Source organism: Lontra canadensis, unplaced genomic scaffold (assembly GCF_010015895.1).
Source record: "Lontra canadensis isolate GAN:19392208 unplaced genomic scaffold, GSC_riverotter_1.0 scaffold15, whole genome shotgun sequence".
In the NCBI taxonomy this organism is placed as follows: domain Eukaryota; kingdom Metazoa; phylum Chordata; class Mammalia; order Carnivora; family Mustelidae; genus Lontra; species Lontra canadensis.
This window is the reverse complement of record NW_022631009.1, coordinates 23037440-23181060: the sequence shown is the minus strand read 5'-3', so window position 1 is coordinate 23181060 and position 143621 is coordinate 23037440. Positions and strand designations below refer to the sequence as shown.

General features: G+C 43.9%; 3 protein-coding genes across 5 annotated transcripts; 1 reads left to right on the top strand and 2 right to left on the bottom strand.

Moving 5' to 3' along the window:
* Positions 1–23304: 23304 nt before the first annotated feature.
* LOC116868380 (cytochrome b-c1 complex subunit 7) lies at positions 23305–27948 on the bottom strand. The gene is made up of 4 exons (XM_032858657.1): positions 27843–27948; positions 25591–25662; positions 24180–24346; positions 23305–23514 (listed from the first exon to the last, which is right to left on the bottom strand). Exons 1-4 carry the CDS (start codon positions 27859–27861, stop codon positions 23437–23439), a joined length of 336 nt encoding a protein of 111 aa, XP_032714548.1. The 5' UTR covers positions 27862–27948; the 3' UTR covers positions 23305–23436.
* Positions 27949–31407: 3459 nt separating this feature from the next.
* MTERF3 (mitochondrial transcription termination factor 3) lies at positions 31408–51220 on the bottom strand. 3 transcript variants are annotated; one of them, XM_032858654.1, is made up of 9 exons: positions 51102–51166; positions 50876–50946; positions 48267–48615; positions 46830–46982; positions 41817–42006; positions 36182–36329; positions 35722–35793; positions 34429–34590; positions 31408–31707 (listed from the first exon to the last, which is right to left on the bottom strand). In XM_032858654.1, the coding sequence occupies exons 3-9, from the start codon at positions 48598–48600 to the stop codon at positions 31513–31515; spliced, it is 1254 nt and encodes a 417-aa protein (XP_032714545.1). In that variant the 5' UTR covers positions 48601–48615; positions 50876–50946; positions 51102–51166; the 3' UTR covers positions 31408–31512. The 3 variants fall into 3 exon arrangements, with proteins under 3 accessions (XP_032714545.1, XP_032714544.1, XP_032714546.1); XM_032858653.1 differs by lacking the exon at positions 50876–50946 and having other exon boundaries at positions 51102–51220; XM_032858655.1 differs by lacking the exons at positions 50876–50946; positions 51102–51166 and adding an exon at positions 50731–50810.
* Positions 51221–51525: 305 nt separating this feature from the next.
* PTDSS1 (phosphatidylserine synthase 1) lies at positions 51526–119758 on the top strand. The gene is made up of 13 exons (XM_032858652.1): positions 51526–51828; positions 69334–69425; positions 81980–82024; positions 84669–84793; positions 88522–88680; positions 92383–92534; positions 95489–95630; positions 97576–97688; positions 101114–101179; positions 108520–108619; positions 116537–116605; positions 117351–117420; positions 119381–119758. The coding sequence occupies exons 1-13, from the start codon at positions 51650–51652 to the stop codon at positions 119488–119490; spliced, it is 1422 nt and encodes a 473-aa protein (XP_032714543.1). The 5' UTR covers positions 51526–51649; the 3' UTR covers positions 119491–119758.
* Positions 119759–143621: the final 23863 nt, after the last annotated feature.

The following is a 143621-nucleotide window of genomic DNA, read 5'->3' as shown; positions in this document are numbered from 1 at the left end:
TTTCCTGTTAAAGTGCTGGCTCCTTCACTTCCTTCAGGTCTTAACTCAAAAGCTACCCACTCAGGGATGTTTTCCCTGGTCACCTTATTTGAAATTTCAGTACCTCCTAGCATTTCATTTATCCCTTCCATGTTTTACTTTTCTCCTTAGCCCTTATATTATAGACTTAACCGTTTCATCTAACTTTCTGTAGATTTTACATAACTGTTTATTATCTGCCTTCCTCCACCAGAATAAAAGCCACCAGAGGGCAGGGGGTTTTGTCTAATTCACGGGTATGTCCCCAGCACCTGGAACAATGCCTGGCACACAGTCTTTCAGTAAGTACTCGTTGAAGGAATAAAGGCACTGAGCGCTTATCTCCTTGCTAGACACTGTGCTAAGGGTTTTATATGCATTGCCTTGTAATGATACAGGTATAAACTATTACTACCATTTTGCAGAGGGAAAAACTGAGGCTTTCAGGTTTACTAAATCCATCAAGATCCCACAGCCAGAAAGAAGCCCAACCAGGACTCAAGCCCACATCAGCAGGCCCCAAAGCCTACACACACAGTGATTACAAATACTCATTGTATTGGTTAGCTAGAGCTGCTGTAACAAAGCACCACTGCCCAGGGGGCTTGCACAGTAGAAATTCGTGCTCCCATAATTCTGAAGGCTACAAGTCTGAAACTGAGCTGTCAGCAGAGCTGGTTTCTCCCAGGCCTCTCTCCTTGTCTTGTGGATGACTGTGTCCTTGCTCATCTTCCCATGGTCTTCCTGCTGTGCAGGTCCATGCCAACCTTTTCTTATAAAGATGCCAGTCATATTGAACTAGGGCCCACCCACATGGCCTCGTTTTACCTTAATTACCTCTTCAAAGAGCCTGTCTCCAAATACCGTGGCATTCGGAGGTCCTGGGGGTTAGGACTTCACCACATGGCCACACACGATTCAGCCCATAACACTGCTTCATCAGACACCTGGCAACAGAAAGAAACGGATATTCCTATTAAATCTTTGGTTCATAGTTCCTCTTCCTGTCTTTAGTGGTTCCTCCTTTTCGGCCCACAAATACCTATAAACCTATCCAATTAAAAAAAAAAAAAAAGAAAACTCCTAAGTTTCCATCTCCTGCAGTTCCAGTACACTCTTTCCCTTCACGGCCAAATTCAACAGAACCTCTTCGGGTCTCGTTCCATCCCTTGAAATCATTGTTCTCCTCCCAACATCCGCTGGGATCACTCTTCCAAAAGACACAAAGCAAAAGCCTGTGCCTTCTTCACCGTCTTCATTGTCTCTCTGCTCACCACTGCACGTCAGCCACCATCCCTTTCGATCTCGCTCCACACCACACGTTTATCTCTGACACCTATGACGCTCTCTACTTGACAGAAGGGAGAAGGAGATCAGTGGGTAATTTCTGTGGCTGGTGTAAGAACAGAGATGTCTGTTTAGGATCTCGGTATGTAGGATTGCCAGGTAAAAGGCAGGTTACCGTGTACTAGTTGGGATGTGCGCATATAAAAACATTCTCCATTGTTTATCTGAAATTCAGATTTAATTGAGAGTCTTCTATTTGCTAAATCTAGCAACCCTGCTGGTATTCAGTTTTGGTGAATGGGTTCTCCTCACCCTGAACTTTCAGTAAAGCCTGCTATTTCCAGTCAGGGGTGGTTTGGGGAGTAAGGGAACTAAGGTAGCATTCTAAAGAAGCAAAAGTTTGAGGAAAGGAAAACACTCACAAGAGACTGTAAATTCAGAGAGCAGGAGAGAGGTGAGCCCAAACATGTCCAGAGTCCTGGAAAGGTATATTAGATACCCACCTTACGTGAAAAAAACTCTTAAGCCAATTTTTCAACACCAAAGGAAACAACCATTCATATTGTCTATAATGTCACTTAGAATACCTCAGCACTGTACACCTGGATGGCTCAGTCTGTTGAGTGTCTGCCTGTGGCTTGAGTCATGATCCCGGGGTTCTGGGATCGAGGACCATGCCCAGCTCCCTACTCAGCAGGGAGCCTGTTTCTGTCTCTCCTCCCTGCTCATGCTCTCTCTCTCACGATCTCTGTCTCTCTCTCTCTCAAATAAATAAATAAAATATTTTAAAAAAGAGGACACCTCAGCCTAGATAGAGTGGTACATGCGTCATCCACACCCAAGGCATACCCTATCAGAAATAGAGTTAGCATTTTGGAAGACACTATTAGGCATCCCTGCTCTAGAAACAGCTACTGCAAGAGTTTCAGTGCCACAATTGGTTCTGTCAACTAGCACTAAGAATATTTTAAAAATATCTTACAATGGAAGGGAGTGGTGCCAAAGGAACGGGGATTGGCTAGAAATGCTGTGTAGGTACTTTGCATGAACGGGATATTGGATCTGGTGAACCCGGCTACTTCCTGCCTTTGAAGAGGTCTATTTTAATCACCTCCTATTCACTCTATTGGTGAAGGAAGCATTCCTGTCCTGGGGTTCTGGAGATGATCGAACACGTCTGTTCAGCATGGACAGGTAAATTGGACAGCCCTTGATACATCGCGTACACTCACAGCCTGAGGAAAGAACACCCAGAATGTCCCAGAGGGGCTGTCCTCAGGAACAGAGTACACAACCAGGGACTGTAGGAGGCAGTCTTTGTAGTATCAAGAGAGGGAAGTGGCCCTTGGCTCTTTTGGCAGGATGTGATCAGCTTGTTAGAATAATTCCGTGCACCGGCGGGAACACAAGACTGCTACTAGGGATAAGCAGGAACTGTGTCTGGTTCATGTAATAAGGTTTGTTTGGCCAGAGGACCTTATCTGCAGGAGCAGAGTGGGGAGAGAAATTTGTGGCTAGGCCATCTGTGGCCTTCCTGATGTTACAAGGTGTCAAGGGAGCTTAAAATATCAGGCCTTGATTCTAGACCACATGGCGCTTGGTTTCAGGTTCCACTTGGTCCTGGGTGTCCCTACTTCAGAGAGGATTCATGCCATCAGCCTAGGACAAAAGCTGATCCTACCACTATTGTCACAAATATGCAGACTCGAACTTCAGATACGGAGAACAAACTGATGTTTGCCAGAGTGGAGGAGAGTGAGAAACGGACAACATGGGTGAAGGTGAGTGGTAGATACCAGCTTCTAGTTATGGAAGGAATAAGTCATGGGAGTAAAAGGTACAGCATAAGGAATATAGTCGATTACATTGTAATAGCGTTGTACGGAGACAGTCGGTAGCTCCAATTACTATGCTTTACACCTGAAATTAAGCTAACATTGTATGTCAACTATACTTCAATAAAGAAAACCATATTTTTTTAAAAAAGAGAGAACATTGAATGCAAAGTGCTGCTGGACATCTAAGACCTCACCAAACCTAAAAGAAAAGGTCGGGTGAACGCCCTTTGCGGCACTTGCTGATCAATGTGTGTGGCATAATTCCTGTAAGACCTGCTTTTTCCATTGCAACATACCTCCTGATGGAGATATTTTGAGGGGGAGAACATATACTTCTCATGTCTGTCTAATCCTCAGACTTCTGCTCAAACCAGTCTGGCAATTGTGAAAGATCAACAGAGACCTAGTGGTCTGGAAGGCTGCGGGGATGCCCAGGAAAACACAGGCTACCCCCTGAACCTGAGTTCAGTGCCTTCTCTTCTCATTCATACTCTCCACTCTACCTGCTCCCAGAGCTTTCAATTAAATTCTCTGCAGATTTTCCCAGGACAATTAGACCCTGGTCTTCGCCGGAGCACCAGATTTACTTTCCCACAGTACTCTGGACATCTACATATGCTGCCATTAACTCATCAGTTCAAGCACTTATCAGTTATCCGTGGTAAGTGTTACCCATACAAAACACGTGACAGGTCCTGCTGTCTTCCTGGGGTGTATGGTTGGGTGGGAGATGGCATGCAGGCCCATAATCTCAACACACCCAAGACATTGTCACTTTCTTCTATCCCTACATTGATTCCTTCTTTTTCAGCTAAAGACATCACCATCCCACCCCCTGCTAAAATTCACAGCTCCTAAAGTCATGTCTGTTTTCTCTCCCCCTCCCTCATTCTACGATTCCCTGTTACCTTTCTGCCTGTGACCTGATTCCCTGCCCATCCGCTAGGCAAGCACATAGCAATATAATGGCCAGAAATTTTGGTGAGGCCGAACCAAGTTTTATTGGGCCCCGAAGCCTCCACCTGCACACTCACTATGTTAATATTTTACGAAGTTGTCACTCTTAAGGTCCCCCTTACCATAGACAGTTGCCTACAAACTACAAAGAGTAGTGTTTTGTACATGGGTAGCACCTGCCTTATATCCTTACCACATATTTTTAAATCAAGGTTCTCATTACTTTTAAGGTAACATTTCTGAGACTCCACAAAGTCTGAAAACTCCATTGTCTGAGTGACCCAAACCCACTAGCAGCCACGGTCTGGTTTTTTAAGGCCAGATCCAAGGCAGGGAGAGAAACATCTTCACAGCTCGCAAAGATGCTGATGATGCTTTTCAGAAAAGGACCCCAAGGATTCCAGTTTTAAACAGACTCTAATAACAAAGCACTTCCAGCCAAAAGAGAAAGCTGAGCTCCTGACCCAAAGATGCCAGCGACACCACCTTCTCTCCTCGGTGGGGCCGCTGACGCATCTTCTATCCTGTTTGTGGGAGAGCCAATCAGTTCCCTCTGAATGAAATCTTTCTTAGGCTGTTGAAACAGTCCTGGGGGAAGGGAGGGAGAGGACAAGAGGAGCATTTCAGAAACAATCGGGGACCCAAACGCCAAGTTTCTGTTCTTGTTACTGTTCGGCTTTTGGCCCCGTCGAGACGGTCTCAATTCCATGTTTTTCGCTAAGCTGGTTTGTTTGGCAAAATCACTGATAAATACAGAACTCTGAGGTCAGTCTCACCTTACTCAGAAGGCTCGAGTTGGGAAGTTGAGCTTTCTGTGGTCGGGGAAACTTTGGAAGACGTGGATCTGCCGTTGACAACAGGAGGCCAAGATATGGGCCAGATAGTTTTTTCTTTACAAGTGTATGAATCTAGGACGTTTCCCTCTTAAAAACCCAGCAGACAAGCAGCCCTTTGTTGATAGTTCAGAACTATGATAGTTCAGGACTATCAGTTGCTGGGTGGGGGGTGTTCGGATCCAGTGAGCACATGGCATTCACAGATAGGCCAAAATCTGTTCTTCAGGGGTTCCAAAGCACCACAACCAACCCGTGCCTCTTCCCCTGCTTTCTTATCCTCAGCTACTCAGGGACAGTCACATCCCTACCAGGGCCAGACACTCAGGGTAAATGTGAGGGAGAGCAGGGCCTGGGCACGGACAGGTGAGCTGGTCCACTTGGAGGAGGTGATGCTCACTTCCTGGGACCCTGCTCTGCTTCCCCAGGCATTTCCCTCCAGGTTATGTGTCCTTAGGGGGCAACTTTTCTCCAGGTTTGTTTTTTTTTTTTAAAGATTTTATTTATTTATTTATTTGACAGAGAAAGAGAGATCACAAGTAGGCAGAGAGGCAGTCAGAGAGAGAGGAGGAAGCAGGCTCCCTGCTGAGCAGAGAGCCCGATGCGGGCCTCGATCTCAGGACCCTGGGACCATGACCTGAGCTGAAGGCAGAGGCTTTAACCCACTGAGCTACCCAGGCGCCCTTCTCCAGGTTTGTTAAAGAAGCCCTTTTTAGGGGCACCTGGGTGACTCAGTGGGTTAAGCCTCTGCCTTCGGCTAGGGTCATGATCCTGGGGTTCTGGGATTGAGCCCCCCCATTGTGCTCTCTGCTCAGCAGGGAGCCTGCTTCCCCCTCTCTCTCTGCCTGCCTCTCTGCCTACTTGTGATCTCTCTGTCTGTCAAATAAATAAATAAATAAGATCTTTTTTAAAGAACCCTTTTTATAAATTCCTGCCACATCAGTACCTCTCACTTAAAAACAAAGGAGTCTAAACAGGAAGAAATAATCTGCTTTAGTGCTGGAAATAAGAAGCCCAAGGCGAATGTTTTGACTTGTTCATAGCCTATGAAATCATAAAGGGCAACATGTAGTAAGTGCTTACTAAGTTCGAGGGGATGGGCTCCGCGCTGACCCCCTTCACCAAGCGATCTTGTGATCATCTTCCCACTGTTTAGAGATGAGGGAATGGGGGCACAGAGAGGCTAAGTCGCTGGTCTAAGGTCACATAGCGGGATTTGAACCCAGGCAGTCTGACTTCAGATCTGTGGCTTTTAACCTCCCCCACATGACCCTGGCCTGTCCCCTAAGTAAAGGTATGTGACCAACGGCCCAAGTGGTCAAGTGGCCTGGACAACGCTTCTCTCCTGCATTTATTTCCATAGGTAAAGGACGGCAAACGAGGGTTGCTTGGAAGGGCAGAGAGAACCACACAGGGACAGGGCAGCAGCATCACGATTCCGTGCACTAGGCTCTGCCAAGAAGGCGGGTCTCACAGCGCGGAGCCAGGCGCGGCGTCCCTGTGGGCCAGCGAGCCAGCCGACCCGGCAGGGAGAACTGAGAGGGGCGCACCACCGCCTTGGTGTGGGTGGATGTACACCCTAATGGGAGAGAAGGCAGAGCCAGCAAACTGCCCCCTGCTCTGGGGGAGACTGAAGAACCAACTCTGGACATTTTATATCTATCTACATATATATGTATTTTTATACTACATTGTATTATTATAGTAAGTATAGAATAGTATATTATGTATTAGTCATTCAGTGAGCCACCAAAAGTGTGTAGTTTGGATTCAGTTTGTGGACTAGAAAATAAACACCTCGGTGATCATAATACAACCAAAAGATCTCTTAGTTGATGCCTTGGTCGGTTTGCGCTGCTGTAACAGAATATGGCAACCCAGACTCTGGATTAGTCAACAACTGACTCCTCACAGTTCTAAGGGAGGGGACGTCCAAGATCAAGGAGGCAGCAGGATGGCGTCTGATGAGGGAACACTTCCTGGTTGATGGGCAGTTGCTTTCTCGTATGCTAACATGGTGGAGAGCAGAGAAAGAGCAGGCAAGCTCTCTCGGGTCTGTTCTTTTTCTTTCTTTTTTTTTTTTTAAGATTTTATTTATTTATTTGACACAGAGAGCTCACAAGTAGGCAGGGGGCAGGCAGAGAGAGAGGGGGAAGCAGGCTCCTTTCTGAACAGAGAGCCGGATGCGGAGCTTGATCCCAAGACCCTGGGATCATGACCTGAGCTGAAGGCAGAGGCTTTAACCCACTGAGCCACCCAGGCGCCCCTCTTGGTCTATTCTTACCCCCAATGGCTCCACCTTCATTACTGAATCACCTTCTAAAACTCCATCTCCAAATGCCATCACACTAGGGTTTCAACATAGGAATTTGGCGGGGGACACAAACGTTCGGTCCACAGTGAATGCCATTCTATAAGACTTGGCAAACACCATAAAAATCAGACACTCATGCACACAGAAACTGTGTAGGCTTGGACCAAACTCAGAGATTTAATTGCCCCATTGTTCCCAAATGGCTTATTTAATGTCACTGTGTCGCTAGGGCAGAAAGCTTATCTGTTTTGTTCATCACGTACACCCAACGTTCATCGCCTGGAACCCAGCTAGAATTGTTGAATTCAGTTACTGAGATTTTCCCATTCCTCCATGTCACTATAGTCTGTCTATACTTTTATACCTTCTTCCTCAAGCTTCAGTTTCTTAAGATTCTGATGAGGCTAATCTGTTGACTCACAGCAGAGATGGCCACACTTCGTAGTTATGGTCCACGTTTTCATAACTAAAAGAAAGTAAAGATTCTAGAGTAAAGGATAGTGGGTCAAGATTAATTTGAAGATCTTCCAAACTATCAGAGAGAAACCTAAACACACTGGCTGTCTGTTGTAGTTTAACTCGTGTACAACCCCACTGCTTAAAAAACAGATTTGTTTGTCCACTGACAGATTCTCTTCAGACATTTGAACAGCTGCTCTCATCAGTCCCTATCCTCTAAGATCTCCTATCTTAAATTTCTGAACCAATGTCCATAGACCCTTCTCTCCCAGGAATGACAGAGTTATGGAATTGAGGTTATAAATTCAGTCAAGCCCCAAGACCAAGTTCCAAGTTGGAGTGTTAGAGTCTAATGTTGATATTTTGCTTTTTTAAGTCAAAGTCATAATTTGAAACAGTTGTTCATCAGCAAATCAGTTTTCTTACTTTTTCCTGATCTTTAGATAACATCGCAACAGTTAAAAGATTATAATGTGGGTCAGTGAGCTAAGTTGTGTTTTTAGTTCTCAATACTCAAGGTAGTTAACTTACAACATCTTAGACCAACATTTCAATATGGATTGGAAAGAAAAACAATTTGGCGAGAAAAAAGAAAAATGAACCATTGCCCCAAAATGTCTATTCCTTCTTTTGGCTCACCCATTTGTGCTGTAAATATTTGAGTAAGGTAAAGACATGAGCCACTCTCTTTAACCCCAGGGACAATTTCCAGCACGTGGATCAGCGTGTTCTTTGCCTTCTCACTCGGTTTCCAGTAAGAAGTTCATCCCTGGGGGGGTGGGGGAGAGGGAAAAAAAAGACATCGTACTCTGTTGTTTTTAAACAAAGTTTTGCTCACTAAGTTAAGTAAGTAAGTCTTGCAATTTTCCAGTTAAGGACATTAGGATTTGAGGGGCTCCTGGGTGGCTCAGTGGGTTAAGCCTCTTCTTTCGGCTCAGGGCATGATCTCGGGGTCCTAGGATCGAGCCCCACATCAGGCTCTCTGCTCAGTGGGAGCCTGCTTCCCCCTCTCTCTCTGCCTGCTGCTCTGCCTACTTGTGATCTCTCTCTCTCTGTGTCAAATAAATAAATAAAATCTTAAAAAAAAAAAAGGACATTAGGATTTTTTGACCCTTGTTCTGTGGGCAATTTAGGACTTATTCTTTCTGCTGTCTGCAAACTGCTGTCCAACTTCAAAGGATGGGCTGGTAGCTGGGTATTTAACACAATTGAAATGGCAGCGAAGCAGCCGTGGCTTGCTATACCAGAGGGCTCTGCCAGCAAATTCAATCCACAACCCTTTATAGATGATAACAGAGACACGAGATGTATCAAAGGGGATGACATTTCCAAGGAATAAGTTAGAATAGTGCTTTCTGGTAAGATGCAAGCTATGAAGAAGAGAGGGGGAGAAGTGAAGGAGGCTGGAGAAGCAGCAAACATCTTAGCAAGAAATGGAGACAGAGAAGGCATCCGTGCCCAGGAAGGTTGGAGTTTGTTTTTCCGTATGAGAAATGCATACATGTTTGGAATTGGAGATCCTTAAGCAGGGGCACACAGATGAATCCAATAGGTCTTGTTTTTTCTTCTTCTGCATACCGAATTGGGATCTCTGGGGGGAGTGTATTATGGAAAAGACCCCCAGGTGGTTCTAACATACACCCGTGGCAGAGAAAAGGTGTGGTGTGTGATATTTTTCTGTCTTTATTTTCTCGTAATATCACAGCTTAATTTTTCAATGTCATTAATTTTTTTAAATGCTCAGATGATAAAAACAATTCACTGAAAATCTGAAAAAGTACACCTAAAAAGGCTAAAACCATCTCTCAACCGATTAGCCAGACGTACCTTTCTTAGTCCAGGGAGTCTGAATCGAGAAGCCCTGGTTGGATTTCAAGGAGGGGCACAGCCTAAACCTCTGAAAACTTACAGAAAATTCCTGTTGCCTTTTCCCCCCTTTATAATATTAATATCATCTGTTTTCGTTTGAAACTGTTTTTCTTTCCTAGTTAACAAGACATATCTTTAATATCGCCATATCCTTAAGTACCTCTCGCGAATATCACTTTTTAAAGGTGAACATATTCCAACCGCCATCCCCCCTCGTTGACGGTAAAATTACCCACATACGTTACAATAAACAATGCTGGAACAAACCACCATGTACATCAATCTCTGCATCTTTGATTGTTTTCTTCTTTCCCATTCTGACATGCAGAATTACTGGACCGGATGGTATGTCCTTTTAAAGGCTCTTGGCATTTGCTTTTTATTTGCTTTTTATTTATTTATTTATTTATTTATTTATTTATTTATTTTTGCTTTTTAAAAAATATTTTATTTATTTATTTATTCATGAGAGATAGAAAGAGAGGAAGAGGCAGAGGGGAAAGCAGGCTCCCCACTGAGCAGGGAGCCCGGTGCGGTGCTCTATCCCAGGACCCTGAGATCATGACCTGAGCTGAAGACATAGACTTAACCGACTGAGCCACCCAGGCCTCCCACATTCATTGCTTTTGAGAGAGATCTTGCCAATCTGCACACCCACCAGGGCCGTATTAAAGTGAGGGACTCCCGTGTTCCGTCTGTGGCTTTTAGAACAGACTCTGGGTCTCTGATTTCTTTGCAGATACCTTTTATTCATATTAGAATTAGTCCCCTTTCTTGGGGAAAAGACAGCCTGATACAGGGCCCAAGTATCCTGAAATGAGCCACCCGAAGGAGGACAGACGAGCTCTCGTGAGTTACTCTAACAGTCTTCTTCAGGCCACCAGCCCCAGCAGCTCTGTCCAGGGTGACACCCCTGGTGACTGTTCCTTCCTGGGGCGTAGATGTGTTCTTGTGTCCACATCAGAGCTGCCAGCATCTGGACGTGCTCCTGGCAGGGCATGGGAGGGAAACCTCCAGTCTGAGTCCCGCAGGGAGGCAATCGTTCGCCTCTTATTACCGGAGCTTGGGGAGCAGGACACCTTCCCCCAGCAGTCAGCATGGGGTGCCTGAGCCAGAACCCCCACCTGGATGTTCCAGCTCATGATTCTGTCTCGTGGGAACAACACAGGTGCAGGGAGAGCTGGGAAATGACACAGGCCGGGAGCGGGGGCCCGCAGCTGCCGCGGCCAGTACAGGGCTTTAGTCCATCAATCCTGGGAAAGGAATTTGGCAGGGCCTGAGCCCGTCCATCCTTTTCTGGGGGCCTCTCTTTTGCCTTCCGTGGTAGGTGGAATAATGGCTTCCCATCCCTGAAGAGGTCCTCTCTTTAATCCTTGGCACCTGTGAGTCTGTGACCTTACATGGCAAGAGGGACTTTGCAGATGCGACTTAGTGAAGAATCTTGAGATGGGGAGGTTATCCTGGATCATCCAGGTGGACCCAACGTACTCACAAGGGTTCTTAGAAGAGGGAAGCAGGGAGGTCGAAGATAGCAGTAAGTCCTGTGCTAATAGCACCAGGAATCAGAGAGCTGTGGCCACAAGCCAGGCGACGCTGGCAGCCTCTAGAAGCTGGAGGAACAGAGGACCAGATTCTCCCCCAGAGCCTCCAGAAGGAACCAGCCCTGAAGACCCCTTGGTTTTAGCTCCATAAGACTTATATGGGTTTCTGACCTCCGGAACGGTCAGACAATAAATTTGCTAAGTCTATGGTGACTTGTTACAGCAGCAATGCGAAATTAAAACAACTTCCACTGATTCCACAATAGTCTCCCAGTACAGATGCCTGCTTAATGTAGCCACAGTCCATTCCATTTGCTTATCACCAACTGAACATCACCCATCTCCAGCCCTCACCAGGCATTCCTTGGTTCCTATCCTCCATGCTGTCTCCCCATCCCCTGTTTTGTGCAAGGAAACCTTGTGGATCCCAGGTTGTGGCTGCAGGTTCCCGGGGCTAGCTCCCCTCCAGGCCACAGACCCAGGGAGGACAAGGATTCGGTGCAGCTCATCTTTGGAAGCCAGCTCACCTAGCACAATGCAGGAGTAAATATTAGTTAAATTACACATTAAAACTGACTTGTGCACACACAGACACAGAAGGTGGACATGCCTTAAGAAAGAAAAAACTTTTGAATAGATGGAGAAACATTCACATTAGGCACCTTTTCTTTAGACAATGGGAATTATTTTTTTTTTAAAGTATACTTATCTACCTAAAAGGAAAATTCTGTCCTGATTTACAACAGGATTTTAAAAAGCTGACTTTTACGTGAACGTAAAATATTAAACATACGATATGCTCGCGAAATCGCTTGGATAGAACTGGAAGTGAGCAAACGTAATCAATTTATGATATTATTAAAACCTAAGGGGAAATGCAGTGTCCATTTCAGTAACGCTGGGTGTGTCCATGTTCCTCACACTTCAGTGTCATTGTAGGACACTCGCAAAATGCTTATGGTCTGCTAAACCTGGCTTTATCCTGGCTGGTGTGGAACACGCATTTCAGACCTGGGCTTAAGAGATCTGTCTCTCTTGCATGATGGGGAGTTTTAAAGGATTTTCTCCCCTCCCTGCCAACCATGTCCCCTGTCTAAATTTTTTAAGCCTCTGGACTCTCTCCTACAAAAATGCAAAAGCACAAGTGCAGAGGGATATTCGCTGCTGCTCTATTTTGTATAGCATTCTGCTGGAAGCAGCCCAAATGCCAATCAATGAGCAAGTGGCTGAATAAATTATTAGACACCCATAAGCTGGAGAGCTCTGCTTTCCTGAAAAAGAATGAGGTAGTTTTATACATACCACTTGCTTTCAAATCAGAGTTCACTGCTCTGCTTAAAACCCTCCCGGGCTTATGGTTGTGTTTACATAAAATTCAAACTCCTTCCCCTGGTCTAAAATGTCTTCCACTGGGTGACTGTGCCTGCCTTTCTGACTTCGGGTTTACCTTCTCCCATCCTCTGTTCAGGGTCAGCAGGATGGCCTTCTCCATCAGCTCAGGGTCAGCAGGATGGCTTTCTCCATCAGCTTCTCCTCAGGGGCTCCCAGCCAGCTACCACCACAGGTCCTTTGCACTTGCTGTTTTCTCTGCCAGGAGTGTTCTTCCCCAAACCAGTGTTTCTCTGCCGTAGTTGTATATTAAACACATCTGCATTACAGGCTGCATCCTAATCCAGTCAATTCAGAATCACAGGGATGGCTCCCAAGCATCAGGTTGTTTTGGTTTGGGTTGCTTGTTTGTTTCTAGAGTTCCCTGGGGATTCTCTGCACAGCTCAACTTGAGAATCAGGGCAGCTTCCCATGGGGGTTCCTCTCCAACAGGACGTAGTTCAAATGTCACCTCCTCAGAGAGAGTATGATTACGCTACTTTTAAAACTAAAGATTTCATTTGACAGGGAGGCTTTTTTTTTTTTTAAAGAAAAGCATAAGCAAAGAATGGAATAGAATTGAATTTGTAAATGTTGAGGTGATAAACACAAGATGGCAGATATTGAAAAGACAGCCTGCCATTTCAAGGCCTACAGAATTTAAATTTCAGTTTGCTCACTTGCCGTGATCTTGGATCTGTTACCTAAGATCTCTGAGCACTTATGAAAATGTGCCCAGCTTGAAGTTTTTTTTTTTTTTTAAGATTTAATTTGTTTATTTGACAGACAGAGATCACAAGTAGGCAGAAGGCAAGCAGAGAGAGAAGAGGGGAAGCAGGTTCCCTGCTGAGCAGAGAGCCCGATGTGGGGCTCGATCCCAGGACCCTGGGATCATGACCTGAGCTGAAGGCAGAGGCTTTAACCCACTGAGCCACCCAGGTGCCCCTGAAGGTTTTTTTTTTTTTAAGAAATAACAACACTGGGACGCCTGGGTGGCTCAGTGGGTTAAGCCTCTGCCTTCAGCTCAGGTCATGATCCCAGCATCCTGGGATCGAGTCCCACATCGGGCTCCTTGCTCGGCGGGGAGCCTGCTTCTCCCTCTGCCTCTGCTGCCACTTTGCCTGCCTGTGCTCGCTCTCTCTCTCTCTCTCTCTGGCAAATAAATAAATAAAATCTTTAAAAAAAAAAAAGAAATAACAACACTGCTATTAGCACATAGTGGACACTAGGTAAATAGTATTAGCTAATTTTAAATAACAAATGATTGGCTGAAACAGTAAGTGCTTCAGAAATCAAAGAAAATAGACAGGCCAGGTGCCTTGGGATCAGTGAGGACTTCTCTGAGTAGGTAGAATTTCCTTTTTTTCTGAAAATAAAGCTAGAACGTGGGCAAGCAGAGACAATGGTGAGGGTTGCGAGTGGCATCCCAGGAGATGGAACAGGATAAACAAAGACTAGAGGTAGAATTTTAAAAGTATGTTTGGGGAAGAGGGAGTTAAACAAGAAGAAAGAGCTTGCCCAGAAAGACAGCGCGGCAGTTTGTCAGGTTGGGTGAACCTTCTGTTTTCTGTCATACAGCATCTTTTTAGCACTGGCATTTCCCTGAATTAAATTGTGTGGAAGAGTAAGTCTCTGATTGGAAGCAGATCCATCAGGCTTGGAGGCAGAGAGGTGGGAGTGGTAGGAGACAGGGTTTGGAAGGTCATTCCCTTCGACAGGAACTTGTGTGGTCTCTTGGAGGCTGACTCTGGGCCATGAGTTGGCCAACTTCAAAGAAGCAAGCTTGTAAAGTTTTCCAGTGATGGACCACAAACCAATTCCAAGGGACAGCCCTTGGTACTCTCATGGGGAAACCCAACAACTCTTGAGGGGAGCCCAACTCTGTATGAGTCAGGGTCCTTGGTTGCCAGTCAGATTCCCGCAACCAAAGAACATCCAGTGAAGAAATCACTAACAAAGGGCAGGCAGGGTTAAAGGAAACCAACAAAGGATGGGTGTGGAGAAGGAGAGAGCTGCAGGAATCCTGAAAGGGACTGCCAACCCATAGCCCAGCAGAAGGTGGACTGGGGAAGTACATCCTACTCTGTCTTCTTGTCTGCTGTCTCCTACAGGTGACTTTCCATTGGCCAACCTCAAGCCAGAAGCCAGAGGTCAAGATGCCTATTGATGTAGTCCATGCAGGTCAGCCTCCCAGGTGCAAAGCAGGGTGGAGAAGTACAGAGAGTGGATCTGGAATATCCAGCAGGGCGAAAATCCTACAGAATGACAAGCTCATAGACGGGGCTGATTACCACCTGCCTCCCCCCTAAAGCATTCCCTTTAGTGGATCCCCTCCATGCTTCCCTCTCTACCTCCCACCTCCATTCCCTGCACGTATAATTGATCATCCAGTCTTGCCAACCGGATCTCCTAGTATCTCTCAAAAACATACTCTGCTCATACCATATACCTAAATTCCTTGGAGACTAAAGATTTATGGTTTTACTTCTTCCAGCTAAAAGTACTGGATGAAAACCTCACTGGATATTTATATAACTTTGGAGTAAAGGGAGGACTTCTCAAAGCATGACCTCAAAGGCAAAACCACAGAGGAGAGGACTGATAGATTGTGCTACATAAAAATTGGAAACTTCCATTCAACAAAAACCACCATGAACAAAGTTGAAAAGGCATCAAAAATTACCAAAACAAGGGGCGCCTGGGTGGCTCAGTGGGTTAAGCCTCTGCCTTCGGCTCAGGTCATGATCTCAGGGTCCTGGGATCAAGTCCTGCATTGGGCTCTCTGCTCTGCAGGGAGCCTGCTTCCTCCTCTCTCTCTCTGCCTGTCTCTCTGCCTACTTGTGATCTCTCTGTCAAAAAAATGGATAAAATCTTTAAAAAAGAAAATTACCAAAACAAAACTCAGACAATGAAATAAGAAAATATCATCTCAGCAAATGTAAGTAAAAGGAGTACTGTCTAAATACATAACGGTCTCATACAAATAGATAAGAAATGACCCAAATTTGGGGGGGGGGTTACTAAGAAGAAAACAAAACAAAACAAAAAAAACCCTGTAAAAATAAAAATAGAGGCATAGGAAAAGGACATGAACAAGATTGACTAAGGAGGAAAAACAACTTGGGGCACCTGGGTGATTCAGTGGGTTAAGCCTCTGCCTTCAGCTCAGGTCGTGATCCCAGGGTCCTGGGATGGAGCCCCACATCGGGCTCTCTGCTCAGCAGGAAGCCTGCTCCCCTCCCCACTGCCCCCCCCACCGCCTCTGCCTGCCTTTCTGCCTACTTGTGATCTCTCTGTCAAATAGATAAAAAAAATGAAATCTTAAAAAAAAAAAGGAGGAAAAACAACTTAATAACAGCTAATGGAAAAATGTTTACTCAATCCAAGAAATGCAAATTTAAACAAGAGACTATCCAACCAAGTTCACAAAGATTGTTCTTTTTTTTTTTTTTAAGATTTTATTTATTTATTTGACACAGAGAGAGAGAGAGAGATCACAAGTAGGCAGAGAGGCAGGCAGAAAGAGAGAGAAGCAGGCTCCCCGCTGAGCAGAGAGCCCGATTTGGGGCTCGATTCCAGGACCCCAGGATCATGACCTGAGCGGAAGGCAGAGGCTTTAACCCACTGAGCCCCCCAGATGCCCCCACAAAGATTGTCCTTAAGGGGAGTACACAGTTCAGGCAGGGGTGTTCATGGATTGCTTAGAGGCATATAAATCATTACAAAGTTATGAAAAGCAAATTGGCAGTTTGGTATTGAGAAACTTTAGAATTCATCCCCCTTGACCCAACTTGAAAATTCCGGGAATTCTGGGAGAATGCTGGGAAAGATTTTCAGAATCTTTTCAAACACTTTTCCTGCTCACAAAGTCCAAGCAGGTCAGTATGAAGTGCCCTTCCGAGTTTCATCTCGCACGTCTCCCAGCTGACATCTGCCACTCTATTAAAGCAAGACTGTTTGTTCTTCCCAAGACGTACACCTTGCACTTTGGTGCCTCTGAGTGCGTCCTCTGCTTTGTTTTGTTTCCCTCTGCTTACAAAGTCCTCCACCACCTTCTTGGCTTGGCTGACTTCGCTTACTCTTGTGGAATCAGCTAAGTTGTCAGAGGGTCTTCCCTGAATATCCTCCAGGCTGAGCGAGTTTGCCTTTTCCATGTTTCCATAATACCCGATACATACGTATTTACAGATAATTTACATATTCATGAATCTATTTACATAATCTGTCTCCACCCTCTTGGTTTCTCTCTTTGTATCCCTACACTGAAGGTTTTCAGCTGGGGGGCAGTTCTGTCTCCCATGGGACATTGGGCAAGGTGTGGGGACATTTTTGGTAGCCACAACTGGGGGGGAACCAGGGATGCTACTAAACATCCTACAATGTACCGGAAAGCCCCCATAACGAAGAATTATCCAGCCCAAAGTGTCAGTAGTGCCGATATTGAGGAAACCCTGTCCTATCCCTAGCTCCCACCTAGTATAAAGCACATAAAAAGCATACACCAAAAAAAAAAATTTTTTTAACTGTGTAATGAGCAATAGTTAAATGACCTTCTCAAGCTCAATTTCTTCTTCCATACAATAGATGTAATAATATCTATCTCAGAGGGTTGAAGGGAGTATAAAAAGAGGCAACGTATGAACAAGGCCTAGGACAAAGCTAACGCTCCATCACTGGCAGTTTATCCTGACAACAAAGTGCATAGATTAAATCACAGACCCAGATTGGGTTGGTGCTGAAATGAGTCTTAAAGACTTTGCAGCTAAGCCCCCTCATCTCATAGCTGAGAAACCCCAATCTATAAAGGCCAATGGCTCGCCTAAATTGTTGACTTCAGATCTGAGTTTCCAGTTTAGTAGCAAACCACATTTTAAATGCATGCATAAGAAAGGAATTATAAACTGACTCTTTTGTAAACCAAACAATTATCTTTGGGGGGGGGTTGGCTTGTAAATATAGTTTTTATATATATGTATAAACCTTTCTTTAAGATAGAATACTAACAGAGCAATGACTCAACTGAATACTGTTACCAGAAGTTTCACAGGGATTTATTTTGAAATTACATTTTTGGCATTTATGCAAAAATAGGCAAGTGTATTAAAATACAAAGTAAAACAAATAATACATACTTTTGACTGTAGGAGAGATACAGTCAGAATCCAGAATAACAATTCAAATAGTTTGTCATAATACATAAACCCCTCAAATATTAACAGACTTTCTGGAATCTATGCTAAAAATTAACTGCCTTGTAATGATTCCATTCTTCTTCCCTGCTCAATTGCTAGTACATACAATGACATTTCTTAGCAAAATATAATTCAGAGGCACCGTCCAATCTGAGATCTCAGATTCTAACATGTTATGACTTTTAATACGAACACCAGTATAACCAGAATTTAAACAAATTATGGCAAATAAATTAAAACATTTATACTTTAACATCTATAGACTTTATTAGGTGTTCCTTATACAGTCATCTGGTATGTTTAAAGAATGAGCAATCATATAAAAGGAAATATGGTCATAACTGATTGAAGTAATAAAATCCTGAAACTAAATAACATCTCATAATTCATTGCACAGCATATATTAGATTTCATTACATCAGTATATAGCTTCGTTGTAAATTCTCCTGATGGCCATAAACCTGTAAGGTGCTGTCATCCTGAAAAATGAAGGGGAGGGAGTTGGTGGGGCACGGAATGGATAAATCTTCAGTCACACTGGTGTGGTGGACCTTGAAGTTGTAAAGTTGTAGTGCATCGCCACCTAGTGGCAGAATTTAGTATCTTATTCTAACAAGGGACCCTTTCTTTGTATTTTCTAAAATAACGTGATTCAGTTCACCCTTCAACGCTGTTCATCTCTGATACCATTGTTCCTAAAATTCCCGTCACCCATACAGAGTAAACTCAATTCCATCCATCCTCCAGGTTGTCCCGGATTTGCTTCGTACAGTTTTTATGTTCGCCTAACTTTGAAATTCCCAGTACTTTAGTTATTTTCAAAGCAACACACAGGATGTCTGTAGTACGAAACCCCAACATGTTTGTGAATATAGGAGGATTATTATGGCTGTAGGAACTTTGGGCTTTGGCCCAGTTTTTATTCTTATTAATGAGTCTTTTAGAAAGTCAGAATTAGTAAAGAATTAATGCCTTAAAAGGGAGTCCTTAAAGTAAACATACAATCTTTATCAAAATCTACACTTGGGATTTTATTAAGATCCTAGAGTTTTAAAACAGGCAATGGTGCTGCTGGTGAAGAGTCCTTCACTAACATGTTGGCCCCATTCATAGAGCATCACATAAACACTGAGGCTGTGAGAACTCCGTTGGGGAATGTTACCAACATTGCTGCGCAGTTTGGGAATACCAGAATCAGAATTTGGGGACCTAAGCCCCCACCATACCTTACTCTGTTTCCTACACCTGGACAGCGTGAAGGCTGAGTGATCCACGACAACAGTGAGCATAAGCTAAGTGTTTTGCAAAGAAATGAAAAACAAAGTAGGCCACTTGAGAGTAAGCAAATCTATCTTTCTTCAAGGTCTAGGAAGCCATATATTCAAAACCTAAAACAACCTCAAACTTTGAACAATAAAAGCTATCAAACATTTTACACTGTACAAACTAAACTAGCAGGATGTGAAATATTAAAGGCTTAAAAAATGCTGCCAATCCAAAAAGCAAAACAGGGAGACAGGAAAGTCTTGGCTGGGCTCCTTCCTAATTAAGCTATCACACAGGTCTGATTCCACCTGCCCTCATCTTGGGTAATGGGTACTTCATTCAAGGCCAGACATCGCATGGAGGCAGATGGGCCAGAAATGAGAGTGTCACATAGGAGGTAGAAGAAAAGAGCCCAAGACCTGGGCCTCCACTAGGCCACTACCAGACTTAATGGCCCTCAGCATTTCCCCAGAATATTTATTCTCCCTTCTATTCACGTAAAGGAGCACAGAAGCTGACTCTTCTAGTGTTTACCATGTCCAGGAACTATTCTCAGTGTTTGGCATGTAATGAAGTCAGGCAATTTTCACAATAACCCTGTAAAGTGGGTCCTGTCATGACCCCCACTTTAGAGCTGGGAAAACCAAGGTATGGAGTGGTTAGATCAGAGTCCTATAGTCACAGAGTAAGTGGATTCGTATCTGGGCATCTCTGAATCTTACTATTCCATGAGCCTGTATTTCAGATTTTCCCGTGCTGATTTTTCAAATTTTTCATAGTACACTTTTGGTAACAAAATGTCCCTCTCTTCAAATGAAAGGATTTCATTGGTCAATTAACAAAATTCTCACCCCTTCAACTATTCTTTCAGTGGGCCAAATACGGTTCCTATTTTCTGTCTTATTCTGCATAACAAGCAGAAAAATACTGACAATTATAATTAATAGTAAAAACATTGATACAGTGTTCTATGGTTTTCAAAGAACTTTTGCATACTTTTTCCATTTAGAAGAATAAGGTCGTTAAGTGATGTGGAAAATCCTTACAGTTTGGCTACAAAGAGCTCTCACAAAGTCACAGACCAGACTACCATCATGCCTCTTTTTCCACTTGGAGCAGGTGGATGACCCAGTTCCTCCCGTTACATCTTAACCTTGGTCAGCTGATTGCCCCATCTTTCAGTGGAGCCCTTAGGCTTGCTTTAAATGTCAACAGCATTTACAAGCATAGTTCCCAAGTTTAGTGCCCCGGCCTCCCTCCACCCCATCCTTCTCCCCACACACCTTTGTAGGAGTCCAGTTGGAGGTGCTTCCGCTCTGGTCTCCTTATAAAGATGCGCACTGGATGCTTAGTTGAATGACTGTCAGACTCCTGCGAAAGTGATCTGGAAGTTAAAGGAGCCTCCGGAGAGTCCTAGTCAAGGAAATTCTCCGAGGATACAAACGCTTTTTTTTTCGGGGCACATGCACCCGAATGTTTATAGCAGCAATGTCTACAATAGCCAAACTATGGAAAGAACCTAGATGTCCATCAACAGATGAATGGATAAAGAAGATGTGGTGTCTATACACAATGGAATACTATGCAGCCATCAAAAGAAATGAAATCTTGCCATTTGCGATGACGTGGATGGAACTAGAGGGTATTATGCTTAGCGAAATAAGTCAATCGGAGAAAGACAATTACCATATGATCTCCCTGATAGGAAGAAGTTGAGATGCAACGTGGGGGGGTTGGGGGGCAGGAAAAGAATAAATGAAACAAGATGGGATTGGGAGGGAGACAAACCATAAGTGACTCTTAATCTCACAAAACAAACTGAGGGTTGCTGGGGTGGGGAGGAGGGAGAGGGTGGTGGGGTTATGGACATTGGGGAAGGTATGTGCGATGGTGAGTGCTGTGAAGTGTGTAAACCTGGCAATTCACAGATCTATACCCCTGGGGCTAATAATACATTATATGTCAATAAAAAAATAATTTTTTTTTTTAAATCGGGTTTCTGGACAGTCCATTTCCTCAACCTTCTTTGCCAAGCAGGACTATGTTGAAACCTCCTCCCAGTGTGACCTGATCTTTTTCTTAAGAACCTCAAGGGAGCCTTGCTCTCCCCTGGATGGTTTTCAGTCCTCACCATAGTAGCGAATTCATGGGTAACAAGGGAAATACGAGGGCACAGCCTGCTCGCTGTTCTTCAGTCCAGTCTTCTTTATTTAGCCTGAACATGTTTTAGAAAAATTGTTCATTCTTATTGCTGGTTACCATTTCACCCATAAAAGCTCCTGGCGCAGGGAGCTCAGGCAAGGCGAGAGATCCTAAGACCTACAGCTTTTGTGCCCAAAACACCAATATCTGCTATTGCCTTTTCTACTGTAAAAGTGATTGCTACTCAATTATGAAAAATTAACTGTCAGAGAAAGGAAGAATACTAAATCACCCTTACTCACAAAAAGAGAACCTCCACTATCACCTTCCTGTTTCCCATCTTTCCTTAACAAACGGTTGGGGATTTTGTTTCACCTGGTTACATCTGTCTTCATATCGCAAGAAGTTTCTGACTCTTAAAACTATCTTCATAAATACACTTTCCCCACTCAGTACAGCTTACTTAAATATGTCCTATTATTGAAAACTTATGTTTGGTTTTTCACTCTGATAAGCAGCACTGCAGCACAGTTTTGGAGTCACACACTATTTCTGTGGATGCACGACTTTGGGCAAGGTGCTTGACCTCTGTAAAGTAAGCCTTAGTTTGCCTATTTGCAAAGGTGTAATAATCCTACCTCATCGCATTATTGTGAGACCAATGATTGTAAAGGACACAGTGCCTCATGTAAAACAATCATAATCACTCAATATAATGATGACTGCTATTGGAATTATTTAGATTTTGTAATTCTTGATTCATATTGCCAAAATGCTATCCAAAGGGTCATAGGCTTATTAACACCCATCAGCCACGTAGGAGATTCAAATTTATTTGAAAAAGCATGAGAGGAAAGAAACTGAATCACTGAAACACTGGGTGGTTCTTGGTTGTCTGAGAATTTATCTTAGTTGCCTCATTATCCCTATATAAGGAAGCATCTTGACACAAAAAATTTAATAATTCACTAATGATATATAGTCCCTCACTAAACCATTCCCCAACACTAGCATCTATTGCCGTCTTCATCTGTTTCTCTGTGATTTGTGATACTGTCCCAAAAACGTAACTCAAACGGACTGCAAAATCAAATCACAAATCTTATAAAATATTAAGTATGTTAAAGGACAACTTTTATCGTGACCAAGACCATTATCAAATGGAGATCCAGGCAACTCGGAGCAGACTAAAGAAACTTGGCAAGAATGATTAGGCATTTCAGAAAATAACTCTGTGAAAGAGAAGGCTCTTTGAGAATTTAATGAGGTTTTCTAATATTTTAGGTATTTAAGCAAAGAATTTAAGACACTCATGTTCATGTTATAGAAGTCAAACATAAATGACTGTCAAACATCGTAACCCTTTTTGTGGAAAAAAAAATATATATATATATACTTTGATCCTGCTTTAGGAATTTTAAATACAACCCCCAACTTGCTTTTTACACTGTTGTTCTGTTCTCTGAGGGAAGATCCCAATCAGAGCTCTCTCTGCACACAGCAGAGGCTCGTAGAACCCCACACAGGCTGCAGGTCCTACACAGCTCCTTCCACTGAAGCATTTTAGAACTCAGGGGTAGGAATGACATTATTGAATGGTTCTAATTTGTATTTAAAATTATAACCTTAACATTTTTACTTTGTATTTTTGTCAATTATTTTACTGTCTGGTTTTTGTTTGCTAATACACGTATTAACACAAGATCACATGTATGTATCTTACATAGAGCGATACTGCGGCCACATACATCATTTTTTTAAAAAAAGGATATGATGTAACATCAATAATATTCAGAGGCCAGTGGTTGGAGAATGCTATTTACTGATCCTGCCCAAGGAGGGGTGAATCCTCTTTTTCATCAGGTAACTTGTGATGTCTGAGAGGCAATCTGTTAGAGTGCTGTTTGCTTCACATACAGTAAAGTCACTGGCACTAATTTCTTGCTCTACTCCATCCCAGCCAAGTGAGGCCTGAGGGGGCTTCTACATATCTTGGTAATCTACAAAGACAATATAAAGGTGATTACTCTACTTGAAAGAATGTTATATCCTTCAGCAAAATAAGATGTTGTCCAACCAGTGAGGAAAGCTGATTAAAGTGGCCTCTCTGAGCTCCAGGAAGCAGTAAAATCCCAACTAAAAAATATCTTAGAAGTCTAGAAAGAATTGTTAACAGGTAGTAGTTATTCAGAATAAGATTTAGAATGCAAACACTCCAATAGTAATCATAATAGATATTTATTTAAAGCAATACATTTGCAGCTCAGATAGTTCTAAATTGTACATTTCAGCTTTATTCAACTTCTTAAAAATACTTGAGGGCAGCTGCAACGACAGTTTTCAACTCCATGATTACTTCTTTGCCCATTCTTCTCTCTCTTTCCTTTCCCGAATAACTTCTTTCAGATATGGTTCAAGGTAGAATTTATCCTAAAGAATGAATAAAAGAAAAATATTATATACAGCCATCACATACTGATCTATCCCAAACACTCAACAGGTCTTCAAAAGACATTCATCAAAATTAATTTTTATTTCCAACTTAAGAAAATATATTTTCAAGCAGTCTAAGAACTGTCTGCTTTTCTAAAATGTAAAAACCAACAAAGCCACTGTAATAAGTTGCTTTGATAGGTTGAGAGGGAAAAGTCTGCCAAAGAAGAAGTGAGGTTAGAAGCTTTTGCCTAGCTTCAGTATAGTTCAAGGGTGGGGGTTTACTTCAGAGTCCTTTCTGGGAGCCAAAGGGCTACCCCAAGAGCTGATCACACAGATACTACCATTTTTTCATCAAGCAGGAAACAGAGTGTAAAAGGAGAATGACCCAGAAGATAGAGGATCTGGACTGTAGCCCTGGATCTCTACATTAGAGACTTGCTTAGTGATTTAGGAAGAGTCACATCACCCCTAAGTCACAAAATTTATCTCTAATTTATCTCTGGAGTTAACATTTGCTCTATTAACCTCACTGGACTGCCATGAGGGTATTTCTCTGACACAACTTTAAGAACTCTAAAGAACGGTACCAATGAATGAGTTTGTTTCTAATGCTCAATGCTTAGTGCCCAACGCTGTCCCATACATAAAAGCTGAGCTACCTCCTCGTATTTTGTCCATTGCTCTTTAGGCAAGATCTGATGCCTCATGGTCAGGTCCAGTGCCCTCTTAATGCGAAACATCCTGTCATTATAAAGGTTCTCAGGAAGCCTTCTTATGGCTTCTTTCACATCATCATTCTCATGTATTGTATCATCTCGCATTAACCCTGTGACAGAAAACAAGAGTTAGACTGAATACACATCTCAAAAATCAGACATTTAAAAAAAATGAGTGAAACAGGTTTATGATATAACTTAAGACTCAGGTGAACTATGTATGCATTTCATACATAATAATGGGTTTTTTCTTTTTTTAAATTTAAAAATCAATGAATTAACATATAGTGTATTATTAGCTTCAAAGGTACAATTTAGTGATTCATGAGCTGTATATAACAGCCAGTGCTCGTTAATCAAGTCCGCTCCATAACGTCCATCACCTGCTTACCCAACCCCCCCACCCCCCCCACCCTCCCTCCAGGAACCCTCAGTTTTATTTCCTAGCATCTCCTACGGTTTGTCTCCCTCTCCCATTTTCTTATTTTATTTTTTCCTTTCCTTCATAATGGGTTATTTCTTAAATGGTACTCTAGAAACAATGAGTCTTTTAAAATCCACTGTCAAAAAATTCACATTTAATCTAAAACAATTTTTAAAATATCTAAAGTATCTACTTTGTTTTTAAACACACATCAGTAAATCACATCTCTATTTTCTTATACTTTGAATCTGAGATCAAGGTATTAAAGAACCTTAACAGTGTACTTAGGAACCAGTAACATTTAATGAAGTGTCTGTCAAGCTTCAATTTAAAAAAGCTGAAATTCTTAGTGTTCAGAAATCTGATGATTTAGGGGCACCTGGGTGGCTCAGTGGGTTAAAGCCTCTGCCTTCAGCTCAAGTCATGATCTCAGGATCCTGGGATCGAGCCCCGCATCCCCAGCATCCGGCTCTCTGCTCAGCAGGGAGCCTGCTTCCCTTCCTCTCTCTGCCTACTTGTGATCTCTGTCAAATAAATAAATAAAGATCTTAAAAAAAGAAGAGATCTGATGATTTGGACAATTGGCAATTTTAACATCTGTGAAATCTCTTACTTTCAAAGTTCATATAACTTAAATTTTCAAATGCCAGATGGAGGAGTTGGGAAAGGGAGCATATAATGATAATGTACTGCTACTATACTTCAAGAACATAACTTATATGGACCTCGAACATCTGAGATGATTGATTCTATTACTCTCTTCTCAAAATAATAAAAAGGAAATGACTGAATAATAAAATGTGACCAATTTTAAAATATTCTAATATACACAGGTACGATTAGTTAAGCTGCTTTTGGGTTTCCTGACAACTCTTGCAAAAGCAAAAAAAAAAAAAAAGAAAGAAAGAAAGAAAGAAAACAGATACTCACCCAGTTTATTGAACCCTGCAGCATTGTAGTACCATTTTCGAATACCCTCCAGCCACTGGCTTGATGCTGCAACTAATATTGTCACACTGTTAGTTTCTATGATACAATTATTACTTATTATACTATATGAACACCTGGAGAGGTAAGCAACCAGTACTCTTACAGTCACCTTGTTAGAGAATGCAAACATAGAAAGGAAATTTCCTTTTCAAAGTGTATATTCTGTACAATGTAGATAAAAGCTGTTTATTTTATCTATGAGCAAAAGTGATTACAGGTTAAAAAAACAATGGACAGCAAGTCATGGGAAAAAAGGGTAAACTCAAACACGTGATGTACAAAAGATCTACAGCCTCTTCACATCAAGTATCCTATCTTCTATGTACCCCCTGCTAGCATCAGAACTAAAAGGGTAGGGTGTGGGAATGAACTCGGAACTCTTTCATCTTCTGTAGTTTCAGAAATAAACTATAAGAAATATGTGTAAACTTTTCTTATCAAGGGAACTGGACTTATATGTAAAGAAGGTAAGACTTCAGAATAGGCTGGCAGGTCTCAATGACCTTCTTCCTCCGAAATCTTAATTCTACATTACCTTTAATTCACTTGGCTACCCTCTTTAAAAATGTATGTATTTCTGGGAGGATTTTGACACTATCAGTCAATCATTTAATATTAATATGGATTAGCAGAAGCAGCCCATTTTCCTATTCCAAGTAGCTAACTTTCCAACAAGGAAATGGATATTTGAAAATGGATGAGAAGAAATAGGTACTGTTAAAGCTCTTTGGGGTGCAGGACTGAAACCGATGGGATAACTCAGCAGAAGTTAAGGGCAACATGAAAGTGCCTAATGTTCATAGGACAGGTGTTGTTAAGAAGGGGAGATAGAGCAAATTTAAATTTTCTTTTTAAAATTTTGGCTGAGCACCAAGAGCAAACTCTTTTATTCCAACCCCTCCTCATCCGTTCTCCTTAGTGTATCACAGATTACACAGCTTTGGCAAAGCTCCTTAAAAATGAAGCACCATGTAAAAGACTGCTTCTAGAAAAACAAGTACCAAAGTCAACAACCTAAAACCGTATTTGTAGAAAACAAATGATCTGTATATATATTCGTCATTGACAGTGATGATTAATATTCATTTAACACTAGTGAGCTAGACACTATCTTATCTGCTTTATCCACATTAGCTCGGTTTATTTACAACACGCCTGTCCTACCAGAAGAGTAATGTTTAGGGAACTTATTTTATCCAAGATCAGAGACTTCCAGTGATAGATAGGGTTGAGACCAGGTCTATCTAGTTCTCAAACACAGGACAGAGCACAGTGCCCTCTGTATTTGTCAAGTTAATGAAACAATGAATTCTTAAATGCCCCCCCACCCCCAAAAAAGTTCAATGTCATTTAGAGTAATGGATTTTTCCGGCAATCTGCTCTTTCCTAATAGCTTCATATTGCTGAAAGCGAGGAGAAAGGGACCAAGAGCATTTAAAGGTTACTCCAATTTATACCTCCAGAGGGCAGAGACCTGCAAAAAAGGTGCGGAGGAGGGAAAATCCTTGGTGTTCACGCTCTGTTTTAAATATTCCGGTAATCTGTATATTCTATTGGAGAGTAGGTATGTTTGTTTTAGTGCCTACAGTAAATACAAACTTCTCCAAATCTGCAGACGGAGCTGACGTTCCAGACAAGCCTACATTAATCTGAAGCTTCGCAGGAACCCTGGTTCAGCTGTCCCGAATGCCGTTCGAGAAGCGCGAGGGGTGAAAGGAAGTTTGCAGACCTATTTCCTCCAGTCATTTCCCCCTCGGCTACCAGACCAGCGTTAAGAGGCAAACCATTATCTCCGTCGTCACACTGGCAGAAGTGATCGCACACGACAGGGCTTGACTCACGGCAAGCACTCGGTTTTAGTTGAAAGTCATGCACTAATTATCTCTTTCTGCCCCCTGAACATTTCAAGGCCGAGGGAAGGCCTGCCGCGTACGGGCAGTTGGAATGGCAGGGCTATCGGAGCCACCGCGGGCACCTTCACCGACGGTAGATCCACCTTCAACCCTTCAAGTGAGCCCGGCCTGGGGAAAGTAAGAGGGTTGGGGGAAAAGCGCCCTTTAGGCTGGAGCGCAGCCTCCACCTTCCCTGACATCGCCACCTAGCCACTTAGGACAGAGGAAGCGGAGCAAATTGCTGCAAGAAGAAAAGGCTGAGTATGGCAATGCCTGTCTGAGAGGTCACCCGTAACTTACCGGCAGGCCTGCTCGCCATTTTGACCCGAGACTGCCGCGTTGCCTGCTGGGTAAGTCCTGGAGGACGCTCTAGGCCCAATGCGCAGGCGCCTCACGGCGCGTCGCCTGGCGAGGAAGGACGCCCGCGCAGGCGCAGTTTCTGGCAGCGGAGTTGGGGCATCTGCGGCCGCCGTTTTTTCCGCTTGGTTCATGCAGTGTAGTCGGGTTGGTATCTTGCGCGCCCCGTTCCATAAAACGTTTCATGTGACCTGATGGGAAGAATATTAGGCAAGGAATAAGGGGCTTCAGACTGGGTCCCGTGTTGGATGAGCTGTGAGAATTTAAGGAGTATTTATTGCGCCCTTTGTGCCAAGCAACGCGCTAAACCTTTTACTTTGTATTCTCATTTTAATGTTCTCATTTAGTTCTAAATCCATGAGGTAAGTACTGGGATTATCCCCATTGTAGAGAGGAAACAGAAAAGTTGAATTGTCAAAGGCTACACAGCTATGAAGAATCCAGATTTATCTTCTAATATCAGAGGATCCGGGTAAAACTTTGGGACTCCTTAATCCTAGGGCCATATAGCACACTACTAATCCAGGAGACACTAACCCTCTCTGGCCTTCCATTTTCCAGCTTGGCCACACCAAGCCATTTTAGTGGAAGTTTAGGTCAGAACAACAACAACAACAAAAAAAAGTTTTTTTAATACTAAATCCAAGATTTATAGCAGAATTTGTGATTTTAAGATGAAAGTATACTCTTACGGTTTCTGCCCCAACATGTTAAGTCTCTAGGGACAGAAACGATTATAGTGTGACTGACTCATTCAGTTCCTAGTGACCTACCACCATTACTGTCATGGTCAGCTTGAATTGCCATAACAAAACACTACAGACTGGATAGTTTGAAAAACAAAATGTATTTCTCACTGTTCTGGAAGCTGGAATCCCTAGATCAGGTGCAAGAATGGGCACTTTCAGGTGATAGCTTTTCCTGTGTATTTTAGAGGGCTGCCTTCTCACTGTGTCTTCACATGGCAAAGACACAGCAGGCTCTTTTGTGTCTTACAAGAACAGTATTCGCATTATGAGGGCCCTATCTCTAAATGCCATCACATGGGGGGGGTTAGGGTTTCAACAAGACTTCTGGAGAGACACAATGCAATCCATAACAAGTACCTACAGATACCTACTTTTGTTTTCTTCAGGCTTAAGCAAAGAACTGGGACCATATAGAACTCCATCTCGTGGTAAATTCAGAAGGTTAGATTCAGTGGTCTTAGTCACATTCCAGGTCTAAACTTTTGTTGCCTTCCCCTTTTTTCTTCTTTGTGCCACCAGATTCTCACATTACCCAGTTCTGTGTGCAGCACGAAAAACTGATGAATGTCTGCTCCCAGACTACACTAGCCAAAGTGAAGTCTGAAAGATGTGAAGTGTGATACATTTAAACACTGGCACATTGCTTTTCAAGAAGTACTCAGTAAACTCTTATTTACTCGTTACCCTTAAGTTTCAGCTTGCTGGTTACACAGTGAAGGTGGTAAGAGAGGGAAGACCTTGTCAAGAGATCAGATGCCCAAGACTGTCCCAAATTCCAATTCCTAGTGGTATTGAGCCTACAGCTCCTAGATGTTTGCTGGCAGTCTTTAAGTTTGGTCCAAAATTCTATTTTATTTCCCTCTGGGCACATGGGTAGGATTGCATTTCTCTGCTGCCTTAAGGCAGGCATGGTCATGTGACGGTTTAGCGAAGAAAAATGTGATTAGTTTTTAAGAGCAATTCTCATTCCTTTCCCTTTCATAGACTGGCTACACTTGACACAGTAGAGGCTCTGTCAACCTTTATCACCAAAGATGATATGGAGCAGAGCTTTTTTGGTGCCAAGTAAGACATGTATGAGATTAAAAAAACAAGCAAAACAACAACAACAAAAAAACTGTAGTTTTAAACCACTTAATGGTTTGGGGCTCCTGGGTGGCTCAGTCGCTTAAGCATCTGCCATGGGCTCAGGTCATGATCTCAGAGTCCTGGGATGGAATCCCGCACCAGGCTCACTGGCCAGTGGAGAGTCTGCTTCTCCTTATCTCTCTGCCCATCCCCACCAGCATTCGTGCTCGCTCTCTCTCTAAATGAATACAATCTTTAGAAAACCACTTAAGGTTTTAGAACTGTTCATGATAGCCTATTCTGGCTGATATAAGTGATTTGTTAATACAGGCAAAATGAGGTTTGGAGCCATAAAAAGACCAGTTGGGATGGTTCCATGCTTTTTTAGCTGAATCTTGTTTCCTGTGTATTGATCTCATCCATTAGAGAACTCTATGAAGGCCCATATCTATGCCACACTCACCACTGCATTTTAGGAACTCAAATGTCTGTCGGGCAAATGAATAAAATACCTTAACAGGAAGAACCTGATCAATTACAGATTCAGTTTATGAGCCTTCCCAACCTACAGCACACCACAGAACCCCAGTGTACAACAAACTACTCCCGGTTAGTGTTTTAAAACACTTTTTTTATCCCAATTCTGAATTCAGCTGGATAGCTCTGCTCCATGTTTTATCTGCTAAGGCTGAAATGTCTAAGGTAGCTTCTTCCCCCACCTGTCTGGGGCTCCGTTGGGATGGCTGGAATAGCTGAGGTCTGGCCAGGCACCTCTTTCTCTCCACCTCATTTCTCCGAGGGTTACCTGACCTCTTTACCTAGTGGCTCAGGGTTCTGACAGCAAATGTTTCAAGAGGACAAGTCCCAATGTGCAAGAACGTATCTAGCCTCTACTTGATGTTTCAGGGACCAGATCCCATTGGCCCAGAGCCAGTGTGGAGGGGAAAAGGAGTACAAACACTGGGGTGGTTCACTGGAAGCCACCACTGTTAACTACCCACCCAAGCTTGTGATCCCAAGGCGGATAGCTGAAGTCACAAGGCCTTGTTTTACAAATAAGGATCTGACCCAGAGGTTAAATTATTGGCCCAGGATTACATGTCTAAATGGCCCAGGATTACAATTCTGTATCAGTTCATGCTGTATATTTTTGCATACTGGCAATAAGTCAGAGGTTTGTTATGACCTTTTGCTTTATCTCATTGCCCTTTATTTATCTTCACACTACTGCCCACCCCCCCCCCCCCCCCACCCCCCCTCTTTTCCCAATTCTCAGTAGCCAACTGTGAGCAACTCTGAGTAACTCTGAGTATCTATGCTCAGGAAGATACAGTGCAGATCATCCAAAATGGAATGCATTTTGTAGCATGATCTACATGGACAGTAACTATTAGGTAAATAATAAAACAGCATGCTCCAAAAACTCTAGTAAGGTTTCAAAGCAAATAAAGTGGTCTTGTGACGAAACCACTTTAGAAGGCCTGCAACTACAGAGGGAAACCTCTGTCCTCATCCTCACCAGCAGGACAGTGTACCCACCCATAGAAAAGTGACTCCTTCTCTCACTTGCTGTTGTTTGTTTTGTCCTCCTTGAGAAGGAAGGAAATGGTCAAGTTGAAGAAAAATTAAGTCACTAGGAACTTGTTAGAAAGATCTGCCACAAGTGTGCCCAAATTCACAGTATTAAGAAATTTTTTCCAGGATCAGTGGAGGCCTGAGGCATTTATTTAAAAATATGTATCATTCATTCATATATACATTCATTTTACATTATTATATCTTAACATCATCAAAAACTAAAGAGTTTTTAAGAATTTTTCAAAGTCTTGTACTGAGGCTTTGGCAATCTCTTCACAAAATATCTCATCAGGTACAGACACTAACTTGTCCAAAGAGATGTAGTTAGGTTTTACTGGATCATATTGTGCTCTTCCTAAATAGGTAAGGAACAAATGCCTTTCTTTGACTTTAAACAACCTTGTATTAAATACCTAAAAAAGAAAAAAAAAGTTTTTAACAAAAACATTGTGTACTGAAAGATGAACTATTAAAATGTTCATTTGGCTAAAAATTGTAATTAGGCTAACAATTATAAAGCATTGACCACATGCTCTGTAACTATGATAAAGCTTCTGCTAAGAAACTATGATTAAAAAGAACTAACAGAACAATTATAAAGTAATTAAGGGCTATATTGTAGGCAAAGAACATTGGCTAATCCAGATGGAGGAGAAGTTAAGATAGCAAATCCTCAGGCCCTGCCCCCAAAATACTTAATCAGAAATTATGAATGGGGTCCACAGGTTCTCCAGGTGATTCTAATGACTGCTGAGTTTGAGAACCAAAGTTAGAAATCAAGGTCTATTGGCACCAAAAAGTTTGCAAGATTTCACAATCTGTGAAGCTTCCTTATTTTGGTAAAATTCCCACCTGCTCCCTCTGACATTCATTTCAGAATGAAATGAATCAGGGCAGGAGGCCCCTAGGGGAGCAACTAGGGGAGCAACCCATCTTGGGGTTAAAACTCCTAAGGGTAGCATGAGTGGCAGCAACTTTAAAAAGGAGTCAGAAACAGGCCAACCAGAATTTTTATTTGCAAGAGAAAATTCATTCCATACCACTAAGTTTTTGAAGCACCAGCCAAAAATTTAAAGTCTATCAGTTGCCCCACAGTCCTGTCAGTTAATGTATTTTTCCATTAGTTGTTATTGTTTTTTTTAAATAGTATTAGCCAGACCCCTCCAAGTCTGAGAATCCCAATAAGGAAGTCACAGTTCTATAATTGGGCTTTCCAGAAGCTAGGGTTTGGGGTGCCTAAGAGTCTGTGTTTTTTAAAGAAATGATTTTGATCCATCTGGTCAAGTTTATAGTTTCTTCTGTTTAAAAAGTTTCTGTCCATCTTTGAGACCCTACTCATTCTACTGACCACTCAAATGTTGGTTCTTAGAGTGGTAGCATATCCTCGTTAAGAGCATGGATTTTTAAACTCAACTGACAAGAGTTCTAATCTTGGCTTTGTCTCTTGTTACCTGGGTAACTTTGGACAATCCTTTTATGTTTTCTTCACTTGTAAAATCAGGATAATAATAGTACCCATCTCATATGGTGGTTGTGAGGATTAAATGAATTAATACAAGTAAAGCAGTAAAGGCAGAGCTAGTACACAGTGATCACTTAGTAGCTTCCATTATTTCTATGATTTTTTCCTACCTCTTCTAAATTAAATTAATAAGCTCTATAAGGTTAAGACTTAATCTAAGTCTAGGTTAAGAAACTTGTCTCCCACACTAGATTACAAATTCCACAAGAATACAGACCATGTCTGATTGATTTTTGTATCCCCAAACCAGATTATTTTATCATGCTCTGTCACTAAATTATCTAACAGCCCAGGGGAACACTAATTATTACTGCTTTTTAGTTGAAGGCCACTTACTTTACAATTGTTCCAAAAAGCCACATCTGTACCACTGCACTTTTAATAATGAATACATACACATTTAATGAAACAGAAAAACTCTCTATTAAGGGCCTATTCATAGTGAAGTAAGATAGGTAAATAAACATTGCTATTTATGAAGGAACTGTACCAAATTCAATCTAGTTCTGAGTCATATTAAAGTCGTATTTCTTTTGCCTATCTATGTATCAAGAACACATGTAGCAAACAGAGTAGGGGGATCACTCTAATGAAATTCAATCTTTCATTTATCCAGTATATGAATATAAATATGGAATGTCTATTCACATGGCAAACAGGAAAGAAAGGATGACTGATGAAATGCAATCATTTGTTCAGCAAATATCTACTAAATATCCCAGTATAGTTCTAGGCACTGAAAATCCAGCAGTGTATAAATCAGGCAGGATCTCTGCTTTCAAAGAATTAACATATTGTGAACAAGCAGATAATGTCACTTGCTAAAGAACAGCAAAGTCTGATAAGCTTGTAAAATATAAATGTGGCTTGGCACAGTGGCAAACGAACTGTTTCATGCCTTTGTAGGAGATCATTACAATATGGCTCATTAACTCGTTGTTTTATTTATTTATTTTAAAAGATTTATTCATTTGAGAGACAGTGAGAGGACTGTGATAGGGGGGGCGGGGAACAGGAGGAGAGAATCCCAAGCAAACTCCCTGCTGACTGCAGAGCCCAGTGGGGCTCACTCTCAGGACTCATGAGATGATGACTTGAGCCAAAAACCAAGAGTCGGACACTAACCAACTGAGCTACCCAGGAAGCCCTAACTAATGGATATAGATAGACTGGCATATATATAGACTGTGAATAAAAAGTACAAATAGAATTGAAAGGACCTTTAAGGGAAGTGATGTATTTCAAATTTAAACGGAGAAAAACACAATTGGGAATATGTTACATTCCAATAGGCAGGATGAGCAGTAGGTAACAACTATCGGGCAACAGACTCGTCATTTGTGTCTCCGACGGAGATGTACACGTGCCCTAGAAGTTGTGAACTTTTCACAAGTGATCCCTCAACTTCTTCTGCTAGATGTGTTCTGATTTAAAAGATGGGCAAAAGAAATACAACCTTACTACAACTGTCAGCCTCAGAACCAGACTATATTTGGTCCAGTTCCTTCCCAAATAGCAAGTCATTTTCTCAGTGGAACAGCATGATGCCCACAGAGAGCAGTTCTGGATGAAGGGCAATGAGAGATCCCAGAGAGAACCATGCACCTGTTACCTGTGGGAACCTGACAATGAGGTGGTGGGGAATGCTCATCACATTGTGCACATAGTCAAAAGTCTCAGTCAGTTTCCTTTTATTTGCAGTCAACATCTTTGGGACTTTGGTGATCATATGTTGGATTTCATTACGTTTAAAACCTAGTTCAAGACGATAAACCTACAAGAAAGTAGAGTTACTTGAATCACAAATGGAAACAGTTATTTTGGTAATATGCCAGAGAACACACTGACTCTTTCAAAACTGGAATGAGGACTTTAAAATTTGGAGAGAACTATGCCAGTGCCCCCAATGGGCACCCCAGTGCTTCTGGGGTAAGCTGAATTTCAAGCCCCTCTCCTGAGATGAACTCTCATAGCATGGTGATCATCATGAAGATCACCAAAAGGAACTATCATAACGATGAAACAGAATGATGGTAGACGTGGAAGGCCTGGTCGGGCTATCTGTATGGGCCCTATACCACAGACCAGCCGTTAAGACTGTCAGCGTGTTTTTTGAGCCTCTGCTCCCCAAACACTCACATACATGTTATCTGGAAAAACGTGTCAAAATTCCAGACAGAGATGGTAAAACTAAACACCCAAATGTGTAGTTAGGTCCTCTGCTCCCCTACCAATCCACTGCTCTCACCACTCCGCACGCTATGCCCCTGCTGAATGATAAGACCCATGAGAGCACAGTGCAGAGCCAGATGCTCAACAAAAACTTTAACAACTGGACATGAAATACTTCAAGCACCTCAGAAAAACAGGCCTTCTATCATAATTTCAAATACCACTACAGCTTTGTATACTAACTAGTCAGCTGCCTTTGGCTTTATACTATTATCTTGGAGGAAGGACAGTAACAAGTGTCTGGTACATCCTGTGAGGGAACTAGAGCGGGCAGTGGGCACAGTTCTAAGGAGAGCAATGTGCTGGCCACTAGTCTCTTTGCAGGTCTTCTGGATCCAGCCTCTAAATCTCCTCTCCCACCGAGGTGACATAAAGCCGGGATCTCACACTGGGTAACAGACGCGGTTCCTAGACATTGCCCAGATACCTAATGCATTACTCCAGGATTATTGGTATCAGTGTCTACAAGGCGATTTCCGCACCTAACACCTGCTCAACACGTGAACATACTAACTAAAATAAACTGCTTGCTTGATATTTATTTCCTAGGTCCATCTTTCCAGAAATAACTTCTTTCACAATCTAGTGTTCTTTAAGAAGACAGTAGCAAAATCTATCCTCTTAAGCACTTAAAGAAAGAAGCTGATTTCTGAAAATCTTAAAGGTGACCTACCTTCATGTTTTCTTTCACGGGTTCCAGACTTCCAGTTAGTAGCCTTGGGAGACGAACTACCAGGTCTCTAGTCTATAGTTATTTAAAAAAAAAAACCCTATTATTACTATACATGCACATTCAACTAGTTTGGGAAAACAAGCCATTATTAGGAACACAAATCTAAAACTCAAAATATGAGCAATTCAGAAAGAATTCAGGAATTCAGGAACCCTGAAAATACATAAACTTAAAACTGAGGAAAAAAACAAATACTGAAAACAAAACTTAAGGCACTAACTTGATGGAATATTATAAAATGATACAGTTATATATTTAACCTAGTAGGGTAATTCATTCTTATACAAAAATACCAGGCATTTATAGAATTCATATGGGCCAGGGATCTGTGAGAAACGTGAGATTTAAATTACTAAATGGAGCATACATGGAAAAATATAAATTCTCCTGTTTTCTTTACCTTCTTCACACTAAGTTCAAGTTCTTTCTGAAAAAATCCCAATCTGTTATCCAATCTTTCCACTGAAAAACTCAGCAAAAATGGCGCATTTCTGACCATCTGTGCAATATGTGCCTTACTGAAATTTTTTGACTGCAGATAAGCCACTCTAGGGAAATAAACAAAAAGTACATGTACATATGATTAACACTTACGAAAGTTATGCTACTTTCCAAAGTAACAAACAAAAAAAAAAGGATAAATAAAAACATTCTATAGTAATGGCCCAAATATGGTTAAAGCAAAACAAGCACCCAACCAACTCTAGAATGGTTCCCTTTTCTACTTAGAAACCAAATAATTCTGAAATCTACTAACAGGTTCTCTTTTCAGTTAATCTGACTTATTTTATTACTTGGGAGAAAAAAACCAATAGCTTCTGTTTAAGAATTTTTTGCTTAGAACAAAAAAATCCACAAATTAGAAAATAAGAGATTCCAAACTCTTTTTATAAACACCCTCACACGTGGCTGAAATGGAGAGGGGAATGTTTTAGTTTAGCAAATTTACTGAGTATGTATATTCGTCAATAATTTTTACTACTATTTTCAATACGCCTTTTGTTAACAACTGAGAAATTTCCTGCTAAGTTTCTGGGAACCAAAATAAGGTAGTAAAATAGAAAGTTTGACTATGAAATAACATTATTGGTTTTTAAAACCTTATACACATAGTAAAAGGCAGTTTTATTAAATACCTAAAATATATAAAGACGTTGTCTTAATTCTTATCAGAAAAACAAAAACAATAACCTGTGAACCAGGTAAAATTTTCTACATTGTATATGAAAAAAATACAGATTTAGAGAAGTTAAATAACTCCTCTTAGACCACTAGCTAATTAACGACCAAGCTGAGATGTGAACTCAGGCATGCCTACACTGAAGGCCTATGATATTTCTATACCATGTACCACCAGAGCTTATATTTTATAAGTGACTACTACTCCTTTAAGGGACTCCCTTAGAGGACATGAGAGAAAAGACCAATAAATTTAACTATATAAAAATTTAAAATGCAAGGCAACCCCCTCCAACCACTGACAGTCAAAACAAGTGTTGAGTATTTATACCATGTCACAGAGAAATAACTAATTTTGTTAAAATATATAAGAATGCTTACAAAAGAAAGAAAAAGACTTCAATTTTAAAATGGCAAAGGATAAAGGTGATTTATAGAAAAGGCGATGTAGATAGAAATTCAGCATTGGAAAAGACCCTCCAAATGTTATTTCTGAAACAACACTGAGGCATTATGTTTTTGTTTGTTTGTTCGGTTGGTTTTTAAGGCATTGTTTTTAATCTATAAAATGAACTGAAACCATCAATTCTGATGACTCTGTATTAGTGAGGGCAATAGAGAAACTGGCACTTCTGTACGATGCTGGTGGGAGCCTAAATTGGAAAACAACCTTACAAAGGACAACTTGTCGGTATCTATTAAGATTGTAAATGCTCATACCCTTTCACCTAGCAATGTCACTCCTAGAAATCTGTCCTACGGATACATAGCAGTATATGGGATATATATGATAAATATATGTATATTATTTTCTCATAAACACACACACACACACACACGGAGAGTCACTGAAGCCTCGTTATGATAGCAGTGACTGGAAATACCCCAGCAAGTTTGTCATGAGGGACTGGACAATCCACAGTGTGGACTATACAAGCATTAAAAAGAAGAAGAAGAAGTCCTAGTACAAAACTATCTCTCACATACAGTTAAGGTAAGAAAGAGAGCAGAATAGTATGTATAAATGTTACCAAGTTGTATGTACTTGTGTTCATGTGTATTTGTACACACATATACACACATGCTTGCATATGACAGAACATTCTTAGGTCAAACAAAAAACCTGATCATAGTTGCTGCCTCCACAGATGGTCTCAGAAAGTTGATGAGGGATAGGAACAAGTAGGTGGGAAAGAGGATTACTTTTTCTACCCCAACCCTTTTTTTGGGTCACAGCAAAAATCATTATTTGACTAAAACTTTGTCAAAACTGTTGCTACCTTCTGATAATTTTTTTTTTTTTTTTTTTTTTAGATTTTATTTTTTTGACCGAGAAAGAGAGACAGCAAGAGAGGGAACACAAGTAGGGGGAGTGGGAGAGGGAGAGGCAGGCTTTCCCATGGAGCAGGGAGCCTGATGTGGGGCTCAATTCCAGGACCCTGGGGTCATGACCTGAGCCAAAGGCAGATAGTTAACAACCGAGCCACCCAGGTGCCCCTGTCATAATTTTTCTAATAAAAAATTAAGATATAAGGCTCAGTCAAAAAAATTTTAAATAATTAAATGCTGATTATCCTTTTGAATATCCTTAAAAGAACCAAGTAACTTTTTTATACATTTGAAATTTTCTTCATTCAATGGAAAACAAGTATATGAAATCAATGCTATTATAGAAATCCTAGAAAATAAGACTACTGTACATTATAAGAAACGCTAAATTCAATTAAGATTATAATACTCTTGCCTCTTACAGTAGAAGCTTGTTTTTTGCTGTATGTGGATAAACCTATTAAAAAATTGTAAGCAATTAAAATAATGTTCCAGAGTTTGAGTCGGCCAGGCTTAGGAACCATTAGACTATGCTGTCTAAGGGAATATCCTTTCGTTGTTAGGAGCCTATGTGTGATCTTGAGCAAGTAACTTCAGCTTCCCCTCAACTTAGGTTTCCTTTACAGAATTAAGAGTAGGGAGACAGTGTGGCGCAGTATCCCGAGCTCTACAGTTAGACTAACTGGGCCTGAATCCCAGCTCCATCATGTACACCATCCACGTCATCTTGGGCAAATTATGAAGCCTTTCTGTGCCTCCCCTGGAAAATGGTGATATTAATAGTAGTAGTGAAGTAGTCAATGGTACTGAAATAGTGCTGTATGGTGACAGATGGTTACCTACACTTGTGGTGAGCGTGGCATAACAGATAGCCTTGCACAGCCTTGCTCAATCACTCCTTTGTACACCTGGAACTAATGTAGCATTGCATGTCAACTATACTTCAATTAAAACCATTATTAGCTACAAAAGGTGGGTATTCATCCTTTTTGATGGAGGCATAATACTCCATAGTGTATATGGACCACATCCTCCTTATCCATTCGTCCGTTGAAGGGCATCTTGGTTCTTTCCATAGTTTGGCGACCATGGCCATTGCTGCTATAAACATTGGGGTACAGATGGCCCTTCTTTTCCCTACATCTGTATCTTTGGGGTAAATACCCAGTAGTGCAATTGCAGGTTCATAGGGAAGCTCTATTTTTAATTTCTTGGGGAATCTCCACACTGTTCTCCAAAGTGGCTGCACCAACTTGCATTCCTACCAACAGTGTAAGAGGGTTCCCCTTTCTCCACATCCTCTTCAACACATGTTGTTTCCTTTCTTGCTAATTTTGGCCATTCCAACTGGTGTAAGGTGGTATCTCAATGTGGTCTTAATTTGAATCTCCCTGATGGCTAGTGATGATGAACATTTTTTCATGTGTCTGATAGCCATTTGTATGTCGTCACTGGAGAAGTGTCTGTTCATATCTTCTGCCCATTTTTTAATATGATTGTCTGTTTTGTGTGTGTTGAATTTGAGGAGTTCTTTATAGATCTTGGATATCAGCCTTTTGTCTGTACTGTCATTTGCAAATATCTTCTCCCATTCCGTGGGTTGCCTCTTTGTTTTGTTGACTGTTTCCTTTGCTGTGCAGAAGCTTTTGATCTTGATGAAGTCCCAAAAGTTCATCTTCGCTTTTGTTTCCTTTGCCTTTGGAGACATATCTTGAAAGAAGCTGCTGTGGCTGATATCGAAGAGGTTACTGCCTATGTTCTCCTCTAGGATTCTGATGGATTCCTGTCTCACGTTGAGGATGAATACCCAACTTTTGTAGCAACATGGATGGGACTGGAAGAGATTATGCTGAGTGAAATAAGTCAAGCAGAGAGTCAATTATCATATGGTTTATTCACTTATTTGTGGAGCTTAACAAATAGCATGGAGGACAAGGGGAGATGAAGAGAAAGAGTTGAGGGAAATTAGAAGGGGAGGTGAACCATGAGAGACTATGGAGTCTGAAAAACAATCTGAAGGTTCTGAAGAGGCGGGGGGTGGGAGGTTGGGGGAACCAGGTGGTGGGTATTAGAGAGGGCAAGGACTGCATGGAGCACTGGGTGTGGTGCAAAAACAATGAATACTGTTACGCTGAAAAGAAAAGAAAACAAAAGACAAAGGAAAAACAAACAAACAAACCAGTATCTGCAGAGTAGTCTCTGAAATGGCTCCCAATAATCCCCCACCTCCTGGTATGCACACTTCCTTTGAATAAATCTTGAACAATAGGGCAAACTGGTTTTTGAATGGAAAGGGATCAGTGTTCCAGACAGAAGAAGCAGAGCTGGATATGACAGACTGAGTTCCCTGGAATCATTAATTCTCTCCCCTGTAACAGTCTGTCTATATTATACCAGAAGGTAAGTCCCATAAAGAGAGAGGGTGTGCGTATCTATCTTTTGTGGTTCAAGTCTAGCTCAGTGCCTTGCATATACAGGAGTTCAAATTGTTCAACACAAGGAATCAGTTTCTCATTTAGTTTTTTTTCACTAATTCAGACAAGGCATTGGGTTCTGATGTTCAAGGAACTGTAAAGTTTTCTGATATGCAGTAAGGCTCACCATCAGTGTAAGAATAATCTGGGGGTGAAGACTAGAGGCAGACCAGTTAGGAAACTGTTAAAGCCATCTTCTTGTGAAATGGGGACCCAATGTGATTTTCATAGTGAGGATTAAGAGAAATGTATTGACTGATTTGAGAAATTAAAAAAAAATGATAGGTGATTTATTCGCTGTGGATACTAAAAGAAGAGAAGCCAAAGTTACTACCAACATTTCTGATTTGGTCAACAAGTTGAACCATGCTCCCACTCAGTCAGTCTGGGAATAGAGGTGAGAAGTAGGGATGATGATAAATTCAAAAGGTGAACTTAGGGACAGGGGCTCTGTCTTATTTTCTTTGGTGTTCCCAATGCCTAGCAGGATTCTTATGTCACAGATCAATACTATCTCATCTCACTGTATTGATTCTCACAGATTTAATAAATTCTTTGAATGCTGAATGAAGTACAAAGATGTTTATCGAAGTACTTTTTAAAGAAGAAAAAAAAGGAACAACCAAAATAGCCAACTTACGGAAATGATTAAGCAAATTACAGAGTAATGAGCCAAGAGGATGTCAGATGTCTACCATCAAAAATTGCCCAGAAATTAAAACAACCCACAAAAGTTCAGGTTTTCATAACTCTAAGTGCACTCTCAGTAATCTAGCCATTTGTTAATGGATGAAAAAATTGTTCATTCCAGTTTCTGAAGAGAACCCTGTAAGTATTGACTCAGAAGTAAGTTGAACACATAAATGAGAAGTCAAATAAAAGAACTGTTTTAGATACTTAATCTTGATCAAAGAAAGTCCATGACAACAACAACAAACTTTCATATTCATTATCAGCAGATTCTTATGCAGCTAAGACTTAAAAATAACTCACACATATGTTTCCTTCATAACCACTTCTTGGGTTATGTGGAAACCACTGTAAAAGTCCTACCTGGTCTTAAGATTTTCAAGGTCTTCAGAGAAAATAGCATAGTTTTTAGTCAGGTATGTTCCCAGCTGGTTATCCTCTATACCCAAATCCTTAAGAAACATAAGTATTTGCTTAATGTCTTTTTCAAAATCCAGTCTCAGAAGGAGGTTGGCTGCATCAGGATGTTTTTCTATCTTTGAGAGATCCACTCCTATAATAAATTACAAACAGTGCTTGAAGATAACTATTTAGATAGCTCATTAAACTTCATACATAAAAATACAAGGATTTACTGGTGAAGATCAACAACCTGTCCAAAAGAGAACTGAGATAGGCCAACAGAAACTTCTAAACCTATTTAAACTAAACTAGTTGCCGAAATAAAATTAAATTAAAATGAAAACATAGTACTTCTGTCAAAGTCACATATAGAGGAAAACAATTCATTTGGGGCTAAACTTCTGCCCAAAACAAATTCACCAAGTCATACTGACCTGGCTAGGATCATCATTTTTATCTATGGTTTCTTGAATATTGTTTGAAGGATGCTTATGAGCTCCAAGGGATCTCCACAGTAATTGCTTAACGGGTAATTCTACAGTGTAAAAAACCCCTTTAAATAAATTGTTACTTTCTTTGACGTTTGTCATTTCCTTAGTTATAAGCATTATTTTCAAAATGTGTTTATGATCGCCTCCGGGTGGGGAAATAAAAATAACCCTCTGTCTCACTCATTGTAATCTCCAGGTTTTCAGCATGGAGACAAGTACCTTGAAGGACCTCAAGAAATGTGTGTATGAGAACAGGTGAGCCTACACAGCCCTCAGATAGACAACAAAGCAGAAAGTATAGAAACTTTGACCTTCAGATAGTCTTGTAATCTTAGGAAGTCTAAGTAAGTGAGACAAGGCACAGGAGAAAGAAAGAGGGAGAAAGCAAGTTGTTAAAGTATTCCTGGTTATGGATGTAATTAGATGGCAATGTTAATTAGGCAGGGAATCAAAGTAACTGTAATTCAAAATTCATTAAAACTGAGTTTTTAAAAAAATATATTTTATTTATTTATTTGAGAGAGAGAGAATGAGAAAGTGAGCATGAGAAGGGAGAGGTCAGGGGGAGAAGCAAACTCCCTGCCGAGCAGGAAGCCTGATGCGGGACTTGATCCCACAACGCCAGGATCATGACCTGAGCCGAAGGCAGTTGCTTAACCAACTGAGCCACCCAGGTGCCCCAAAACTGAGTGTTTTATTCTCTCACTTTTCCCCCTTTCATCTGATTAAAAAAAATAACCATGAACAGGAAAGGCGTTACCTTTAGAGTAAACATTTGAAGATAATCTAATACCTAAAGGTTAGACTTAAATTTTATATTCCTAAAAATATTTCTTCAGGTGAAAAATAACTCTCAAACTGATTTCCAGATGCAGCTTTCAAGTCTTCAGTATAAAAACAATTAAATAAAACATTCTTTCTTTAATGGTATACACAACGAGAAAAGTAAATTATAATTTCTTACATTACTATATCCATCTATTATTATCAAAACAATCAAAACATAATTCTAAACCCAAATTCCTTTTCTTTTTTTAAGATTTTATTTACTTATTGGACAGAGATCACAAGTAGGCAGAGAGGCAGGCAGAGAGAGAGGAGGAAACAGGCTCCCTTCTAGGCAGAGAGCCTGACATGGGGCTCGATCCCAGGACCCTGGGATCATGACCTGAGCCGAAGGCAGAGGCTTTAACCCATTGAGCCACCCAGGCGCCCCATAAACCCAAATTTCTTGATATTAAACAGGTACTGATTTAAGATGATTACGACTATAAAACCAGATTACACAAAGACACAGAATGAAGACCAGAAACAGATCCAGGATCAACTAAATGAATAAAATAAAAAATTAGCATATAATAATAATGGCATTTCAAATTAATGGTGAAAAGATACACATTCATTGCAATATAAGAGGTCCACTAGCTATACATTTGAAAAATAATTGTTTCAATTACTATGCTTATCATGGTGAGCATGATGTAATGTACAGAACTACTGAATCACTATGTTGTGTATCTGAAACCATATAACATATGTCAATTTTACTTAAATAAAAAAAATTCCTTCTATATCTGAAACAAAATTTCAGAAGGTAAAGCTTCTAAATGTGTACTAACTCCAAAACTACTAGAAGAGAACTGTTTGTCAATTATTAAGCTTGACTGCATACAAACGTAAAAACCATGTATGGCTTTCTGTAGTAAGTGTATTTGCACAGAAAAAGGTAGGGAAAGCTATTCAACAAACTGGTGATAGGGTTACCTCTGGAAGGTGGAAATGGGTATGTAGAGAAGGTGAGTGTTCCTTCTCTTATAGTCCTTGATGGATAGATACATAAATCAGACAGAAACTATTTCCCAATCTCTGTGATAAATGTGGGAAGGAGTGCTTTAAAAATAACACACAGGGTCCGGACTTGGAATTTCACTTCCTGTTAAGTTGACATGTGCTGCAGTGCCCTGCTCGGCATGAGCCGTCACACCCCAACTGCGCTCAAACAGAAATTCTGAAAAGCTGCCTTTTTAACAGCTATCGGAGAGCAGAATCTCATCAGGAGAGCACACCGCTGCCAGCACAAATCACTTGGGCTTACTCAAGATTTCTTTAACTTGAAAAAAAGAGTCCCCGAATTCCCAGTACGGACCAGGCACTTCTGCTAGGCTCTGGGGATATAAAAAATGAGTAATCCACGCCTCTAACTTCTGGGTGAACGCCGTCTGAGTTGCTTTCATCCCTTCAGTAACTACGATGATTACCACTGTATTCAGTTATGGTTACACATATTTCCGTCAAGGTCTGGCAGGCAGCAGACTGTGCCCTAGAAAGTGCGAACCAAAAGAACTTTAATGAAGGGACTTTACACAGTAGTGTGACAGCGTGAACAAGGGCTCCCCTAGTGCTAAACAGACAAGGAGCAAAAAGTATTACCCGGACCCAGAGGGAACCGCAAGCTATTAAGAAGGGATGCTCGGTAGGAGCCGTTGTCATGGAGCGAGGCAGTTACAGGACCCAATGCAGGGAGGGAACAGGGAAAAAAATAAACTCCCACCTGCCTTCCCTCTCCTCCCGCAAGTGCCTCCCACTGGCTGAAGCTGCCCAGGAGCCAGCTGGCAAAGGAGCTCTAGTGCATGGAGGGTGGCCTCCTGGGAGAGAGAACAGGCAGAGAAAGGCGGAAAATAGAGCTGAGAAGCAGACAGGCATCGGGACACGTGGATCCTCAAAAACACTATCTGACAAGACAATCAGGCTCCTCCACGGTCCTGTCATTTAAGTTACTTCCAAGATGTGCTGCTGACTTATCAACATACAAAGAAGGAATGGCTGAAACATATATCCCCGAACTCTTAAGTATGCTGTAACTTACTTAAAGGCAGGGGCCATGTCTTCTGTTTATCTTGTATTTGCCATGGCACCTATCGTAAGGCTGGCAAAGCTGTTCCAGAAGGAAGGTGACTGGCTCTCCTCTTTGTAGCAGACATCATCTTTCTCTCCTCTCTGAAGCCACGGAACACTTATTTGGATGTCCTATGTAGCACTTCTCACTTTCCCTTTCATCCCTGCAGACCATCTATTCTTAAAAGTGTGTATTTAGATGCTTCTGAAGACTTGAAGCTTCTTGAGAACAAAGGCCATTCCCTGCACATTTGGGTAACTTGCACAGGAACAGGGAAGTAGACAACTGTAATGTTGTTATTAGTGCTAGAATGGAACTAAGCTGTGGTGATTGTGAGGGTCTAGAGGAGGGTCACCGGAGACATTTTAGAAGTTACTTGAACCAAGTTTTCCAGTTGTCAGAGCTGGCCAAACTGAAGGAGGGAAGGGGCAAGCAGCAGAGCTGAAAAGGTAAGCAGGGACCAGACTAGGCAGAGCTCTGACATCCCGGGAAGCTTTTGAAGGATTTCCAGCAGGTCACTGACATAGTCAGATCGGCATTTTAGAAAGAGAACTGGTATTTGAGAGATCATCAAGGCAAAACTGCTGATAAAACGACTATCAAGTTAGGACACTCCTAACCTTCCAGTGAAAAATGAGAGCCTAAAGTACAGCCGTGAGTGGAGAATGAGAGAAGCAGATGAATTTGAGAAAGAATCCCTCACCTACCCTCTTCCTCTCAATCCCCTGGGAGAAAGGATGTTTATCATCTGGGAAAATGAAGTCAGAGATGTGCCAGACCCAGGGATGAGAGAAGCAGATGGCTGCAATGAGGTATTGGGCTGAACAGGACAGGACTAAGTAAAAAGTCTACAGTGAGATCCCTTGGCTGTCTTCAACTATCCAGACCCAAGTGCATGCTCCCAGCCAACAAGCTAAAATAGTTATGGAGCAGGCCTAGATAGAAACCATCTACATTAGGGGGATGGTGGGCTCCAGGAGGAAGGGTGGCAGGTGGTAGCGAAAAGGAAGGAATTCCTCATCTGGCAAGGTTTGTTGCAGGAAACACTGTCCTGACAGGCTACTGGAAGATGTGGGAAAATTTGGCCCTAGAAATAAAGAAAACTAACCAAAGGAAAAACAAGAACTATTAACAACTGTGGAAAAATGAAAAGTTGTACAGGAAGGAAAACAATCCCAGAGAGCAACAAGCAATATTTACAATCCTAATATCATTGCTGACTGAGGATTCGTCTAAAAATTTTTACCATCGCTATACTGGGCGAACCGGATAGGGGGAAAGTATATGTGTACATACACGAGATCAACCAATGTCTAAAACTGATGAACCAAGCAACAGCACTATAAACAGTTACATAAACAGAGATTAACTGCAAAGAGAAAGAGCTGTAAAAGTTAAGTAGATACCTCTGGGCAATAGCATGAAGGTCAGGAAGGATGAAGTACGGTTTTTCACTAGAAGCCTTTTCACACTATTTGACTTCTGTTCATCTTGATAAAAGTTTAGAAATGCTGATTTGAACAAAGCGAGGCAAAAAAGCGAATGAGGGATACCCTCAAGAAGTCCTTGTAGGTTACTGAGACTTACCTAGCAGCACTAATTTCTGCAGAGTCTCAGAATGATCCACGTAGTCTCGGAGTGTGTACGTGTCTGGGGGCAGCGCCGGGTCTGCAATAATCTGAACGGCCTCCTCCTCAGAAACCGGCTGTAACGGAGACACTGGAGGCAGGTCGTCCAGTGCTTCCACACCGGCCATGTAGAAAGACAGGCAGTCAGCTCTCCAGTCTGTATGCCCAATGCTAAACCTCTTGCCTAGTTTGCTTCTTTTTAAGGCCTGGGATCACTGCAGAACTAAGTATCTGAGAAGTTCACATATTTTCTGCCTTCAGAGAGGTAAGGCTAAGACTGTTTAGAGAAACTGTTCCTCCAAGATAACCTATCTGTTGGTACGTTTCTGTTCATAAAGAATTCACTAAATTCCTTTCCTTTAATTCACTTTTAATCAACAGGTAAGAACTCTAAAAAGATCAACTGACCTTCAAATACATTTTGAGATAGATTCTACCCCACCCTGTTAAACTGGCCCAAAGTACAACATATTCTACCAGCCTGATTTGTTTGTATGAGTTAGAGTCATTATATCCTGAAATGTCTTTTGATACAATCCCCTCTCCTCCAAGTCATTCTCAAGTACGCTTTAAAAGGACTTCTATGATTCTCTTTCTACCACCTGTAGTCCTTCGCTGTGGACATGCCCCTCTCTAGCAGGGCCTTGAATCTGAGATTTTGTTTTGTTTAAACCAGATGTGGTATGGGAGACACTGGAAACTGTAACCTACCTTGAGCTAAAGAATCAAGACTATGATTTTTTTGTTGTTCTATTTTTTGCTTCTAATCACTAGCCTTTCTTATTTCTTAGAGCCAGTCTTTCCTCCCTGCCCCCCTTCACCCTGCTGTCTTTTATATTCTACTTAACCTAATATTATCTCATTGCAGTAAAATATTCCCTGCATGGGAATATTCCTAGAATAGGAAGCATAGGAGAGAGATGACTGACTAAAAAGTGACAAAGGAGCTTTTTGGGGTGCTCTATTTGTGTTCTTTTGGGTTATAAGTTGTGGAGGCTGTTACACTACTAGATGCGTTTGTCAAAATTCATAAGCTGTACACTCAAAACTGACGAATTTTACTTGGATAAAATTATATCCTAATCAGGAATATCGTATTAGGATAAATTATACCCTAGTAAACCTAATTACCACCTGAAAAATTTTTTATAAATAATTTAAATAATAAAGTATTTAGAAAGCAACTATTACATACGTATCTAGAACACAGTATTTTATATAGTAATCTACAAACCTTTTTTTCTCAGTCAGGTAAGTAAATGAATAGAACGGACATTGTTCTTTTTCTTACTTGGTACAAAGTATGACTTGAAATGGGCTAACAGACTATCAACCATTGACCTGCTCAAACTACCAAAGTGAGGCAAGAGGGACTCTTCTAGAAGTCCAGAATTACCTTCCAGAGACAGCTCAGAATCAAAACTGGGTATGTTTTCTGTCTTCTGTGTCTGTTCATTCATGGAAGGAAGCAGAGTACCTTGGGCAGAACCAATCTCTTGCCTACTTGAGTTGGTAGACTGGGAACTATTCCATAAGGAGGAAGTCCTGTACGTCTTGAATCCCCACTGGACAAAGTAATTGTCAGAAGACATCTGTGGCTGAGCAGAAAAGCCATGCAACAGTGTTTTTCCTGGTCTCGGAAAATGTTTTTGAAGTTGTGTAGCTGTAATGAAGCTACTCAATTTAACTGAATTGAACCATCTGGGTATCTGTTGGGCTGACAACGCCATTTTTCTTAAAGTAGCCTACAAAGGAAATATCAAAAAAGAGAAAGTTATTTGACTTAAATGTTTAGAACAGTATTCAAACAACAAAATAATAAACTGGAAAATCTTTTTTTCTAATTCAAAGATGTTTAATAGACTTAGATGACTGGAGTAGTCCCATGTTACTTAACCACAGGAAAAGCCAAAAACAAGGCAATCCCAGTTACAAACCAAAGGACGGGAACTTTTGAACTGGAAAAATAAAGATAATTTACAACGAGAAAAAAAGCAAAACCAATGGTATAAGAAAACCATTTAAAACAAAAATCTGTTAATGTTTAAATTACAGCTGAACCCAATCATCTCTGTTAGTTTAATATTTAAAGGAAATAAGTTGTTGCAATTAAGTGTTCTTGAAGTTTGGTTTGTAGGACATTTAAGAAGCAAACTGTTGATCAAGACACTGAATTATGCAAATGAATTTTATGTCTATGCATTACTCACAAAATAAAAAACTTTGTCCTAAGTGAATTATCACTATCCTAAATATTATTGTCACTGTTAATCTGGAAGATTGTTTCTTGGTTAATCCTCAGGGCTGAACACTGTTGATTATTTTGAATAAAGCTGATCCTCAAAAGGGAATTGAACAAAACCAATTCTGCCAAATTCTGTTTTTTGCCTGTAGAAAAAAAGAAAAAGAAAAGGCCTTCAAAAACAAAAGGTCAAAACTAGCACAGAAATACATAAGCAACCAGGAAAGAATACATGAATATTTTGACCAAAAATGCAATTGTTTTTAAAAAGATTTTTATAAGAAAAGGCTGTTAATACTTTAAGCGCCAAGATTATGAAGAAACTTTTTATTTACACAGCTTAATTACAAGATTAGATTTGATGCATATAATTTTATGTTAAATAAGATAATCCATAAAACACAGAGCATGGAATCCAGCATATAGAAAATCCTCCAGAAATGTTAGCCATTATTAGTATTATTGATTAGATATCCATATATAAATGAATTCTGCTGAATTAGTTGTAACATACAACTTTTTGATTTGTTTTTCTACAGACTGGAATTCAGCTTGTTTTATGCTCAGAATTAGACCGGATATTCAAGGTTTAACCTCCTCCCAGAGATCTGTAGTTTAGGGAAGCCTCCTGAAAGAGTTTATAAAAGTGAAAGTCTCATTGTCATTCTGAAATGATTTCAGAAAGGAAATAGGTATGCACAACAGCCTTGTGGGATAGGTGCTTTTTGTTAAATTCTGGTAGGAAATGACCTGCCAAATCAGTCAGGTTTCCCCCCAAACCTGTAACATTCATTCTCTACACAAAGTTGTAAGAGACCAAACTGGAAGCTAGAAGACCTCAGTTGTACTAGTTGACAAGACTATTTCTTGTGGTGGCGGGCAAACTGGCCCATGATGGGGGTTCAATAACTATTCTTTAAATAACAATTTTTTGAAAAGGTTATGGATACAATAATATGACTCTTAAGGTCCCTATCAGCTTTAAAAATATTTTGACTTCAAGTTTGTCTAGGCATTGCATCCTACTTCAAAGCAAACTTCTGAAATCCCACATTCACTGTGAAGCCTTTCCACACTCAAATTAATACTTTTCCTATCATATAGCGGAAATTAACTTTTGAATTCTGCCATATTCATTAAAAGACCTTTCTGCATTCAACTAATGTTTATCCTGTTTGCATTTACAAGGGCAGTCTCCTCCCTACATCATCATTTCATTGCTGTATATGCCTCTTAACAATTGATGAATTGTTCGTTCACGGGAGCAGGCCTGGGTCCTATCTCCGGACCCACCCTCCCAGGGGACTATTCCCCATTAGCCCAGGGATTTGCACTGCTCCAAAGTCTGTTGGATGGAAATGAATCAGTTGCAACTATGATTAAATCATTTGTCTACTCAGTATTCAAAAGCGGGTAAGGCATTTGCAGACGTGCACAAAAGCCCTGCGTAGTGGTCAGAGTAAATCTAACACGGTTCCATCAGGAAGATTAAAGAAAAAAGTCCTAAAGGACCTGTCAAGTCCATTAAAACATCATATAGTAGGTTCTTGCTCTAGTCCTTCGCTAGGTATAGGAACTGTCACTTAAGTCCTGTTTTTCCAGAGTTCAATATTTCTACCTCTGTATGGCTGGTAAGTGAAGTCAAGAGATGGGGGGAGGGGTGGATGTGAAGATGGCTCCGTAATCAGGGGCCGCTGGTGAATGCCTCCTAGGCCATTCTAACAAGTCCCCACAGCGAACTTCCGCAGGAAGCCGGCTGACACTCTAGGCTTCCTTCCGCGTCCTTCGCAAGAAGCGCTAACAAATAAGCATGGTTGCGTTTTCGTCTCGTCGGCTAGGGAAAAAAACAACAAAACTAAATTAATCGCTCCCGACTGGGCCGCGGAGACCCAAGGGCCATGAGGTCCTGGTCGCGGCCTGGACGCGGGTGGGTCCGGACCCGACCCCCACCGGGAGCGCGCCCCGCGTGCTCCCGCGGCTCCGCTTTACCTGTGGCGAGGCCCACGCTCTCGGTTTGTTTGGGGGTGGCTGCCAAGCTGGCCCGGCCCGGCGGACAGTCCCGCAGCGTCTCACGCGTGCCGGCCGGCGCCGCCTCGCTCCCTCGCCCACGTGGACTGCGGCCGGAGTGGGCGAGACCATCTGCGAGACTGCACGGGGGGAGAGCGGGCGGCGTGCGGAGGGGAGGGAGCCGGCTAGGGGTCACAGCTTCTCTTCTGCCCCATGCTGCTTCCCTTAGACCTCGTCCACCGGGAATGTGAAGACACCGCGAATCCGCAGAGATGCGAATCCGCAGAGATGCGGCTCCCGGAAGACCCGCGGCGGCAAGGTCGGCGGCGCCCCCCCTCCGCCCGAGGCCGCGTTAGCGGCGCCGCGACCCCGCCCTCCCGCGCCGGTCCTTCCCTCGGCTTCCAGCTTGTGCTCGGCGCCAGATCCGGCCCCGCCGTCCGGCCGCTCGACCGCAGCTGCTCATCACCTCCGGGGTCCCAGCCTCCACGGGCCGGGACCGCCGCCGCCGCCGCAGGACGGGGAGGCGGGCCATGGCGTCCTGCGTGGGGAGTCGGACCCTGAGCAAAGATGATGTGAACTACAAGATGCATTTCCGGATGATCAACGAGCAGCAAGTGGAGGACATCACCATCGACTTCTTCTACCGGCCGCACACCATCACCCTGCTCAGCTTCACCATCGTCAGCCTCATGTACTTCGCCTTCACCCGGTGAGACGGGCCGGGCCGCGTGGAGGGAGCGCCCTTGGGCGAAGGGAAGGGGCTGGCGGGAGGCGGTGGTGAGGAGCGTGGGCCGGTGGAGCTCTGGATGAGGAATCGGGCTGGCTGTTCCACGCACACACTCGCAGACCCACCGCCCATCAGCTCCTCCACCCGCGCGGTGTCTCACAGCACACCTAGCTTCCTGCCCTAGAGCTCTTCGAGACTGGCATTCGCCCCTACCCTCCAACCCCCACCCTCAACCCCCGCCTTGTGGTACCTCCTCCCATACAGCGATTCGGGCCACACCAGGAGCACTCGAGGGTCAGCTAGCGCGATGCTCACCTATCCTGTCCTACTGAGCGTCGCTCCCCAAACACATCACGACGCGGCCCCCTCCTCTCCAGCCCTCATCCCTACCGAGCACACCGTATGAATCATCTCCTATGCACCACTTTCAGCACAGACCGCTACACTCTGAAAGCACCCCGGTCCACGGCGTTTCCACGCACCCTACACAGGCCCAGGCCACAACCAGCACCCTTCCTGTGGATCTCCTTCAGTATTCACTGCCGGCCATGCCCAAAATGCACATGTGAGTTGCACTACACAGTCTTTCCCCTGCAGCCCCTCTGGTATGCGTGGCACACAAACCACCTAGCATGACCCGTCCCCTAGCCTCAAACAGGACCACAACACAAATGATGTAGGTAGATGTCAAAGCTGATCCTTTCTCTTCCAACACAGCTACCTACCACATCTTCTGCACACTGCTGCACAATGAGATATTGTCAAGCAATTGTAGCGGTGCCTGGTGCATAGTATATGCTGTGGAAGTGATAAATAAAACACATAAACCTCAGCATAGCACAACTCTCTTTTCTCCCTGAACACACACACACACTCACACTTGCTCAAAGCTCTTCTGATATATACTGTGCATAGAAACTATCCAACCCAACTCTTGATACCTACATCATATAACTAGTCACTGAACATGTGGCCCCTCACCCCCAACCCAGGGAAATATTTCCCCCCCGGTTCAGAATGACGTGCACACCATGGGCCCTACTAACAAGGATTCTTTTTTTTTTTTCCTGAATAAATTTCTTTAAAGGAAAGACATGCCTACCACACTCTTGCTTAAAAGATTAACCCAGAGAGGTGTAGTTTTGGAGCCAGACTGTTGGCTTCAAATGTCTGTTTGCCCATGGTTGAGTTCCTTCCCCTTTCTCTGAGCCTCAGGATCCGCCCTTGTAAAATGGAGATAAAATATGTACTTACCTCATACGGGTTTGTGAGTAATAAATGCATATGTGTGAATGCACTTAGCAGAGTACCTCATTCACAATGCACAATTAATGTCAGTTACTTCTCTCCGTGTTTTTATCCAGCAATCAATCTCGTTCCAGGTCAGCAGAAAATGTGTAGAAGTATACTGAGTGGTCCCAAGCATTGGAACTTCTGGAATTTCGTGGGTGGGGATTAAGGACGCTAGATGTGTTATGACACATGGGACAGCATTGTACAACAGAGAATGAACTGTCCCCTGTATAAATGCTTGTGTGTGCACATTTCCTGCAAGAGATACACATACGTACACGTGCCCACGTGCACACACGGAAGTGACAGGGGTGCCTCCATTGGGAATCACTGCCATCTTTCAGATTTTTGTAAAACTAAGTATCTTCCCACAACACACTTGTTTCTTACCTCCACAATCCATTTGACTCTTGGGTCTCATTTTGTGTTTATCTGTGTGCATAAACCTACCTTAAACTGTAAGGCATATGTAACAATTATTTGTAATGATTAAGGGATACAGCCACTATAATTGTAAAGTCTTCAGCTAATTCTATGCAGTGGGACTAGACCAGACCTATCCATAGAATCTAACCAAGAACATATTCTAGCCCGGGAGGAAAAGCGTTCTTGTCTCTAATTATGGTTACTCTCAAATACTTCATTTGTCATGTCATCTGATTTTACCACCTAATAGCAATGTGGCCACTTCATTTTGCTAAGCCTCAGTTTCCTTATTTATATGTAAAATGGAAATATTTATTAATACCCTATTGGATTATCTGTCAAGATTCAGTTTATTTTTTTTAGATAATCTGTGTTTAGATCAGTGCATGCCAAATATTGAGTGCTCAGTAAACATTAGCCGTAACTCTTACATCGTTTCATTGTATGCTAATGTCTTCTAAATTATATTTGTGAAGGAGTGAGAATGAAGTGTGCTCTGTTACTAAGAAAAAGGATGAAGGCATTGAAATAGTAGACACTGCTTTGCTTGGGTAACATATATGTCTGTTTAGTATTAATTTCGGTTTAACTTCATCTCCCGTGTGGGTTGACAGTGATGGAATTAGTGCAGGGAGTTTCTTTGGAAATAAGAAAAGTAATTATGGTATTTTATTCTAAATAATGAGAAAAAGAATGAGCCGTTTGTTTCAGCCTTTTATCTTTCATATTATCTAGACCCTCTAATAATAGATCTCCCTTTCTCTTTTCTAATACAGAAATTCACATTCTTTTGTAATTTCCCTTTTACAGCATATTCTGCCAAAGCAGTCGATAAATTGCTGCAGGGAATATGAATTTTAACAACTTGTCAGAAGTAATAGAAAAGGCATAATCTGAACCTCAGTCTATGGCCTTTTCCAAAAATAATAATCATTTTATTTCTTCCAATAGTTTCATAAAGAGAAACCGTATATTGAAGAACTCATAAATAACAAGTTTCACCTTTTATAAAATCATAAGCCCCATTAATGCAGATGGTACTTACTACCTCTTACTCATTTTTGTAATGATTTGTGACCCTTTAAAGTGGGGCATTACAGTGATCGTTCTATCTTTCTCTGTAAAGATGGAAAGTAATGACTTCTTAAATGAAAATTATTCATTCTGTCCTTTTTTGTAATGATTCTCTCCAGCACTTTATACTTATTTTATAACAGGATTTTAGTTGGATGACTATTCAGTACAGTTCCTTCAGGGAAGCGGAAAAAATGTGTTTTTCAAAGACACGTGATGTAAAAGAACAGGAGATTGAATACTTTTGGGGTACCGATGACCAGGAGGTGAGCCATGGTAGCTGGGTCCTGTCCTATGCTTCAGAGACACAGCGAGAATTTAGGATCATGCAGGAATAGATACCACACATGGAAGTCTGAGATGGGTTTGGATTTGTCAAGTAGTTCTTTTGTTAAATAGCAACTAGGCCAACTCACTGTTAAATCATAGTGTTTAAATCTCCTGTCTCTCTCACTGTCATTAAAGGTAAACCCAGGGGTGCCTGGGTGGCTCAGTGGGTTAAGCCTCTGCCTTCGGCTCAGGTCAGGGTCTTGGGGTCCTGGGATCGAGTCCCTCATCTGGCTCTCTGCTCAGCAGGGAGCCTGCTTCCCGCTTGCTCTCTGCCTGCCTCTTTGCTTACTTGTGATCTCTCTCTCTGTCAAATAAATAAATAAGATCTGTAAAAAAAAAAAAAAAAAAAAGATAAAGCCAGATGCCATCAAATCATTCTCCCCAAGCTCATTTTGCCACATTTGAGAAGTTTTCTTTTACGATAAATGCTTTGGCATAGGTCTTGGAAGTTCGTTCAGCCAAAGTGGGACAAGGAGAACGTTTGTCTCAAGTTCAGAGTAGAATTACTGAGGTGCTTCATGTTTATTCTGCTTGCAGAGATTGGCAAACTTGAACATAGTGCACGGCCCACATGGCAAAAGCTTGAACATCAGATATGAAAACACCCAGATCTGCTAAGTCCCCTTCACAGTAGCCCACCCTCTCCTTAAGAGGCACTTGGCAGTAAGACTGTGGAATCTGTCTCTCTTGTCCAGTCGTCCCTTAACCCAGAGGAGACTACCTTCCTGCAGCTTGCTGTCCCCAAGTCCTTCTCAGTCTGTTAGTGCTGGCTCTCTCCTTGATGGAGACTCAGGAGACGGGAGGGCAGGGACGTGGACAGACTTTTGGTTGATTTGTTCTTATTTACTTGCTAAGAATGGTTTTTATTTCATTTCCCTGAGTGGGCTTGGAGCTCCAGTTCTTCCTCAGGTCCCCAAGCCTTACTTAGTTCTGCCTTCTTTGTCACCCCTCTCATGGAGACCTGCCAGCGTTCCCCTTTCTTTCCCCTTTAGCCCATATAAATCCCATTAGAAAATGTCTCCTGATACTGCTGATTCAGTTGTCTTGGTTCTGTTTCCTTTATGTACATCATGTTCTTTCTCTCCCATTAACAGAAGACCTGGATGTCCTTGTTCTCTGACACCAGCTCTGTTAAGTGATGGCCCACAGCGGCTGTGTGCTGGGGTTCAACCAGCCCTGGGGGGGAACAGAGCACACTGTCAGGAGGTGCCCTCTGATGAGGTCCAGTTACCAGAGATATCACGTTTCTCTTTCCTGCTTCCTGTTTGAATGATATTTCTCCTTGGATTTCAGTAAGCATCTTCTATATCCTTTCTTATATTTACATCTGCTGTCTTAGCTCCCTAATACGGTTATAAGCTTGTTGGAGGGGAAAATGTATCCTCTATTTCTTTGGGGTCTTCTGTAGGAGATAGGTTCCTGGGTGACCTCAGATGTTTATTTGGTTTAAATGCTGCCTTACCTGAGAGGGATTGCATGCTACCAATTGCTACCTGGTGTTTAGCATTTTAGCTAGAAATCTGTTACCAAGGGTCATTCAATGAGTCTTATGATAATAATCTTCAGATTTTTAACCTCAGATTTTTGTAGAGAAGCTAGCAGTTTTCTTAGTCTCCCTCAATCCAGAAACCAGGACTTATCTGGTCAGCCACGACTGCTTCCCGAGCCCTTGGCCCTGGCATCCTGTTTAATTCAGTTCATCTATTCGAAAGTCCAGGTGTGTGTTCACGTGGAATAGACCTGGTCTATCTTCACCAGGTCTCACTGGGCCTTCCCAGCTCTCAGAGCTGTTCTCCTCTCCCCAGGCCCAGGCCTTGGCTCAGCAATCCCCTTATCCTTTGGGGCAGAATGCTCCCAAACCTTTACTCCACCTCCCTCTCATCTGTCTTCCACACTGCTGCCCTCATGACCTTCTAAGACAAAGTTGTGACCCCATCTTTCCCTACATACAGTCTGTCACTGCATCCGCATCACCCGTAGGGGATGCTGGCTGGACTCTGAGGTCTTTCATTGTGGGGGATTCTGCTTCTCTAGCCTTGCCCCCCCGACACCTGCACATAGGGCACACAACAGGCCCAGTTGGCTCACCAACCCCACACCCAGTGCCAGGCGGGTGGTTCTCTGCTCCTGGAGAGCACCTCCTGGAGACTTCTCTCTAACCACGAGCCCATGGCATCGTCCACAGTCACCTGGATGATGAGCCCCTTCCTGGACCTTTCTCGGTTGTTTGAGGAAGACATGTTTATATACTTCCAAATATCTTTTATTCTTCTATGCCTCTTACTGGCATTATAATATTTGTTACTATATTGATTTCTTGAGGCCAAATACCTTAATCATCCCAAGATACACACCCAGTAAATGCTAAATGCATCAGATACCAGAAATCATTTATCCAATAAAAACTTTAAAAAACCACTCTTCTCCTTTAGTTGACAGATCTAAGTTACAGTTCTTGACAATGACTGTAACTTGCTGTAAAATGGAATGAATGTAGCCTTTAAAGACAATACCAAAGCTAGTCAACATCGATCCACTTTGTAACCTGGGACTAGGTTTTCCATTGGGACAGAGGATCCTTATCAGGGACCTTATCAACGTGACCCTACCTGTGTGTCTCAATTTCAAGGACTCCTATTAAAGGGATGGGAAGGAGAAGATTAGGGGAGGGAGGACAACCCCTTGGCACCTTAGGAGTCTTGGTAAAAGGTTCCTGTCTGCCTGGCCCTGAGGAGGAAGCCTTGTCGAGGGGGCATGTGGACATGTGAGCAAGTGCATGGAGTTTGCTTCAGTTTCCTGCAGTTGGCCTCCCCCACTGCCTGTAGTCAGACACTCAACTGACACAGAATCTGAGTCCAGAATTTTTTCCGGGTGCAAAGTTTTTTTAGTTCAGGACTTTCCTTCCACTTTCCTGCTTTTAGAACATTCTCTGTTCTCTGGACAGTTAGTTCCTTATACTGGTAGGAACAACATTCGACAGAAGGAGTTGAACTGTTAGACTATTTGACTGGCCATCCCCATGGGGACCGGAAAGCCACTGTTGGTGCCCTCCGTGGGCTCAGGCTGTGGTTCACCCTCACGTGACCTCTGAGTCGCTGGGCCTGCTCAGCCATAGCATCTCGCTCATTCCGGCGCCCACCATATTGAGAAAGCCTACTGTGTGCCAAGGATTGTGCTGGGTGCCGGAGGTAGCTCAGAGGAATGAGATGGGACCTGTGCTCTCTGGAGCTTAAATTACAATTTTATTGTTATCTGTCCATTCAGTATTTTCATTTTATGTAGTCACGGCTACTCCCACACACTTCCCGAGCACCTCCTAAATTTGGCAGAGAGGGAAAAGGACTTCGCCTGCCCCTCCACCCCGCCCCCAGCTAGTCTGTCTGTATCATTTTGTTAAATGTAGCAGTCTTGACCTAGAGCCAGTGTTCCAGAAGCCTTGGCTCCTCTTTCCACTCAGCCTCTTACTTATGTGTAACTGTGGGCCAGAGAAAGCCAAGAGCTTTATCTCCCTCATCCTTCATGGCAAGATAATCCTCCTCCACAGAACTGTGGGGCAGTTAAAATAAAATGCCAGCTGCGGAAGTTACTTGGCAAATTCAGAGCACCAGAAGAGGAGACATCTGTGGCCATGGCTGCAGTAGACCTTAGGAGGAAGTCAGGGCTGTGGTCAAGGTTGTCAGAGCTAGGCGAGCTGGTGGGGTGGGGTGCGGGCAGGAGCGTTGATGCATTTCATTCTCTCTGTGCCTCTTGTAAGGGACCTGTCTAGCTGTGGCGGGAACACCCTTGCCACTCCCAAGCCGCGTGTGGGGCTGGGCGCTGATGGTGCTCACGTTCCTTATGCTCACCTGCTCGCCCTCCCATCTTTGATCATAGAAGTCTGATCTTGACTGTATTTTCCATTTATCTAACAACACTGCTGTCTGTCTTTGATAGGCCTCCCCCACCCCCCAATTAGATAAAAAACTACCAACTTTCAGACCCCACTGCTGCTTTTTTTCAGGTTTAGTCAGCCTTTTTTTTCCCTACTGAAACTAAGCCATCTGTTTGATCCTTTCTAATAAAATCGGTCAATATTTTTACAAAATTGCAGTTTCCTTGGTTTTATGTCTTTTTTAAATAGCTGACCTTAAGTTTTTTATACATGTAATGTTGAGGTATATTTTCAAGCATTTTTGACTAGTGAGTGAATCTTAAATAGAGACTGGTTTGTTATTGCCCTTGGTTTAAGTCAAGTTTTACTTAACTGTTTTGAAGAGTTATGTATCACATTGCTTGAAAGCCAAGATATACCTAAGGGTATGGGGAGAAAAGGTATGGGGAGAGAAGTCTCGCTGCCGCTCGCACCTCCCCACCCCTTTAGAGGAAACCAGTGTTGGCACTTCTTGGGTAGATTTCCAGAAACACAGTGTGCATACACATGCCTACTTTTTTGAGCAGAATATTTGCTTCCTATGCGCACTGTTCTACAACTTGCTTTATCTCACCATGTCTCTTATTCTGTAGCAGTCAACTTAAAAAGATCTTCGTTCTTTTTCTGGTTGCCTAGCATTCCATTATGAATAAATAAACTCTGTAATTTATTTCATCAGTTCCCATTCAGTGGACATTGATTTAGCTTGTTTCCGCTAATACATATAATGCCCCAGTGCACAACTTTGTACCCATGCGATTTTCCATTAATGAGGGTATATTTGTGGCATAAGTTCCCATTCATGGAATTGCTGAGTCACAGGATATGTGCATTCATAAAGTTAATATGTTGCCAAATTGCCCTACATTAAGGTGGTTTCAATTTATATTACCCCTGGCAATGTGAGAGACTACCTGTTTGTATTTTTCTATATCCTCTCCAGCTCAGTCATTCAATTTTTACCTTTGTCATAGGCACATTTAAAAAATGATCTCCCGGTGTTGTTTTAATTTGTCTCTTACCACGGGTGAAAGTGAGCATCTTTTCACTTGCCCGAGAGCCCCTGGATTTCCTGCTCTGAACTGTCTCTTCCTATCCTTCAACCATTTTTCTGTTTTTTTTTTTCTTTGTCCATTTGTTGTTCTTTCTATTAATTGATTTTGCGATGAGTGCTTTGTGTATTTGGGAAGTTTATCACTTGTCCTTTACTGATTTCTTTGTTGTGCAGATTAACCAGCTTTTTTTCCTTAGTGATTTCTGGATTGTGTCATACTGTAGGAAGGTCCATACTCTGGAATTCATGTGTTTTGGTTTTGGTTCTTTAATTCATTCATTGTTTCTTCCAGAACAGTTCTGGGTCTTTGTTTTAGGGTTTGGGGTTTGGGGTTTTTTTTGTTGCTGTTGTTGTTACTGGTTTTTTTTTTTTTTTACTTTTATTCTTTGAATCATCCAGAATATATTTTAATATAAAGGATGAGTTACAGAATCAACCTTTTCCCAGGAAACAGTTAATTTATTTCAGCCTTGCTTTTATTTTATTTGTAACATACAGGTGTGTGCCCTGTCAAACTCTCTTATACCATCCCTGAACATCTAACATGAGTCAGATAGATTTAGGATGACATAATTTTTTTAGGAGACCGCTTGGCATAGGGAAAGCTCGTCATCTTCAGAGCCTAAGAGACCTGGTTTCAAATGGGAACTCTGCAACTTCTTAGGTATGTAGGCTTGGGCAAATTAAAATTATGTAAACTTTCTGAGCCTTTGTTGCCTCATTTGTGAAATATGGTTGATAGTACCCCATTTCATAGATGGGTTGTGACAGTTAGAGATGATGTTTAGAAACTGCCTGTCCTGTGCCTGGTACACAGTAAATACTTGATAATGGAGAGCTGTTATTATTGTCATTATTGTTACCAATATGGGTAGTGTGATATTGGCTTGAATGAGGACATTGTGTCCCTCCAGTCCCTATGTGTAGCCATTCTTCAATAAAAGTGCCTCCTGGAAATTGGATATAGGGCTTCCCTGCCTAAGCCAAAAGCCATGGCAGGTGCCCTAGTAAATGATTGGGCCAGCATTTTCAGGGCCGTGTTCATAACCTCTGGGCAGATGTTTGATTGTTGGAGTGTACATTAGAATATGATTGCACTTTGCTGCAAGAGGAAGTCCGTCTGATCGTGTAGTTTGGTTTTATAGGCAGATCTATGAAGTTAACTGTGAAGCATTGTTTCCTCACCATTAGTGTTAGTGCTCTTGGGCCAGATGATGATTTAGAGAATGGGATCTGTATGCTTTCTTACCTCGGAACCTTGTGTTAAGTCTTGTTATAAATCTGGAAATTACTTAATTGGGTGCAGTTACCTGAACAGAAGTTGTTATCTAAGTTAACTTCTCATTTGAAGCCCAATACCCGAGGACCTAGTCTTTAACTGGGTAATTGATTACTGTGTCATTCCACACCTCTTCATGTATGCCGATGCTCAAGATTTTTTAATATGTTAACTTGATTTTCCTGTAAGGTTTTTTTTTTTTAACCTCTTTCTTTTCCTCTAGTAATGTTTAATCTTAATTTAATATCTATCTTTTGAAAGACCTTTCGCTGCAGTCCTTGCGCACATAAAAACTCAACATCCAAAAATCAATTTTAAAATTATTGCTACTAGTCTCATTATGTCTGAAAAGCTCCTTCCGTTCTGTTCTCCTGTTTTCTGTCTTCTGATCCTGCACCTTTTCAAACTGAAATGCTGGACTTCCCTCTCTCAAGCTTCTTAATAATTATCAATAATTCAGAAAAATCTTACTGTCTGAGACTTCTGTTTTCCCTCTTTTGCTTGCTTCTCTTGAGTCCCAAGGATGTTACTAGACTTTCCTCTCTTTTTTTTTTTTTTTTAATATAAACTGTCAGAAGCTAATTTTTCTCTGCCATCAGTATTAAGAAAATTTCCGTTTGGGAAATTTTACATGGTTTTATACAATAGATTTTCTTCCTAATCAGTAATCAGTCCACAAATATCCATTGAGGGCTTATTGTGTGCCAGCCTTTGAGGATATCATGAGTGAATAATGCCCTACCTTCAGGACTTTATTTTCTTCTCTTTTTTTTTTTTTTTATTAATTTTATTTTTTTTAAACATATATTTTTTTTCCCCCAGGGGTACAGGTCTGTGAATCGCCAGGTTTACACACTTCACAGCTCTCACCATAGCACATACCCTCCCCAATGTCCATAACCCCACCCTCCCTCTCCCAACCCCCCTCCCCCCAGCAACCCTCAGTTTGTTTTGTGAGATTAAGAGTCACTTATGGTTTGTCTCCCTCCCAATCCCATCTTGCTTCATTTACTCTTCTCCTACCCCCTTAACCCCCCATGTTGCATCTCCTCTCCCTCGTATCAGGGAGATCATATGATAGTTGTCTTTCTCCGATTGACTTATTTCGCTAAGCGTGATACCCTCTAGTTCCATCCACGTCGTTGCAAATGGCAAGATTTCATTTCTTTTGATGGCTGCATAGTATTCCATTGTGTATATATACCACTTCTTCTTTATCCATTCATCTGTTGATGGACATCTAGGTTCTTTCCATAGTTTGGCTATTGTAGACATTGCTGCTATAAACATTCGGGTGCACGTGCCCCTTCGGATCACTACGTTTGTATCTTTAGGGTAAATACCCAGCAGTGCAATTGCTGGGTCATAGGGTAGTTCTATTTTCAACATTTTGAGGAACCTCCATGCTGTTTTCCAGAGTGGTTGCACCAGCTTGCATTCCCACCAACAGTGTAGGAGGGTTCCCCTTTCTCCGCATCCTCGCCAGCATCTGTCATTTCCTGACTTGTTGATTTTAGCCATTCTGACTGGTGTGAGGTGGTATCTCATTGTGGTTTTGATTTGTATTTCCGTGATGCCCAGTGATATGGAGCACTTTTTCATGTGTCTGTTGGCCATCTGGATGTCTTCTTTGCAGAAATGTCTGTTCATATCTTCTGCCCATTTCTTGATTGGATTATTTGTTCTTTGGGTGTTGAGTTTGCTAAGTTCTTTATAGATTCTGGACACTAGCCCTTTATCTGATATGTCGTTTGCAAATATCTTCTCCCATTCTGTCAGTTGTCTTTTGGTTTTGTTAACTGTTTCCTTTGCTGTGCAAAAGCTTTTGATCTTGATAAAATCCCAATAGTTCATTTTTGCCCTTGCTTCCCTTGCCTTTGGCGATGTTCCTAGGAAGATGTTGCTACGGCTGAGGTCAAAGAGGTTGCTGCCTGTGTTCTTCTCAAGGATTTTGATGGATTCCTTTCTCACATTGAGGTCCTTCATCCATTTTGAGTCTATTTTCGTGTGTGGTGTAAGGAAATGATCCAATTTCATTTTTCTGCATGTGGCTGTCCAATTTTCCCAACACCATCTATTGAAGAGGCTGTCTTTTTTCCATTGGACATTCTTTCCTGCTTTGTCGAAGATTAGTTGACCATAGAGTTGAGGGTCTATTTCTGGGCTCTCTATTCTGTTCCATTGATCTATGTGTCTGTTTTTGTGCCAGTACCATGCTGTCTTGATGATGACAGCTTTGTAATAGAGCTTGAAGTCCGGAATTGTGATGCCACCAACTTTGGCTTTCTTTTTCAATATTCCTTTGGCTATTCGCAGTCTTTTCTGGTTCCATATATATTTTAGGATTATTTGTTCCATTTCTTTGAAAAAAATAGATGGTACTTTGATAGGAATTGCATTAAATGTGTAGATTGCTTTAGGTAGCATAGACATTTTCACAATATTTATTCTTCCAATCCAGGAGCATGGAACATTTTTCCATTTCTTTGTGTCTTCCTCAATTTCTTTCATGAGTACTTTATAGTTTTCTGTGTATAGATTCTTAGTCTCTTTGGTTAGGTTTATTCCTAGGTATCTTATAGTTTTGGGTGCAATTGTAAATGGGATGGACTCCTTAATTTCTCTTTCTTCTGTCTTGTTGTTGGTGTAGAGAAATGCGACTGATTTCTGTGCATTGATTTTATATCCTGACACGTTACTGAATTCCTGTACAAGTTCTAGCAGTTTTGGAGTGGAGTCTTTTGGGTTTTCCAAATAGAGTATCATATCATCTGCGAAGAGTGATAGTTTGACTTCTTCTTTGCCGATTTGGATGCCTTTAATTTCTTTTTGCTGTCTGATTGCTGAGGCTAGGACTTCTGGTACTATGTTGAATAGCAGTGGTGATAACGGACATCCCTGCCGTGTTCCTGACCTTAGAGGAAAAGCTTTCAGTTTTTCCCCATTGAGAATGATATTTGCGATGGGTTTTTCATAGATGGCTTTGATAATATTGAGGTATGTGCCCTCTATCCCTACACTTTGAAGAGTTTTGATCAGGAAGGGATGCTGTACTTTGTCAAATGCTTTTTCAGCATCTATTGAGAGTATTATATGGTTCCTGTTATTTCTTTTATTAATGTGTTGTATCACATTGATTTGCGGATGTTGAACCAACCTTGCAGCCCTGGAATAAATCCCACTTGGTCGTGGTGAATAATCCTTTTAATGTACTGTTGAATCCTATTGGCTAGTATTTTGGTGAGAATTTTTGCATCTGTGTTCATCAAGGATATTGGTCTGTAGTTCTCTTTTTTGATGGGATCCTTGTCTGGTTTTGGGATCAAGGTGATGCTGGCCTCATAAAATGAGTTTGGAAGTTTTCCTTCCATTTCTATTTTTTGGAACAGTTTCAGGAGAATAGGAATTAGTTCTTCTTTAAATGTTTGGTAGAATTCCCCCGGGAAGCCATCTGGCCCCGGGCTTTTGTTTGTTTGGAGATTTTTGATGACTATTTTGATCTCCTTACTGGTTATGGGTCTGTTCAGGCTTTCTATTTCTTCCTGGTTCAGTTGTGGTAGTTTATATGTCTCTAGCAATGCATTCATTTCTTACAGATTGTCAAATTTGTTGGCATAGAGTTGCTCATAATATGTTCTTATAATTGTCTGTATTTCTTTGGTGTTCGTTGTGATCTCTCCTCTTTCATTCATGATTTTATTTATTTGGGTCCTTTGTCTTTTCTTTTTGATAAGTCTGGCCAGGGGTTTATCAATCTTATTAATTCTTTCAAAGAACCAGCTCCTAGTTTCGTTGATTTGTTCCATTGTTTTTTTGGTTTCTATTTCATTGATTTCTGCTCTGATCTTTATGATTTCTCTTCTCCTGCTGGGTTTAGGGTTTCTTTCTTGTTCTTTCTCCAGCTCCTTTAGGTGTAGGGTTAGGTTGTGTACCTGAGACCTTTCTTGTTTCTTGAGAAAGGCTTGTACCGCTATACATTTTCCTCTCAGGACTGCCTTTGTTGTGTCCCACAGATTTTGAACTGTTGTATTTTCATTATCATTTGTTTCCATGAATTTTTTCAATTCTTCTTTAATTTCCTGGTTGACCCATTCATTCTTTAGAAGGATGCTGTTTAGTCTCCATGTATTTGGGTTCTTTCCAAATTTCCTCTTGTGATTGAGTTCTAGCTTCAGGGCATTGTGGTCTGAAAATATGCAGGGAATGATCCCAATCTTTTGATACCAGTTGAGACCTGATTTAGGACCGAGGATGTGATCTATTCTGGAGAATGTTCCATGTGCACTAGAGAAGAATGTGTATTCTGTTGCTTTGGGATGAAATGTTCTGAATATATCAGTGATATCCATCTGGTCCAGTGTGTCATTTAAGGCCTTTATTTCCTTGTTGATCTTTTGCTTGGATGATCTGTCCATTTCAGTGAGGGGAGTGTTAAAGTCCCCTACTATTACTGTATTATTGTTGATGTGTTTCTTTGATTTTGTTATTAATTGGTTTATATAGTTGGCTGCTCCCACGTTAGGGGCATAGATATTTACAATTGTTAGATCTTCTTGTTGGACAGACCCTTTGAGTATGATATAGTGTCCTTCCTCATCTCTTATTATAGTCTTTGGCTTAAAATCTAATTGATCTGATATAAGGATTGCCACTCCTGCTTTCTTCTGATGTCCATTAGCATGGTAAATTCTTTTCCACCCCCTCACTTTAAATCTGAAGGTGTCTTCGGGTTTAAAATGAGTTTCTTGTAGGCAACATATAGATGGGTTTTGTTTTTTTATCCATTCTGATACCCTGTGTCTTTTGATTGGGGCATTTAGCCCATTAACATTCAGGGTAACTATTGAGAGATATGAATTTAGTGCCATTGTATTGCCTGTAAGGTGACTGCTATTGTATATTGTTTCTGTTCCTTTCTGATCTACTACTTTTAGGCTCTCTCTTTGCTTAGAGGACCCCTTTCAATATTTCCTGTAGAGCTGGTTTGGTGTTTGCAAATTCTTTCAGTTTTTGTTTGTCCTGGAAGCTTTTAATCTCTCCTTCTATTTTCAATGATAGCCTAGCTGGATATAGTATTCTTGGCTGCATGTTTTTCTCGATTAGTACTCTGAATATATCATGCCAGCTCTTTCTGGCCTGCCAGGTCTCTGTGGATAAGTCTGCTGCCAATCTAATATTTTTACCATTGTATGTTACAGACTTCTTCTCCCGGGCTGCTTTCAGGATTTTCTCTTTGTCACTAAGACTTGTAAATTTTACTATTAGGTGACGGGGTGTGGACCTATTCTTATTGATTTTGAGGGGGGTTCTCTGAACCTCCTGGATTTTGATGCTTGTTCCCTTTGTCATATTGGGGAAATTCTCTCCAATAATTCTCTCCAATATACCTTCTGCTCCCTCTCTCTTTCTTCTTCTTCTGGAATCCCAATTATTCTAATGTTGTTTCGTCTTATGGTGTCACTTATCTCTCGAATTCTGCCCTCGTGGTCCAGGAGCTGTTTGTCCCTCTTTTGCTCAGCTTCTTTATTCTCTGTCATTTGGTCTTCTATATCGCTAATTCTTTCTTCTGCCTCATTTATCCTAGCAGTGAGAGCCTCCATTTTTGATTGCACCTCATTAATAGCTTTTTTGATTTCAACTTGATTAGATTTTAGTTCTTTTATTTCTCCAGAAAGGGCTTTTATATCTCCCGAGAGGGTTTCTCTAATATCTTCCATGCCTTTTTCGAGCCCAGCTAGAACCTTGAGAATCGTCATTCTGAACTCTAGATCTGACATATTACCAATGTCTCTATTGATTAGGTCCCTAGCCTTTGGTACTGCCTCTTGTTCTTTTGTTTGCGGTGAATTTTTCCGCCTTGTCATTTTGTCCAGATAAGAGTATATGAAGGAACAAGTAAAATACTAAAAGGGTGGCAACAACCCCAGGAAAATATGCTTTAGCCAAATCAGAAGAGATCCCAAATCGTGAGGGGTTGGGGGGAAGGGGATAAAAAGAGGTTCAGAAAGAAAAAAAAGAAAAAGAAAAAAGAAACAAATAAAAAAAGAAAACCAATAATGAAAAAATATAAAAAGGAAAAAATATATATATATTAGATAAACTAGTTAAAAAACGTTAAAAAAGAAAAGGGTAAAAGTTAAAAAAATTTAGCAGAAGAAGAGAAAAAAATTTGAAAAAGAAAAAAAATTAAATTAACTGTAAGGCTAAAGAATCATGGGGAGAAAGCCATGAGTTTCGTGCTTTGCTTTCTCCTCCTCTGGAATTCTGCTGCTCTCCTTGGTATTGAAACTGCACTCCTCGTAAGTGAACTTGGTCTTGGCTGGGTTTCTTGTTGATCTTCTGGGGGAGGGGCCTGTTGTAGTGATTCTCAAGTGTCTTTGCCCCAGGCGGAGTTGCACTGCCCTTACCAGGGGCCGGGCTGAGTAATCCGCTCGGGTTTGCTTTCGGGAGCTTTTGTTCCCTGAGCGCTTTCCGTAGAGTTCCGGAGGACGGGAATGAAGATGGCGGCCTCCCAGTCTCCGGCCTGGAGGAGCCGAGGGCCCGGGGCCCCACTCCTCAGTGTGTCCTCAGAGAACAGCGCCCAATTACTCCCGTCACCCTGGCCTCCGGCCGCGCTCCGAGGTGACCGAGCCTGTGACCGGTTCAAGGTAACCCCGAGCTGAGAGTCACTCCTCGGCTCCGTCTCTGTAGCCGGCTTCCCCGTTCTAATACCTGCGAGCTCTGCGACACTCAGACACCCCTGATCCTTCTGTGACCCTGCGGGACCTGAGGCCACGCTGACCCTGCGTGGGCTTCACCCCGGTTAAGCCTCTGGAGTGATGTCCCTCAGCAGAACAGACTTTTAAAAGTCCTGATTTTGTGCTCCGTTGCTCCGCCGCTTGCCGGGAGCCGGCCCCTCCCCCCGCGGTCTATCTTCCCTTCGCTTTGGATTCACTTCTCCGCCAGTCCTACCTTTCAGAAAGTGGTTGATTTTCTGTTTCTAGAATTGCTGTTCTTCTTCTCTTCGATCTCCCGTTGGATTTGTAGGTGTTTGCAATCTTTAGATAAGCTATCTAGCTGATCTCCCGCAACCTGAAGTAGTCTCAGCTGCTACTTCTCCGCCATCTTGACTCCTCTCAGGACTTTATTTTCTATATTTATTTTGTTTTGGCAGGAGAGAGGGGAGAGGGTGGGGTGGAGAGGGAGTCCTAAGTAATTCCATGCCCAACATGGAGCCAATGTGGGGCTCCATCTCACAACCCTGAGATCATGACCTGGGCTGAAATCAAGAGTTGGATACTAAACCGAGTGAGCCACCCACATGCTTCAGGAGTGTACCTTCTATATTGAAGACAGACAACGTATCAACTAACGAATGGGATCATTTCAATTATTAAGGTTATAAAGGAGATAAATTGAGCACTATATTAGAAGTGACCAGGCACAGAGGGAGCAAACTCATCCCCTTTCTTTATAGTTCTTTTGCTTCTGGTCTGACTATAAATCTTGTATTCTGTTTTCTCGTGATTTTTCTTTTAGTACTGTTTTCTGGTGCTTTCTTATTACCCAACATTTCGCCCTTTTCATTCATCCCTTAGATGACCAACTGCCCATTTTTAAGAACTAATAGATGATCTCATTGCATTGTGCTTTTCTTACTTATAATCTTATGCTTTCTTTCTGACTTCTAAAAATTTCTTTGCCACGGTGTACATGATAAAGGTTATCTTTAGTCATTCTTGAAATCAAAAGACATTTCTCCAAAATAAACCTTACTTTTTGACATCCTGTGTGTGTGTGTGTATAAACTATACATATATATATAATATATATGTAAATTATATATATATATATATATATAAAATTTTTTTGAAGAATAAGAAGAGTGATTTTCAAATGTTTCTCTCAGTGGAATGTGTGTCAGTATGTAAGGATGCCAACTTCATTTCTCCTAAGACTGGATTTTACTATAAGATTGTTATTTTAGGAAAGGGCAGTGAGGAGTAAGTAGCGTGTGTAAAGACTTTGCTTGCAAAATGAAGTTAACAATCTTTGGTTTTTAGAACATGGAACTCTTATGCCTTCTGGATTGACTGTTTAGGTCTGAAAATGAATACTCAGTGTTTTCTTTTCTGTTTTCAGGGATGACTCTGTCCCAGAGGACAACATCTGGAGGGGCATCCTCTCTGTCATTTTCTTCTTCCTTATCATCAGTGTGTTAGCTTTTCCCAATGGTAAGTGATGTCACGCTTTACCACATTTCTTCTGTGCATTGTGCCCTTTTGGTGTTTTTTGAGAGGCATGCCATCTAGAAGACGAAACCAGAAGATGGGAATAAAAACCTAATCTGTGGTGGTTGGGCTCTGCCTGACCAGGCTCTGCCACTGGCTGACTCTGTGGCCCTGGAGAAGACCCCCAGCTTCTTCCCGAGTACTTGAGTCTCTCTCTTCTGTAAATGGAGATTGTCAGGTAGGTGCTCTTGAAAGGGTTAACTTAAGTTACTACATGTTAAATTCTCTGAGTAGTGTAAGCTCTCCATAAGGGTCAGCTGTTCTTACTGTTGCTCTCTTTACTGTATCAGCTGAGTCATAAAATACTCAATTATTATTTAGTCCTTTTTGCTAAGGACAGGGTCAATGCTGTAATGAATATTACTTAAATAATGTGTTGTCCCAGGTGATCTTTAATCATGGTGAACTTTGCTGATAATGCATTTGGGATATGAATTTTCATGATCAGGTATAAAAAAAGACCATTACTACTGTGAATTTTACCCCCTATCATGATTATAGTGTGAGGAAACGTCTTTTGTTTTTTTTGTATTTTGGGGTTTTTTGTTTGTTTGTTTTTTAAAGATTTTATTTATTTATTTGATAGAGATCACAAGTAGGCAGAGAGGCAGGCAGAGAGAGGGGGGGAAGCAGGCTCCCTGCTGAGCAGAGAGCCCCATTCGGGGCTTGATCCCAGGACCCTGGGATCATGACCTGAGCCAAAGGCAGAGGCTTTAACCCACTGAGCCACCCAGGCGCCCCTGTTTGTTTATTTTTTAAATGGGGCTACTTGGGTGGCTCAGTCAGTTAAGGATCTGCCTTCAGTTCAGGTCATGATCCCAGGGTCCTGGTATCAAGCCCCAGGTCGGGTTCTCTGCTCAGCAGGGGGCCTGCTTTCCCCTCTCCCTCTGTCAGTCCCCCTGCTTCTGCTCGCTCTCTCTTGCTCTCTCTCGCTCTCTCTGTTAAATAAAATAAAATTTAAAAAAAAAAAAAGCTACCTTACTTAAGATTCATTCCTTTCCTCTGGATTGTCCCTTACTTTGTTTTTTCTTAATCCTCTTCAGTAACTTCTCCCTAGAATATTCTGTACTTATTCCCTATAACCATTTTTAAATGCTGCTTTTTTTATATCCTGTTCTTTTACTCTTAAGATATTTTGAAATTGTTCAGTCTTACCTACGCATTATGCTTCATGGGTCCTCCTCGGATTTAAACTTCGCACTTGAGGGTGTGTTTCTTCTCTTATCCTCCCATTTATTCAATAGAATGTAATGTGTAATATAAGAAGCCCATTGTGAATGTTACTCATTGCTACTTGGAAATCTACCATGGTGACAAAGTTCTAATACTAATTCCAAGTTATGTGTGTTGTCGGGGGCAGGTAGCAGCAGGGATGGGGTGTTCCCCCATCAATAAGCAATTTTTAGACACCAGTTGACAGCCCTCTAGTTCAACTCAGTTCTGACACTGTCTACCCAGAATTAGCATCAGATCCCACAGGTTAAGGGCTCATAGAGGCCACTGTCGATGCCATTTGCAAGTCTGAGGTTTTCACCTGTGCTTCTGACCAAATGGTTATAAACCAGAGGTTCCCATGACCCCTCCTTGGGCTCGACTGATTTGCTAACATGGCTCACTGGATGCAGGAAATGCGTTTACTCACTAGCTGACGGTACCATTTTATTATAAAGGGTACTCATCAACAGATGAGAGATGAGTATAGGATAAGGTATGTTGGAAGGGTCTAGGAGCTTCCATGCACTCTCCACAGTGTGTCACTCTTCTGGTGTCAGAAAAGTGTTCAGCGACCCAGGAACTCTCCTAAACCCCCTCCTTTTGGGTTTTTTTGGAAGCCCCATTTACATAGACATAATCGATCCATCATTGGCCATTGGGAATTGAACTCAACCTCCAGCCTCTCACCCTTCCCTGGAGGTCTTAGGGATGGGATTGAAAGTTCCAACTCTGTAATCATGTGTTTGGCTCCACTGGCAAGCAGCCCCATCCTTAGGCACTTTGCTACGGTCTCATGAACATAGCAAAAAATATTCATTATTCTCATCACTTGAAATTGCAAGGGCTTTAGGAGCTCTGTGCCAGAAAAGGACACAAAGACCAAATCTATAGTTCTTATTGTAAATCACAGTATCACACGTGGCACGGCCTTCAGTATTTCCACGATGATGGCAATGGCATTCTGTTCTGTATTTTTGCTTAATCCAATGCAGCGCTATGTGCTTTTTGCTGGGAGTGTAACAGTCCAACCAGTAAAAAGCATGACCGAATCCTTACGAGAATGAATTGTTGTAGATAACCAAGTTCTTTGACGGCTGAGTTTAACTCTCCAACCACTCAAGCTTCTAGATTAAATGTTGAGTGGAAACCTTTCAAGATGTGAAAACCTGCTCTCAGTCAGTGCAGGCTGCTGTTGCAGAATACAGGTACCGAGGGTTTAAACAGCACAAGATTCATCCAGTGGCAGAATTCCTCTCCAGCTGGGAACCTATGAAACCAAACATGTGTTTACGAAGTCCAGTAGTGGGACAGGCACAGGATGCACACTCCCATCCCAAAAGGGAGAAATGGGAAAGAAGGGAGGGTGACAAGTCCCAAACAAGTTCAAAACCAGGAAAGCAAACTCGGTGAGACTTTAAGGGTCAGGAATAACCAATCCTGGGAGCACCTGACTGGCTCAGTCGGTAGAGCATGTGACTTGATCTCCATGTCGTGAGTTCCAGCCCCATGTGGGAGGTAGTGTCAACTTAAAAAAAAAAAAAAAAAAAGAAGAAGAAGAATCAAAGCTCTTTGGCTCAATGCTCTGCCTTCCAGATCCACTGGGGTAGTAATAGTCTGCTTCCATAGCTCTGCCCAGCTAGGATTTGGCCTGCTTGCATGGCTCTGCTGGGTGTTGTCTTGCATATTAAAACTCAGATGGAGATATTCTCCCCAATTTTCATCCTCTCAGTGGCCCATGCACTCTAAGGCCTGTGGTGGAAATGACAGTCCAGATAATCTCCCAATCACATTTAAGGTCCTTCATCCTGTGTCTTAAAGAACAGCAAGTGTTCATAGCCAAGTAGCTCTATGGTCCTGTAGGGTCTAAGAAGTCCAACAGAAGTCTTCACTGTAGTGGTTAGGATTATCACATCATGAATTTTGTTTGTCAGGGGACACAAACATCCGGCCTGTCACACCTGCATACCTTACGCAGATCTGACAAACATAGTTTGGTCTTTTCGTGATGATTGAGATTTCTGGAAATGCACAATTATGATGTAAGTATGAGTATGATGACTCAATGTCCATGGTATGGCTAGGTCTGGAATGAAGGGGTACTGACCCTACTATAGAATTTTCTAGGAAAAGTTCCTGATGGCAAAGAGCTTTTTTGGCTAATTGCCAACTTACTTTTCCCTCTGTCTTCCAACACACAGAACCTCAGAATTTGGAATTTTTGGTTAAGAGGAGAGCTTGGATATTACGCAACCCATCCATTCTTTCAACGGTCCTGCATTGTAGGACAGCTAAGTGGCCACTTGCTGCATAAAACATTCTATACACACGAACCACCCGAGTCTGTAGGTGGTCCCCTGAGCTCCGGAACCTGGCCTTTTCCTCTAAACATGGTATAGAAATACAGCCCAAAGCAAAGAGATGCTGAGCCCGGAAGGAGGGTGAGCAGGTGACCATTAAGTGGTGGTGACAGGGCACCTAGGTGGCTCAGTTGTTGAGCATTTGCCTTCAGCTCATGTCATGATCCTAGAGTCCCAGGATCGAGTCCCACATCGGGCTCACAGCTCTGCGGGGAGTCTTCTTCTCCCTCTCACCTTCTCCCCCTCATGCTTTCTCTCATTCTCTCTCTCTCAAATAAACAAAATCTTTAAAGTGGTAGAGACAACCACTCCTCCTTTAGCCATCCAGCTGTTCCCATCCTGTGAGAGCCCGCGGCGTACTCCAGTGTCCTCAGGCAGTGGCATGACCATTACTGCTCTGTGCCCTTTATTCTTACTTCTTATCTAGTCCATACCTATCCTATTAGCTTTTTTTTTTTTTTTTAAACATCAGTCAAGGCATGCTAGGTGCTCAGGGAACTGGTCAGTCCAGAGGGCTTGGGTCAGTTCTGCAAGCCTTAAGCTGTTCTTGGCTTCATGTTTGCTGTTGCTGAGTTCTCACAGATGGCTTCTCCACGGCGCTGAAGATTTCTTTAATGCCTTTTTTTTTTTTTTTCTTTTTAAACTTGCCTTTTCTTTTTCCAGTGCCATTTTTGAAGTCTGAAGATTCTCAAAGATGAGTCACTCAATAGCCATGAATCTGTTTTTCTAGCCATCCCTTCCATGAGGCTTTCCAAGAGAGGGCTTGGGGGTTCATTAGCAGATGGTTTTCTGCAGGCACCCAGGGTGCCGAAGGTCGGGAGAGGAAGTCTGTCGGACGTAACATATGGAAGGCTTTCCGCTGGTTTTTTCTTCTGTTCCCTGATGAAGTCCTCCAGTCTTCAAAGTCCACTTAACCCACTCAGTCTGTCACTGTGTGACTGCGCTCTTGTTTGCCTTCTGGGAAGATAAAAGTTAAGTTTGTTCTATGCTTTTCTTACCCTGGCTTGTGACTTCGTGACACATACAAAGGGGGGAGTACCCATAGGCCCATGTGGTTCGTTCAGCCTGCTCCGTTTACGGCTGCGAGAGCTGAGACGCTCGGCCCTCACTGAGCCCTGAGAGGTCACCCGGCCACTCGATGTCAGCCTGGTGAGAGGGCCTCGTCTCCTTTAGTCTGTCTTGTTCTGGTTAATTCTCTTACTAGGTCCACTGGGATGTGTTTTTATCTCTGTCATCCTATATGTTTTCGTCTCCTTTTTCTTCCGTTCCTCTCTATCAGTGTCTGGCTTTTCTTTTTTCACAGGAATATCATCTTAGGGTCTTAGTTGGTCTGTACCTCGCCGGTGATTGTGTCCATGGTCCTCCGTTGCCCACGTGTCACCTGTGACCAGAGGGTCTAGCAGGAAGGAGGGAGCCTTCCTTCTCTCTCACTCTCTCTCTCTTTTTTTTAAGATTTTTAAAATTTATTTGTCAGAGAGAGAGAGCACAAGCATGGGGAATAGAAGACAGAGGGAGGAACAAACTCCCCGCTGAGCAGAGAGGCCAATTCAGGACTCGATCCCAGGACTCTGGGATCATGACCTGAGCTGAAGGCAGACACTTAACTAACTGAGCCACCCAGGCGTGCCTCCTTCTCTCTCTTTTATCTCGTCTCTTCCCCCCCCCCATCTTTCCCCTGCTATCTCGTGTGTGCTTGCACTCACACCACTCCTCTGTAGGCAGAACATGCTAGAAAGAAGGTTTTTCAGTAGATACAGAAAAGGACAATAGCAGTTCAGTATTCTATGTAGGGAAAGATTGGACTGTTAGGACAGCACCTAGTGAGAGGGATTCTCTTGAAGCCGTGTATGCATAGCAAACACACTGTGTCTGCCTTGTCTTCTCAAGATTTCTTTGTCCACTCTTTACATGAGATCAGTAAAACTAAGTTTTCCACAGTGAAGAATGTTCTTATTGAATATTTTAAATATTATTATTCATATTATATATTATATTAATAATAATTATTAATATTACTAATGTTACTATTATTGAATATTATTATTGAATATTTTTAAGTTGGGGTGGCTTTAGAAGGTGCTAGTGTGGATGATGGGGGGGCTGGCCAGGCCCTTGGGAAAGGGTGCTCCCAAGCTATGTGGGGGTCCTCTCCCAGAGCCAGCACTCAGACTTCAGGCCTTCCCAGGAGGCCCCGATGCTGGGGGGCTGCTTCTCTCAGCAGAGTGTACATACCTCTTCTTGTTCCAGTCTCCTCAACTTGCTTTCTCTTCTCCCCCACCCTTGGCACAGTCTCAGATTAAGTAATGAAAATGGACAGGAGAAACAGAGCGCAACGTTAGCCTTCTCCTTGGAAGGCAGTTTTGGGGGAGTGCCTGCAGTGGATGGCATGCCCAGAATGGCTCTGTTTTGGCATCTTCGAATGCGTTTCTCCTTGACCTAGCAAAGGCTACCCTGCATGTTTGAGTGCACGCCTAGCTTTGATTGTGTCCCTGTGTCTTGTCTGTGTGAGCTCATCTATGCTAGGTGGTAGACTCAGTCTTCTCCTTCAGGAAGCTGGCGGGGGGCAGTGGGGGAAGGGGGAGCATGATGCTTTTTGTAGTCTAAATAACCAAGGAAGCCCTTAACTTTGTCCATAGGGTTTTATAACGGGATGCTTTTGGCCACAAGTAAGAGGAAACCCGTTTCAAAATGGCTTGAAGCATAAAGGGAATGTTTGCTTTCCCACATGTCAGGAAGTTCTGAGATCCAGTGGTTCCACGGTTGGCTAATTGAGCCACTTGGTGACATGCAAAGACCCAAGCTCCTTACCTTACTCTGCTGCACCATCCTCAGCCCCTGGGTGCTGTTTTGGCTTTCCTGAGGACCCCAGGAAAGCTGCTGCAGTGTGGATAGACAGCCTCGGGTGGCATCCAGCTCAGGAGGAGGGCGCTTCTTCTGTCTGTCTCTTTAAGGGAGAAGAAACCCTTTCTAGAAACCCTCCAGCACACTTGTCCTCAATTCTCTTTCACTTGAATTGGGCCCTGTGCCCTCCATCCAGACCTGAGACAGAAACCTATAGTGCCCTAAGGAGGAGGCACATGATAGATCTGCCCTGACCAGAAGAAGGAAAAAAAAAGGATGGCTTCGTGGGCTTAGATTTTTACCACTGTGTTATCTGGGAGAGGATTGGACTCTCAAACAGAATTTCATCCCCAGTGTGAGCAACTGGGGTAGGTGCTAGAATTGCTTCCTTCGGGCCTGTGAGCAGACATGGAGGGAGAGACCCCAGGATAAGGCCAGGGACAGAGGACCTGATAATCTACACCGCACTGCTTCTTTCTTCTTCTCTCTCATTCTCTATCACTTACCTCTCTCATTCTCTATCATTTATCTATCATTTTTTTTTAAGATTTTATTTATTTGACAGAGAAATAGACCACATGCAGGGGGAGAGGCAGGCAGAGGGAGAGGGAGAAGCAGGCTCTTGTTGAGCAGGGAACCCAATATAGGGCTCGATCCCAGCACCATGGGATCATGACCTGAGCCGAAGGCAGATGCTTAACTGACTGAGCCACCCAGGTATCTCTCCCTTAAGATTTTTTTAAATGCTACCTCCATTTCATTATAGCAACTGGCACTCAGGCAGAAGTGTGATTTTAACTATACCGCTGCATCATTAGGGTGTAGTTACAATTGTATCACGCTATCACTTCAGTGAAATTTAGAAACCTGTTTGGCTGTGAGATTTCTGTTCAACAGGTGACCTTCAGGTGTACTTGTCCAGCCTCTGGGGGCTTTCTTGAACCGTTTCTTCCCCTTGCACCCTGCCCTCCCCAAACCACCCAAGCCATTTCTGTACCCCCAGTGCGTGGCTCACGGGAGCCTCTCACTAACTATATGTGGGATCAAGACCGCCCGGAAGAAAATTCATAGAATCAGCCCTCCCTTTTCCATTCCTTGTCTGCAAGAGGAACACCATTCAGCACTTCTTTAAGGTATTTTGAGGAGAGTGAAATACTAGTATGTCTTGATTTTCCCGATAACATCCTTCGGTGTGTCCTTTGGCCTCATTTGACTTCTCTGAGCTAAGATAGTGTTAGTCACATCTCCGTGAGGTTTGAAGGTGATCCGGAAGATTGCTGTCCCCCAAGTTTGAAACAAAATGCCTGTCCTTCCCCCATCCTGTCTCCCACTCCACTTTTTCTTAAAAAAAATTCTTTCTTAGGTTTGAAATTTGCTTAAAGATCATTTTCTAGGTTTTTCCTAGAGGAATTTAAACTTGCAAATAGTAATAATCATTGTTAATCACACCTCATCAAAGCTAAAAAAACAGTGACAATCAAGGGAAGAAGCAGACGAAAAGGGCACAGACCCGTAGCTTTTGGAAGTTCTGTCCCTTGAACTTAGTTATTCATGGGAATCATGACAGGCTGCTGGCAAGTCAAGCTGTGATCTTATTTGCTTTTTAAATTTTTTTTTTATTCTTATTTTTTGTGTGTGATCTTACGTTCTAATTTCTGAGTCAGTTTTTGAAGTGCTAGCTCTTGTCATGGCAAAGCCATTTGATTTCTGTTTCCTTTGAAATCAAACTCACTCTTAATATCTGATTGAAAATTAACGTGTCCTAGATGGAGGGACTGATAAAGTAAACCGAGCCGTGTTTAAGCATGGTCCGGGAAGAAAACCCAGCCCAGAACAAACCAGCACTGGTTCTCCGTGGCCGCCTGGAGAAGCCCTTCCCCGTGCCTCCCACGTGATCAAGAAGAGCTGTTCTTGCACGCAGCTATTCTCAAGTACAAAATAAAGCCTAGAAAAGCTGCAGACCCTGAGACAGAGTGCCCCTGACTTCTGGACCTGAACATGGGGCAGAGGAGGACAAGGCGCCCTGCCCTGGGCTGCCTGCTGAGAAAGTAGTCTGCTGGGAAGCGGGATCTGTTAACATGAATGTTCGGGAAAGGCTGGGCAGTGGGAACATGCCCAGGCAGATGAGTGCTGTGGGAAGCACAGGTCCAAACGTGACCTGACCGGGGCAGTCAAGTGTGGGTGATCTGGCGAGCATCAGTGTCAAGGTTTCTGACAGGGAAAAACACACCGGCCACTTCCCTCCATTTGTTTTAAAAGAATTTATTTATTTTTTAGACAGAAATCACAAGTAGGCAGAGAGGCAGGCGGGGGCGGGGAAGGAGGCTCCCTGCTGAGCAGAGAGCCCGATGTGGGGCTCCATCCCAGGAGCCTGGGACCACGACCCAAGCCAAAGGCAGAGGCTTTAACCCACTGAGCCACCCAGGCTCCCCTCTCCATTTGTTTTAAAAAGCAAAATGATACAAGTAATATTTTTAGCCGTATTCCCTTCTTCGATTGTAAAGTTGGTAATCTTAGTGAGTAATGCTGCTAGAATGTACTCCTTGAAATACTGCACCAAAACATTTAGAGTGACTTTTCAGGGAGAAGGGGGCAGATGTGATGACTGAAATAAAGCCTGGAATGGGTTTTGCAGGTAGCTGCTGAAAGTCTCACCTTAAATTTCAGGGCCTTATCTACACCTTTTGTAACAAAAGGCACCAAGGCTTCCCACCTACCTGGTTCAGGGTAGAGCAGCTCGGTCTCTGAAACATACTATGTCAGATTGCTGAAGCCTTTCCTAGATCCATCCAGTACATTTCAATTTGCAAAGCTACAGGACATTATAATTTTTTTTTTTAAGATTTTATTTATTTGAGAGGGAGAGAGAGAGAGCACAAGTAGGAGGAGGGATAGAAGGAGAGGGAGAAGCAGGCTCCTTGCTGAGTAGGGAGCCGGAGGCGGGGCTCGACCCAAGACTCTAAGACCATGACCTGAACTGAAACCCAAGATCAGATGCTTAACCGACTGAGCCACTGAGGCGCCCCAAAGGACATTTTAAAAAACTTGTATTCATGGAACACTACATCGAAAACTAATGAGGTACTGTATGTTGGCTAACTGAACATAAAAAGAAAAAAAAATGGTATTTTTTCAGAACCATTGTGATATAATGTTATGAAATATAAGTGGGAAATGTGGAGAAAAGAGAAGATTCAATAGGGAGAAGTCAAGATAAGACTTAGAACCAACAACAGACTGCACTATAGTAAGAGGAAAATTCTCCACCCAAGTCTGGAACCACACACGCCTGTCGCAGGTATCACAGACGGACGGAGGGAAATACCCCGAGGCTAAAGCAGCCCCACAGCAGGTCAGGGAAGAGCCGCAAGGCCCCGTCAACCCCAGATTCCTCAGCCACCCTATCCTCTTATTTACACTGGACACGCTGCACAGGGTCGGAAGAGAGGGCTGAGTTCTATTTTCCGAAGGCTGCTCTTCAGGTCATCGTGGGCTAAAGACGACCTTGGAGGCCCTTCTATTAGTTGATATGAGGGACCTTACATCAGTTCCCCGTCCTGCCCCTTGTCTTTCCTGACCTTGCTTACCAGTTCCACATGGCAGCACCTCTAAACACCACTCACTAGCTTGCTTCTCTCCCCTTGTTCTCCTGGCCCTGAGACCGTCCTGGTTAAGTCCTCGAGGTCTCCCCACCCACCACCCCCACTCTGTCCTCCTGAGTTGGCCCAGGCATGACTGAATGGATCAGAAAGCACGAAGTCTTCTCAGACCAGAGGTGGGGTCCTGTGGGCCGTGTGACCTTGCAAAGTACTTGGACCTCAGTGTCCTGAGCGGTAAAAGGGATGCAGTGATACCCTCTCACCGCCAGTCTGTCACGACAACGAGGAGACAGTGGGGGTGGGGAGGTGTCTCCCCCCCATCTGCCTCGTGCTAAGTGCCCAGCAAAGTACTATTATAATAGTGATTCCTCTTGAGAAGACCTTGACTTATGGGATTCTGAGTGTTGATTGGGCATGGAATTGTGTTGCAAGCCAAAGAATCATACCGTTTTCGAGTTTCACCTCGTAAGAGGAAGCCTAGAGAAAGCTGGGGTCCCGTGTTCTGTCTAGGAGGTGAATGCAGGGGTTTGGATGACATGACACTTGCACACTGGGCAGCTACCGTAACACAGAAGCCACTCGTGGTAACAAACAGTGGTGACGAGAGCATTGGGAAGAGGAAATTAAAAGACAATTTTAGCCATCCGTTTTCCAGTGACTTGAAGAAAGTTAGCCGTGTTGTTACCTGGAAGGGGACCCTGGTTTCTGTGCCTCACTGTGCCTTTCTGAGAAAAAAAAGCATCTGGTTAGAGAGAAAACACGGATTCCTTGCTGTGTGAGCCTGCACTACCAGAACGTAGAAGTGGAACAGATTGGGAGATGCTTTATTTAAATCCCTCAATCTGAGCCCTCACTCCTTGCCATTTTACAACTCAGACACCATATAAATTTGGACAAAGCGGACCGCACGAACCACACTCACTCTAGGCTCAAGAACTGACTAGATTGGATGGCAGGGGATACTTGTAACTGATTTCCCTACTTTGAACCTGATCCATCAAAAGAAAGCAGTTAAAATATGTTTCAAAGTCGTCTTTTTAAGATGAGGTAGGTGATTGAGGATGGGTCTAGAATAAAAATTACAATGGTATGTTTCCTGCAGACAGGATTCCAGGTTGCCAACACCGGATGCTGATTGCTGATTAAAAAGACTTGCAGGGTGTTGGCTGGAGGACTGGAAAGTGGGCGGGGTGGGGGAGGGGTTGGTTAGGAGGCTGGGTCCCAGGCTAAGCTTCTAGGAACTGGCAGGTCACCCAGAACTGGTCTGTTGAGGGAACCCCAGTGAGCACTGGCTGTAGTCTGTCCCACTGTCCCCTCTGCAGGGAACTGGCCCGATCACCAGTGCCACCTCCCTGCTACTGTCCGTGCTGGTCCAGCAGAGGGAGAGGGGGAAGTGGAGGAGAGCTCTGCATACTTAGGTCTGTGTTGGCAGCTTCCGAAATCAAGTCTGGCACAGGCTAAGTCCCGGTTGGGAAGGGGGCTGGGCAGCCAGCTCCGGCATCTCCCCAGGAGACATGGGATCCTGATGTTGGAGATCCTCCAGGAGTGTGTAGGTAGGCTGTTGTCCCACAGGGGTGGGCAGCCCAAATAGGTCAAGTGCCCATGAGAGCAGTGTGCAGTATTCGGGAACTGTAATTTTTCCCTTGATGGTTTATCAGTTTAGTAGATGGAGGCCTGGCTTGCTTGCTTCCTTCTCCTTTGTTTTGTTTTGTTTTTAAAGAGATACACAAGGAGAGAAAGTATTGATGGGTCACTTGTAGTCAGCGTGAGTTTTGTCCTGTGAAGCCTGTGTTTTCATGGTGTGGAAGCTGCATCTGGGCATCTGGTCGGGGTTGCCATGTCAGAGGTATTTTGTTACCACGGTTCATGATCAAAAGCCACTGCACTAGCACGTTCCAGTGCTCAAAGGATTTATTTTCAGTTTCCTACCCCGCCTCACAAGTTCTCAAATTAGTGTTTCTCCTGTTTAATTTCCAGAGCGTCTACCCTGCCATCTCTCTGTCTCTCTGTCTCTCTCTCTATGTCTGTCTGTCTGTCTCTCTCTCTCTCTCTCTCTCTCTCTCTCTCACACACACACACACACACACACACACACACAGTGGCTGGGCTGGGAGATTTCACTTGTTAAACCTGTTAAACTTGTTAAACTTAGGTATGTTTTAAGAACTCTTCACAGGCTGGCCTGGTAACCTGCTTACTGTTGTAACATTGTTTCCCTGGGAAACAAGGGTCTGAATCCTAAAGACAAAGCTTGGAAAACAAAGGTCTGTTGTGGAGACTGGTACCTGTTGCAGTTGTGGTAATAGTTGCTACAGTTTGAATAAAACATTTCAACCTAGACTTGATCTCAAAATATTTATGTGGAAAAAAATTTTGACAGTAGAGAGCCTTTTTTTTTTTTTTTAATCTCTGTAGAGATCAGCAATTTGCTTTTAGTTTTACTTTGAAACCAGTTTTTTTCTAACTGTACGTTTTCTCTCTGCAGGCCCATTTACTCGACCTCATCCGGCCTTGTGGAGAATGGTTTTTGGTGAGTTACCCATTAGTAGATTTAGAAGTAGATTCTATTTAAAATCCCCTTTCTGTACATCATTATAGCAGTTTTACAGTAGAACTTAATAACCTTTTACTTTTCGGTGTTCCTCATACAAATTTTTATGAAAATTCTTTGATGCAAAGCAGACATACAGGTGATAACTTTAGATTCTCATGCCTGTGAGCTGTTCCAACTCTATTCACCCCCCGCCTATGCTCTTGTCTCTTAACATGCACGGGGTCTGACATGAGGGCACGCGGCTTGTCCTTCTTCATGTATCTTGATGTTGCTCTTCACGGGACCTGTGAGCATGTTTGCTGTGGCAGCATCCAGAACTGACTGAAAATCCAGCTTCTCCTGAATCATGGATGGGAATGATCCTGGAAAGGGTGAAGCCTTTAGACAGAGAGCCCTGATTTTTCAACAAGGGTTAGCAATAAGCATATCCATGAATATTGGATGTCTTGTTTTTACGTGATTTTGAGTCCACATATTGTCAAATCCCCTGCATGGACTTAAAACGCATCTTTCAAGTGTTGGCTCTTGGCTTTGTCTTGCCTAAATAAGACATTAAGTCCATTATTTTAGGTTCAGAAAATGTAATGTTACCAGAAGGACCCTAAAAATGGGTATTTTGCTCAAGGTCACCTGTTTTTTTTTTCAACTTTCAGAGATCATAGGTGAGTCCCTTTGAATGAGCTGACTTCCTTCCTTTAGCATGTGTTCACTGAGCGCCCATGTGTGGAGGGCTGTGCACCAAGGCTGCAGGGGAGGGCCAGACAGACAGGAGGCTCCCCCTGGGAGAGAGGACACCTATCGTAAACACACTATTAAATCAATAATCAAAAATATCCCATGCCGTCGAGTGTTCGGAAGTTAAGTAAAGCCATATGGGGTGATGTTGATCGAGTGACTGCTTTCACGTGCACAGGCAAGGAAGGATGCTTCCTGGAAATGGGCTTGCAAAGTAGGGTCTGGCAAGGATTGAGGTCCCCAGAAGCCAAGCAAAGGGAAAGGCTACTAAAGTCATCCCTAGCCAGAAAGAGCATGGTGTGTTGCAGGCCCATGTGGTGGAGCAGAGCAGGCCCTAGGGGAGTAGTGAGAAAGAGGCCAGAGTTGGGCAGGGACAGAGCCCCACTGGGCTTGCGGTCCAGTAAAGAGCGCAGACAGGAAGGGTGGTGGGAAGTCCCGGGAGGATTTTTCGCAGAAAAGTGGCGTGATTCATTTCCTTTTTTTTTTTTTTTTTTAAGATTTTATTTACTTTTTTATTTGACAGAGAGAGAGAGATCACAGGTAGGCAGAGGTAGGCAGAGAAAGAGGGGGAAGCAGGCTCCCTGCTGAGCAGAGAGAACCTAATGTGGGGCTTGATCCCAGGACCCTGGGACCATAACCTGAGCCAAAGGCAGAGGCTCAACCCTCTGAGCCACCCAGGTGCCCCTCGTTTCCATTTTTAAAAATAGATTGTCCTGGTTGCATCATACTTACGTCTCATGGACTTAATGTTGCTGCTTGAAATTATGAGTTATTTTCAGCTGGTTGGCTACATTTGAGTTTTTCCTATTTCAAATGATCCATATTGGTCATTAGCAGCTGATTTCTTACTTGAGATCTCTTGGTGATCACGGAGCCCTTTGAGGATCTGATGAGAACTAACTCTTTCTCAGTGCACATGCACGCACAAATTTGTGCATATTATGTCTGGAGTTTCGCGGACTTTGAAGCTCAGCCATGAAATCCGGAAGCCTGCTCCACACAGATGGTTTCTTTCTGTCTTAAAATAATTATTTTGAAAGGATTATAATAAAAAGTTGTAGCGGGGGACATGTGAGATGAAAATGTATAAAAGCAGCTGATAATAAACGTGAGGAGGTCCTTAGACTAACAAAACATGTGGCCCTGTGGCCCAGGGGTGCACAACCAGGTCCGCCCTGTGGTGCACAAGACCCCTAAGCTCCCCAAGGACTGGGAGGGGCCCTTTTGGATAGGCTGGCGCTGTCAGTATTCCAGAGGATTTCATTCCAGCCGTGGACGTTGTCTCCTCTGGAACAGCTCGTGGGAGATTAGCACTGAGCCAAGTTCCCACAGAGTGCTGTGATCCAAGGTCATTTGTACCACGGTGTCTAGGTGACCTGCACCAGTGTTTTAATTCTAGCAGGTTCGAGAGAAAGAGTAGTGGTAGTCACCAGTGGTTGGTTTCCAAACCTTTCCAAAAGGCTTTTGCTGTTTTAAAAACAGACGATTGGGTTTTTTTGTTTGTTTTGTTTTCAGACAATTGACTTTATTTTTAAACGGCGTGGGGTGATTTTTAGGACGCCAGTTATGATGCGGTGCAACGGAAATATAATGCCCACAGGGCTGACGTGGAATCTGAGATGTGGATGTGTGGCCCTGGGCCACCTCTGGCCCCTTCACACCTGCCTCTGCTGAATGTTGCCAGTCCTTCGAGATTCCATTCGAGCCTGGTTTTCTCAGACAGTATTACTGGCCCTCTCAGTGTGAATTAGGACTGTGTATCAGACTCCCTCATCAAAGGAAGTGACAGACATTGCAGTATCCATGTCTGACTTGAGCCTAACGTGTGTTGTGCGTCTGACCCCCAGATCTCTCCTAAATGTGAGAATGTTTCTGTTTCCCTCAGGACTCAGTGTGCTCTACTTCCTGTTCCTGGTGTTCCTCCTCTTCCTGAACTTCGATCAGGTTAAATCCCTGATGTACTGGCTGGATCCAAATCTTCGATATGCCACAAGGGAAGCCGACGTCATGGTATGGTCTTGTCCGTGGTCTCTCAGAGAAATGGGTAGACTCGTGGGTATGAGATAGTCAGCTTCACTAACATGAAGTTCTAAATTGTTATTTCCGCATATTTCCCATGTAGATAATGTAAAAGCTAGGTCTCTGGGAGGGTGAGGTGTATGGTTTCCATGAGTGATAGAGTCTGGGGAAATGATATCCCCTCTTGAAGCAAAGGGGGATAGTGGGAAGAGGGCGACCGGTTGTCAGCCAGCCTTGGGTGTGAATTCTGCCTCTGTCACTTGTTAGCTGTATGACCTTGGGCAATGTGCTTGTTAGCTAGCCTATTCCTTTCTTTGTAAAGTGAAATAATAGTACTTATTTGGGGAGTTCTATTGTGAGTGAAGCAGAGTAACCTTATCTCCAAGGCCTAGATTGGTGCCTTGCACACAGCAGGTCCTCAGTGATGGGGGTGGCTGCCCTCTAGCAGTGTGACCCTCAACACCTCTGCTCCCCACTCGGGCCTCGAAGTCATGATCCTTTACTATAAAGGGACCAATGTGAATGACCCAGGCCACTTCGTTCATTATTTTTTTAAACCCACAAAAATAATTTTATTCTTGGGTAAAACTACTCTGTACTTCAGTTTTAAGGAAGATACTATTTTATACTCTAATGCTGTTTCTTTCCTTTTTAATTTTATTTTTCTTAAATAATACCTGACATTTGGTACAGACTGAAGGAAAAACCTAGTAATGCTCAGAAAAGGAGAACAAGCATCTGGGCCACAGGCAGGAACTTCCATAAGAAAGAGTAGAAAGGGGTGCCTGGGTGGCTCAGTTGGTTTAGCATCTGCCTTCGGCTCAGGTCATGATCCCAGGGTGCTGGGATCGAGCCACATGTTGCGCTCCCTGCTCGGTGGGGACTCTGATTCTCTCTCTCTCTCTCTCTCTCTCTCTCTCTCTGCTTCTCCCCCACCCCATGTTCTGTCTCTCTCTCTCTCTCAAAATAAATGAATAAAATCTTAAAAAAAAAAGAAAGAAACAATACAGAGGGACCTAATAAAAGGTCCAAGAAGTGATTGTTCTACTGAATTTGAGATTGGTCAGCTCCTTCTTCATTGGTGTTTCAACACTTTAACTTTTATAAAGGACATGCTACAGGCAGAAATAAGAATGCCAAAGATTATTCAAAAGTCTCAGTAAGAAAAATCTGGAGGTTTCCTACTTTAGGGAACAGAGTGGCGTGGGGTGACTTGGAGCATCTACTCATGATGACAGCGACAGTGAGAGGTGTGGTGAGGGTGGTGGCAGTTACCGACTGTGGGTTGGCTGTTCTTCCAGGCACTTACATATATTCTGTGTAAGACTCACACATGCGTGCCAGGCATTAATATCCCCCATTTTGTCAAGGAGGAAATGGGAATTAAAAATGGATGAATACTCATTCAAAGCACAAAGCTGGTGAGATCCCTCTGACTTCAGGACCTCTCCTTTTCCTCTGGACGATGCCTGAAGTACACAGTTACAATAATGACAGTGCTTTGACACTCAAAGAAGCCTTGTGAAACAGAGATCGGGAGAAAGGTATTCTAGGTATATTTTCCCCCACCATTTTCTTGGGTTTTTGAGCAACAGGGATTATATCACCAAGCAACCCAACCTGCAAAATGAATAGGACTTGGTATTTAGTTAAGTGGTGGGCAAGCAAGGGAGATTATGGGACTGCCAGGATCAGCCCCATGACCGCTTGGGAGGTGGGCACAATTTGTCTTTACCGGCTGTTCACTTGTGTGCCCACACCTTCCCCGCCTTGCCCCTCTGGCTCCGGGATGCCCTCCTTTAATGCCCCTTTCCCCTTGCTGCCCAGAGTTGTGCCCACATCTGGCTCCCTAGCAGCATTTAACTGCAGTGTCCTGCATCCCTCCCACGACCAGGACCTCGAGGTCTTCCTGGTGTGACCATTGGCAAATGGCAAATCTGTGCATTAAAGATTATAATGCTGAGTTGTAGTTGGCTCTTTGTGACTTTCAAAGGGCCTTTGCGTGTGTTGAAACCCAAAATATTCTCATGGAGAATTAGAAGGGCCTCCAAGGTCGTCTTTAGCCCACGATGACCTGAAGAGCAGCCTTTGGAAAAACAGAACTCAGCCCTCTCTTCTGACCCTGTGCAGCGTGTCCAGTGTAAAGGAGAGGATAGGGTGGCCAAGGATTATGGGGTTGATAGGGCCTTGCGGCTCTTCCCTGACCTGCTGTGGGGCTGCTTCAGCCTCGGGGTCTGTGATGCCTGCGACAGGCGTGTGTGCTTCCAGACTCAGGAGGAGAATTTTCCTCATAGTACAGTGCAGTTTGTTGTTGGTTCAAAGTCTTGTCTTGACTTCTCCCTGCTGGATCCTTTCCTCTTTTCTCCACTTTTCCCACTTACACATTGTAATATCCTATCATAACGTTTCTGAAAAAAAAAAATGCAGTTTTTAAAAACGCCCTTTCAGCTTTACAAACAGAAACGTACCGGATGGATCTGAGAAAGGCTTCAGAAACCTGATGGTGGCAGGTTTTGGAAGAGAGAGAGGAATACCAAATTCCTCTTCTGTTCCCTTAGGAGACATCATTTCTAGAATTTAAAAATATTAATACTTTACAAGAATACTTTCAACTGCCTGATAATAGGTGGCTGTTTTCCAAATCTTACTCCATCCTGTCAGATTAGTTTTGGGAAGAAAGAATGTCAAATGTAGAGGTCCCTAGAAATGTTATATTGTCATATGATAATTGCTTTCGTAATAAATACCAAAATATAAGGTTGTTGATCTAAAATTTCTTTAAAATGTCCTATTAAAAACAAAAAGGTATTAGAAACAAAACCAAAAGTCTTAAAAGCATTGTCATTTTTATTATTTATTTATTTTTAAAAGGTTTTATTTGTTAGAGAGAGAGAGAGATCACAAGCAGGGGGAGCAGCAGGCAGAGGGAGAAGCAGGCTTCCTGCTGCTGAGCAGGAAGCCAGATGAGCAGGGAGCTCAATCCCAGGACCCTGGGATCATGACCTGAGCTGAAGGCAGACACTTAACCAACTGAGCCACCCAGGTGCCCAGCTTTGTCATTTTTAAATATTGAAATTGTGTAGCATGTGATAACATTTGGAGATGGGAGGTTTATTCTGTTTCCTTCTAATTTCTGAAATTGGATCCTTCAGCTTTTCCTCCTTTCTGACCTAAATATTTAAGGCTTTAGGTTTTTCTCTGAGTTCTACTTAGCTTCATCGCATCATTCTGATGCATAGTATTTTCACTGCCATTTAATACTGAATATATTTTACATTTCTATTCTGGTTCATTCTCTACATGATATTTAGATGTGTCTTTAAATTTATAAACCTATTGGGATTCTACTTAATTCTTTATTAATTGGGATTCTATTTACGTTCTTATCATTGGCTTTAAGATAGCTGTGCTATAGTCAGGTGACCTGGGCTGTGTGATTCCACTTCTTTAAGATGGGCTATAAGCCTTTGTGGAATTATTTTGCTTCCCATTTTAATCAAACTTCTGTAATTCAGAGCAAAGCAATTCTGATTCATAAACTTTAATATTTGTCCATTTTTCTAAAGGGTGTTCCACTATTAAAGTTTTCGGGGGATGGGGGGCAGGACTGGTATTAGTTGTCAAGGTCATATCAGTTCTTTTCATTTATTGTCAGGATCCTGGACAGGAAGTTGATTATGAGAGTATCCATTCATTATTTGCGTTTTTATTTTGAACAGGAGTATGCTGTCAACTGCCATGTTATCACCTGGGAGAGAATTATCAGCCATTTTGATATATTTGCGTTTGGACATTTCTGGGGCTGGGCCATGAAGGCCTTGTTGATCCGTAGTTATGGTCTCTGCTGGACAATCAGTATTACCTGGGAGCTAACCGAGGTAAGAAGGGGCTGTGACCAGATGGTTTACCTGTAGGAGGAAGGCAGTCTGTCCATTAACAGGCATTTCATCGATTCTCTGCCTCTTGGTACAAACTGTTTAAACAATCCCCTAGGAATACTTTATACCTTTGGTGGGGGGCAGGGCACAAATTCCTCGTTAACTTAAAATGTGTCTCTTGCCTCACAAGTCTTAAAGAGAAACAAATGAAATGAAGCAAAAAGAATGGAGTAAAACCCCCAGTGAGACAAATACAAGGTAATGAGGAGATCTACTTAGAAATAAATAGGTAGGTTACCCACCAGCTAGTTTCCAGTTTGAGATAAATAGAATTTTGGTGTTTGGGAATTACAGGAGCCTCCAGGATATTTTGTAGCTGAAAAACGGGTTCCTAATATAGCTCTGATCTCAGCAGTCAGGTTTGTCTCATTTAATGAATAAGAGAGAGTCTTTTTTTTTTTTTTTTTAAGATTTTATTTATTTATTTGACAGAGGGAACACAGGCGGGGGAGCAGCAGACACAGGGTGGAGAAGCAGACTTCCTGCTGAGCAGGGAACCCAATGTGGGGCTGGATCCCAGGACCCTGGGACCGTAACCTGAGCCAAAGGCAGATGCTTAACTGACTGAGCCACCCAGGTGCTCCTGAAAGAGACATAGTCTTAAAAAACTATTAGGAAAATGAAATTTAGGGGACTTACTCATTTATCATTCAGTTATGATTTTATTCTTAGTTGATCACTCATGGGGAGTAAAATTTGGCCATCTGTACAGTATCTTTCTTGATGCCAGCTGTTGTCTTGACCCTAACTTAGGGAAGCATGCCAGTCACATCAGGCTTCTGTTAATGTGCTTCTTATAGCCCCAGAGGCTAGACATCTGAGTTCTCGGTATTGGCAGGATTGGTGTCCTTTGAGGGCTGTGAAGGAGAATCTGGTGCAGGGCTCTCGGCTTCTGTGGCTTGCTGGCCATCTTCGGCATTTCTTGGCTTGTACACGCATCATCGTGATCTCTGCCTTTACCTCCAAGTGAGGCTTTCCCTGTGTGCATTCATGTGGTGTTCTTTTTGCAAGGACACCAGTCACACTGGATTAGAAGTCCCCCCCATTCTAGGATGACCTCATCTTTACTAATGACCTCTGCAGCAACTCTCTTTCCAAATTGAATTCATGTCATGAAGAATGAGGTTAGGGGCTCAACATAGGGTTTTGAGGGGACACAATTCAACCCACAGTAGTACCCAGCCCTCTATATGCATTATCCTAAATCATCACCATAAACTGAAAAGGTGGTGTCTATACCCAGTAGACAGACGAAGGAACCAGAGCCTTGCTTCATGAGGTGAGCCAGGATCGGGCTCCAGCTGTGCTTGATTCCAGGTGCGCAGCCCACGTTCTTGCTCTCCCACCACGTTCCCCTCGGAATTCCAGGCATCTTCCTGACCTCACCGCTGTGGGACCCTTTGGCCAGGCCCTGGGCCGTTCTTGACTTGACTCCTTCTCCTCCCTCACACTACAGATGGCCCCATGCCTTTTTTCCCTGCTCCTCAGCATCCTCTCCGCTCTCGTAAGCAGAGCTGCTCCGTCCAAGTCTTTCACGCCACTGCTCGACGTGTCTCTAACCTCCTGTCCTCTCTCGGATGAACCACTCACCTCCTCCCTTCATTGTCTCCTCCCAAAGTGGTCTTTTTGACCTCTCAATCTGGTTATGTCCTTCGCCGACTGAAAACCCTTTAGTAGTTGTCCAAAATCCAAACTTCTGGACCAGCCTGTAAGGCCGATATTAACCTGTCACGGCCCACCTCCCCTAGCTGCTTAAGACACTCCCCATGCTGCTATCTGTGCGGCAGCCATCTTTGCTTTCTTCGTGTCAAAGATTCCGTGTCTTTTCCTACCCCAGAGCACACGTGCAGGTTCTTCCCTCCTTTCCCAGCTCCCTGTGCTGGCCGTGCTCCAAGTTTGTACACCGAGAAATGGAGCGCCTGGCCCTTCTCCTTTGAAACACTCATCGTGTTTTAGATGCTTATAGTGTCTCTTTGCTGCCAGGTGTTAGGCCTCAAGAGGGCAGGGCCCATGTCTGCATAGTCCCAGGTACCGTGTCTCACAAGTGGTGGTTGCTTCCCAGATTCCTAGTGAGTGAATGAATGAATTGAGCCCTCTCCAGCTCCTCCTCCTCAGGTCTGGACAGACGAGGGGACCAGAGCCCAGCACCTTGCTTTATTAGGTGAGCCCGGATTGGGTTCCAGAAGTGCTCCGCTCTGGATGGGCAGTCCTCGTTCCTTCTGTTTTCCCGTGTCCCCCTCCCTGAGCTCCAGTCTTTCCTCTGGGTGGCCACCTCACCCCCAGGATCTGGCACTTTCTAGGAAAGCTCTTGAGGACGAAGCCTGTCCTCCCCATCCTGGTCCCATGCATAGTCTCATGTCTGCAAATATGTGTCATCGACTTCTGTTGACGTGTCTCTCTTCCCTGTCGAAAGGGACAGTTAGTGCTGTCTCTCGTGGCTGGGAACCTGGGATCACATGTCAGGGGCTGTGCCTGGCTCGCCTCAGGGAGGGACATAGCCCACTGCCTTTGCACGCAGCAGCTGCGCTCCGTCTCCTCACCGGCCAGTCTGCTAAGCAGGCAGACTCTTCAGATACTTGCAGTGTTTACAGTCTCTGAAATGCTTCCATGAACAGTTTTACTTCATAGTATTGATCATATTCCCTGAAAGGTTTGTAATTATGGGATTACCTCTTTCCAGAAATGCCCAGGTGCTATCTTTGTCATCTCAGACCTTCTAAAAATGGGCCTTCACGCAGCAGGGTGGGCTGCTCTGGACACAGCTGACCCACTCTTTGTTTTGGACAAAACTATTTCCATAGGTGGTTTCTCCCCCCTTCTCCCCCATCCTGGTGTTCCCCCTTTCTGGAATGTCCTCAGTCTTCATCTCCTTCTCTTGAAACCAGTCATTCCTGTCCTTAACGTTCCCAGTCCAGTACGTCGTGCTCTGGGTGCCATCCGTCAGGAGGAATCTCCGTTTTGTCCCCACCATGCTCCATTATGTCGCCACGGAAACATTTGCTACAGCCTACCTTATTTTGTGGTTCTGGATAAGCGTCCAATTCCTGCCCTTGAGAGCAAGAATCTTGACTTCACTTTGCCTCCCCACTTGGCACATCAGAAGCACTTAATAAGGTCATGATTGTGAATCAGTTATCAAAATGTTTCCCATTAAGCTTTCGGTTTCCTAAAAGATGTCATCAAAACCTGAACTTCTTACTTTTGCAGTTTCCTTGCTGTTTTACCTAAATATTTATGGGATATTACTAAAATGTGCAGCTTGAACTCTCAAGCTGCTAATTTTGAGGATTATGCCCCCGCTCTGTTGGCAGGTACAAAGACTTTTCTCCTTTTCCCTTCCTAGATCCTTGTCTCTTCCTTAGCCAAGGTCATTCATCAGTAGTATTTTTTCTGGAGCAGTTACGTTTCTTTAAAGCCCTATGTTTAAAAAAACAAAAACAAAAACTGTTTGGTTCTTGATATTCATAGAGCGTCCACAGCATAAAACACAAACCTGATCACGGACCTTGTTTTTATTTATTCTGTTCATACACTAGGAAAACCTGACTCGTCAACAACCCTCCCTGACAGAATATGTTACTCCTGGGAAATCTGTTGTTTTCCAGTTTTGTTTTTAAAACCGTGGCCTCTTGTGTTTCTCAGCTGTTCTTCATGCACCTGCTGCCCAATTTCGCCGAGTGCTGGTGGGATCAGGTCATCCTGGACATCCTGCTCTGCAACGGCGGCGGCATCTGGCTGGGCATGGTCGTCTGCCGCTTCCTAGAGATGAGGACCTACCACTGGGCCAGCTTCAAGTGAGTGGCCTTCTTTCTGGACGTGAGTCACAGGGTTTCACAATGCGTCCTTCACCACGTGACAAGCACGCAACTTCAGTGTGGTCTTGGATGATAAGAAATTAATGACACGTTAGTAATTGAAACTCACCAGTGATTATAGATCTCATTTCAGGCATTCATCCAGAAGATGCTGAATCGTTTATGATCTTCTCACATCCATTTTATTTTTATGCCTGTACCTCAGCCTGCATTCACCCTGCCGTCGCTGGGTCAGTTAGTCCCCCATTCCCTGGTTACCCATTCCGAGCGATCTTTTTGAGAATGTCAGATTCATCCTGTTTCCTCTGTGATGTCTTCTCGTGGTCTTTAGGATGATATGCACCGGGGGACTGGGCAGGTCTGCTTTTCTCCACACCCTCTAGGGCACCCGAGGTTCTGAGCCCGAGCACGTGTGCCTCTGGACTTGGGTTTGGCCCTTGTCCCCATGTGCCAGGGTCACGGCCCTCTCCTTGCCTGCCTCAACTCCCTCAATACCTCTCCAGGTGATTGATTGTCTCTGACTCTGATTCATGTTGCACATCCCTCCTCTGTGCCTGGCCCACCTCTGTCATTGTTCGTCCTACTCCTCTGAACTCGCTCCTCAGTTTGACAGCCACAGGAACTGTGCCGCTGACAAGGAGGGAGAGAACCTCAGCAGTGATCATGAAAGGGTTGTTTTTATTGTGGTTACACCCTCATTTATTTATCAAACAAAACATGAACATTTTCCCACATCATTAGTCTCCTAAACCATGATTTTAAGGGCTTCTTCATATCCCAACCTATGAATAAATCATGAGGTATTTAACCTGTTCCCTTCTGTGGTCATTTAGTTGTTTCAAAGTTTTCAGTTTCATGAAGAAAGCTAGAGCAGACATTCTTAAACATACATCTGTGTGTAAATTTTTTATTTTTTTCCTGTAAATAAATTTATTTACACCCTTTTATATTCTCACCCATGTTCACTAATGTATGTATGTGACAATTTCAGTGTTCCTTTGAATTTTACCTTTAATCCTTTCTGAATGTTATCACACATAGAAATGTGTGATACTGAATTTCTTGGGTACTGACTTGATAACACACTTTTTAATATAGTTAAGACCGTGTGTAACAGAGCAAAAACCATAGCTGTGCCAGATGTTGGTGTAAGCAGGCTTTCTAAGCAGTAGCTCATTTGAGCCTGACCTCAATCCTAGGGATTGACACTTCCCCTTTTCATATATTTATGCTTCCGATTCAACGTGAGAGTCATTTTGTCGGTTGGCCAAAACCCAAGCCCAACTCATAAGCAGAAATCCCACTAGTGTATTTTTTAATATTACATCAAATATGTGAATATGTAAATGAATATAAAGTTGAATTAGCCTGTTTACAGACAATCCTGACTTACAGCGATGGTTTGACTCCATGATTTTTTGACTTTGCAATAGTGGGAAACTGATACGCATTCAGTAGAAATCATACTTTGAGTTTTGAATTTGGATCTTTTCCCAGGCTAGGGATGCACGTAGGACCCTGTCCTGCGATGCCGGGCAGTGGCCGCGCAGCTCCCGGCCAGCCACGTGATCATGAGTGTAAATGACCAGTATAGTCACAACCCCTCTGCCCCCAGACAGCCCCGGTTTTTCACTTTCAGTGAAGTATTCCCGTAAGTTACACGAGATACTCAACACTTCGTTATCAAAGAGGCTTTGTGTTAGAAGATTTTGCCCAACCCCCATAGACAACTGTAAGTGTTCAGAGCAAGTTTAAGGTGGGTTGAACTAAACTATGATGTTTGGTGAGGTGTACTAAATGCATTGTCACCGTATGATATTTGCAATTTATGTCGGGACTATCAGGACGGGATCCCATCATAAATTGAGGAAGATCTGTGTTAAACATTCCAGTACTTAATCCCACTGTGTCACTCTTTATTCCCAGATTCCTCTTCTTCTTTCCATATAATTGGCTATTTTTTTTAAATACAGTTCCTTCATAGTTTTTGTTTATTTTTGGATAATCTCTGATTTTTTCTTGTCGTTGCTTTTATGCCTCAAATCTTTCTGCTGTGAGATTTTCTTTTTCTTTCTTTCTTTCTTTTTTTTTTTTTAGATTTATTTATTTGTCAGAGAGAGAGGGGGCAAGTAGGGGGAACAGCAGGCAGAGGGAGAAGCAGGCTCCCCACTGAGCAGAGGGAGCCCGATGCAGGGCTTAGTCCTAGGACCCTGAGGTCACGACCTGAGCTGAAGGCAGATGCTTAACCCACTGAGCTACTCAGGTGTCCCGAGATCTTCTCAATACATGCTTGTTGATGGGTTAGATGAATGAATGAAGGAACAAACCCTCCCCTTTCCCCCCATAAGAATAAAAGGCCTGACCTGTTCTGCCATGGGAGTATGACATTTTTAACTGAGTGATTTCTAGGATTAAAACTAAGGAAGGTTAAAAATCACTGTGTGTCATCCCCAAGTGTTCACTTATCTTAGATGAAGAAACAGCGTGGGTGACCTCAAAGTCTGGAGCATGTTCTCTCTTTGACTAAAATGCCCTGACTTGGGAGATGCACAGTGGTGGGAGTATATCCTTGCCAGCGCCCTCATTCTCCCTGGCTTGGTTCCACGTGGTTTTCGTTGATGTCTCAGGCTCTTTTGTCACCAATTCACAAGGGAAGGCCTCTCCGGGCTCTGCAGTGACCTGACCTCTGCCCTGTGCCTGTCATCACTGAAATGCCCCGTCGAGCTTACAGCTCTCCACACGTCGTATGGGTAGAGAGATCCTTGTGGGAAAGATGGTTCGACTAGAAAGGATTCTTTTTGTTCTGAGCATGTGTGTAAAATTGTCAGTGCAGATTTTGTTTTTTGGGTTTTTTTTTTCTTGTCTTTTTGTTTTTTCTTCTTCCCCTTCTTTATCTCTCCAGATTTTCACTGGGGCCATTCTCTTCCTTACAGAGACATCCACACCACCACCGGGAAAATTAAAAGAGCTGTGCTCCAGTTCACTCCTGCTAGCTGGACCTACGTTCGATGGTTTGACCCCAAGTCGTCTTTTCAGAGAGTGGCTGGAATATACCTTTTCATGATCATCTGGCAGGTATTTTTCGGATGTTCTGAATTCGGCGGGGGTGGGGAGGGAAGGAGGTAATGGGAACGAAAGCAAAATAAGAACCGCCCAGGAATTTAGAGTTAATGCTAGTTGACACTGCTTAGCAGCTGGCTGGTTCGGAAGGTAGAAGATTCTGCAGCTGACATATAAAATAATTAAACAGAACAGTGTTATCACGCCTAAGGTCTTACTTCCTGGGGAAGACATTTTCAAGTATCTTTCTTTGAATTGCAAATTAGAAACAGCTTAAAATTCCCCGAAAGAAGCTTTTGGTCGGCATCTGTCACCCGGGGAGTTAGGCATTGGATAGCTTCTCAGAGCGATCATTTTTCAGGACCAGAGGAACAAATGCAAAGGCTTTTTCTTATATTCTAGGTTTAATGTCTAATTTTTAGAGTCATGCCTCAGCTGTTACCACTCTCCTTGATTTGTAGAGAGCTGAGAAAAGAAGCCCTCCACCATGTGTGGGGCGCTGGCGCTCTTTGGGGACCTGGGTCCTCCAGGAGGGTGCCGTTGGTGGAGGGAAGGTCCCCTTCCATGCAGCCCACTACGTGACTGAAGAGATTCAGACAGCTGAGGGTCTTGGAAAAGGATGACAAAACATCTCTGTTTTCTAGAGATAGCCTCTTGTGTTGATCCTCCCGTCCCCAGGTTAATTATTTTACAACTTTGGGAGACTAGCTTTTGCCTGAAGAGTCTTTGGGAAGACTCTGTATTTTGAACACATGCAAGGAATACGCCCCGCATAAGAAAAAATAAGCTTGTGTCACCTTTAAGACCACGGTCCTGGTCCACACGTGGAAAATACTAATGTTCATCTCAGTAAATGGACTTTCTCGAGAAACAGAAGTGTATGTGAATGTTTAAAATTGTCACCATAGTTTGGGGAATCCGTATGTATAAAAATGGAAGCTTAAATGGATGGGGATTAAGTTTACCTCATGAGAGTAATATATAAGACGGTATAGGTTTTCCTTTAATCCAAGAACTGAGGAGGAGCTTTGATTTGTATGGGAGAGATAGCAAGCTCTGTGCTTCTAGAAGGGCCGCGCTCCACAGAGCCCAGGTCTCCCACGAGCATGAACACCAAGCTGTGGCCAGCTTTCCACGTGTGGTGTTAACTAGTGGACCGTTTTTTAAATTTTATACCCTTGAAATCAGTGCTGTGGGAAAAGACACAATGTCTTACGTCACTGAAATGAACCTGGTGATCCGTGGGTTTTCCAAGCGGTGACCCTCCCTGATCTCCTCTCCTTGCTTAGTCTGGACCGGAAATGCAGGAGGCGGGCTCAGCAGGGAACACATTCCCATGCTGCCTCATGTGATGAGCTGCCCTGGGATGCTAACCTCAGGGAAGAGGACCACGGCCCGTAGATGAAACCTTGAAGCAGTTCCTCACACCCACCTTTAAGAGCTGCCTTTGGCCGAGGCACATGCTAGATGCATTCCCAGTCACGTCTCATTCTCAAGTTTCTTTTGGCGATTAAATAGCTCACTTTGCTGCAGTCCTACATCTCTTCGACCTGCCTGGTTTCTGTAAGACTACGTTAAGTGTTCCATGGCAAACACTTGTCTTCATGATTACTGCTGTTCTCAAAGCATCTCTCTCCTGACTCTTCCAGCACATCACTCGCATGACCCAAGTGACAGCCACGTCCCAGGAAACATGACAGATAGCCGATGCCACCATGTACCCCTTCCCCGACCCCAGCACCTCTCCCGTAAACCCCGGTTGGTTGGTGTCAATATTGTACTGGCTGTTACTTAGTTTAAAAGTAGCAACTATTCCACTAGTGACTTGGAAGAACCCCTGTATTTTCTAAAAATGCTTTGAGCATACTAATTATTTTTTTTTAGAACATCTGTCATGAGGAATATATTATTATGACTAAGCATACAGTATCAGGTTGACTAATGCTTCCTTCTTTTTCAGCTAACTGAGTTGAATACCTTCTTCTTGAAACATATCTTTGTGTTCCAAGCCAGTCATCCATTAAGTTGGTGTAGAATTCTCTTTATTGGTGGCATCACGGCTCCCACAGTGAGGTAATTCTATACAAGCGTGACTGTCATTTGAGCACATTAGCCTGCTGTGTATTCTCCTATTCAGCATAAGGAAAGTCATGTAAATGAGCAGATTTTCCATGAAAATATTAAAGGAATATATATTTGGATCTGAAGAAAATGTTTTGCTCTCATACCTCAGTCACATGAAGTGAGAACACCACACATGCCATTATCTTCAAACCTTTTTAGCGTCCTCACTGCTGTTCCTTTTCTACCCCCCTTGAAGATTTTTAAATTAAAAAAAAAGAACTTTTTTTCTAAAAGGAGGTGATCAAAAAATACGAAAGTTTTCATGGTTGATCAGAAGTCATAAATGACGTTACTTTAGAATGATACTTTACTCGCTCTTTTAGAGCAGTTAATTTCCATCTAGCAGTGTCCTTTCTGTCGTCCTCCAGGACAACTCACATAAGCTTGGATGTTCATGCTGTTTCCCCAATTCAGGTAGGGCCCCAGAGGTGAGACATTCTTTGGAAACTGCCCCTCATATAGACTGATCCCCGTGAATATCAGACAGACCTTGTTTCCTCTGTTTCATTCTTCCTACTTAGAGCTAACGGTATTTGGGTTTTACAGTTAATGTTGGAGCACTGGCATTGAGCAGCAAGAACACCAAAGAGATCTGCGCAGTTGATTCAAATATAAACTAAGCAGTTACAAGTGTTAGTTTTCCAGAAGCTGTGGGATAACTTAATTCACCATTTTCAGTATGCATGCAAACTACACAAGCAGAGGGCCTCACTTGCCAAGAAGAGTGGGTGTTCTCCTCAGTCTAACAGACCTCCTTACTCTGTCCAGCACCTCTTCTGTTCCTCATTAATTAGTACAAAAAGGAAGCAAATGCATATAGGTATAGATATAGATTATATATAATCATTATAAACATTTATTTAAATATTTTTATTTTTTTATTTTACATATTTTGTGTATTAACTTATATAGATTTAATATGAAAATATTTTTAAATACTTAAAAAAATTATATATGCTATATATCTGTATAGATATTTATATATCTACATCTATCTATATATAGTTCCCCCCAGATCCTGGATTGAGCAAACTTAGTAAGATACAACTGAGTCCTGCAGAATTAAGGGCCCAGAATTCCATCTCGGGCATTCATTGTGAACCGAATGAGAAACTAGCAGTTGGTAGGCAGGCGACGTTCTGACGTGTCACAGACCAGTGGCCTGTTGAAGTACTTTTCTTGTAAATATGCTATTTTCCCTTGGTGGCTTGGAACCTCCATCTCTCATTTAAAATTTAATTTCATTTGGGGCTCACAATGATCTTCAAGAAAGATTAGCAACAGCTCATTCGTAAAATTAGGAATAATCAACGAAGACAGTAAATGGGGAAAAGAAATCTCTTGTAAAAGAGAATCACAGGGACGCCTGGGTGGCTCAGTTGGTTGGACGACTGCCTTCGGCTCAGGTCATGACCCTAGAGTCCCGGGATCGAGTCCCGCATCGGGCTCCCAGCTCCACGGGGAGTCTGCTTCTCTCTCTGACCTTCTCCTCGCTCATGCTCTCTCTCACTGTGTCTCTCTCAAATAAATAAATAAAATATTAAAAAAAAAAACAATTTAAAAAAAAAAAAAAGAGAATCACAACCGGGCGCCTGGGTGGCTCAGTGGGTTAAGCCTCTGCCTTCAGCTCAGGTCATGATCTCAGGGTCCTGGGATCGAGGCCCACATCGGGCTCTCTGCTCAGCGGGGAGCCTGCTTTCTCCTCTCTCTCTCTCTATGCCTGCCTCTCTGCATACTTGTCATCTCTCTCTCTCTGTTTCAAATAAATAAATAAAATCTTAAAAAAAAAAAAAGAGAATCACAACCATATCTAATGGATTGTGAAATTTCAGTATCATTAAACAACTCAAAACAAAAACCAGAGACTAAATGTCCAGTATTTTGAGGGTTTTTTTTGAGAGCATAACCTTTTTGCCAAACCCTGTGGATTTCTACATGACTCTTTTGTTGTTGCTGTTTAAAAATCAGCCACTTTTTCTATGCTTTTTATGAACCAGAGGCATTTCCTATGCAAGAAGACGATATGACAAGCTGCTTTGAAAGATGGAGGTGTTCCTAGTGGGTCTTAACACATCCTCTCCAAGTAGCGAGTGCCAGGCCCCTAAAAGGAGAGGAAGCTTATAGGCTTCCAGATAAATCCTACATACAGACCACATCTCCCGTTTTCATCCCTTTTGATTTGACTCTCTTGCTTTGAGATGTTTGACTGAACATTCTTTGAATCTGGTAGTAGAAAGCACAGTCTAGGGGACTGGATGCCATTGGAGGGTAGAGTCACTAAACGGGTAAAGCACATCAGGTCATGAAGATGTAATGAGGCAGACCTGGATTCTTTATGACTAGAACTCTCCACTCAGGCCTCTGGGGTCAGGAGATGATAGTTCATGGATGACCTCCAGGTGTCCACAAATCCCCTGAGGCTTAATGCAAAATTGTGTGTGTGTGTGTGTTAATGTGCCTTTATCATAGGTTTCATTAAATCCTCAAAGGAGTCTGTGACCCCGAAAAGATGATGAGCTCCTGCTTCAGATGCTGCTTCTAAAGGGATAGATTGAGTTTTGGGGGTAGTTATGAGGGTCTAAGAGTGTGCTGTCCTAAACAGCCACCCCTGGAAATGTCACTTGTCTGTGTTAAAATGTGCTCCGTGAGGAAAATACACACCTTATTTTGTAGACTTAGTGCAAAAATAATATAAAATACTTCATTATAGCCATTTTCCATACATTGGATTAAATAACGTCTGTTACTAGAACGAATGTTATCTATTCCTTTTTCTTTAACATGGCCGCTGGAAGATTTTAAATTACACTTGTGGCTTGTATTATATATCTACTGGATGGTCCTGGCCTAAGCCTTTCAACTTCATATCATTGCCTCTTTTTTTCGGATCTCATCAGTAGCATTCAAAGTCGTTCGTATTCAGGGAACAGTGAGCTGCAGCCGGGGTCCCATTCTAGTTCCTGAGAGCCAAAAATGTGTGTGTGTCCAGCCTGGGTTACAGTCAGCAACCTTTGTCCTGGAGAATGCCGGAGGAGACAATTACTGACAGTGTACGTGACCCTCTGGAATGACTTCCTTGCAGAGAGACTCGAAGTGCCCATTCTGTCCCCGAATCAAAACCGCCTTCGAGAATAATTGGCCCTTTACGCCAAACTCTCTCCTCCTTCCAAACCCAAACCGAACTCCTAACCTTTTACAGGAATGTTTCAGCAGCACCGGCTTCCTGTTCCCTTGACTAGAGGTAGACCAGGCAGCTGGAGTATGTAGAACTAGGCAGAATATCTTTTATATTTACTGTGTCAAAGTGATTTAATTCTATACTGACCTCTTGGTCTTCCAGAAGCTCTCAATGAATTCCACCTTTGTTCTTTCAGGCAATACTATGCTTACCTCACCGACACACAGTGCAAACGCGTAGGAACACAGTGCTGGGTGTTTGGGTGAGTAATCTCTGTGCACGTTTCAAAACAGCTTTTAAGTTTCCTTGGTTATTTCTTGACCCTGAATTAAGTGTCTCTTGGTACAATTTTCCTGTGGAGGCTTAACTGTTGTTTTTATAGGCCTTTTCATTTTTTAACATTTCTCCTTTCTGATTTAAGTTTAGAATATTGTAGTTGACAATATTATAGAAAATAATCATAGAAAAGATGATAGACAAACTGCTTTTTAAGAAAAATAGGAAATCAAAAGATATTTTCTGCATAGAACTTGGGAGACATCATTCTTAACTATCGGGAACAAACTGAGGGTTTCTAGAGGGGAGGGGATGGGGGGAAGGGGTAGCTGGGTGATGGGCATTAAGGAGGCACTTGTTTTAATGAGCACTGGGTGTTACATGCAGCTGATGAACCACTAAATTCTGTACCTGAAACTAATCCCACACCTTATGTTAATTAACTTGAATTTAAATAAAATCTTGAAAGAAAGAAAAACGATTTGAAAGAGATCACAGGCTATCTAGTTTAGCCCCGCAGTGTCAAATGTGAGATCATCTTCAGTGTCTCAGGTAACCGGTTCTTTCGCGTAGGTATCACCAACAGTTTATCCTTCCACTTAGCGGCCGATGTTCCGAAGACACCCGGCAAACCCGTGTGTGCTATTCTGTCCCAGAGACTAGATCCAACACCTAGTCTAGGTTCTAAATTGAGTGTGGCGGCATAAAAAATATTCAATGAATACCCATTGTAGGGAAGAAATTACTACTTTCAACAGATTTTTAAACAGAGTTAACTTTCTTTTTCCCAGTTAAAAAGACAATACATAGGTATAGATTAAAAAAGTGGCAAAAGAAGAAGCTAAAGATGATCTAGAAAAGTCACCGGACCAGAGATAATTGTGGTTAACATTTCTGTTACTCCTTCTAAACATTTTTCTGTGTGTGTGTGTGTGTGTGTGTGTACGCACACGCACTCACACATGCGTGTGTCCAGCTGTCCTTTCAGAGTCTGAGGGGTTACTCAAGTTAGCTGTAGGCAGGCTTTTCCTCCCTCCTAGAGCACAAAGGCTCGTTGTCCTTGTATCTCGTACATTCTGTGATATAAACTGATTTTCCTACCCTAAGAGTAGCTTATTGGGTGATAACATGGATTAGCTTTCCACCATTGAGTGACATGACAGGAGAGAGAACTACCATGCACCGAGCAGAGGCCACGTGAGGGCACATTTGTTGAGTCATGTGAAAGAGGGACGTGGGCTCTCCTCCTCCCTGGCCTGCCCCAAGAGGACAAGAAGCATTGGTTTTGCATCTCCTTGTCCGCAGAGCTCCTCCACCACTTACGGGAACCTTCCATCCACATGCGGTTTTCTCTTTGTATTTGCAAGTCCTTGCGGGAGTCTTCACTCTGCTGCCAGCGGACGTATCTTCCACACAACCGTCCCTGTTTACCTGTTGAGGGAAAGGGGATGCTGCTCTGAGAGAGAGGAAGTGTTATGGCAAAGTTGGTTTCTCATCAGGCAACCAAAAGATACAATCCCCAGTGGTGAGAGAAAAGGCAAAATCAGCAGGGCCCGAGCGACAGAAAACACTGCTACAGAAAGTCGCATCTTGTTGAAGGGTACCAAATAGAATGAAGCAAAATGCAAAGGAGCGCTTCTGGGGCTTATTCACTATGCTTCTTGAAAATGGAGAGCTTCCAGAAGGGTGCTGTCAGGACTCGGGAATCTTGAGAACTAGTGGGCCATGCTGAAAATACCACAGGGCTCTCCAGTAATCACACACAGCCATCCACCTGGGCGTGTGGACACTGGCAAGGGCCACCTCCCGTCAGCTGGGGAAGGAGAAACAGCAGGGCCCGAGCCTTGTCTCTTCTCTCTGCAGCTTTGCCCCTCGGAGGCCGTCATCCCTCCTCTTCTGCCCCATCCCTCCTCCTCCTGTCTCCTGCTGCCCTCATCATGTGTTTTTCCATCCATCATCACCACAGCAAATGTTGGGCCACCTGAGTGGCTCCATCCGTTAAGTATCTGACTCTTGATCTCGGTTCAGGTCATGATCTCAGGGTTGTGAGCTCGAGCCCTGCATCTGGCTCAGCACTGAGCATGGAGCGACCTTGAGGATTCTCTCTCTCCCCCCCTCTGCCCCTCCTCTCACTCGCTCACGCTCTGTCTCTCTCACAAAAACAAAAACAAAACAGCAAGTGTTTAAATGTCTCATTTCTTTTAATAACTAGGAGCTGCTTTATAGTTTCCTTTTCACTAATTTTAGAGTCATTTCAGGCTTTAGCAGAGCGCGAAGATGTGGGGGAACAAAGTAGGAGCACCCCGTATTATAGTGACAGTGGAATTTGGCTTTGGGGGAGGTGGGCAGAGGAGGGGAAGAGGCAAACAGGACCACCTGAGGTGTCATTCCCCCCATTCCACAATTTTTTCTCCTGAAGAGAGCACTTTTTTCTTCTGTAAATAGTATACCCAGAGAAAGTTTGTATTAGTTGCTTGCTGATGTAACTAAATACAGACTTACAATGTGGTCTCCCACAGTCATGCCACAGATCTGAGCTTTTAAGCCTTTTATACTCAAATACGCTGTACCCAGCAGAGAGATAGACTCCATCCGGCTCCAGAATGGGAACCCCACCAAGGGGAAAGTGGTAGTGCGAAAAAGCCGGCCCCTTCTCTCTTTAGAAAGTCCCATTACGCCATTTCTAGCTCTGTGGGGGCATTAGGGCTAGACCGCTATGAACAGATTCCCCCGGTGTGCACTTTATACCATCTTTATCTTCATCTTTCTCCTCACTCAGCCCTCATCATAACTGAGTTTCCAAGTAAGAGAAAAGTAGCCTGATGTATAAAGAAAAGGTGTCTGATCACGAGGCCCTGAAGGAAGGTGTCCAACAAGCTTTGGCTGTTGGAGATGTGAGCCGTCACTTTTCCTTCTGGAGAAAGTTCCAGGGTGGGGCCTTGGAGGGTTGGGTAAGAGTCTACAGAGCCCTGGGGGCTCCAGGACCGCATACGTCTCACTGTAAGAACTGCCCTTTGCTCCATGTTACCCAAATGCTACTGTTTGACAGTCAGCTGCCATCTCCGGTGCCCTGCTGAACCGTTCTGGCCAAGGCCGGTCCCAAATCAGCAGGTCCTTCCTCCATCTGCAGCTCTCCTCTCCTCCCCAGCACCTGCCATCTTGAAACTTCAGCGACTGGCCTGGTTTTCCTCCTACTTTTTTGTTCCTTCTCAGTTTTCTCTGCTGGCTGCCCATTCCATGTCACTCCACTCCACAGTTTCTTATAATTGTGCTTGTTCTTCCAGCCGCCCCATCCCCCTTTTTTAAAGATTTTATTTATTTGTTTGGCAGAGAGACAGCAAGAGAGGGAACACAAACAGGGAAAGTGGGAGAGGGAGAAGGTGGCAGAAGAAGGAGAGCAGGGAACCTGATGTGGGGCTCAATCCCAGGACTCTGGGATCATGACCTGAGCTGAAGGTAGACATTTAACTGATTGAGCCACCCAGGCACCCCATCTTCCAACCTCTTCTCCCCCACACCCCCACACCTCCCCTGGAAAGATGGACAACAGTTGTGAGGCACAGGGCCCTTCCAGGAGGAGGATGTGTGCAAGGGGAACAGACCTCTGCGGGAGGTCTCATCCCATACTGACCTCTCCCAACACGGTCGGGTCCCCACCCCTGCTGCTAACCTTCGTTCACAGCCTCCTGTATCCTTCACCTTCTTCCCCGTCCACCCACCTCCATTCACACTGCTAGGGTAGCTTCATAGCCAATTTCCCTTTCCCACTGTCTCTCCTTTCATCCCATCCTCCTTTATCCCACCACTCCCTGCTTCCTTCCTCATAAACACCTCCACTGACAGCCCAAAACCTCTGGCAGTAGGTACAAAAATTTTTTTAGCAGCTGAATCCTGGTTCCCCAAATGATACCTTGCCCCAAATCCTAATAGAGAGCAAAAACAGGTGAGCAGAACTGTCGTGGGTATGCCACCCAGGACCCTTTGCCCCTCTTCCCACCCTTCCCACCTTGACCTTGGGGTTCTTGGGAAGTCAGAAAGTTTCATGGAATACAATCAAACCTTTTGTTTCTATCTGGTAAAACCTAGCGCTGCTATCACTTCTTGTAAGAAGGTGTCTTTTCTCACCTGAAGCAGAACCGGAACCCAGTTCCTGGGCACCTGTGTGGTTGTGTGGTAGATGTGTCCTGTGTGTACGTGTTTCCTTTCCACTGCGAGAATGTCCCACCATGAGCCATCGCAGCAGTGTATTCTCGTGCTGCCAGGGCGCAGGATGTGTGGTAAATTCCAGTTGCACCCAGGCCATGGCATTCTCAGAATCCTGAAGTGGGTTTTGTTGGCCAACTGAAAACTTCTCTGCTTCTACCGGCTGGCTCGTACGCCCAGTGCTTTTGTGTCTCAAGTTTCTGTAGTGTACCTGCGTCCATTCTTGTCCCACTCACTGAGGAGCTCCTTACCCCAGACTCTACGTTAATGGCATCTCTACTTGTACCGTGTCTGGAAGGAACAGGCTCCATAGGGGAGGGGAGCTGAGAAGGTCTAAGTCAGCAGAACAGCCCGGTCCCCAGGCAGGAGCAGCTCCTGCAGCCCAGGTGTTTGGCTGCCTTCTAACCTCGCTGATTAAAGATAAGGATGGGCGGAGGCATCAAAGGGAGTAGCAGCCCTACCTCATCCCATCAAACCACAGTTTGGCCACAGAGTTCATTCCGATAAAGATCAGAGAGATGGAATTTTGCGCCCCACCTGAGCCCCTTGGTGAGGAGGTTGTGCGGTCTCAGCTGACAGGCTCAGCAACAGCGGCTCCCCGTGTATCCAAGCCTTTGGACTCAGCCCTAAAGGAGCCGCCACTTGGGTTTTCTATCAGGTAGTTAGCCTTCCAGAAGGACTCCATCAGGATTCCCTCAGAGGGTCAGGGATGATGGGTGGGGGGCAATGACTGGTGGTAGAAGGGTCCATGTGATTATTGGGTTTAATGATCCCATTTCCCACCACTACTCACACCTCCACAGAGACTTCCCTGGTCCTGTCCCCAAATTGGAAGCCCCCCTGATCCTGCCCCCAGAATGACCATATTCAAATGGAATTGAGTCACGTTTGCTTTGCCTTTCATTTAAAACCCTTCCGCAGACTCAAAGCCAAGCCCTAGTGTGGTCCTCAAGACCCACGTTGCCCTGTGCCTCATCTCTGCCCCCTTCCCCTCACTTCCTGCCACGCCATTTTACTCTGTGGTCACATGCTCACTGCAGGGACCACGGCTTAGCTAAGATTCTTCAGCATGAAGGAGCCAGCAAATCCTAACCCTGAAGTCATTGACTGAAATGCTCTGCTGTCTTTAATTTCGCATCATTATGAAGACCCATTCTGAGTGATCCTGCTAGCATTTTCTTAAAGTAAAGGAACAAATTATCCTGTGGAACTTCCGTTTTAGTTTCGTGTGTGTGTGTGTGTGTGTGTGTGTGTGTATATGTGTATATACGTGCATACGGGGTCACAAAGAAAAATGTGTTTCTGTGGGTCTTGGGTCATAAAAGCTTGAGAATCACAGCCCTAGTTACTGTGTTTTTGAAAGGTGACTCGATGGAGTAGAATACCCAGAATTCTCACAGTAAACTCTGGATGTTTAGTCTGGCCTAAGGGCAGATGAGCACACTGACTTCCTGGGCTAAGCACTTGCTCTCGTGATTCTTCAAGAAGCCCCAGCCAAAGCTTAAGTGTTCTTTCCAAGTTTCCCCCCACCACCCCCCCCACCCTGCCGGGCACCTGCCTGCACTCTGCTGCCATCTAGCGTCACCTCACAGTCCAAACTTGAGCATCCTGGTGACACTCAGCCCTGCACTGGATCCCAGCTGGAATATACTTTGCTGGGGGGTGTGTGGGGTGGAGGTGGTCTTTAGAGATGCAGGCCAACCACTCCTAAACATTGTTTGGTCAGGGCTAGGGGAGAAGAGCCCCAAACTCTGTAACGATACACTAAGATTTTCTGCTTTGGCAGACAGGAGGCATTCCGTTGTTCAGAGCCGTCTGTACGTTTGCCCACGGCAGTGATCTTGGTGTCTGCCCATGGGTAGGGACACTGAGGATCTCCTGAGCCCCTTCTTGCCTTTTGAGAGAATATCTGTGTGACTACACCGGTCACCGAATGACCAGATTCCACCTGGAGTGAGGGACACCTAAAGTGGAGTCGTCTGAAATCAGCATTCTTGGGTCGTGTCTGGGATCACACAGCCAGCTCCTCTGGTCTTACCTTCAAGCTCTGAACCTTAGTAAAGTTCTGATCTTTATATTCATAAGTGAAGATGCAGAATGTAAAAGGGGCTTACCTCCACCCCCCAGCCACACCCCCACCTTTGCTCTTTTAACTAAGGAGTAAAACGAAATTGTTTTCTTTAAACTTTTTGTATTTGGAGGATAAAGGATTATTTATATGGTCAGCAGGAACGGGGAATATTGGATCTGGAAATGCTTAGAAGTCTGGGAGGGGAATGGGATTGCTGTCTTCAAGTCATTGAAAGACAGCTCGGAAGGCTCGAACTTGCCCCATATGACTAGAGGACAGAGTTAGGATCCTTGGGCAAAAGGGGGCAGATACCCACCTGAGACAAGGCAAATTTGGCAATGGCTAAGAGATTGAGTGGCAGAACAAGTGGGTTCCAACAGAGGCGGTGACAGTTCACCCCGAGGTGATAGGCTGAGATGGAGGCTTCCAGCTATTAAGATCCAGGAGCTGAGGTTTTGGTCTGGGAGAAAGGAAGATGTGAAAAATACTTCATTACATCTGGGGAGGTGTGGAGAGACAAATAGGCAGAACATGGGGGGGTTTAGGGCAGTGTGGCTCACCTGGAGGGTCCCGTAATGATCCATGCACATCACTGAACATTAGTTCAAACCCACAGAACATATGACGCAAAGAGCGAACGCTTACATGAATTGTGGTCTTTGGGTGATGGTGACACGTCCCTGTAGCCTCATCAGTTGTGACAAATGGACCCTTCCGGGGAGGGGTCGTGACCCTCAGGGAGGTAGATGGCAGATCTCTGTACTTTGCCTTCAGTTTTACTATAACCCTAAAGCTGCTCTAAAAAAATTAAGTCTTAAGAAAAATAACAATAAATAAACTTTGTATGCCATCTAAATATGTATGTTATTTCTGAAGAAATTGCTATGGAATAGAACAAGTATCATTTCTGGGGAGCCTGCTACCCACGTAGAATGATGGAATAAAGCGTATTTCTGGTAATGCATATGCCCAGCGCTGCACTGTTGATATGCATATGTATAATGCATAAGATAAGAAGAATTAATATTTAATCACTCATTCTGTCTGACTAGGGTCATCGGTTTCCTGGAAGCTATCGTGTGCATAAAATTTGGGCAAGATCTCTTCTCTAAGACCCAGATACTCTATGTTGTGCTCTGGCTTCTTTGTGTGGTAAGTCATTACTTTTTTACCCAAACGTGACAGCAGCACTCCCCATGGTGTCTCTTTAAAAAAACAAAACAATAATGATGAAAACCCTTGTACACCAAGTTCTTTTAGAAATTTGCAGACAGGACCTTCTATTTGTAATAACCCAAAACCAGCCACCAGTCTAAAGGTCAGGTTAAACACATGAGACCACCCAGCATCCAAAACGGGTCACCTGGGCAGGTGCTAGTCAAATGCCTTCTGCAGGTGCACCGTACGTGCTTTTATTCTGCTTTTGGGAGTTCAGCTCCATGAAGGGACAAGGACAGTTACCGTGCCCTGTAGCATATGTATAGCTGTACAAGGGTTTATGTACAAGATAGTGGACTCTGGTTTATTGGTCATGTGAGATGTTCTTGAAGGTAATCAGACCATGCAGTTTCTGCCTCACAGCCTGACTCTGATGGGCCAAGCCCTGTGGGTTGAGCTTCCTCTCTGAAGGGAAAAGCCCTTGGGGGCCTCTAGCTCCACTGTCCTGGGACTTTTTCCTCTTCTTTAAAATGAAGTAAGATCTTCCCCCATGAGCCTCTGTCTCATTTCTTAAATTCCACATCTGAATGAAATCATAATTATCTTTCTCTGATAAGGAAAGGGAGGGAAAAAGAAAATAAGACAAAACCAGAGAGGGAGACAAAGCATAGGAAACAATGGAAACAGAGTGTTGCTGGAGGGGAGGGGTGTGAGGGGATGGGGTTACTGGGGGATGGGCATTAAGGGGGGCACATGATGTCATGAGCACTGGGTGTTATATGCAACTGACGAATCTCTAAACTTTACTTCTGAAACTAATAATACACTCTGTTAATTAATTGAATTTAAATTAAAAGTGAACAAAGTAAGATCTTAACCTACCATTCTGTGTCTACCCTTCTTTTTTTTTTTTTTAAAGATTTTATTTATTTATTTGACAGACAGGGATCACAAGTAGGCAGAGAGGCAGGCAGAGAGAGGGGAGGAAGCAGACTCCCTGCGGAGCAGACAGCCCGATGTGGGGCTCGATCCCAGGACCCTGAGATCATGACCTGAGCTGAAGGCAGAGGCTGAAGCCACTGAGCCACCCAGGCGCCCCATGTGTCTACCCTTCTAAATTTGTTTTATTATTTTGGAGGAAAGTCTTATTTTACATTTAAGCTTAAGATTCTTCACTTTTCACTTACTTTGTCCAGAAAATGAACTCGGGCTTTCATTATGATCATAGAAAATTTCAAACATATGTGGAAGTACATGTCACCCATCCACTGTCCAGTTTCAACAGTGGTCACCTTATGGATTTCTTGTTTCCTTATATTCCCCACCCACCGTCCCCACGCTGAATTATTTTGAAGCAGATCCACCTTTAATAGTTCAGGATGCATCCCGAAAAGAAGGTCAAAATGTTTTTTTCTTTAATGCAACCACCGTACCATTGTGACACCTGAAAAAGAATAATTTCATAATATCAAATATCTAATCAATGTTCAGACTTCTAGTATTTTGTAAAATTTAGCATTTTTAGCAGTTTATTTGATAATCAAGATCCACTTGTTAGAATTGGCTTGCATGCCTTTTAAGTCCCTTAATGTACGTTTTCCCTCTGTCTCTAGCTATCTTTTCCAGTTCGTCAAAGGACCGAGCTTTGTTGTCCTGTAGATTTGCCCAGAGTCAGGATTTCACATTTTCTAGTGTACTCTGATTTAACACATGGCTTTGTCCTCTGTTGTTGTTTGTTTTTTTCCTTGCAAATTAGTAGTTGAATCTAGAGGCTTAATCAGATTTGGGTCTTTTTTTTTTTTTTTGCATGACTAAACTTTGTATTTTTAAGGTTTTTTGTTTTTTGGGGTTTTTTTTGTTTTTGTTTTTTGTTTTTGTTTTTTGCCTTTCATTTCACAGCGTCTATTTTTAGGGTCACTTATTAGAAATTTGAGCTGTGCCAGAGCACTTTGAGCCTGTTCTGTCCTGTTTTATCTTGAACAATGAAAGGGAATGATGATTTCTTTGTACCTGTACTCCAGAATTCATGTTCAAATGTATTTTTTCCATCCCAGTGAGACTAGATGTAAGAATCGGTTAGGAGAGCACATCAGAGGAGACTGGAGATTTTAACCATGTGCTTCTCACATGTCTCTCTGGCACGTGCCTCAGGTGGGTGAATTGTAGAATGACCAAATGCAGGAGATGACCAAATGCGGAGATGGGTGCTGCCCCCACCTGGTGGCAAAGCCCTGGGGACCGCCAAGAGCTTGAGGCAGGAGGAGGACTCCCAGGACGGGGGCAGCACCCTTCTCACAGTATCCATGTACAGCCCCACCCTGGGGCACCAGTGGCAGCAAGGCCTTCCCAAGGCCGTGTCCAGGAAGCCCTCTCTAGTCACCTGCCCTGCGGGGCTCCTCCAACCTCTCTTTAAGTTTTAGAGACTTTTCTCTATTTTACTTATTTGGCACTTAGCCTACGCTCCCTTACGTCGGTCACTTTTGGTTTGCCTTGGTGTCTGTGTGATTGTCACTTTATCGAGGACATGGTGAACCACATCTTGTCCACGCGTTGGTCTGTCCTTCACCTAGCGTGGTCCTTGTAAGTCTGTCATTTGCTCACACCTAGTGAGTGTTCCTCAGAGCGGTCTCTGAAGCCACCCACAGACAGCTGGCCAGGATAAGATTGTACTAACGCTCACTGGGGGCCATTCACTTCTCATGAATGGCACGTTTGAGGATTTCTTGGAGGGGAGGCACTTTATTAGCCCTCTTTTATAGATGAAATAAAGGCCCAGAGAGGTTCACGAGCTGGCTCAAGGTCACACAGATGGTGAGGGCAGAGCTGGGGCCAACATCCAGATGATCTGGCAAGAGAGTTCCTGTCCCCCCAGCAAAGGCTCCCCCTTTCAAGGATCCCCAGGTCCAAATGGGAATGATCCGTGCAAACGAACCACGTTCCTGTGTGACAAACAGTACGAAGTGTGTGTACCTAGAGCTGAAGGGAGCACTGGACGGAGAGCACCACACGAGCTGGTGAGTTGCCGAAGTCTCCCAGGATGTACCATGCGAGCAGGGTTTTGAAGGGTTGCAGTGGATGCCCTCCCAGCCCTCAGGTGCCCCAGCTAAAAACCTAAGGGCTGCTTCCTCTCCTCTGCCCCTCTTGAAACCAGCGGGTCACCAGGTTCTGTCCACCCAGCTCCCTCCCCTTCTCCCCACCCCCGCTGTCCCTGCAGCTGTCTGGACATGCACTTCCTCCGCATTCTGCCCCTCGGCCCCATTCTCTACGCTGCCCCCCCACCAGCTTCTGGGACTCAGACCTGACTCTCTTGCCCTCCTCAGAACCATTCCCTGTCCTCGGGGGCTGGAGAAGGCCCAGTAATACAACATTTTTCAATTCAGAATAGTTCAAGGATAGGGTGAGAGAAGGCTGTGGAGATCAGCCTAGCATCTCTCTTACTGAGGATACACATTTTTCAGCATCAGCTTTCGAAGCATGGCGACAAGGGGCTTCTGAAGAGTGAAGCCCAGAATGAGACGCACTCTCAGGCCCCAGGAAGCAGGTCTCCTCATAAGGTGTGGGCGGCCTAGCACCCATGGAAGGACAGGAAATGTCCAGCTTCCTTATCTCAGATTCAGCCATCAGTGAAGAGAGAACTCTTCTCCAGGGAAAGGTGTCAGGGGTGGAGAGAGGCAGGATTATACCAGCAAAGCTCCTCTGTGTAGAAAGAAGTGTCAAGAAGGAAGAAGAATCCCAGTCACAAAACCTACCAGCTGCAATGGGAACTCTTCTGTGTGTGTTTGGACGGTCGTCATCGGGAGCCCTCATCATACTCACCCTCTTGAACTTGATTCTCAGGCTACCGCAGACGACTCTTAGTCACCTCAATGAGTCACCCTTCCAGACTTCTCTTATCTTCACCCAGGGTGCTTTCTTTGCCTCATCTGAATGCTTTCCCCTGCTTTTTCTACCCAGAGATGAATGCCAAGACCAGACTTCGGTTCCACCCTCCATGAAATGCACCCTGCCAGCGGGCTGGTCAACTCCCCTTGGGGAACTGCTCACACCTGGCACATACTTCTTTGAGTTCGAGACTCAGTGTCACATAATTTTGGGTTCTTTACATCGTCTCCTCAGCATTGTACCTCTTGCTTACAAAGACTGTTTTTGTTGTCCTCTTGTCCCCACTGACTCTAGTACCTGCAGTCTCTGACGCATTGGACTGGGCAAATGCATGGAGAATGAAGGAGTGGGTTCGAGAGATAGAGACCAGGAGAGACATCCAGGCAGGCTGAGAGGCATGTGCAAAGATGTGCATCTGCGCCTGTGCCCAGCATCTCAGGAAAACAGCTCCCCCGTGGGGGAGTGAGAGTGAGGAGAGTAAGGTGGGGGGAGGGAACAAGGGACTTCTGCTTCAGAAGGACACTTGTGTGTCTGTAGTTGGAGATCCAAGGACAGTCATTCAGTAGGAAGACAGTGGTTCTCAGAGAAAGGCTGCATGGGGTGGGAGAGTCTGGAGTGAGGAGAGGTGCTGTCTGAGAGTACTGAGGGTCCCACGCAAGAAATGACAGAAGGTTGGATTTGAGAGCTGTTGAAGAGGTCAGCTCCACAGGTCACCACGCTCCTTGTGATAGCATGAGGGCGACTCTAGGGTTTCTAGTTTGTGCCCCTGGGTGGCTTTTGGGGTTAGTCACAGATTGGGGGATATCAGAGAAGCCCATTGAGTTGGAAAGATGAATTTGATGAGGGCTTTGGGGTTTGAGGGACCCTTAGAACTTAGAGGCAAAGATGTCCTGTATCACTGGAAATTCCAGTCGGTCCAGTAACACAGGAAGACTTCATCAGCGGTGGAGGTGCAGGAGGTGAGGGCCACTGGTGCACAGGGCGAGGCTGGAACCACTGGATTAGGTCAGGGGAACAGAGCGGGGGCAGGAAAACTGGCCAAGGATGGGATTCTTTGGAGCAGCAGCCGCATTTAGGAGGCCGGCCTGAGAAACAGCCCCAGGAGATCAGGACTTTGAAGATGAAGACTGCCCTGATGAGTGTTATTAGTGTTAGTAGTGCCACAGAGGGGGACCTGGCCTGAACAGAGGCCATTGGCTGTGTTGGTTAGGGGTCCCCACTGCCCATATTCAGGGCCTTTATTAACCATCAAGATGGATCTGAAACCCAGGAAGGAGGTGAACCTTATTCAGTAAGAGTTAGGTGTGGCCAGGCCTCCTTACTACTCAGAGAAAGACAGACCCTGATTATTACCCCTGCTTGGTAGGAGGACAGATCCAGACTTTGAGATGATCGCAGACGCAGAGTTCGCGTCTGCTGCTCCTAGGCAGTTGTCTGAGCAGTCGTCCTTAGTTTGCCTGCTCGGTACTCCAAGTGGAAGCCAAGCCAGGTCTGACCACGCCCTGATTGCCGCCACACACCCCCCCCCCCATCCCCCGGCTGTGTGCTGCTTTGGCCCTCATCCCACATGTTTTTGTCTTTTTTTCCTTGCTCTTTCTTTAAACAAAATCTGTACAATTGCTATTTTAAATCCAGGCCTTGGCATTTTAAGTGGATACACACCTAGATTTTCGCAGATGTGATTGCAAACCTATAAATTAAAAAGCTTTGTCTCCTGGGACAAGTGTGAAGTGGGCCTCTAAGTACCCAGGTGAAGTGATAAATCTGGCCACCACAGCAGGCCCTTTGTGTGTCGATTGTGATGATAAGCACCTGTCGCTCACCACCTGCCAGTGTTTGCCTGCCCGCAAATTGCTAAGCCCCAGCTGCCCCTCCCTGCCCGCCCACCAGCCCCCCTCCACCCCCACCAGGGACAAGGCTGGGGAAGGTGGAGCACCACATTCCTGCCCTCTAGTGGGCAGAATTTGCAATGACCGCCATCCCCGTGCTCACTGCCCCTTAACGCTAGTGGAGTGAGGACAGCTATCTGGCCAAACTCCTGGTCTGGGGAGGTGGAACCTGCCCACCCCCCCAACTCCCACCCCCAAACCTAGGACAGTCTGTTTTGCTCTTTGTAAAGGAGCAAGCACATCCTTAAGTTTGACACTATGCAAATCCTCTAGGCTTCCCCACTCTTTCCCCCCAAGTGGTACACTTAATGGTGGTGTATATTAGAAATCTTGAGCAAGTCCTAGAATATGCTAAAGCTTAGGCGTTATGTTCATTTTATCATCTTAATATATTCATTCATTGTCTAACTTTTTGATGGGGGAGGATATGAGCTTTCTTTTCTTTAAATCCCTCACCTGTGGACGTATGCCCTCTTGCATATGGCTTTAAAATAAAATGAACCAGTGGGTCTTCCATTTCATGTTGTCTCCACCACACCAGTATTCCCACTTCATGGACGTGGATGCAGGCCCTCCAGAGCCCTGGGACTCCTGTCTTTTTTGCACTTAAGGTGATGCTGTGTACCCAACAGATGCTCCGTAAATGTGGTTGACTGACAGGATCTGGGCCAGAGCCAGACTGCTCACTGCGGTGATGAGAACTGATGAGAGCTCAAAGTCCCCGCCTTCCTAGCGGGCTCAGCTCTGATCTGGAGTCCAGGCCGTGCAGGGGGATGCTGCTGGTGCTGGCTGTTTCCTTGATGCTTTTCTTTCTCCAGGGGTGGATAAATGGATGGACGGATGGATAGAGATGTGAGGATGTACAGACATAAAATCAATATAGGATCCAGGAATACCAAGAGACCTGCGTCCAGGCCCCAGTTAGCCACATATTAGCTGTGTGCCTTTGAAAAGGCCATTCACCTCTCTGAACCTTCATTCCTCTTCTGTGAAATGAGAGGAGTGGAAATGAGTGCTATCTGAGGCAGCCCTTTGGGATCTAAAGTTACGATTCTCAGAAAGAACTAAACTGACTCAAGAAGAGAATGTTCTACTCTGATTTTACAACTGTTCTTATGGTTGGTTCAAGGTGACAGTCCCCAACAGGAAATGCAGGGGAAGAGACAGTGGTCAGACAATGAGGGTGCTCTGGTGTCAGTGAGTACCTAAGGCAAGGCATTCTGAAGAAACAGGACTGGGAGGGACAATCACTTTATTTTGGTGATTCACTTAGGGTGGGAACCTCAGGCCTTGGAGGGCCTGGGGGGAACTCATCTGTCCTCACTCTCCCCCTCACTCTCCCCGTCTCCTTCAGGTGCTCCCAACAAGACAACCAGAAAGTTCTCCCTGGTTTTTAGTGGTTTGGCATATTTGAAGACATTGGATTTCCATAGGTGCTATTCTTTGCTTAAATTAGAGTATAATTTAGGGTGTGGTGCAAGGTGGGTGGGGAATTGTCTGGGGAAGTAGAAGTTATCCCTGCCTCTGGGTACCCGAAGACCGCTCCCTTCCCATTTCACTCGGGGGCTTGTTTCTAAAGCAGTTTTGTTTTCTCCGTGTTTTCCTGTGGACTTACAGGAGAAAAACAAAAACATCCAGAACTGGGGTTGAGGCAGGGCCATGGAGACAAAAAAAGGAGCTGAGAAAGCGGTGCAGAGCCACAGGCAGAGTGTCCCGCAGTGCCTGCCCCCAACTCAGACACTGCGGACTCCATGCCCTCCAGAGCCACTGTGATCCCAGACCCAGGGAAACTCCTCTCTCATTTACAGCTCCTCTCCCCCACAGAAGCCGACCAGCTGAGTCCTCGTAACTTCCAAGTGCTGGTGGCAGAGGAAGGGTCATGAGAACCAGACAAAGTATATAAAATCCTATATGCCCTCTCAAGGAGCACCTGCAGAGTGTGCAGAGAATGCTTCCCATCTTATCCGCCATCGAGAAATGATCTTGCATTCTGATTATCGGCGTCATTAGTAGTCACGAGGATCTCTAGTGTCCTAGGAGAGATACAAGCCATCTTGTATGTGTTACAGGTTGAAACCCTGAAATCCCGGGAAATGGGATTTTTTTGGTGCCACACTGTGTGCTTGTTTTTCTCTTCTAGGCTTTTACCACTTTCCTGTGTCTCTATGGCATGGTTTGGTACGCTGAGCACTATGGTCACCGAGAAAAGGTATGCAAAGGCCCCTCTTTAAAATGATCATGTCCTGCTTGGAGCTTTGTGGGGGCAGGGGTGGCGTTCATCTGAGAACATGGCGTGGCCATCATGGGGAACACACGCCTTCTGTCCTGGCCACGGCAGAAACATAACGGGTTCAGGATTCGTCCCCTATCAGTGGCTGCCCATGCTTGCGAGTGTTCTGCTCAGTCGGTCACTATTTCTATCCTCCTTTTGCAAGGGGTTTAAGACCCTGTTAATGGGTCTGTTTAAAAAAATAAAATTACACAGAGAGCCCTGGACTGGTGTTTGGAAGACTGGGATTTCTTCCTGGCTCTTGGACGTTGTGTGTGTCTCTCTGTGATCCAGCCTGGGGCTCCCCCTCCTCAAATGCCTGCCCTGCCGGCCTCATAGAAGACACAGGGATTACAGTTAGCGGCCTGAAAACGCTGTGCTACGTTGATACTCTACCTCAACGTGTCATATCTTCTTCAGTAAAATACGGCTTTCATCCTTGACTTACACCCTAAGTCTGAGGAACTGACAGTACTTTCTAGAAGATTGACACTGTAGCCCTGGGAGACAGTCGTGGTTTTATAGCGAAGAAAAAGAAGCGTGAGGAGGTTCTGCCACTTGCCGGGGATGCAGGGGTGGAGCAGCCTGGCTTGCCAGCCTGCCCCCATCACTCCCCCTCATCCCCTCACCCCCCTACCCCGGGGAGTACTTGAAGTTCCATCACTAAGTCCGCTTCTCTCCCTAGACGTACTCAGAGTGTGAAGATGGCACCTACAGTCCAGACATCTCCTGGTCTCATGGGAAAGGCTCAAAAGGTATCTCTCTCTTACTCATTGCTTAAAAATTGTATTGGGTTCTCTTCCTCCCTGAGGCCCAGTAAGGAGATTTGAAAGCAGTATTTATCCTCTGAATGTTGATAAATGTACACCCCAAAGTCTCTCAGACCTGCCCATCACATGTCATCCATTACCTGTTCATGAAACCTGCAGGGTACTGGCGGGGTCTACCCAAAAGACTGGTCTCATGAGAAGAGGCGCCGTGTGGTTCTGCCTCTTCTGAGACGGGAAGATACCACGGGGCCTGCCCCCATCTCAGGCAGCCTGATGGGAATGTTCTTCCTCCTGACTTTGATCATGAGTGGAAAGAGGAAGAATTACAAACCAGGAGGCGAGGTCTCTCAGAAGAGGTGGATTGATTTAAGTGTATTTGTTCAAGAGGCAGATGAGTATAAGAGAGATTTTGGGAGTGGAGCCAGGGATCTCCCACTGGCCTCTGTAGGGAGCCTTTGGGAAAGATTTGAGGCCACCTGGCTGTTTTAAAGAAGGAGGCTTGTGGAAAGATACCACTGGACAGTCCTCTCTGGTCAGTTCTCATGAGCCGATTGGACGTCTTGGCCAAAGGGAGGGAACTCTGCATGCTGGAGACCATGAATTCAAGCTCACAGAATTGCTCAGAGGAACCACTGTCCCACAAAGAGGAAAGCACTGCCACTGGCATTGCTTTCGTGAGGTTTTTTGGGGCCAAGCTTTTCAGAGTTTTTTCTAGGGAAGAGGCGAGCATGCCCTCTGCTGAGTGGCCGGGCGCCCTTTCTGCAAGTCCTGAATCCGTGTCGATGGGTACCCTGCTCTGGAATGCTAATAGTAGTGGGCCAAGGGGCTCCCTCATTCAGAACTGTCTCCTCACAGATCAATTCTTGGCACTTCGAAGCCCTTCTCTGTTGAAAAGAAGACTGCAGGAAGGAAGCAGTGGTAGAGATACGTTTAAATGAAAGGTAGATAAAATAGTTCAAAAAAAGAACTTGAGTGTGGTGAAAGAATCCACTGGACTAAGCCAAACGGCCCTTGCCATGGAGACCAAAATCTGGGAACTTGTTATGTTTTTAGTGGCTCTGGTGGTGGAGGGCCTGGATCTGAGCCCTGGAGCAGAGAACTGTCTGCCTTGACTGCTGGGCTGGAGGGCGGCCATGTGCTCCGCCTTAGGACAGAGGCAGCCTGATGCCCAGCAGTTCTGCTTCTCTCCCAAGCCTCGCTCACACCCCACTCCCTGGGAGGCCCACCCCCAGCCACCTCCCCTACTTCCACCTTCCACCTGGCTGACCCCTGCTGGCTGCTCAGGCATCCGGCTGATGTGGAAGTTTCTCTCTGAGGTCCCAGACAAACAGTAAGCGTGCCTGAGACGGTGCTGTCCCTGCAGCCCAAGAGCATCTCGAAGGTGTGTGGCATCTTCTGCGGGAGGCTCCAGAGGGATCCTGAGCAGCAGGGGCCCAGTTTTTAAAGCTGTTCAGTGGCTCAGACGATAGAGGTCATAAGAGCCTTAATTTTGTAGCGTCCGGAATCCTTCCGGGGGGAGATGTAGAAACTCTAGTGCATCCACCCGTCAGGGCACAGAACTCTGGGTGATGCCTCCCTTGATTGTGAGAGTAGACTCGACACCCATGTGGTGTCATTGTTCTTCCTTGTGCTTTGAGTTGGTTTGTCCTCTCCCTTTGTCGTGAGTGCAATCCACCTTACACAGCGAGAATGTAAAAGTTCTTCAGGGAACCGCCCCCCCATCTCCTTGCACAGGCAGGCAGTACCAGCCTGGTGCTGGGCTTCTGGGCCTTGCCATCCTGTGTTCACCAGGCCACTAGATGGAGTGCAAGTATCAGCAGAAGAGCCCGCACTTCGGGCAGGCCCCAGACGGCAGATGGCTGGAGCAGGGAGTCTCTGAGTCTGAGGCGTGAGCCCCCAGCCCCCCACAGCCATGGTGATGGCGTGTTCTCCTTCCTTTGGCCAGGTTCTGAAGATAGCCCACCCAAGCATCCAGGCAACAACGAGAGCCACTCTTCCAGAAGAAGGAATCGGCATTCCAAGTCAAAAGTCACCAACGGAGTGGGAAAGAAATGAAAAAATGCCTGGCTCGTCGCAGATGTCCCAGAGAGTGCCTAGAACTGAGAGGGGAAACGGGATGGTGTGGACCTCCCCGTGCGGAGGGCAAACACGCAGTGCCATCGGGACGAGGAGAGGGGGCTCGGGGGTCATTATTTGAGAGCGTGAGTCTTGTTTCCCATAGACCCGGCCACCCTGGGCAGCTCATTGCCTGGGATCCTTTGCCAATTCAGGGTCTCTTCCAACTTCAGCACTTGCCATGTGGTCACTGGGAGGTGTGCGGAGTGCTGGCCGGGTGGGGGCTCCCTCCCCGCTGCCCAGGACAGCCCTGCGTTGGTGTGTCCTGTGGTCATGGGGCCAGAGACGGGCGTTCGCGGCACGTGCAGACTGGTGACCGGTCTTTATTTTCACGAATCCGCCTCTCCCTTTGGACCAATGGGTCCATGTTCAGGCCCCCATTCTGCCTTCTATTTTATCGTCGTTAGTATTTGATTTTAAGTTAGAAGCCACTGCTGAAGTTGAGTTGAGGAGGGCGCTTCCCTCCCCGGAGGAGGGGAGGAGGGCATCTGTGTCGCTCTCTCGCAAACCCGTCCCCTCTTGAGGACCTTACACCACCCGCGGTGGGAGGAAACCGGTCTGAGCAAAGGGTCACTGTTCACAGAGGCTCCAGGGCTTCAGGTCAGAACCCGTCCCGTTCGTTCCCAATGTCGTCTATCCTGACCGGCCACAGTGCACAGAAGCGGGGCTGCTCCCGGGCCACGCACACCGGGCTTCTCTCCCAGCCAGGTGCCTTCTACATTGTGTCGGTTTCCCCCCGTGCTGTGTGGCTGACATTGTCTTTTAGTCCCATGTGAGGTGCTGGTGAGTATTACCTTCCATCCGTGCCATGCTCTAGAACATTTACTTACCCTGATAGTTCACCACCTCTGATGGATTCCTGTTTTAAATAAAATAATTCATGTGAAAGTCCATCAAAGATGAGTCTCTGTAAAATGCTCATTTCTTCGCATCATGTTGGTATTTTTCACCATTTGTAAGCAATCACAGTATTCTTCAGGTGACTTTAGGGAGACTGGAGTGCGGACGCACTTTCTGCAGTGACAAGAGAAGAGAGGGAAGATGGTATTTTAGAGGGTGTACAGACCCACGTTCTGTTTCTGCAGATCCCCGGATGAGCCATAGGAGACCAACGGGATCGTCCTTGTGTGTGCACGTGGTGATGGTTACCCCCACCGAGCTGGATTTTTTTTTTTTTTTTTTTTTTTTTTTTTGCCTCTAACAAGGGGCTGGTACTCAGCTTAGAGATCTAAATATTTGCCAAAAGAAATCCTCCTGTTCCTTCATTTCACAGAGCAGAGTTTTCAATGTCTTTTCCCCCTTTAAGGAAATCTTTCACCCTAGAAGTGTCATGTTTTTCTTTTCTGCAAAGGAATTCCAGGGCAGGGGTGAGGGGGTGAGATGAATCATGCAAAGCCGGGGTCACATCCTGTGCTCCGGGCTGCTGGTGACCACTTGGTTGAGAGTGTCATCCAGACTTGGCTGCAGCGGCCGGGCGCCCGGCCACTTGCATTCGCTCCGCGGGCACCGGGACTGGGGGAGACGGCTGTGATGGGTACCCCCGCCCAGCTCCACATTCACATGGGGTCCACTCAGCAGCTCCGTCCTTCTCATAAAGGGCTGCGACAACAGAGGTGCTCCTTGCAAAAACCGCCTACACTTTGAGAGCCCATCAAAGAGGCATTTTTAAAACACAGGTAGAGCGTATATGTTCTTTGCAAGTAGGGGAGTTTGTTTCATTTCCCCACGTATATCACAGTATTGCCCAAGTATATCACAGTATCCAAGTGCCCAAGTATATCACAGTATCATAGACACAGTCTGCCCCGACTCTCCTTCCTGTGCACCTGGCCCACATCGCGGAGTGTTTTCCCAGCTCATTCTCTGGGAGAACTGGGCCTGGCCTTTGAACACTCCTAACTCATAGCTCAGTCAGATGGTTGCAGCGTGTTCCCTTCTCCAAGGCCAGCTTAGAAGGAGACACCTATTAGCACACGGGGGCTGACTGTCCTGTGCGACATCGAAAAGCACAGAGCACATGAGACCATTTTTCCTCTGTGGCTTTGTCTGAACTTCCAGCAAAGTCCTCAGATACTGTCTGTGCCTGCTCTTTGAGTTTAAACTTTCTTTTTTTTTCCCCCTTTCAGTAAAAGCTCTTGACATGGTGGTTACAAAACCAGTGCTTTCCGTGGCTGGCCCGATCCTCTGCTGCCTTTCCTCCTAGAAACCATACTGCTGGCTTTGGCCCACTTTTCCACTCGTTTCTATGGAAATGGACCTCTCATTGGGTAGAAACAGATCTGAGGCATCATTTAATATCAGAAACGATTCATTTGCAAATCCTCTCACATTCGCCATTTGCAAACCACCCTCTTAAAATACACTTGTTTTGGACATAATGCGCAAAGTATGTTTCCTGTCTTTCTCTCCATAAGCGGCACCGTGTGGGGTATTAGATACCTTTCCTTTTTTGTCATTCTTGGTCTTCCATGGCCTTTCCCTGCTTTCCTTGTGTCTACTTTCACCGTTTGAAAAAGACTTGGCCCAACCGCTCATACAGCGACGCCTAGAACATTTTATTGACCTGCTAAGCATTGTGATGATAAAAGACATCCCATAAATGCGGCCTTATTTTCACTAGGACTTCTTCTGTAGTGAGCTCATGAGTATAGTACTCACCCAAGAGAAAGAAAATAAAATTCCTTACCCAACAAATCAGGTTCTGCCCTAGAGGTCTCCCCTCTGAAGCTGCGTCTCTGAGCGATAGCTCTTATTGTCCAGGATCTTCCTTTGGACGTGAACCCTGGGTTGTTTTATTTCTTTCTAGGAGTCCACTTGGCCAGGCCCTTAACGGGAGGTGGGGGGAAGCTAAATGCAAGAATAGAACCACCTGTTCACCACTGGACACCGGACTGAAGTGAGCACGTTAAACACAGGGGATTGGACTTGTGTGCTCTTTGAATTACACTCAACTCCTGCAGAACTCCCAGGCCCACCACGGTGTTCACCAGCTGGGCTTCATTTGTAGTGTTCTCATTGTCAGAGCAGGAATCCCACAGGTAGGCCGTTGTCATCCTCTGTATATTCCCTACTTACATGATTGAAATCAAGACGTAAGGAGAGCCAAGACTTCTGTCCATCAGTGAGTGTTTCATCAGAAATGCATGTCTTTCCTTCATATGTAGGTGTGCATTTGTAAGAGTCATGTGTGAGACTTGGTGCTTTGCAAGGATGGGCATTGGCCATGGCTAAGACCGATGGGCTGCACAGTCTTGTTGCTAGCCCATAATAATTCAGTTTTTACAACATTTCCTTGATCCCATTTTATTCTAAACATGATGCTAAGACTATCACAGGTGAAAGTCACAAAAAATTTGAATTGGAACTTTGGCATTATTTTTGGTGCAATACTTAGGCTTTTCTTTTTACTTCCCTATCTTCTGTGAATTCAGAGGAATCATTTATGAATGTCAACCAGAGGAGGAGAAAAATAGTCGCATGTGATTTGGTGGCGGGGGGATTGTTAGAATGCTGAATTGTAAAAATCTTCCTTGTCTCCTCTGTTGACCAAAGGCTGCCTTTAACCCACTTCAGAAATTCATCTGTGACTTTGTCTATCTTGACAGTCCCTTGCTTGCAGCTTTGTTGGATAGATTTTGAAGCTGCCTATTGTATAAGAAAATATTTGTTGTTAAAGTCTCACACAGGTCCGAGTAGCTCCAAGGCCTCCCAGAGCTATGCTTAGTTTTCATTATACATCATGATACTGTGGTTGGAAATCAGTCTCTATGTACAGCGCACCTGGCTGGCTGGCTGGGGTGGGTGGGGGGGGGGGGGGTACGGGGGGGATAGCCAAGCTTCCTGCCTGTAGTGTTAGCAAAAGGGACTCCAAAGTCCCCAGCATTCTTGTCCTCCTGGAGCAGGGAGAAGAGCATTGGCAAATCCATCCCCTTCTCATAAATCCAGTGAGGACAGGAACATCATTCAAGAAAATAGAATTTGCCCAAGAGTTTTGCTTTCACGGCTGATGCAGTCATGTGTGAAACTCCTGTGCCCCGGGTATTAATTATTTTTTTCTTCCTTGTTATCAGAAGGCTCTGAAAACATGTTCAGAGGGCCTGCAAGTTGTGGGCATTGATAATGTCCCACAGTTTCTGGAAGGTTTTCTTAGATCCGCGTGGCCCCCAGGGCCTCAGGTGCTGGTGTTTCTATATAGGCCATGTCCCTGTTCTGGGTGCTCAGGAAAGGACTCGTTATTCTACCAACCACTGGAAATAAGGTTTGTTTGCCTTTAAAAGTAGACAAATTGGAGACTCCAGAACCAAAATACTATATTTCCATATCTGAAGTATACAAAGAATAGCCTTAATGATGGGGTCAGATCACAGGCAGGTTTATGGAATCATCTGTACTAGAAAATCCAGACTGTAAACCACAACTCTTCCCGCTCACTTGATGAAGGGCTCCTTTGGCTCATTCTCGTCAATCCGACGCATACATCAAGGTTAGGTGTTGGGAATTTTATGGTTGCAACCCAGGAAAGGCTTAAGAAAGATCTCCAGCTTTCAAAATGTCTAGAGTCCTCTACCTTCTTTTGGAGTGGACAAAATCCAGACCAGGAGCAAGGGGATGGATTTAATGGGCCACTGCTAGGTTATCTTCCAGACAGGCTTTCAGAGGACAGGGAACCATGGAAAGACTTCTAAGTGGGGCTCTAGGACCCCTCGCTCCCCTGAATCTTCCTAGGACAGCAGTTGCACTCAGCTGGCTTTGTTCGTGAGCCAGACCCCAGGTGGCATTTTCAATTCCAGGGGGACAGGACCTCCCTGAAACCGCCCCTCACCCACCCCGTGGGTCCAGGTGTATGTATGTATGTATGTGTGTTCTTGAATCCAGTAAGTTTGGTGGTGTTATCACCATTTTCTGGGGTTATGGTGCTCAGGATATTTGACCCCAGAGCACACAGCCATTAGAGGCTGTCGGATCTGCCCAGAGCCTAATGCTCCTTTTTCCACTCCAGGCTCCTTGACTCGATTGCTGTGCACAGGTCTTAGGCCCCATTGCCAGACCAGAGCCTCCACAGACCTGCCCCCACCTTGCTTCCAGCCAGCATCCATGGCAGAGACGTGGACAGTGAGAAGCCTGCTCAAATGGGGGAGCCCAGGCCCTTGTCTGCCCTCCCCCTGGAAGGCGACGGTGTGACTCCTCTCAGGTGCTCACTGTGTGAGGGATGGCCAAACCTCCAAGCCGCTCTCCACGTGTTGGCTCCCCGTGTGATTTTGGCTGGTTGCGTGCGAGGTGGATGAAATAACCAGTGCTGTGTGAGAAGATGGACTCTGGCCTCATCTGCACTTTGTGTGGCCTCAGATGAGTCAAGATGTGACTCCTTGAAGCAGGTCCCATCTCTGGGTTCTCCTCCTCATGTTTTGATGCATTCTGCAAACTGTCAGAAGGCAGTTCCTCAGCCCGTAGCCGCTCCCTCTACCCTCAGGAATCTGATTTATGATCTGGTGAGGCCGTAAACCTCCGCTCTTCACTTCTGAAAAACAGCGAAGTATGGGAGAGAATGTAAATTATAAATACTGAATTCCTATGGTCAGCAATAATGGAATGGCCTGGGTTTTGTGTTTGTTGTTGTTGTTGTTGTTAATACGGTATGCATATGGCTTTGATTTCTAAGGGTCTGGGTTCCCCTGCCCCACCGCCGCCATATTTCTAGGGAGAATAGAGAGTCATGCAATACCCCGCTGAGATATGAACGAGAGAGAGCAGTTTTCTGATGACTCACTGGCCAGAATACTTTGGAAGCCACTCTTCACAGAGGGACGGGATGGTAGGTGACTGTCACATACCCACCCTTTTCCTACCGACCCAGTGCCACACCACCCCACACCAAACCCTCGTGTTCTCACTTAGCAAGCCCGTGTCACCCCAGTCGTAACTCTCTAGAAAGAAGTTTTCCTGTAAGATTTTTGAAACTCTCCACCTGTGCCTGTTAACAGTCAAGGTTCTGTGCTCTCGCTGGGAGCAGACTTCTTACTGCTGCCACTAGCAGTAAGGACAGCCGCAGGGTCACGGTGCAGACCAAAGGGTGGCATGGGTTTGAATTTTCCTTCCAGTGGTGGGTCAGCTCTGGCTTCGATTTCACAAGCAGTTCCCCACTCTGCTGAGGCAGAGAGAAACCTCTCGGTGACCGACCGTGTGAATTCCCCTTACCCATCTCAGACCACAGATGACAGCGCCTGGGATTGCTGTGCTGCCCTTCAGCACTTTTCCCCTTAAACCTGACCTCAACCCAGCTCACAAGGCTGGGTGAAAGCTGAGAAAACACCCAGGGTCTCAGAGTTCCCAAGCTACTGTTATCACAGCCCAAGTCTGCCAGGGTATCTATTAAAGTCGTGGTCAGCAAGGAAGCTGACGGCAGAGCAGTGTGTGTGTGAGAGCACGGCACTCAAACTCAAAATCGTGTCCACCACGGAAACACATCCTCTCGCAAGTACCTGTTCACCCCCACACTCGCCCTTCACGTCTTCCTGTCATTTCCTTTGGACCTCATTGGATTCACAGAACACCAAGCTCAACTCAAGCGTGGGACCAGCCAGACCACACCTAGGACATGGACGAGAGGGCTAAGGTTCTCGAAAACACCCAAGTGGAAGTGTATATTTTGGCCCCTTGGATCACCTCCGCTGTGGGTCTCAATCTTGTGTCTCTGCCGGAAGTTTCCGTTTATGGACATCTAAGTAATTTCAACAAAAACTGAAGATAAGTCCAGTGGTGATGGCCAAGGAAATGTCTAGGTCAGTGGGGTGGTTAGTTTTACGTGTCACCCCCGACTGGGCTGAGGAAGGCCCAGACGGCTGGTAAAATGTTATTTCTGGGTGTGTCAGCGAGAGTGTCTGGGGAAGAGATTAGCATTTGAATCCGCAGGCTGAGTAAAGCAGATGGCCCTGGCTAATGTGGGTGGGCATCCTCCAATCCATTGACGGCCTCAATAGAACAAAAAGGTGAAGGAAGGGTGAATTTGCTCTCCCTGCTGGAGCCGAGACATCCATCTTCTCGGACATCATTGCTCCTGGTCCTCAGGCTTTTCAAACTCAGACCACGACCTCCCCCCAACACCATCCCCACACACACGCACAGTTCTCAGGCCATTAGACTCAGACCGGATTATGCCATGCACCAGCTTTCATGGTTCTCTAGCTTGCAGACCATGGGTCGTGGGACTTCTTGGCCTCCATACCCACGTAAGCCAATTCCTAGCAAGTCTCATGTAGATTGCTACAGATAGGGATAGAGATACCCTATTGGTTCTGTTTTCCAGAGAACCTTGACTAACACAGCCAGCCTTGTGTTTGGACTGATGTCTGAAAGTCAAACTTGCAAAAGGAAATGAGAAAATCAACATGGAGCCCGGTTCACCAGGCAGGCACCTCCTTCCGTCAGGACGAGTCCTCCTTTGGGGCCTCAGGATCCATCACTGCTGGGGACCAGCTAATCCATCCAGGAGGTTGTCCTAAGCACGACCACAAAAGGGAAGAATTAAGCTTTACCCCCCCCCCCCCCCCCCCAGCTCCCCGTGCCCTTTGGCCTCTCGGCAGTTCTGTCACCTGCCCCGAACAGCTTGGTGCCAGGTTACAAAAGCAGAAGGACACAGTTCTCCTGCCACAGATCCCCTGTCTCCCAGGGTTCTGGTTCTTTCCCTGTGAGGAGCTGACTGGATGTGCCTCCTCACATCTGACAGTTTACAGAGGAGTTCCTGCTCCCATGTAAGCCACTTCCTTCCTGAGGAGACCTGCAGCCCCTCTGGTTCTCAGATGGTGACAGCAGTGTTCATGGGGGTTCTTTCTGGAGCCACAGAGGCCAGGCTGCCAGGGGCTATGGCTGCCGGGCGTCTAGGGAAGATGTTCTTTCCATATCTTGCCAGGCCTGGTGACTGCTTTAGTGAGAAAAGAGCCCCCCCAAAGAACTTCCTTTGGTGGTTCTCCCCCAACTGAAATAATTCTTTCATCCTGCTAACTTAATCCTGCTGTGACCGGTTCAGTGTGGGGAATTATTTTGGCTTTTGAATGTAAATGTTCTCCCCTCTCGCATCTGTTTACCACAAGCTTTCCAAACAGGCAGTGACAGACCATTGAGTAAAATGTTTTATCCCCTGGATAAAGCACTTATGTGTTTCCTCAAGAAAGCCACGTGCAACATCCGCCCCTTCTGAGCAAGTGTGCGAATCCGACTTCTCTCTGGGGTGAACTGAGCCAAAAATAAATCACTCCCTTGGCTGCAGGGAGAGGCTGACCTGCCATTCTGGAAGACTCCAATCCCATAATCAGCCTACCGATCCCTCCTGCTGACTGAAGCCAGAAGAGTGGGCTATATTAAAAGATGGCTGAGGAAATGACACAGAATAGCACATTTTCACCTCCTTTCCAATCCAAAGAGAGTTGCTCCCAGATGCTGTTTCTGCAGTCCAACTCTGCCTCGCAAAGGGTTCAAGAAGAAGGTTGTGGATGGCAAAGAGCCAGTGTGACCCAACCTTCATGTTGTAACACACACACACGCACACAGATGGAGGAAGCCAGGAGACATTCGGAAGAAGGGGCTCGGGGTCGGTCAGTCCACGATTAAACCCCTGCGGTTCACAGGTCAAGACACTAAGGTGCCCCGCTCACCCATTAGGATGGATACCATCCAAAACAACAAACAAAAGAGCAAGTGTCAGCAAGGATGTGGAGAAATTGGAGCCCTTGTGTGATGTTGGGAAACGTGAAACCATGTGACTTCTGTGGAAAACAGTATGGTGGTTCTTCAGAAAGTTAGAAATAGAGCTACCAGATGATCTAGCAATTCCGCTGGGTTAGTCTGGGTATATGTCCAAAAGAATGGAAAGCAGACTCTTGGAGATTGGTACCCCCGTGTTCACAGCAGCTCTAGTCACAATAGCTGAAACGTGGAAGGAACCCAAGTGTGTCTGGATAGATGAGCGGATAAAGAAAACGGTACAGACATACAATGGAATATTGTTCAGCCTTAAAAAAGGAAGAGAATGCTTACCATGTGGCCACATGGAAGAATCTTGAGGACATTTTGCTGAGTGAACTAAGCCACTCAGAGAAGCACAAATATTGTAAGATTCCACTGGCATGAAGCACTATGGTCAAAATCACTAAGACAGAAAGCATAAGGGTGGTGGCTGGAGGCCGAGGGGAAGATGGAAATGGAGAGTTGCTGTTTAATAGGTAGAGTTTCAGTTTTATAAAGTAAAACAAGTCCTGGAGAAGGATGGTGATAGAACAGTGGCACAACATTTTGGATATATTTAAAAACCACTGTACACTTAAAATGATAAATTTTATGTATGTTTCACCACAATGACAAAAAAATTGGAAAAAAGGAGGGAGGGAGGCAGGGACAAAAAGAAGGAAGGAAGGGAGGGAAAGGAAAGGAGAAAGAAAGAAAAGACACAGAGGCCCAGAGTGGTCAAGTAACTTGGCCAGAGTTGCAGAGCTGGCTGCACCAGAGCTAGGGTTTGGGGTGCCTCTGACTCCATGCTCCCGTGCTCCTGCCCTCGTCCACCACATCCTCCTACAAGTTACTGAAGTGAGCCAGCTCCACCCTCAGAAGCCTTCCATCACTAATGAGTTCAGAATTTTAAAAGGCGCATACAAGAACAGAAAGCACATAGATAGCCAGGGATGCTTGTAAAAGAAAGACAGAGCCCATGGAAAAGTTTCATATCCGAAGTGAACAAAGTCCTGGGCTGCTATTTGGAAAGGGCTAGGACAACTTTTTAAAAGGAGGTAGGGAGAGTTTTTGCAAGTCATGTATAGGACCAGAAAGGAAAACAAAAGATTGATGTCCACCATTTGAAAAAAAGAGTTCAGTCTGATTACATTGTATTATGTCTTATTTCCCTGCTGCAGATCCTTCTGTGATTTCTCTTTGCTCTTTACTATGGCTCCTGAGGAATTTCTGGCCCTCCTGTGTACCATGTCCCCCCTCACCTCTGCCCTCCGGTCATTCTGGCCTGTTTTTATCACTTGCAAATCCACCAGGGTCTTTCCCATCACATCCTGCCTCCCACTATTGCCCTAGTAAACTCACCCACATCCTTTTGTTCTCAATTGACAACATTGCTTTGTAGGAAGACCATCAACACCCAGACTAGCTTACGGCTCCCACAGCACTGTCCATCTCCTCTTATAACTCTTACTTCCTGTGCAACATCTGTCTTCCCTGCCAGATTATTGACTCCAAGACTGTTTTCCACTCTCTGATACCCAGCACCTAACACAGTAGGTATATTTGTTGAATGAATGAATTCTTGAATGAAAGGATGATAGAGGAAGCAAGGCAAGTCAATACATGCATAACACAGAAATACAGGAAGGGAGAGATGATGTTGGTCAGGAAGAACCTAAATGATGTGAGAGATCCTCCAGCAAGTTCTAGAAGGAAATGGCTATGACTTAGCAAAAAGGAGGCAGAAGGTCCATGAGAAGCAGTGGGAGAAACAAGCAAGTCTGATGCAGAGTCAGTGAGGACTCTACCTTGAACATGATGGGGTTATTTTCAAGATTTCCTTTATATGTTTCCCATCAATAGTATGATATACAAACTGGAGAAAGGCAAAACATGCCTTGGTAGAAGGAAATCAGAGCCCAAGATAGCACCCACTTCTGTTAGAAATGTCAACTCCAGGTAAATATCGTGTCAGTGTGGTGCTGAATTTTAGAGCTGTTGTTGGGTCAACGCTGAGAAACGAAACATCATTAGGAGAGAGAAGTAAAGAGGTAGATTTTGAAAACTATAAATCAACATGCTTGATATTAATCCACAGTAAAGTTCCAGGACAAGTTGTTAAAGATGGTCTGTGACCGTCCTTACAGAAGAAAGCATTAATCACTGACCATTAGCACAGGTTCACTATGAACAAAGCATGTAAGGCTAATGTGTCCTTTTTCACAGGATTACCAGACTGGGAGATCAAATCTCAGAGTACAAATCCCATCTAAGCTAAAAAATAATTTTAGGTGATTAAAAAAATGACCCACCCCAACTTTGAGAAACCCAGTATGCTAATACACCTCCTCCTAGTCACAGTGTATATTAGCACATTAAAGGTCCTGAGAAATCCTGCACCAAAGAAACCTATTTAAAATACTGTACTGAGAAATGTTCCACAGAACACACTTGGAGAAAGGATGGTTTGGGCAAATTTCAGCAAGGTGTTTTACAAAGTCTCTTATTATGTAAACTGTGAAGGAATTGAAGAAATATTGGGTTAAAAATAGCTCACTGGACTCACAATTGGGTAGACAACTGTACAAAGAACCTTAGTCAATTAGTAGCCACTCTTTGGAAGTCTCTAATAGAATGTCTTGAGGCTTTGTCCTTGGTCTTGGCCTGGTCAACATTCTTACAGTGACTTGTATCACAACACTGAAGACTAGATCTACTTTTAAAATTTTCCCATAACCTAAAGTGAGAGAGGCAGCTAATAGGCTACATAACATATTGAAATACTGTCTCAAAACAAACCACGAGAGGAATCCAATAGAATGCCATCAAAATTTGTTAGAATCAGTGGTATAAGTAAAGCATAGATGAACTCTGACTTGAAACTAGCTAATAGGAAAAAGACATGGGGTTGTAGCTCTATGAAGCAAACATGTGATAGGACTACCATGCTTCTGAAGTCAGTGAAGCCATCCTGGCAGGTAAGATGGCTTGCCAGGCAAGCAAGGCAGGCAAGATGGTCTGGCCCCTCTGGGAATGGTATTCCAGCCTTATGTTGCATTTTGAGAGGGACATTGACAAGTTGGAGCATGTTTCGAGAGTGACCACCATCAGGAAAGGTTGAAGAGCATGCGCTCTAAGGAGAAAAGTCTGAAGAAAGGAGGGACATTAGGTGGTCTGTTGAAGAGATGATAAAGAGCATGTTGATAACTGACTTTGGGAGGCAATGCAGTAGAGTAGCAAAGAGGTGAGTTTGGGCTCAAATCTCTGCTCTAGTACTTGTAGGCTGTGTCTTCTTGGACAAGTTTCTTAACATCTCTGACATTCTAAGCCCTTAAGTAGGAAATCATCATCCCTATTTAGTGGGGATATTGTCATGTCCTGGAGCAGAGTAGGTGATCAATGTGTGCTTCTCTTTACTTTCTCCATGCAAAGAAGGACAGTCATGATAGTCAGAAAGGTAATTTATTTAATGTAGATCGGAGAGGTGGAGACTGAGACCAATAGGAGAATTTCCTTAAGGAAGGTACATTTGGCTGATGAAAAATAGGAACTTTGTACTAATCAAAACCTAGGGAACAAAGGAAGTGGCTTGGTTGCCTTTAAATTGACAGTGGAATTACCACCGATTCTGTAGAGGAGATCTCTGCTTTGGGTAAGAGGTGAGATTTGGATGACCACAGATCTCTTCCAATTCTGAGATTCTGTGATTCAATGACTCATGAATCAAAGATTTGAACAGTCAGCTAGACAGTTTATTGTTCTCTTGCATATGTGGTAAACTCATACATGTTCAACTCCTATTCATATCTATTGAGGGATACTTAGGGAGACTTACTTTAAATTGTTCTTCAGCCATGTCCTATGTATGGATGCTTTCTCTCCAGTTTGGGGGCTCTGTTAACAGCCTAGTTCAGGGATTTGTTCTCAATGAGCAGTTAACGTTCATTTATTCAAATCTTGGTTCCACATCTTGGAACAGGTTGGGCAGGTTGCTCTTTGGGCCTTCGTTTCCCCATCTGTAAGGTAGAGGTAGTACTTACATTTTATGAGATAAAATAAATGGGATATTTTAAGTCCTTAGAAAAATAATACATTTACAATAAATATTAGATAACATTATCTTAATAGTTGTTGTCAGTGAAATTAAATCTACTTAGTACTTATATAGGAGTTTTCTGATTACACAATAAGAGTCTTAGGGGTATTTTTTTTCTTCCTGTACCATCTCTCCTGTACCAAATATTTCCCCCTACAGAGTGTTCTTGGTTATCATGCCCCAAAGCCTACTTAAGTCTATTACCCTAGTTCCTGCAGCATTCACAATGGGGACAAAGAGGAATCAACTGGAAATGAGCAAAAGTGGATACATTGAAGTGGAAGCAATTTAGCTTTGGCCAGAAAATCTCTGACAAGGCCAGAGCTGGTCTGAAACATCCTCCGAGGGAAACGCCTGGCATGCAGTCAGTCCATGCTGGAGACCAAGCTAGCCTCTAGCTCTGGCCTTGCCTTTTGTTGATGTGCTCTACAGAATAGGGAGTGTTCGTCAGCATGTGGTGGGGGCCTGTGAGCATCTCCAGACAGAGCCTGCACCTTGGTTATTGCCTAGCCCAGCACGGGCCATGGCCTAGACCTAGAGATATTTAACTAGGAAGGGACAGAGGGAGGGAAGGAGAATGAACTAGAAATGCTTTTTTTTTTTTTTTCCCCAAAGATTTTATTTATTTATTTGACAGAGAGAGATACAGTGAGAATAGGAACACAAGCAGGGAAACTGGGAGAAGGAAAGCAAGCTTCCTGCCAAGCAGGGAGCCCGATGCGGGGCTCAATCCCAGGACCCTGGGATCATGACCTGAGCTGAAGGCAGATGCTTAACAACTGAGCCACCCAAGCATCCAGAAATACTTCTTTAAAGAAATTATTTTAATTGTAATAGAAAGAAACAAAAACATAAAATTTACCATCTCAGCCATTTTTAAGTGTGTAATTGTGTAGCGTTAAGTATATTCACATTGTTGAACAACAGATCTCCAAAATTTTTTTCATCTTGTAAAACTAAAACTCTCACAACTCCCTATTTGCCCCTCACTCCAGCTCCTGACAACCACCACCCTACTTTTTGTTTCTATGAATTTAAGTATTTTAAATAAACTCCTTTCAGTGAATCATACAGTATTTGTCTTTTTGTGACCAGCTTATTTAATTGGCATAATGTCCTCAAAATTCATTCACATTGTAGCATGTGACAGGACTTTCTTCCTTTATTTCCATTAGAGAGATAGAGAGAGAGAGAGATCAGTTGATCACATTTTGTTTATCCATTCATACATTGATGGTCACTTGGGTTGCTTACACATCATGGCTATTGTGAATAATGTTGCCATGAACAAGGCTGTGCAAATAGACATGCTCTTAAAGGAGTACAGAAGTGAAGGTTTAGAAAGTTAGGAAGGGAAATTTAGGGAAATAAATTCATAGAGACAAGGAAACTCAAAAAGCAATTCATGCCCAATAATGGCAGTTTTGAAAGAATACCTGTGAACAGTTGGAAAAAAAAACTCATTAGTCAAGGACTGTTAGAATTGTAAGAAACAGAACCCACTCATACTAGCTCAAGGAAAGAGAAGTGCTTATCATAAGAACACAGGAGCATCTCATGGTACCTAAGGTGGGACCCCAGGAAGGACTGGATCCAGAAACTAGAGTAAAAAACCAAATTCCTCTCTTCATCTCACAGAACCCGCATTTGTTCTTTCAACTGCAGACATCGCTGTTCTAGAATTTGGGGATTCAATTGTAAAGAAAACCAACTTTACACTGGGGAAGATGAGTAATAAGTAACTATGTGAACAAGAAATTCCAAACTCTGTAAATTATGTGAAGAAAAAAGCAAATGCTGCGAGAAATAGCAGGGAGGTGAGGGTGGTAGAGGGACCTGACTTTATCTTAGCTGATCATTGACGGCTGCTCTGAGGAGGCAACACTAAAGCTACAACTGGAAAGACAAGGAGGTGACAGCCACATGACAGGCAGAATAGATGTTGTGTTGATGAAGTGAGAGAAAGCCAGGAGCTAGGAGCAAGGTGAGTGAGGGATAGCGTAGCAGAATCTGAGAGGGAAAGCACTGTAATGGTGTGCACCAGATCACACAGAGCCTTGTTGACTATCGAATGAATTTCTTTTCTAGTTTAGTAGAAATTCACTGACAAGTTATAAGCTGGGAAGCAACTTATTTATGTTTCTAGAAGATCCTTCTGGATTTATGTTTCTAGAAGATCCTTCTGGAAGTCAGATGGAGAGTGGATTTGGGAGGGGGAAGTGGGAGAAGGAGGCAGGAATGGGAATCTCATAGACAGTGGCTTAGGCCCAGACCAGGGAAGTAGAGAGAAGGGGCCAGGGTCAAGACATACTGGGGTAAATGAATGTTCATAGCAGGATTATTCATAATAGCCAAAAAGTAAAAACAGCCCAAATGCTCATCAACAGATGAAGAGATAAACAAATTGTGGTATATCCATACAGTGGAATATTATTCACCTATAAAAAGGAAGGAAGTACTAACACATGGTACAATGTGGATAAATCTTTAAAAATTGTGCTAATTAAAAGAAGCCAGTCATAGGGGCACCTGGGTGGCTCAGTGGGTTAAGCCTCTGCCTTCGGCTCAGGTCATGATCTCAGGGTCCTGGGATCCAGCGCTGCATTGGGCTCTCTGCTCAGCGGGGAGCCTGCTTCCCCCACTTTCTCCGCCTGCTTCTCTGCCTACTTGTGATCTTTCTCTCTGTCAAATAAATAAATAAAATCTTTTTTTAAAAAAAGAAGCCAGTCATAAAATCCACATTTTATTCGATCCCACCCTTATAGAAGTACAGAAGAGGGAAATCTATAGAGGTAAAAGGTAGATTAGGGATTGCCTAGGACAAAGGGGTGGGGTGATGGGAGAGGAGGTGACAGCTAAAGGGTAGGGGGTTTCTTTTTGAGGTAATGAAAATCTACCTGAGATGATGGCTGAGATGATGCTTGTAAATAATGATGAATATACTAAAACCATTGGATGATATACTTCAAACAGGAGAATTGTATGGCATGTGAATTATTTCTCTGTAAAAATGTAGAAAAAAGAGACTCACACCTGGGAGGCAGAACTGACAGGATGAGCTCCTGGCTTGGAAGAGGAGTGTGCAGCCTGTCATCTCTCTTCTCTCACTCTGCTTCTGTTTTGTTCCCCTTCCTCTCTGTGGCTGGGCTTTCTCTGTGCACAAGGAGAAAAGTGGTATCTGAGGGCTTACTCTACATTGCATCTGGCCTCCATGCTCGTACAGTAGAAATCCTTGTAATAACCCAGCTTTAAGTACCCCTGGTTGGAGACTTGTTGCCCCAGCCAGGCCACTCCTTAGTAGGGCTATGTGGAATGAGCAGTGCCCATCCGCAGAGGCAGTAGGAGTCTATTTTCAGAGTTTTCCAACAGAATCAACATATAATGAGCACCTTCCATGAGCCATATACAGTGTCAACTCCTCTCACAGCCCTAATCCCATATAATCCCTTTTGGACACTGTATGAAAGCATGTGCTGACTAAAAGAAACTTTCTTAGTTGGGTTCCACTTGTGGGGTATGCATAATGTCCCATCAAGTCCACAACTGGTAAATCTTCTACCCGAGGGTGGGAGGAGGCCTCCTTGAAATGGGATTACCAGCCACAGATTCTGGTTCCCAGAGGGTAGTGTTTTCAGTTCACCAAAACACAGGGCTTGGGGTTCCTTCTGGTTAGTTGCATTGGCCAGCAGAAACAGAGATGTTTCTGAAAAATGCTTCAGAACCAGCCTGATGGGAAGAGAATGTTACAAAAACTATTTGGATCTTAAACATTAGCGATCTATAAATTCCCCCATTCAAAAATCTTCCTGATCTGACATTACTCTTTGGAAAGAATGACGCCAAATGCCCAAGGCTGAAGGGGCAGAGCGAGACCTGAGGAAAATCCATATTCTTTAGCTTAATCCATGTTTGTGGAGTAGGCAGAACCCAAATCCAAACCATATTTTCCAAAAGGATTTTCCCTCTTAATTCTTAAATCCATGTGTGTTATAGGAGAAATCTAATCCATATGTTTCTGACTCATTTACACTTAACTCATCAAAGCATTTCCTCTGAAGAGCTATTTGATGTCCAAGGAGACTTGAGAGACTTTTTTCTTTTTAACAAGCCTTTGTTCTTAGAAATAAAGAAGCTGCTGAAGTTGTTATATGCAAAGAATAAATGAACTTGAACCCCAGAAAGGTTAAACTTTGTTTCAAGGAGGTTCTCTATTGGGAAGAGACGACTTTAGGAATGAGCTCTTTTCCTTTTAAAATTTTTTTAGGAGGGGCCTTCAAATGGGTGCTTGGATTTTCATGCCAAAACAATTTGCTCTTCAGCTGTTGTTGGTAGGCACCATTAGATAGATGAAGTCCTTCTTAAGGCATTCCTAGGTGGTCTTCAACTTTTTCGTTGAAGAAAGCACAGCTAATTTTGATCTCTGTCTGATCACTTGAGGCAAAATCTGCCCAAGGCAAGATGAATCCTTCTGAGAGTCCCAAGATGTATGTTGAAAGAACGAAGCTCCATGATGAAAGAGGTGCCATGGATCCTGAGGGCTGAGAGGTTCATCCTTTCACTGAAACACAAAATAATCCAAGTGAGAAGTTTATCAGGCATGGGCTTGGTGGGTATTCCAGGACTTCCAAGAAGGGAAGGATGGTCAAGGACACACAGAGCAGGAAAAGCTTCCCAGGGCAGCTGAGCCCTCGGGGCTTAGAAATAACACCCTTGAGTATTGATGTGACCATAGCCAGGTGAAGATGCAAGCACCCTGGGCCGGCATCAGTCAGATACTCCTTCAAACTGATGTGTGAAAAGTATTTGCTTGATGTTTTTTGGAAGCAAAACTGAGGAGTGAGTGTGTAAAGCATACAGGACCAAAGGTGGCAGGACTCACGGTCTCATTGCCTCTGCAGTTCCACTCTACCCAAGCCCATCCACCCCACCCAGCAAACCCAAGCCACGGGGTCTGCTACTGGCCTGTTGGGGACCATCAATTGTGACTTTTTAATGCCCCTTCGGAATCTCACAGCCCACTGAAATTGCTCCCCTTGCGTTCCAGTAAGTACAGAATTCTTTACCTTGTACCATTTCTGATGATGCTTTAGCAACCCTTCTGGACTGTTCTTGGACAACTCTCTGCTTGGGATGATATGAGATATGGGCAAATATTTACCTCAGTGCATAGAGTAAAGGAATAAGATTGAATAAGAGAAAATAAGGTCTAGGGAACCAGCATTGTTTATTTTCTCGTATGTTCCAGGCTAGTGCTTGATGTCATACAAGCACGTTCTTGTTCCTTCTATATAACAGCACTACAAGACAGGCGTTGTGATCCCATTTAGTAGATGAGGAAGGAGATACATAGAGGCTAATATGCTTGCCCATAGGCAGCTAAGAAGGAGAGATGCTTGGATACAAACCCAATATAGGGTCAGGATAGATGTGCAGTGGGGGAGGAGGGTGGTTGGGTGAAAAGCAGAGTCAGGAAGAGCAATGAGGAGCCACTGAGAAGCCTGAGGATGAAAGGAAGGGTTAGTGAGCTAGAAACAGGGCATATTCATAGTAGTGACCACCACACTTGAGGGTTGGGAATGGGTTTGGAGGGAGAGGAAAAGAAGCTTCTGGTCGTGAGAAAACACCGGTGACACCGAAACTTGGATGTTAAGGGAGGGCATGGGTTTGAAGGGAAAGATGCCGAGCCTGTTGTGTTTGACTGGAAGAACTGCAGTCTAGGCTTCTGATATGGAGAACAGTCAGGGCTAGACTGGAGGACTAGCCTCGGGTTGACATACTGAAGGACACAGAGGGGATGCCAGGCAAGGAAACAGAGCAGCCTGCTGAACAGAACTTTTGGGACCACCACACTGTTTTCTCATGATACAGTATCTCTGCTTCTCAGTGGGGACTCTGCTACCTCTGATGCAGAACACTGGAAAATGGAGGGGTTGTTTTTGGTTGTTGCAGTGGTTGGAGGATGCCGCTGGTCTTCAGTAGACATACAAGACATAGAGGATACAAGATGTCCTACAATGCATGGGACAGTTTTGCACAGTGAAAAATCACTCTGGGGTCCTCTTCATTTCTAAATGTCACATTGGACATTCATTTAGGTGAAAACTCTTTATAAGTCTCTCAGCCTGGACTCTAACTTAAAGTTTCCATATATGCATATATATTTTGCTCCATTTGAATTTGTGCTCAGTTTCAAAAGAATGTAACCATGTAAATAAAAAAATTGTACTTTGATTTATTGGAACTTGACCAAGTTGTTGCATTTCAGAAAATCACATCTCTGATGGTAATATCCTTCCTAGACTTTGAGTTACTACTCTGCATTAATACCTATTCCACTAATGATGGATATGCATATGCATATGCATTCAAGCATGATTATTTTGTCTTCAAGTACTCAATCTAATCATAAGTTGAAATAGATTTTTCCTATGGATTCCTTTCTTTTTATTGATCCTTCACCTTATAGTTAGGCCATTATGTTGGCTTTTTTAAAGTTAGGCATTTGGTGAGTTATGTATTATTTTCATTTCAGGAGAGTGAAGGGGTTGTTACAAGTTGATCATTATAAGGGAGGGTTGAGACTAATGGAGTTGAGAACTACTGGTTCTAGACTAGTACCATCCTATAGAAATATAATGCAAGCCACAAATAAAATTTTAAGTTTTCTAGTAGCCACCTTAAAAAAATTAAGGGGATGGATCATTACTATGAGCCTTAAATAGGAAAGGAATCCTGTCACATGCTATAGCATGGATAAAACTTGAAGATATTGTGCTAAGTGAAATAACCCAGTCACAAAAAGACAAATACTGCATGATTCCACTTACATGAAGTATCTAAAGTAGTCAAATTCTTAGAAACAAAAAAATAGAATGGGGGTTGCCAAGGGTTCAGGGCGGGAGGAGGAAAAGGGGAATTATTTAATGGGTATAAAGTTGCATATTTGTAAGATGGAAAATTTCTTGAGATCTGTCTCACACAAAGTGAATATACTTAACACTGCTGAACTGTACACTTAAAAATGGTTAAAATGAGGAATTTGTTTTATGTGTTTTTTACTAAGTGTTTTTTTAAGGAAGCAGGTGAAATTAACTTTAATACTATATATTTATTAAACTGGACATATCCAAAGTACTATCACTATAACATATAATCAATATAGCAACTCTTGATGACATATTATATATTATTTTTCTTGTACAAAGTCATTGAAATCTGTGTATTTTATACCTATACCTCCTGTCAGCCCAGACTGGACACATCTCTAGTGCTCAATACCCACATACGGTTAGTGGTTACTGTAGTAGACAGCCAAGTTCTAGAGAATAGAATCGTAACAATAGAACCCTTGTCGAGTAGGATTTAAGTGCCAACCACTGCTGTGACTCCTTCACATAGAATGACTCATTTAATCCTCATAACGGCTCTATGAGGTTGTCACAGTTATTGTTCCTGTCACACATGAAGAAACTGAAGCCCAGAAAACTTCAGTGGCTTGTCTGAGATCACACACCACTATGTCCCCAAGTGGAAAGCTGAACCCGGGTGTTCTGGCCCCAGAACCGTCCCGTAACCACTGTACACTTGGTGCCTTTGTAGGATTTTTCCCTATGATTCCCTCACTGGCCCACTGGGGGTTCTGCGCAGCCCTGACAGGCAGAAGGCAGTAGGGACATGGCTGAGCCCCCAGGGAACTGGTTTGGCTCATCTTTCCCTGCCCTTCCTGAGGAGCATGGCAGAGGCACTGGCTAGCCCTTCTGAGAAGCAGAAAGAAATCCTGTGCTTGCTTCACAGCCCCCAGCAATGTCCTCTATTCTTCTCTGTATTTCTATCAAAAGAGGTAGTGGTCTGGGCAAATCAAGATGAAACACAGAAGGGACAGAAAGTCTGTCCCAACTCATGCATCTAATAAGGACTTGCTACCAGGACCTTGCTGGTGAGTTGTCTACATTCCAATAACTTTCTCCTGGCTTCTCCTTAATAAAGACAGATTTCTCATTTCCTGGGACTCCATCAAGATTACGCCGACAACTTCCCCATTAATTATTAAATTATGCACTGTCACAAAATGATTGCACTTGCTTCCTATCTAAACACCACCCCTCACTGATGAAAAATCTCATTTAAACTAATATGCTTTTAACTTGCTTCATTTCAACACCTCCGTGGAGGCGAATAATGAGCAGACTCTTTGCCCAGCTGGTCCCTCGGTCCTTCTTTGTATTCTCTGTTCCAAGACCAGTCTTGCTGAGCAGGAAAAGGGAGAACTCTCCATTTGAATAGGAGTCTTGGCTGGAGACATCCTGAGGGGCGTGTATACTTACACATGTGACTTTGAGTTCTGAGCCCCACACAAAAGTGAGACACCACTTGCTGCTTCCAGAACCACAAAAATCGCCAAAGAGTGTGGCCACACGAGTAAAACAGCCTCCCAGTTTCAACTGGGTGGCTCCATAAGTCAGGTAATTATACCCAGATTCCCTTTACAGAGGCCTCCTAATTATTATTTAATAAAGAGATGATTCCAGGCTGTGACCCACAACGGTGGCAGCATCATAACCATGGAGCTGGAGAAGGGCTTTCTCCCAGACATTGTCCTCCTCTGGCAGGGAGACAAGGTGCTTTGAAAGGACCCCTCATTGTTGCTTTTGGAGAATATCATTTGCCAAGCAACTCATCTTCCTGGCACTGTCTTCTCTGGGGTGTCAGATGGGTCACTTCACTGGAGTGCTGTGAATCGGGTCAGTCTGTTCCTCTGATTAACCCTGATCTCATTTTGTTGGCAGCAGGCAGTAGCCTGAGGCCCTGCTGCCTTCTGAAGGCTGCCCACTCATGCCAGGGGTACTGGGAACAGGAAGGGCTGACTGAGCTCACACCATGAGCCAGGTCCGCTCTAAGCGCTCTTGAAACCCGTCTCCTTAACTTTTCACATAGGTATTATTTTACTTCCCTCCCTGTTTCACAGATCTGGAAACAGGCTCATTGGGGTTTTGCCCATTGCCCAAAACTATGCAACTAATGTAATTGGGAGAGCTGAGATTTGAACCTACATCTCTCTGGATCCATAGTCTAAGGGCTGAACTCCTATGCCATACTGTTAGGGGTGAGCTAGCCAGAAAGGGAATTATCTGGGCCATGTTTTTGTGGCCAGAACTTAGCTAGACTATCTAAGGACACCCATTTTCATCAATATGGGTGGTACATCATGCTCTTGGCTTCTGATCTGGGGCATATACGATAATCATAGTTTTCCTTGCCCATAGCAACCATATTCATCAGACCAGAGATGAGCCCACTAGCCCAGCCAGAACAATAAGAGGTCTTCCCTGGGAATTTTCAAATTGAAATTGAAAAAAAGAAAAGCCTTTCTTACACCAGTGGTGCAACTAGGTAGACAAAAGCTCTAAGTGGCCATGGATCATGGTCCAGGCTTGTAGAGAAGGGCAAGAAGATAATGCTTGATAATACACAGAGTAATGGAAAAAATTCCAATGGCATTTGAGCCCCTGATTCCAATTTCGGGGGGCACACCCTTATATTTCCTATAATTCAGCTATGTAAGCAAATAAATTTCCCCTTTTCACCCAAAATAGTCCTACTTGAGTTTCTATTACTTGTGATAAAACCACACTAAAACACCTTGCACTGGAATTTGGTCTACTAAGGACAATTCAGAGCTTCTAAAGGGCTTTAACGTGCACTGGAGAGAGGCAGAAGTGGGGGGGGAACACTTTAAGCAGGAAGACCTGCAAGGAGTCTCTTGTTGTGTAAGCTGTATCAGTGGTCCCTCAAAGAGATGATGAGGGCTAGAACCAAGGCAAAATTGGGGATGGAGTCAACTTGGGAGGAGTTTTCTGATTTGGCAATTGATTAAAATTAGGGAGGTGATACAGCTGATGCCCGGCATGATTCTCAAGTAGATGGTGATGCCATTAGCCCAACAGAAAAGTCCAGGAGGCAGAGCAGACTCAGAAGAGATGAGTGGAGAAGCAATAGGTAATAAGCTTGGCCATGGGTAGCTGACTGGTGTTCAGCTGTGTGCTACCGCTTTAAGCTGACACAGTATGTTCTGGCACCATGACAAAGGTGTGATCTGGCAATCACCTCCTGGAGCCAGCCACAGTCCTGAGTCATTCACCCTAACCTGCGCCTCATGCCTCTTTCCATCCTGCTTTCAGCTCTCCCAGTCTCCAAGTGGCCTTATTTTGTCCTTGCATCACCCTGCAGATTTTTCAGAACTGGTATTGCCTTCCTGGTAGAACTTAGGCTCCTTTCCATGGGATTCTGTCCTTCCTGCTGCTCAGCTGAATTGAGCCATGTTGGATAACTCCCTCCCTGGAGTGGTGGGGATGGATGGCTAGCACTGTTAAAAACAAACAAAGGAATCATGCTGTGGAAATCTGACTCCAGCCAATTTGGCTACTTATAATTATTAGGTTCTTTATGCTGGGTTTCTGTAGCCTATCATAGTTTAAAAATGATAAGGATTATAGATCTCCTCTACTAAGACTGCCCAACTAAAGGGTAAGGGTAGGTTGCATTGAAAGCAAGACCCAGACCAAATTCTGCTATACATACAAACATTTACTAATAAACAGGCTTTATAATCACAATCTTTTTTTCTAAGTTTGATAAAATCTCTGTTCTGTGACATGCATTCTGCATGATGAGATAATATTCTAGGGGCAGAATTCTAGTCAAAATCAGGCAGTAGCCTCATCTGTTAGTTGCAGCATGCAGATAAGGTGGAGTCTGTGGCTGGGCAGGCCATTATGAAGGGTGTAGGCTGTTGAACTTGAAAAATTCTTACACTGTGTTCATATACGCATGGAAGTGTATTATATTTTGGCTATCCACATATCTCTTGCACCAGTTATTTCACCAACAAAAAATAATTTCTAAACCCATTACACAATGAGCAGACCCTCTAGGGCTGGTGGAAGATAAAGACTGCTGAAGTTCTATTCAGAAATAAGCCCATGCATATATAAAGTCAACTAATACTTGACAAGGAAGCTAAGAAGACTCATTGGGGGAAGGATAGTCTCTTCAATAAGTGGTTTTTGGGAAAACTAGATAACCATATGCAGAAGAATAAAATTGGACCCCTATCTTATACTACTCAAAAAAATTAATTCAAAGTAGGTTAAAGACTTAAATGTAAGATACAAAACTGTAGAACTACTAGAAGAAAAAGAAAAAAAGAAAAAGAAAAAAAAAGTACTACTAAAAAAAGGTGGGGGGAAGCTCCTTGACA

What these genes read in the sequence shown, in the direction of transcription:
- MTERF3 (XM_032858653.1), bottom strand. Translation starts at nt 48,600, where the DNA reads ATGGCGTTGTCAGCCCAACAGATACCCAGATGGTTCAATTCAGTTAAA. An exon ending in GCAGAAATTAGTGCTGCTAG is followed by an intron (nt 42,007 to 46,829) that starts GTAAGTCTCAGT and finishes AATTTATTATAG; the next exon opens with GAGTGGATCTCTCAAAGATA. An exon ending in TTGAACTTAGTGTGAAGAAG is followed by an intron (nt 35,794 to 36,181) that starts GTAAAGAAAACA and finishes AAATAACTATAG; the next exon opens with ACTAGAGACCTGGTAGTTCG.
- LOC116868380 (XM_032858657.1), bottom strand. An exon ending in TGCAGGGTTCAATAAACTGG is followed by an intron (nt 24,347 to 25,590) that starts GTGAGTATCTGT and finishes TTTCTGTCACAG; the next exon opens with GGTTAATGCGAGATGATACA. An exon ending in AATGGACAAAATACGAGGAG is followed by an intron (nt 23,515 to 24,179) that starts GTAGCTCAGCTT and finishes TTCATTCTTTAG; the next exon opens with GATAAATTCTACCTTGAACC.
- PTDSS1 (XM_032858652.1), top strand. Translation starts at nt 51,650, where the DNA reads ATGGCGTCCTGCGTGGGGAGTCGGACCCTGAGCAAAGATGATGTGAAC. An exon ending in TGTGTTAGCTTTTCCCAATG is followed by an intron (nt 69,426 to 81,979) that starts GTAAGTGATGTC and finishes TTCTCTCTGCAG; the next exon opens with GCCCATTTACTCGACCTCAT. An exon ending in TTTTCATGATCATCTGGCAG is followed by an intron (nt 95,631 to 97,575) that starts GTATTTTTCGGA and finishes CTTCTTTTTCAG; the next exon opens with CTAACTGAGTTGAATACCTT.